The sequence below is a fragment of the Coffea eugenioides genome, chromosome 1, assembly GCF_003713205.1.
Source record: "Coffea eugenioides isolate CCC68of chromosome 1, Ceug_1.0, whole genome shotgun sequence".
Lineage (NCBI taxonomy): Eukaryota > Viridiplantae > Streptophyta > Magnoliopsida > Gentianales > Rubiaceae > Coffea > Coffea eugenioides.
Genome location: NC_040035.1, coordinates 49,359,922 through 49,497,911, shown reverse-complemented (window position 1 = coordinate 49,497,911; position 137,990 = coordinate 49,359,922). Strand labels below are relative to the sequence as shown.

The 137,990-nt window shown below is 36.9% G+C and overlaps 21 protein-coding genes, 2 long non-coding RNA genes and 1 other non-coding gene across 28 annotated transcripts; 9 read left to right on the top strand and 15 right to left on the bottom strand.

Moving 5' to 3' along the window:
- Positions 1–4,137: 4,137 nt before the first annotated feature.
- LOC113749113 (fimbrin-2) lies at positions 4,138–11,997 on the bottom strand. Its single transcript, XM_027292777.1, has 14 exons — positions 11,691–11,997; positions 11,405–11,578; positions 10,529–10,767; positions 10,262–10,433; positions 9,683–9,721; positions 9,397–9,465; positions 9,195–9,311; positions 8,217–8,428; positions 7,226–7,381; positions 6,838–7,037; positions 6,525–6,682; positions 5,891–5,987; positions 5,135–5,226; positions 4,138–4,713 (listed from the first exon to the last, which is right to left on the bottom strand). Exons 1-14 carry the CDS (start codon positions 11,775–11,777, stop codon positions 4,531–4,533), a joined length of 1,995 nt encoding a protein of 664 aa, XP_027148578.1. The 5' UTR covers positions 11,778–11,997; the 3' UTR covers positions 4,138–4,530.
- Positions 11,998–17,357: 5,360 nt separating this feature from the next.
- On the bottom strand, positions 17,358–21,682 carry LOC113778137 (protein PEP-RELATED DEVELOPMENT ARRESTED 1, chloroplastic). The gene is made up of 9 exons (XM_027323427.1): positions 21,275–21,682; positions 20,035–20,190; positions 19,608–19,676; positions 19,344–19,514; positions 18,740–18,883; positions 18,425–18,583; positions 18,261–18,326; positions 17,922–17,981; positions 17,358–17,614 (listed from the first exon to the last, which is right to left on the bottom strand). The coding sequence occupies exons 1-9, from the start codon at positions 21,578–21,580 to the stop codon at positions 17,570–17,572; spliced, it is 1,176 nt and encodes a 391-aa protein (XP_027179228.1). The 5' UTR covers positions 21,581–21,682; the 3' UTR covers positions 17,358–17,569.
- A 23-nt stretch (positions 21,683–21,705) lies between these two features.
- Positions 21,706–21,778, bottom strand: TRNAK-UUU. Its single transcript has one exon. It is a non-coding gene; the product is annotated as a tRNA-Lys (tRNA).
- A 2,376-nt stretch (positions 21,779–24,154) lies between these two features.
- On the top strand, positions 24,155–25,711 carry LOC113762567 (uncharacterized protein At5g48480). Its single transcript, XM_027306075.1, has 2 exons — positions 24,155–24,590; positions 25,227–25,711. The coding sequence occupies exons 1-2, from the start codon at positions 24,310–24,312 to the stop codon at positions 25,441–25,443; spliced, it is 498 nt and encodes a 165-aa protein (XP_027161876.1). The 5' UTR covers positions 24,155–24,309; the 3' UTR covers positions 25,444–25,711.
- Positions 25,712–28,586: 2,875 nt separating this feature from the next.
- On the bottom strand, positions 28,587–28,922 carry LOC113774165 (putative lipid-transfer protein DIR1). The gene has a single exon (XM_027318735.1). It carries the CDS (start codon positions 28,920–28,922, stop codon positions 28,587–28,589), a length of 336 nt encoding a protein of 111 aa, XP_027174536.1.
- Positions 28,923–32,956: 4,034 nt separating this feature from the next.
- Positions 32,957–36,004, top strand: LOC113765162. 2 transcript variants are annotated; one of them, XM_027309248.1, is made up of 4 exons: positions 32,957–33,567; positions 33,696–33,908; positions 34,499–34,702; positions 35,458–36,004. In XM_027309248.1, exons 1-4 carry the CDS (start codon positions 33,562–33,564, stop codon positions 35,512–35,514), a joined length of 480 nt encoding a protein of 159 aa, XP_027165049.1. In that variant the 5' UTR covers positions 32,957–33,561; the 3' UTR covers positions 35,515–36,004. The 2 variants fall into 2 exon arrangements, with proteins under 2 accessions (XP_027165049.1, XP_027165057.1); XM_027309256.1 differs by having other exon boundaries at positions 32,959–33,567; positions 34,502–34,702.
- A 436-nt stretch (positions 36,005–36,440) lies between these two features.
- On the top strand, positions 36,441–38,618 carry LOC113783436. Its single transcript, XR_003469907.1, has 4 exons — positions 36,441–36,550; positions 36,855–36,967; positions 38,141–38,227; positions 38,330–38,618. It is a non-coding gene; the product is annotated as an uncharacterized LOC113783436 (long non-coding RNA).
- A 526-nt stretch (positions 38,619–39,144) lies between these two features.
- On the bottom strand, positions 39,145–41,342 carry LOC113781519. Its single transcript, XR_003469623.1, has 3 exons — positions 41,153–41,342; positions 40,603–40,715; positions 39,145–39,866 (listed from the first exon to the last, which is right to left on the bottom strand). It is a non-coding gene; the product is annotated as an uncharacterized LOC113781519 (long non-coding RNA).
- Positions 41,343–43,849: 2,507 nt separating this feature from the next.
- Positions 43,850–45,675, top strand: LOC113782883. The gene is made up of 2 exons (XM_027328832.1): positions 43,850–44,309; positions 44,976–45,675. The coding sequence occupies exons 1-2, from the start codon at positions 44,236–44,238 to the stop codon at positions 45,418–45,420; spliced, it is 519 nt and encodes a 172-aa protein (XP_027184633.1). The 5' UTR covers positions 43,850–44,235; the 3' UTR covers positions 45,421–45,675.
- Positions 45,676–45,928: 253 nt separating this feature from the next.
- On the bottom strand, positions 45,929–56,493 carry LOC113750707 (AUGMIN subunit 3). Its single transcript, XM_027294657.1, has 18 exons — positions 56,050–56,493; positions 55,721–55,757; positions 55,368–55,471; positions 54,650–54,845; positions 53,778–53,844; positions 52,131–52,234; positions 51,157–51,241; positions 50,943–50,997; positions 49,954–50,085; positions 49,776–49,845; positions 49,027–49,084; positions 48,866–48,921; positions 48,281–48,433; positions 48,027–48,138; positions 47,805–47,946; positions 47,080–47,155; positions 46,619–46,714; positions 45,929–46,294 (listed from the first exon to the last, which is right to left on the bottom strand). Exons 1-18 carry the CDS (start codon positions 56,226–56,228, stop codon positions 46,163–46,165), a joined length of 1,854 nt encoding a protein of 617 aa, XP_027150458.1. The 5' UTR covers positions 56,229–56,493; the 3' UTR covers positions 45,929–46,162.
- A 707-nt stretch (positions 56,494–57,200) lies between these two features.
- On the bottom strand, positions 57,201–60,234 carry LOC113775060. Its single transcript, XM_027319793.1, has 5 exons — positions 59,846–60,234; positions 59,582–59,742; positions 59,165–59,195; positions 58,162–58,264; positions 57,201–57,784 (listed from the first exon to the last, which is right to left on the bottom strand). Exons 1-5 carry the CDS (start codon positions 60,167–60,169, stop codon positions 57,678–57,680), a joined length of 726 nt encoding a protein of 241 aa, XP_027175594.1. The 5' UTR covers positions 60,170–60,234; the 3' UTR covers positions 57,201–57,677.
- Positions 60,235–66,101: 5,867 nt separating this feature from the next.
- On the top strand, positions 66,102–70,272 carry LOC113761715 (embryonic stem cell-specific 5-hydroxymethylcytosine-binding protein). The gene is made up of 8 exons (XM_027304821.1): positions 66,102–66,423; positions 66,543–66,726; positions 67,378–67,463; positions 68,189–68,301; positions 68,645–68,710; positions 68,823–68,932; positions 69,015–69,080; positions 69,386–70,272. Exons 1-8 carry the CDS (start codon positions 66,329–66,331, stop codon positions 69,872–69,874), a joined length of 1,209 nt encoding a protein of 402 aa, XP_027160622.1. The 5' UTR covers positions 66,102–66,328; the 3' UTR covers positions 69,875–70,272.
- A 145-nt stretch (positions 70,273–70,417) lies between these two features.
- Positions 70,418–71,392, bottom strand: LOC113761724 (ylmG homolog protein 1-2, chloroplastic-like). The gene has a single exon (XM_027304833.1). It carries the CDS (start codon positions 71,291–71,293, stop codon positions 70,622–70,624), a length of 672 nt encoding a protein of 223 aa, XP_027160634.1. The 5' UTR covers positions 71,294–71,392; the 3' UTR covers positions 70,418–70,621.
- Positions 71,393–72,845: 1,453 nt separating this feature from the next.
- On the bottom strand, positions 72,846–73,851 carry LOC113748648 (ylmG homolog protein 1-2, chloroplastic-like). The gene has a single exon (XM_027292161.1). The coding sequence runs from the start codon at positions 73,769–73,771 to the stop codon at positions 73,004–73,006; it is 768 nt and encodes a 255-aa protein (XP_027147962.1). The 5' UTR covers positions 73,772–73,851; the 3' UTR covers positions 72,846–73,003.
- Positions 73,852–78,797: 4,946 nt separating this feature from the next.
- LOC113750409 (dCTP pyrophosphatase 1-like) lies at positions 78,798–79,932 on the bottom strand. The gene is made up of 2 exons (XM_027294388.1): positions 79,767–79,932; positions 78,798–79,494 (listed from the first exon to the last, which is right to left on the bottom strand). The coding sequence occupies exons 1-2, from the start codon at positions 79,890–79,892 to the stop codon at positions 79,255–79,257; spliced, it is 366 nt and encodes a 121-aa protein (XP_027150189.1). The 5' UTR covers positions 79,893–79,932; the 3' UTR covers positions 78,798–79,254.
- Positions 79,933–83,650: 3,718 nt separating this feature from the next.
- LOC113764844 lies at positions 83,651–84,757 on the bottom strand. Of its 2 annotated transcripts, none has more exons than XM_027308865.1 (3): positions 84,431–84,757; positions 84,194–84,291; positions 83,651–84,080 (listed from the first exon to the last, which is right to left on the bottom strand). In XM_027308865.1, exons 1-3 carry the CDS (start codon positions 84,507–84,509, stop codon positions 83,898–83,900), a joined length of 360 nt encoding a protein of 119 aa, XP_027164666.1. In that variant the 5' UTR covers positions 84,510–84,757; the 3' UTR covers positions 83,651–83,897. The 2 variants fall into 2 exon arrangements, with proteins under 2 accessions (XP_027164666.1, XP_027164674.1); XM_027308873.1 differs by having other exon boundaries at positions 84,194–84,285.
- Positions 84,758–88,544: 3,787 nt separating this feature from the next.
- Positions 88,545–91,919, top strand: LOC113750646 (asparagine--tRNA ligase, cytoplasmic 2). Its single transcript, XM_027294627.1, has 8 exons — positions 88,545–89,001; positions 89,162–89,401; positions 89,835–90,422; positions 90,605–90,790; positions 90,880–90,944; positions 91,031–91,160; positions 91,295–91,353; positions 91,567–91,919. Exons 1-8 carry the CDS (start codon positions 88,624–88,626, stop codon positions 91,748–91,750), a joined length of 1,830 nt encoding a protein of 609 aa, XP_027150428.1. The 5' UTR covers positions 88,545–88,623; the 3' UTR covers positions 91,751–91,919.
- Positions 91,920–91,994: 75 nt separating this feature from the next.
- On the bottom strand, positions 91,995–92,757 carry LOC113750742 (cysteine-rich repeat secretory protein 55-like). The gene has a single exon (XM_027294711.1). The coding sequence runs from the start codon at positions 92,741–92,743 to the stop codon at positions 92,006–92,008; it is 738 nt and encodes a 245-aa protein (XP_027150512.1). The 5' UTR covers positions 92,744–92,757; the 3' UTR covers positions 91,995–92,005.
- A 2,771-nt stretch (positions 92,758–95,528) lies between these two features.
- LOC113781743 (cysteine-rich repeat secretory protein 55-like) lies at positions 95,529–96,448 on the bottom strand. The gene has a single exon (XM_027327735.1). It carries the CDS (start codon positions 96,390–96,392, stop codon positions 95,604–95,606), a length of 789 nt encoding a protein of 262 aa, XP_027183536.1. The 5' UTR covers positions 96,393–96,448; the 3' UTR covers positions 95,529–95,603.
- A 1,887-nt stretch (positions 96,449–98,335) lies between these two features.
- On the top strand, positions 98,336–101,096 carry LOC113763562 (ras-related protein RABA5b). Its single transcript, XM_027307401.1, has 2 exons — positions 98,336–98,872; positions 100,363–101,096. The coding sequence occupies exons 1-2, from the start codon at positions 98,545–98,547 to the stop codon at positions 100,680–100,682; spliced, it is 648 nt and encodes a 215-aa protein (XP_027163202.1). The 5' UTR covers positions 98,336–98,544; the 3' UTR covers positions 100,683–101,096.
- Positions 101,097–101,720: 624 nt separating this feature from the next.
- LOC113782708 lies at positions 101,721–110,489 on the bottom strand. Of its 2 annotated transcripts, XM_027328615.1 has the most exons (14): positions 110,130–110,489; positions 109,297–109,406; positions 108,127–108,189; positions 107,822–108,014; positions 107,583–107,687; positions 107,367–107,491; positions 106,715–107,297; positions 105,450–105,515; positions 105,202–105,278; positions 104,251–104,532; positions 103,317–103,656; positions 103,070–103,222; positions 102,350–102,886; positions 101,721–102,177 (listed from the first exon to the last, which is right to left on the bottom strand). In XM_027328615.1, the coding sequence occupies exons 1-14, from the start codon at positions 110,394–110,396 to the stop codon at positions 101,989–101,991; spliced, it is 3,090 nt and encodes a 1,029-aa protein (XP_027184416.1). In that variant the 5' UTR covers positions 110,397–110,489; the 3' UTR covers positions 101,721–101,988. The 2 variants fall into 2 exon arrangements, with proteins under 2 accessions (XP_027184416.1, XP_027184424.1); XM_027328623.1 differs by lacking the exon at positions 110,130–110,489 and having other exon boundaries at positions 107,822–107,982; positions 109,297–109,396.
- Positions 110,490–113,523: 3,034 nt separating this feature from the next.
- LOC113778469 (cytochrome b561 and DOMON domain-containing protein At3g25290-like) lies at positions 113,524–116,298 on the top strand. Its single transcript, XM_027323925.1, has 3 exons — positions 113,524–114,270; positions 114,925–115,179; positions 115,561–116,298. The coding sequence occupies exons 1-3, from the start codon at positions 113,635–113,637 to the stop codon at positions 115,870–115,872; spliced, it is 1,203 nt and encodes a 400-aa protein (XP_027179726.1). The 5' UTR covers positions 113,524–113,634; the 3' UTR covers positions 115,873–116,298.
- A 6,583-nt stretch (positions 116,299–122,881) lies between these two features.
- On the bottom strand, positions 122,882–124,006 carry LOC113761533 (auxin-induced in root cultures protein 12). Its single transcript, XM_027304563.1, has one exon. The coding sequence runs from the start codon at positions 123,928–123,930 to the stop codon at positions 123,178–123,180; it is 753 nt and encodes a 250-aa protein (XP_027160364.1). The 5' UTR covers positions 123,931–124,006; the 3' UTR covers positions 122,882–123,177.
- A 3,287-nt stretch (positions 124,007–127,293) lies between these two features.
- LOC113775477 (60S ribosomal protein L32-1-like) lies at positions 127,294–130,562 on the top strand. 2 transcript variants are annotated; one of them, XM_027320381.1, is made up of 4 exons: positions 127,294–127,397; positions 128,142–128,236; positions 129,818–129,999; positions 130,139–130,562. In XM_027320381.1, exons 2-4 carry the CDS (start codon positions 128,147–128,149, stop codon positions 130,266–130,268), a joined length of 402 nt encoding a protein of 133 aa, XP_027176182.1. In that variant the 5' UTR covers positions 127,294–127,397; positions 128,142–128,146; the 3' UTR covers positions 130,269–130,562. The 2 variants fall into 2 exon arrangements, with proteins under 2 accessions (XP_027176182.1, XP_027176189.1); XM_027320388.1 differs by having other exon boundaries at positions 127,308–127,397; positions 128,147–128,236.
- The last annotated feature ends 7,428 nt before the right edge of the window (positions 130,563–137,990 follow it).

The window sequence follows — 137,990 nt, the reverse complement described above, 5'->3', positions numbered from 1 at the left end:
CAACTTCAAGCATCAAACAGACTAGGGTAAAATCCTCATATATCATCACAATCACTCCAGTTCAGTTGTTTTGGTTTCAGTGCATCCTCTTCTCAAGAATGCTTTTAAAGGTCCACGCTCGGGCACACTTCGGAGTTGAAGACATCCAACTCACTCCTTGGTTCATTTCCCCAAATAGAGATACTTTTGCTTTGAGACCAAAATTTACTCTATATGGCCAATATATATTGTACTTATAATAGGGAAACAAAATGTTATAGTACTAGTATTGTGTGGGCATAGTTACTTTAAAAAGGGTTTTTTTTTTCTTTTCCACAAAACGAGGGGTCAAATTTCAAGAGGTCAAAGTAGATTTTGTGGTCTTAGAAGAACTGCCCTTTCCCGTCTCCCTCTGGAGACGCGTCAATGACTTTGAGGGCACCCTCCGGTTTCTCTTTACGACCATGGCTACGAAGATCAGGGACTGGAATTTCGTAATCAATAGGGATATCTCCATATTTTATCAAGATATCATGTGACTTAAAAACCGATCATGCATGCATTTCAAAAGTAAGAAATCCCAAATATCAATTAATATCTCGTACGTCTAATTGGATAACCTCAATCACTTGAATTATTGGAAATAATTGAGGCATCAATTATTCACAATCCGTGGTCAAGTTGCCCAAGAATTTTGGAGGTTCTTTGCTTCGTCTCTCCATCGCTGAAAATGCTCAGGAATGTGAACATAAGGTTGTCGTCTTAAATATTACCAAGTGTTACAAGAAGGATGATCACGTGTTTGATTACAATTCTGGACTTATCCGAATATCAGTTAGATTAACTGAACAAAGCCGGTTGATCAATATACGCTTCTTACAAAGAGAAAACCGAAACAAGATGTTCAGACAGTATGATCAAAAGGTATCCACATGAAATGATCCAACAAAATTATGATTACGTACGAAAGCTAAACTTCATGAAACGTGAAGGTGAAGCGTGATACATCAATCTTTTGGTGCTAAGCTATGAAACCTTATCTAATTCCTTATCCTTATTCTATGTGCAGACTGACTTCTGATCACATCTCGTCAACCATTCAAAGGGTTACAGCCTGCACCAGCAAAAAATATCTCGTTCCTTCCTACTAAATTGAGTTATGTCTGTGTATGCATGCGTGTGTGTTTTTGCATAATTAAGCATCACCAATCAATCTATGTTGGCTAGTTGAGATTTCTTGTCCACCAGACAAAGGCGATATAGCTAGCAATTAGCTAGTGGTGTTAAATCCCCTCTCGGTTGGGTTTGGTTTCTTCCTTGATAGGCTTAGATCAACTAACCCTTCGGTCAGTGCTCATCATCAGTTAGCCCAGTCTTTTGAGTTTGCCAAGCCTTGGAATTATATGCATTAGTCAGCTATCGTACTGAAACCAACAAGTGAAAAAAGCGATATAGGATATGGCAATGAATGTCTGTGTATATATAGAGTACAATGAATTTAATTATATACACGTCTGTCTCTGTGAGTAGTTACGTGTGTCTCTGTGTACTCTTTGACAAGGGAATTTAATTAGACGCCTATACACGGGAGGAGTATATAATAGAAGAAACGAAGCCCAAACCTCATGATTATAGCTAGTTCCCCGATCAATCAAACCAATTAATGCTAGCCCTACATATATATTTCACGTTCAATCCTTCTAGAATTTACTTCGTTTATTGGTATGATTGCATGGAAGATATATAGTCGATCGATCGTAGAGCAAAAATTACCCAAGAAAGGACGAATGTTTGAAGGAGAAGATCTATATCTATGGAAACGTAATGTTTAGTGCAACTGCCAGCAACACAATATACGTATGTTTCTAGGGAAACATGCGAATTTGTCCTAAGATATATACATATGTATCTTGCTAGCTGTAATCTTCATTCATGATGAGTATATATCAAAATTATTCTGGATGGAATTGAAGAAATATATATATATACATATACATACATATATATGTGTGTGTAGCATAAAAGAAAGAAAGAGACATGCAAATGGAAAACGCACGCTTGGCTGGATCCATTCTTGAAGAGGAATACTTCAATAGGAAAAGAGGAACATGGTAGGTCCAATTGCCTAGAGGATGACATACATGTCAAACATTTTTAAAATAGGACTCCTTAACTAATCTCATAATTAGACAAGTATTTTCAGATAAGCAACCATCCACATGCTTGCATTAGGACCACTAAATTGCCCACTGACTCAGCAACAACTACTACTACTACTCCTCCATCCTCACTCACTCACTCTCTCTCTTTTTCTTTTTGTTAAATAAAAAAATTCAATTTAATTATGTTGTGAAACTGAATATAATTACACTCCGATGCCAAAAAATATTCTCTTGGGGATTTTGCATAATAAAAGCGTTATTGAAAAAAAAAACAAAAAAAAAAAACACACGACACGCGACACGCGACACATGGTTGGTTAAGTTTCAAAATAAACGAGTATTGCGATTGAAAGGAATGTAGTTGTAGCCAAGCTAGAGAACTTTGCGCAGCAAGTGGAAGGAGGAGATAAAGACCCCCGCTGATGATGAAGTCTAGTAATTGTTCAAGAAATGTGTTTTTTTTTATTATGAGACCGGCCACTAGAAGAAGATTTTATAGATCATATATATAAGAACGTTTTATCGCATCAAATTAATGTCATGCTTTATGCTTTGGAATTCTGGTGCAATATGACAAATCATCATCAGCATCTAACTGTCCATAAAGAAATTTTTGCAATAATAGAACAAGAAGGATTTTTCAAGTCACAATTTTTCTCTTTTTTAATTTTTCTTCGTAGTAATTTGGTAGGTTGTTACATTATTCCAAAGACAAGGGCTGTGGGGGTTAATAATTTATCTAGCTAAAAGCCTATGAGCAGGAGGAGGATTCCTAGCTATCTCCTCTTTTTCAATTAGTTATTAGTAACCTAATCAATGTTCTTGACCTCCGTCAAAATCCATTGAATTATTGTTGTCCTTTAAATAGATTGAAGATGAAAAATTTGCTCGAATAAGAAATTCTCAATTCCGCCGCAGCTAGCTTTTAATTTCCTTTGCCAGAACCAATAAAAATAAGGAAGGATTGAACATCAGTCAGCAGTAGTTGCAACTTTCAGTCGCTCTCCCTCACTAAGTTTGTCCCATCCTATTGGGAGAATTAGCGGTGTGGTGGACGCCTTACAGTTAAAAAGACACTCGAGTCAGTGTCATACCAACAAGAAAAAATTTGCCAGTGCAGATCCCGCAATATGCTCGCCATTGCACAAGTGTTAAAACCAAGAACTAAGATAATTGTAGAGATAATTGTGACAGCCAATCTACCATGAAATTTCGAGGACCCCTTAGAGACAAATGAAAACGAAAATAATTGAGGACATTTTTTGGCCCCCCTTTAAGCACGACAATTTGCGCGTAGTATGCTAGTAGTACCTACCAACTGTTACTACTTACTGCTTTCAAGTAACATGTTAGTTCACAAAAACCAGGGCAATGGAAGCATTCGTTCATAATTCTTTAAAACTTTTTTAAAATGTGTGGTTAGCATAATTCTTTAAATTTAGGAGAAGTACTTTTGGCTCCCGAAAGCACTTTTAGCACAAGTTCAAAATTAACTTTGTCAAAACAACTTTTATGCTTCAAAAAATTGAAAAAATATATATTTTAACCTTTTTATTATAAATTTTGAACTAAATGAAAAGATAAATATGTTTCAAAATTCAAAACTATGCATTATCAAATGGAAAAATCACTTATGCAAGTATGGATCCAAACAATATGACTAAACACTCAATTGGCACTTTAATCAAAAGTCGAGGAAGCCTTTGTCTAGTGATTAAGGTTAAGATTCCAGAAATTAGAAGTCCTAAATTCAAATCTCCCTATCCCCCTCTCTGCCTCCTAAATCTCACCCTTTCCCTACTAAAAAAAATTAATCAAAAGTTCTAATGATTGAAGTGCCTTTTAATAAATTACCGCAATCTCAAATGGGCACTTAATCAAATAATATTTGTTATAGATCCTAGCCTTTTTTTTTGGGGGGTAATATGCAATAGCTTTTAGTCAATGCAACATAGAACAATTACATGACCGCTTACAGCAGGGAAAACCAAAAACATACGTCCCAGTAAGACAGGAAGAGACTCTCTGAGATTGTTACAACTTGAAATTACACGATAAGGCATTCCATTTTTGCCATACTTCTTTGTTGAAGTACAGAACTTCAATAGTGGTTTTGCAGAATTGCCGACAGGCAAAAATCAATCACCAGCATAGCATTTCTTCTTCTAGTACAAATACGTATTCCTATCTATTCACATGGGCATTTGCTTTTAGACAGAGAACATCCATCCAATACACTGATTTGTAAAGGGTCGTCACCATAAATTTGAAAATCTCTTTTTTTTTTTTTTTTTGGTTTTGCCTTTTCGGGAGGTGGGGGATGGGGGCCTTCAAAACCTCATATCAAAACAATGCAATAGCAACATAGAACTTTATGAAAAGAGCCGAATTATCTATTACTATTTTCATCTGCGGATGACTCAGAAGCCGTATCATCTGTTGCAGAATTTGAGGTTGTATCCAGAAGGCTTTCGCTATCAGATGATCCACATGATGTTTGGTCTTCTGTAGGTTGTTTCAAGTACCAATACATAATACTTGCCGTCAGTGTCAGGATCATCTTTTGGTTCACCTAAAAGAACATGTCATCGTATTATTAGTATTACTAAAAGATGTAAATTAACCATCAGCGAAAATTAAAAGAAGAAAGGACAATGTGATATAACTTATATCTAAGATATGCATGATACCAACGATGTTTAGCTTAAGTGAAGCATGATAACAAGCTGTTCATGTCTGTTTACGTGTTCTTAGTTGGAAGCAGCCCCAGTACGAAATTTCCGGATATCAGTTGCTCCTTAGTCGACTCACACTTAGATATCTCATATATTGTCAAGTAAAATGCTAAAAGGCATATTCTGGCACTTATTGGAGGAATGAATGTGACCTATTACTTTGCAGCTAAATGGAGAAAATTCGTTTAAAATAATAGTAACGGGGAAAACTTGGACATTAGAAATAGAAATAAACACGAAAAATAAATAAAAATTTACCTCTATTAAGTCTTCGGGAAGGAGAAATATAGAGCATCCCAGCTTCCTTGCAATACTAATAATGTAGGTTGCGTTCATCCTTTTCTCCTCCTCTATATGGGCACATTTCACAGAAATTTGCAATGAGTTATATCACAGTAGCTTTATGAACTCCAACGATTGAAATTGAAGAAAATGATAGCATAAACTCTGAACATGTAATGTACTTCTAACTAGTTAAGCTAATAACTCATATTGCTCTACTAAAAGGGACCAATCTCGAGAACTTCGATTCAATAAATCGAAAAACTAGAAGTAACAAGTTGGCAAAACTTCTTCAAAAATATAATCCTCATTAATGGAGACTACCATTAACCAGACTACCAGATTGCCAGTTTTTGCAAGACAAACTTCTATAAATAATCTAGATGCTACAAACTGTTACAGAAAAAAAAAAGGGAAGAGGGAGAGAAAATAAAAGGAAGCTACAGGATCGGATTAGCGGCAGGTAAAACTTGCATTTGACTCCACATAACAACGTAAAGATATCTACTTGTTCATTCTTTGTACTTTGACAGGCACAACATTCTGTCAACTTCGGAAATTTAGTGCATTAGGCAACAGCTCACATTTCTTAACTAGACTCTGGTATTATTCGTCAAATCAAGTGAATTATCACTTGATCATAATAGAAGAGCTTGTATATTTAATTATTTATAATCAGATGCAAACAAGCAGCAAGTGGATAACATCAAGAGAGATCTGAACCGAATGTACCAGTTACTCCTTTTGTAACAAGACTCCAATTAACAGCTCGAGGATTTACAGCACTAAGCAGCTCAAGGAAAAATGTGCCATCAGACAAACTCTTATCCTGCAAGTCAGACACAGTGATGACCTTATTAATTGAATTTCAGCTAATCTCAACACAAGTTACAAAAATAATTGGCCCACACAAGTTTGTTTTGACTAAATAAAGAGCGTACACGATCTATTCCAGACACAAGATTTTTCCTATCCAAGTCTAGACTAGTTCACAGCAAAAAATAGAACACGTAATTTTTTTCTAGAGGTGAAAGTCTTTGTTTCATTGTTTTAGGAGTTACTCTCACAACACCATTTGTGCTTCTTATGCCAAAAAATTAGGTATAGACACGTAATTTTCAAAAACAAAAAAAAAAAAGAAGAAGAGAGAGCGAGAGAGAGGTTGACCCAAAATTTTTTTGAAAAAAAAAACAGAAAATAATAATAATAATTATTATTATTATTATGTAGAAGCTCTAGGAAATATGCCTTTGTTCAGTAAATAAGCAAGAAAAAATCCTCAAGAAATCTTTAACAATTTAGTTTGCTACATTCGCAGGTACCAAGAATCACAATTGCAGAAAGAAACAAACTACAGCAATGGTACCTTGAAACTGCACATACGACTGTTGCTTCCTGAATTTTTGACTTTGGTATTAGCCCACTCTAAAATATCAATATCCATTATTTCCTTTCCATGAGAATGGAATCTCAAGTTCTTCAGGAGCTGAAGCATGTTACATCGCATCAACTGCCAAAGGTAAGCTGAAATTGAAGTCCAAAACTTTGTTTTTAGAATAGATTAAATATTTTGGAAGTTAGTAAAACAAGAAGTGAACGGTTAAACTTCATCTAATGGAAGGACTTGTTTAACGTGTCGAAGACTAGTCCCCAAGAGGTAAATGTGGAAAAGCACATACCAAGAATCAGTTTCTTATTTCCTTGAACAATATCATTTCCGGCAATATTAACCAGCGAAAACTTCAATTGTTTCCCAATCTTGACAACTTGGTTACAGTTTTCAACTTTCCTGAATGGCATCTTGATTGGAGGTTTAGAAGCGATTTTCCAGTTAACAATACCCGGAGACACCTTGTCGAGCGCCTCTAGAAGCACCCATCTGCAGGCACAAGGAAGCTACAGAGAATGAGAAAATAGATAAACCCAAATCCCTGCAATAGTATGTGACCGCTACGTGATTTTGCAGATCCAAAGTAAAATGGCACTATTGAGGATAAACTTTTTCATCCCGTTGTGTTGACAAGTTTGTAAAGATCCAGCATATATACTGCGAGCAGGGTCACATACCCATCTCTGACATCTTCAAAAATGTTGTCTATGTATGTTGAGGTTCCCAGACTATTTATCCAAAATCGAAATGCTTTCTCCTCTCTGGAGATTTGGGTGTCATCTGGCGATGATTCAAGAAAAGATATCTGTTTTGTTTGTGTAGAGAGACCATTCCTGCGAGCAGAATCATTACTTAGCTACTACAAAATTAACACTGACAGATTAAAAGCAAAGACAAAGGAAGGGAAAGCACAAATACCGTCCTAAAATGCATTATCTATCAAAGAACAATCAGACAGCTTCAAATGGACAGTTTCATTTGGAAACAACCCAGAAATAGAACAAGTTGATCTGTCAACATATATAACTTTCAAAACATTTGATCTTTAATCATTGTCATAGCTACAGGAATTCCTGGTTGATGATCCACGATGCCGGGTTCTAAATTCTTCAAAATTTTTCATTATGCTCAGGGGGTCGGCTCCTTAGCTAAAGCTCAGAAGGTTGGCTCCCATGAGATTCATAGCAGCACAACGTTAAATCTTTCTCTATAAACAAACTTTTCAAAGTTGTCATGCATTGCAACAAGTACATGTTTCAGCATTTGAAGCTTTAGTTGAGTATGAATCAGAATAACAGTGACATAGTGCCACATTTCCAATTCTAGAGTCTATTCCCACACTCCACTAGGGCAACTGGAGAGTGGGGCATTTTAAATTTTGAAGTAGATGGCTGGCCTGGTGCCAAAACATTATGGAGCAAAGGTACCGAATAAAAGATGTCGCTAAAATATGAGAAAAAAGCACGGAAACTACACTAATCAAAGCATGTTTTTACTTCAATACACCCTTTTTAAAACCATGCTATTTACTGTTGACTTGGGTCATCATTTGTGCCAAGGCAAAATACATCAACTTCATTTTGGTCAAGGTACTTGCTACAACCAAAAGAAAATTGGTATCTGCTAGCAAATAAGCAAGGACTCATCATATTGGAAGTAACTCCTTACCTATGCTGGAAAATATGTGCCACGAAAGCAAGGTTAAGATTTGGAGATCCTTCCACAATATCTTTTGGTGTTATGTATCTCTTGCAGCCCATTCTATCTGCATGTTCCAAAACGAGCTTTGCTCTTTGCAAAGGATCTTTTGTAGCTAATGTAGCTGGACTACTATGCTCGGGAGCAAGAATGTTCAAGAGATAAGCATAAGCCTCAGCATCCTGTAGCCGAAGCAGATGAAAACCTCAAGTATCAGGCGCTATCCCACCATAAAACAAGTACATGCATTTTCAAAGAAGTGGGAAACAACTAACAGGAGAAACTTTTCCTCATTATGACAGTATTTCAGAAGGACTCTCTTTACCAAGTTCTGTTGACCAGATGTAAGACTGATTAGATAAAAACAACGAAAATCAGCCAGCAAAAAGTTTGAAACTAGAGGCTCTTGCTAAAGGGGACATTTTAGTTCACAAGATGGCTGCATCAAGTGGTGACAGCATGTTACCACCTTAAAAATTATATAGGCAGTCGAATCAAGCGTCTAACAAGACATGAAAAATGTTTCTCTTGCTGAAAAAGAACTAATCCAGCAACAACAACTACTTGTTGCGTAGGAACTTCCTTGTGCAATGTTTCAACATGGTATAACTAAAGCTTACGAAATTATCAGCCATTTCATTGATGCATTGTTTATTAAGAAGGTAGAAGAAGAGACTTCCATCTGCCTACCATGCAAACCAGAGTTGATGAAACCTAATGTGCAACTTGAAACTTGTGGCTTCTAGTTATTCTATACCGTGAATAAATGAAAGCCTGAGAGAGGTAAAAAATTTTCTCAGTTTAAACACATGGTTGTGAAAAAGTTGAGTTATTCGATTGTTCAAAGAACTAGAGCATTTCAGGAGTATAATTTTCATTTGCATTCAAACTACAAAGCCTCAGTACACTGAAAGGCACTAAAATTTGAATATTAGATAATGCATATACCTTTACATCAGAAGAGAAATTTGTGACTGTTTTCTTGTATACTGCTTTTTTTAACTGAAAATTCATCCACCTAAGCAAAATTTTTTCTGGAGCAAGGCTCATCAACTCCTCAATGTCCTGGGCATTGCAAAAGATAAAGTGGATTGTATCATGGGAAGTAATTGATATTGTTGGAAACATAAACCTGGAGGAAGATCTTCACCTTACTATCATCAACCAATTCCACCAATTGAGGTGTTTTCTTTAAATTGAGATCCGCCAGTAGTTGTATCTAAAGCATAACAATTGCAGCATAAACTTTAGTATATTAAAAGACCACAAGAAGTTAAATTGGTTTGATAACAACGGTGTCGAGGCTAAACATTAGAAGTTATAATAACCCCTAGGAGGATTATACATAGGAAGCCCTTTCATCAGAAGTAGAACATCAGAGTAAGAATCTTCTCAGCTAAAGATAATAAAATAACTATTTTCTGGACAGAACATACCTTTATAATCTGCGATATCAATCCAAGAACAAGATGCCTCTGCGATACAAAAATTTGATGTCAGTAACCGTTATCCAGGAGGACATAAAAGAGAAATTAAACAAGAAGAAATAGAGTTTACAGAGTGAAGACAAATTTAAACAAGATCAGCCGTGGAATTACCAGGTGGAGCATCACTTCGATCATAACTAAAGACAATTTATTCAGGTGGCGTTAAAAAATTGTTGAGGAAGGATATGCTAATACTAGCAATTTAGTCACGCATAAGATTCTAAGGCCAACCAAAATTGGAAGACTAGTCAAATATTTGTTGAATCAGAACCAGAAGCCTCAAAATGTTCCACAAGTTGTTCTGTAGTAAAAGTAAATTCTTCGCTTTCCAACCTCACAGTTTGAATGAGCTTAACAGAACCTCCATTTGATGGAGCAAAATAACACCACTTTCCTAAACTAGGGAATGTCATATTTGTGCATGAAAAGTCCACACAAACTGGTTAAGTTGCGGAAGTTTATCTAGGCTTTAAATGCTTATTTATGATTTCACAACCATAATCAACCATTTGCTCAACATGTACTTACCCTTCCTTCAATAAAGTCTTCATTTCCTATATTGACTACAGTACATCCAATTGCCTTGGCAGAGTTGAGGCAAAGGGTATGATTCTCATTTCTTTCCCATGGATTGAGTAATCTCTTGGTATTTATTGCCCGCTCATCAATTGTTCCTGGCACTGCCACATTAATGAGCTTACTGCACGGGAGGATGAAAAGGAAGAGAATATATCACCATCCAGTTGACTGTATTCAACACGTAGACTAGTAAAGCAAGCAACACACTACAATCACCAGATAAGAACTCCATCCTTGGCAATTTCAAACAGGTCATTAGTTGAAGGATCAATGGGGAGGTATTTCTTTATGAACTCATCCTCTGCAAGATAGTTATTAATGTGTGCCACGTAGGATGCCTTCTCGGATTCACTGATTGTGTGAAGCAAGGTAGAAGTGGGAGACTTGAGGAAAGCAGATGAAGTTTTTACACTTCCCATTCTTGCAGAGGCATGTGCTTGAAGTTTTAAATAGACCTGCCATGAGTTTAAAACATCTCTCATGAGTCAAACCAAGTAAAAGATCAAAGAACACATCCTAGCAACTTTTGAAAAAGAAAAAAAGAAATGAAAACTAGAATCAAATCAGAATTTTAACTGTCCTCAATTGAAAACACACAAAACATTAAACTGATGTGTAATCGGAGAATGTTAAAGAAATTTTGGTTTTTCGTCCCAGTAGCTTTACTCCAGAAGCATAATTTCGGCAAATTTGTTAGGATACATCAGTACGGACGCTTTTAGGAGACAAAGCTCAAAAAAGCTGAGGAAAAAAATTTATCAAATCCAATAAAATTGGAAAATTAGATTTGAGTAACTCCCAAAACATTAAGCTCATTAATTTTCTGCATTCACGTTTTAAAGATGAAAGTGTCACGAGAATATCTATGTCTAAATAGGACATACAACGAGTTTCAATATCTAACTTTGCTCGACCTGAGATTCTTAAAGAGCAGACGTCAGTTCTCGAACTTGTTGTTTTTCATTTTTTGCATTATTTTACCTTTAAAATATAATTTGGAAATCCTCTTGGATTGCTCAACTGCCAACAGTAGTTTGAGTACATAAATGAGTTCACTAGCATATAGCAGTATTCACAAGTAGAAAATCGTACCCGAAGGAACAGCTCGAAATCAACATCTTCATCCAAGTTCTGGTACGAATCTTGAAGAAATGCAGATCGTTCCTCTTCGGTAAGACTCTCTCCAACGTGTTTCAGTTTACACATTCTCGCCGGCAGGTCAGCCACCTTCAAAACTCCTCCATTTTCTCTTCTGATCGTCGAGAACTGCAAAAAAAGAAAAAAAAATCAGAACACGGAGAATCGTAATCCGCATCATATCAACTGAAACTCAACTCTCAAACACCAATAATTTGTAGTACAAGTTTTAGACACTCACATGAGTTTTCAAGCTCCGAAGCTCCACCTGAGTGAACTGATTCTGCAGCCATGGATCCGACACCAACACGCCTACATAACCAGCCATTCTCTTGCGATTCAAACAGAGGATCTCTGTTTTTTTCTTTTGTCCAACGGAAGTGAATTGATACTTTTGGTTTGTGTACTCTCTCTCTCTCACTAAAGAGGGAGTTGTGAGGAAACAGAGGAAGAGGAGAAGGAAGAAGGCCTCTAACAAACAATGGGGACGGGGTAGAGCTGGCAGTGAAATGAAAGCAAGGTGGGGTGGGGGGAGGAGGAGAAAGTGGGCTGGAGAGTAAGTTTCCGGATAGAATTCAAAATATGACCATACTGTCCCTGTAGTTAACCGTTTTTATTAGAGTCAGACTCAGCTCATTAGTCATTACCCCGCTTTTTTGAATGAACTCTCTCTCTCTCTCTCCCCCTCAGTTCTCAATTTGTTTGATTAATAAATGAGCATTACACTCTGTGCTATTTACCTAACAGGATCGGGGCTCCACTCGGGGCTCGGGCGAGCTGCTAAAAAGGTGAAAAGTTGGTTAATGCTACTACTAAATTACTACTTCCCCCTCCGTTCCACTTTAATAGTCCTTTTTTTTTATCTGCTCCAAATTATAGACCACTTTTTAATTAAAAATTTAGTTATTTTTTAACTACTCTAAAATATTCTTATTCAATATAAGTTATTATTAGTATAAATTAATTTATTTAATATAGATTGTTATTGAATGTAACCTAACACATTTTTTTTGTCAAATAACATATCCCATTTAATACATTTAGATTTTTCAAAACATATTGATAAATGACTAAGGATTGCTTCTTTTTTAACCATCAATTTAAGTTCTCATAAACCATCAATTCAAGTTTTCATGAATAATTAATATAAAGTTGTACTCTATTAAATGTAAGAATATTTTAAAAAAAATAGCAATCTAAATTTATTTTTCAACAAAATTAACTACTTTTTTTTTAAACTATGTGAAAAAAAATTAAAAACTCTCAAAATAGAATGGAAGGAGTACTTATAGTTTACTACACTAACAAGAGAATTGTAATGGCAAGTGGCAACCGCAACTTTCTCTCTTCTTTTTTCTAAAATAATTGCGGTCACATGGATGAGGATGGGGAGTATTAACGCTTCACGGTAGTTGTACTCTTAGCTGGGCGGTGAAATTTGGAAATCTGCTCCTCCTTACTTACTTTTGGGATTATGAGGAGGATGGGGTAATTAATTAGTCCAGTACTAATTTGTCCCGATGTGGTGGTGGAAAAAGTGGTAGGTTTGATACTGAACTTTATGATTTCATATAGTAGCACTCTTAAACAATCTTATTAGTGTGACTTTAAGATTTGCTCCATTTTTAAATGCATATTAATCGAGATTCTAGTAACAATGCGGCAAGGTTGGTCGAGATGACTCACATGACACAGCAAGTTTGGACTCTATTTTATATTTTTCTCAGAAATTTTTTGCAGAATATATTTGCAAATGTGGTGCATTTGTTAGTGAACCTAATATTGCAAACTCCTCTATTTTTATCAACAGCAGAAATTCAAAACAAAATGAAAAAAAAAAAAAAAAGGCCCTAATGGTAACTCCAAATCTCTTGCAGCTTTTCCTTCTCCAACAAGGAAATATTACGCAGGTATACTGAGTCTTGCAGTTGATCACTAGTGTGAAATCAAGTGCTGCCACGGAGTCGTCATGATAGCAGATGAGGGATAGCTTGGTCATTTGCTTGAGCGAAGGTTCGGGTCCACGCAGAAAAAGACGATTTGCTTTGGTAGGCTTTAGAAAAAGCTTGAATTGATTAGAGAACGGCTCTTTTTGGTCTGGACGTTAAGAGTACAAATTCAAATAGAGCTTCACAGAACATGGACTTGGTCGAGGCTTAACTAAACCAGACTACTCCCTTCCGTTTATAACTGTAATACTCCACAACCCAGACACGACGTGACCTTCCGCTTTGATGTTTTGCTGCATTAGGATATTCATGGCTGTCCGCATTGGACCCATAATTGGCCGAGTATCATTTCCATTAGCATTACTTTAACTATTCCTAAATTAGTTGATTGAATCAGAAACATATGACGACAAATTATTAGTCTAGATGCGTTTGAAAGCGTGTGACATCAAATTACGGTCATGACCGTCTATCTAAATGAACACATTTCTATCCCACGTCTCGATTATCGATTTTGAAAATTCCATGCTTTCTAACAAAATATTACAAATATGACAAAAATGACAGAAGATCTAGTTAGTAATATAAAGGGCAAGGAAGATGTTGCGTCACTAATACTTGTGTCATTTTAATACCTAGGAGAGACAAGTGTCCAGGGAATTTTGTACATGAGAACTTGTCCTTTTGGATTGCAGTTTTTTGTAAAAATTTTTTACATTTTTGCAGAAAAATTACTGATAAATTAATTAAGGAGGAGGGGGGTTTAAATTTTGATTTGGATGCATTAACATGATTGCTCTTTGGACATGCCAAGTGATTTTAGTTAAAGTATTTCAGTTCTGTCATACCAAAGAAAGTTATTTAGTTCTTAGTGGTGGAGTGTATACTTCAATTTTCGCTATGAATCTCAGTCGGGGTATATAGTACATTGGCTGTGAGGTAATTATACGAAAATCAGGACCTCACGTGGGCAATCTCGAATTTCCCTGGCAGCGTGCCAAAGACTTGTAGAGTGGAGCGTGTCAAATCCCAAGTCCATGGCACTTGCCCCTTCCACTTGCTATAAGCACTTCCCAATTGCGTTGCTCTACAGAAAAAGGCAATGGTGGGGGGGTTTAAGTACTACTACTACTACAAATTATTGGAGGCATATGCAGCATTTCTTGCTTTTTTATTATGCAACTTCTTTTTTTAAATATATTCCTCCAACCCATATTAGTATGGGGGACGGAGGATATACAAGCGTTTTTTTTTTTTTTTTTTTGAGTGGTACAAGGACAACTATTATTGAGTTATGAGATCACAGTAACCATTAAAGGACAGGTAGGTCCAATCAACACATGGGTTTCCCGTCTTGGTGATTTTTTGATCTTGAGTGCCATTATCATCATTACTACTGATTGGACATAGGAAAGAAGTATGGAATGGTTCGACTCAAGCTCGGAATTTATCCAGAGTTCTTTTTTTTTTTTTTTTTCCGACGCAGAGGTGTCCGGATCAATCCTTACGGGGCTCGACTAATTCCCTGCGATCCGGGCCGGCACCCCAACCCTACCCGAACACGATAAGTGAACGGAGGAATCCAGTAGAGCGGAGACTCGAACTTAGGACCTCAAGGGTCACCGGTGAGAGGCGCTACCGCTGGACCATTTACGCGGGGCGAAATTTATCCAGAGTTCGCCGCACTAGAAATATACACTACTATTGAGTACTGAGATGGTACATAATTTCCACTTATTTTTTGTGTCAAATAGTTAAATATGTGGTACACACAAATATTCAATCGATAATATCAACACTCCTTAAATTTCAGCTTATGCAAAAGAAGAAAAGGAAAGGAGTGCCTGAAGCATTGTTAAAAGAGTGCTAATATCATTTTTTTCATATTCGGGTATGAATGGAGTCCAATAGTAATACGTCCTTAGTTTAAGTTTTAACTACACTTGAATTAAGTTTTAAGTACAAATCATAGTTCTAAACACCCCCCCCCCTCCTCCAAAAAAAAAAACCCTGAAATATAATGTGCACGATATAACTACATTCATGAAATAATTAGGAACATTACCACCACTTATAGGAAATTAAATAAGTGGTAAATTTCAAATAGTCTTCTAAAAAAAATTAACATTATGTAGCAATAAATAAAAAGGACGAGTGTTTGATTTGAGATAATTGAGAGAATATGTACAGTTTAATAAAGAATCAAAATAAGGAAAAAGGACACCAACAACACCTCGCATGCTGCATTTATAGTTATTTAGTCATTCACTTGTAAAATGATACAAATTCGAACCTTACATATATAAATCATATACCATTTTAGTCCCAAAATCTATTTCATTAAACTTTTTCACTTCAATTCATCATGTGACCACGATTTAATTATGATTTCAATCGCACAAAAGATATTATGTACTCATGATTTATCATTACCGTTTTTTTAAATTTTTTTTCTTTTATTTTCTTTTCCATGGCAATCTCAAGTTTACAAGATCAATGTGCTTCATTTTTTTTCTTAGTCTTCTTTATTGTTATTAATTAAGATAGATGATTTTGAGTTTTGAAACAATTTGGGAAATTCTTTGTTGGGTTGTTTTGTACGGAATAAAGGATTTGTATGCTAATTAATTCTTTCTTATTTTTCTTAAAAAGATACGTGTTGGTTAATTATTCAATCATTTAATTAATTAATTCTAATAATGCTTAAATAAACAGATTAGAGTATAGCGTATTGGTGTAGGATTGGGCATATGATGTCTTTTTTGTCCCTGAAATTTTTTGGTCATGTGATAGTCGCGTGACAATTTCAAGCCAAAAAGTTGCCTTAAATAGATTTTAGGAATAAAATGGTGCAATTTGCTTAGGGTAATATTATTTACACTCCCCTTAAATTATTTGCACTCTCATTATCTCATTTTCATCTTAATGAAACCGTATTGCCCCTGTCCTCATTTCTTTTGTTGTTATGCTTTTGTTGAAGTATACTAGAAAACTTGTACTCAATTTTTTATCATCTTTGAAGTTTGAGATTTATTTATTTATTTTTTGTCTTGAAGTTTAAAATTTGTTCACATTGCATTGCTAGATTGATCTTTGACATCATATAATTTCGTAAAGTTTTATAAAAAAAATCCATGATACATACTGGTGACAATTTTAAATTAGCCATTTTAATGTGTAATGGAATAATTAATTAGTTTTAGAATGTAAGAGAAAATCTGGTAAAGTTAGTTCATGGGCAAGGAGAAGAAAATTAGTGCAAGGGTAATACAGTCTCATTAAGATAAAATGGAACAGTGAGAGTGCAAATAACGTAAATGGAGTACAAATAACATTATTATTATTATATCCTTTGCTTATGTGAGGAACTAATTTGCATCATTTCAAATGTAAGGACCATTTCTGTCATTTTCCCTAAAGACAAACACTCGATGTCTCCAAGCATATGGAATCTCCATTTCCAGAAGCCTTTATCCTTAGTCTCGTGACTCTCATCAGAACGATCATGACGAGAATTAGTAAGTTGAAACTTTTAATTAAACCATAAACCAGTCAAATCCTAGTAGAAAGTTCGTCACATTTATGCCACACCAAAAGGTTGATGACAGGCAGTCAAACCAGAAAAACACTGTGGAACGGGAAAGGATCGTAGGTAATGATCATAAGATCCTTTACCTTCTTTTTCCTACAGTTAAATGCTCCTTTCCGACAAAAAAAAAAACCGAGCAAGATGCAAAATGCTTATCCATATTCATCTTTCTTTGAATAGCGATTCTGCAGTTCTAGAGCCTAAGGTAAATCCAATCACCAATAGCAAGAAAAAATGAATGCTTATTAAGTTACAAGATGTGGGAAACAAAACATATCCTAGCGCACACATAGATGCAAGACTCCCAGGATTACGGATCTGTAGCAGCTGAAGGTCAAAGGGCAAAACATCCAGGTAAATCTATGCAGAATAAAAGGGAAGAAGATATTTTTACACCCAAAAAGGGGCACTGAAATGTAGTTGATATGTCCATATGTACAAAGATTGTGATGCCTTTTGTTCTATAATCCCATAAAAGCATCGACATGTCTACAACTACAAGCATTGACATGTCTACAACACTACAGCCTAAGTCATTATTCAAAAATTTATGTACGGCATCTTTGTTTGCTGTAATGAAAATCAGAATGCAATTTCTTGAAGAATTTGTAGCGTATTCTCGTGAACCTGAATAACAGACCTTAGAAGTCAGCACTAGCCCATAAAAAAATTGCAAACTGCAGAAGTAAATAAGCTTTGACAAAGTGCACCAGAAATCAGAAGAACCTACTAATAAATTGGTTGGTGAATCGCACCACTGTAAAGCATAGCATAAAAACCTATTAGCTTATAAGGTACTAGAACATTTATCCAACACTATTTAACTAACATCCCGAAGGACAAAAAAAAGGTCCTATTAGGTTTTCCCAAGGAACAAATGCAAGTTGTCAATTTAACCAACTTAGAAAGCACTCAGAAACAGAAATCTACTCACCCATTCTAACTGCTGTGCTGTAATGCCAGAGACATTCCCTGCATATATGCCACTTAATACCTACAAGTTCCAACAAAGATAAGAATCAGTGAAAATAGAGATTCAATGATTCTCTTTGGTAGAAAGCCCTTATTCAACAAGTGCTATGAGTTTCCATGAACTTGATTACATTTGATTCTGGAATTGCTTCAATATTTGACATGCCATTATGACTCTTTCTTTCTAACTTTTCCGGCCTTATTAGAAAACGTCAGTCTATATGCATCCCATATTTGACAAAATCTCCTATCAAAACTTTTATCTGAAAAAGCCACAATCATCCATGTAACAACTGGATACCTTGGAAACTGTCTCAAGAAACATTCCAGGGCGAACAGGTAACGGTTTCACACCAGTAACGCTAGCCTGAATAACAAGATTAGAGGGTTATAAATAGATTCATCCTAACTAGACATAGTTTTTCAAGACTTGTTTCAATAATTAGATATTTGATTAAATCATACCTTTCCTGCAATCCCACTTGAGATCCTTCCCTCACTGCCAATCTCCTCATTCCCAGGGGAATCATCAGCACCTTCATCCTTTCCTTGCATAACATTTTTTATCATCTCACGAACAGTTTTCCCCGGTCTCAGAGCTACAAGCTTGGTTAAAAAGTTGACCTGCATTATCACAATATCACACCAAATAATTCTTATACCAAAATAACTGTGATGTATAACATTGTTCAAGGGATTACACTACCAATTGATAAGGCAATGACTCTGTAATGTATGAAAACTGGAATATCACGAATCAATTCAGAGGAAAAAAAGGACCTCTGACTGAGGGAGAGTTCTAAAACCACGATCATTTCTTTCATCTAGTATCCCACCTCCCATCATATTCCTGGCTTCTTCTCGTATCAAAACAAGCCTTGCAAGTAACTTGCGGTCAAGAACAACAGGACGGGTTTCCATTGTCTGCAAAATGCAGATCAGAAAATGAGTTTTAACCAGTTAATCAGCAAAGAAGCATTGACCAGTATTGTCTGCAAAATGTATAATGGAGTTTGCAATTTAGATTAGGTAATGACGAATATGATAATCTAAATCACTGGTTGGAACTTAGGCCAGGGGGGCAAAAAAAAAAAAGCAATTCAGAATCAATAACTGAAAACCAGATGAAATTTGGAAAGATTTCCCCCTCTTGAGTTACTCAGCTGTTCTCAAATGCCAGAACAGATGTTTTCTTCCCCTATGATAAATGAATCTTCTCAAGAATAATCAGTCCCAATCTCATCAAGAAGAAGGTTTAATACTTTGCCACCTTTTCTTTCACTCAAAATAAAAAAATTCATAGGGTTTTATGCAAGCATAATAAAATAATAGAAAAACCATCTTTTATGACAAATGCTTCCTTCAGTTTTGAGAAGAGCACAACCTCTAGAATGTCATCAGCCTGGCAAGCTATTTCATTCAGGTTTGCTGCAGGAAGGTGGATTTTTGTGCCACTATTGTTTTCAAATACACCGCCGCCTGCAGCTACTCGCCTGAGAAGTTCATGTCTGCTTTCTTTTCCAGGAGTTCGGCAGAGCAATCCAACTACTTGGACCTGCACCATGAAAATAATTCACTGCCAAGATGAACTTTTAGCCTGATAACCAAAATAGATAGTTAAAACTACTAATCCAAGTAATATCCTCACCTGAGGGGGACATTTCTTGGTAAGATGGGATAGTACAGTTTCCTTGATCACCTCCAACAGTGACTTGCGCTGAAAAGAAACATGTAATAATGGTCAAAATATACTATTTCGAGTGAATCAATCATTTGAATAGAACCTGGCAACGACGAGCTTAATACATAGGATACTGCAAATGGCAGCCGATATGTCAAAACTATTGTGCTATAGGTAGGTTTAACAGAAGGATTAAATAAATCTCTAAAGCTTCAGCACAACTAAGAATGCCTGCAACTATAGCTAGTTGTTCTTGCTATTTTTCAAATAGTTTTAACAACAGCAAAACCATTGTTCTAGAAAGGCATATACAACAGCTAACAGATAATACTCACTCAACAAGATGACAATAGCCCAAAAGAATGGAACACTAATGGAGATATTAAATCATTACTTTTTCATCCTGGTCCTTTTCGGCAATCTGGATCATGTAATCAAGGGCCATCATAAACCCTGACTCCATTTCATCCACTCTCTTCCCAATAACTCCTTGGGCAGCCAATTGTACTGCCACCTCCTCAGATGCTTCATCCATATTCATGTCTTCCAACTGTTGCGACATGCATGAATCAGAAAAATACGACAACTTTAATTTCCAGATATGAGATTGAGAATACAGTAGGAGCTTATCAATAGGATAGATGCAGTAATTCAAAACTTCATTCCAGCTGATAGAAACTATTCTCTCAGTCTAACATCTTGAATACACATGCAGAAGAATTGGAATAAGAAGAAACTCAAGCAAGTGTATAGTCTGGATCAAAATCTTAGTTATAACAACGTACAGAAACAACAAGTCTACACCGCAGAGTAAGATTTAACTATTTCTACAAAGACACATGCAGTCATTATCGACTAACACGCAAGATAAGACTAGCATACTCTACGACCAACATGAAACCTGGAAGCAGACTACAAGTAAACACAATTAAAATCCAAAGAGAGTGAAATCAAAGCATATTTGATGTGCTAATCGCCACAATAAAAAATATAGTAGAATTGGCGACTTTTCTGGAAACAGAATGTGGTTCGTGGTTTTCTTTTTACCTATAGTTATCTTTTTCCTCTTATTTAACAAACATCTGAATCTTCACTCGAAATCCCCCCTTTTTCATTGTATCATTTGTGAGGAAATATCAATCACATTATCCACATCTTTAAAAATATAACACCTTTATGCAGATAACATAGGAAAAGATTGAAACATTTCAATTTGATAGACTTTTTTTCCAGGATTGCACCTCTCTCCATCCTGCAGTGGTACGAATTTCAGCATATTCATTTCGATAATATATTTTGCAGCAGTAAATCCTGTTGGGCTCCTTAGAATGCAGCAAGGTTTAGGTTAAGTATTTACAGCTTTCATTCTACTAAATATTTAACTTCTAAGTTCTACTTTTTTTAACTCCCAAAACAAATGAAGGTTTGAGATCATACAATTGTTTTTCCTGATAAGGAATATCAAAATAGCAATTAATAATTAGTGAAGTAAGATGAATCAAGATTTTCACCAAAATAAAAGGCAGTTGAACAGGAAAGTGCACAACCCAAAAAGAAAAGAAATTTGTTATTAGGATAAGGCCTAGTAAATTAGGACTTGAGACTTGGGAGAAGGAATAATGAGCAAAACTTACGAGCTTGGCCATCTCTTCTAGGACAGAGGTAACCTGGTCACCACCTTTGAGTAGAGATTCATATTGGGATGGGCCCCAGTTTTGGTTTTCTTGCCTTGAACCACTACTGCTGCTACTTTCTTGATCCACTGGAAAACCTCCACTGGCTTCAAAAGTGGAGCATGGAGCCAAGAACTTTCGTCTCTTTAGCTGCCACTTGGGTTTCGTGGGAAAAGAATTACGCCATTTTTGTGTACTGAGAAATTTTGATGGAATTAAATAAGTCGTCCCAGAAGCTGCGACGGAGGTAACGGAGAAAGAGGCCATGGAGGAGGAAACTGACTATGTGGGTTTACCAGATGCCGGCTTGGAGCCCAAAAACCCGTCACCCCATCGCTAAACCCCGGATTTTCTTTCTTCTGCCAACGAAAAGAAAACAAGTGGCATCCCGACGCCGTCTGTGGGAATCGAACCCACGACCACATGGTTAAAAGCCATGCGCTCTACCGGCTGAGCTAAGACGGCCCCGCACAGTGGCCTATGCTGATTAGGAAGACTAACCACGAATTTACCAGGTCCAGTCACGTCCATAATACTTACTTTGATCTTTTCTTTTCTTACCCAAAAAAAAAAAAAATATTGCTTTGACTTTTGAAATTGCCGTATTACTATGTGAGTTTCAATTTCCAAACGATTTGCAATAATAGCGAACAATCAAATACAGTCATTGGTTGAGGTAATTGGTAAAAGACAATCAATGTGTTATGTATCAAAAAATTATTTGCTTGTATCACAAACATATTTTTTTAATACATCGTTTTATCTTTTTAATTAAGTTTTTATTTCAAATATATTATATCACACATAAATTATAATAATTATTTTATATAATATTTAAAATAATATGATATTCAAACACACCCATTAAGACAGTTGACATTCGGCACTCTAAACTGGACAATTGCCAATATTCCAATGTAGGACTGCCTTTGACCAAGTAATTCCTCTATTGCTACTGTTTCTATGTATTAATCGAAGATTTGAATGCAAGGTAGAAGTTCTATGAGTTAAGTGGTGATTAATACTAATAATAATATACTTAACGTAGTAATACTTAGTCCATTGGGCCTTAAAGGGCCGCATTTCTCTCTTCACACATCCAACAAAAGGAAATTTATTTATTGACGGGCCTTGTTATGGCTGATTAATTCCTACTTTGATTCCCCTTGTCAAGGCGATGGGCTCCAACTACATAACACCCTCCCAATGTGGAGATATGCCCAAGAAACAAAGCGGCAAACAGGCCCAAAAGAAAAAATGGCCGCAGTTTTAGCACCGCCTTCCTCATTTTACATTTTCTGGGTTAATATATTTCCGTTTTAATTTTGTTAATGCCAGTAATTTAAAAAGAATGGCAAAAAACTTTCGCTTTTTATTAAACTTCAAAAAAAGTAGTAGCTAATAAGGACACTACTCATGTCATTTGAGATTTGAGAATCGAGAATGCCATTTCGTTTCCAAGAATCCATGTCGACCCATAGATTGAGAGGTTCCGGAATACATATATTAAGACCATTTTTTTTGGGGGGGGGGGGGGGACGTAATCTATACTTCAATTAAGACCAACATTTAAAAGTTATTTCAAGAACACACGTCTCTAATTTAGAAATGAAATATATATATATATATATATATGTGCTAATTTCAAACACTATACAGTAGTGATTTAAATTCTCAACCTTGTGAAAACGTTTAGGAACCATCCATGAAGCCATAGACTTGATTCGAATCGATGACCTTTCCTCCCAAAAAAAAAAAAAAAAGGATGGCATTTCTAGCGGCTATTATAATTGAACGTTGGATATTTCATCATTTTCTTCCAAATATGGATTGGCTATTTCATTAGGGTTTTTCTTTACTTGGCGTAGTGCCAATTGGATACACGTTATTAAAGATAAAATCCATCACTAACGGTAAAAGATTTCATACGTTATCATTGAATTATTTGAAAGCGTAAATAGAAGTTCATCTAAATCTGACTCGTTTTTTGTTTATGATGACGTCGAGAAATATTTTCCTAAAATCCAAATGAATACATACTTAAAATGGTATGACTATTAATTTTATCGTTACATTTAATGGATGTCCATTGAGTTTTTGTTAAAAGGAATATCAAGTTCTATATTTCTTTATAAAAAAATGTAGTTAATTTAAAAAAGTGTCACAATTCATAGATGGTGTATCTATATGGTATGATATTTTAAGTGTAATTTAGATATCTTAACAATTATCTATTGCGCATCAACTAGAAAAATTCTAACTTCTATGGTGGTAAAAGGATATTTTCCCCCTTTATTCTCATGCTAGTAGTAGTACTGCGTACATCCCTCTAGCCTAAACCTCAAGTCACGCACCCCATCACGTTAGAACTTAGAAGCAGGGGCACTACGACGTGTTGTTAGTCGTTCCAGTCTTCCAATGAACTTTACCACTGGGAAACGGACAAATTCATTAATGCATGCTGGTTTTCAACTTTTCTCTTTTCTATTTTTCTTTTTTATTTCCCTTTCACTGACACGCCAACAGAACTTATGACAAGGAAATCATCTGAGATTTGGCTGTTTCTGCCCAGTGAAAGATGGCATCCCCCGTAAAACCCACAAAACCAAAGGCTAATCGGGTCTTCCCAATTTTACAGGACGAGCCTTCCATTTCCCGATGCCCCCCAACTGCTGAATGCATGGCATTACCGAAATAAAATACAAACGCAATGGCAAACAGTCAACTTGTTCTCCAAGAATACTTTAGTTCCGATATTTACCTCCCCCAACCCGATAAAAATACTAAAGCACTACCGTTTCTGCTTCTGCGCTTCCTATAAATGACCCCACATCTGCAGACCCAGCGTTCCTCCATTTATCCATTTTTTCAGTCGCTTTTCTCACTCCTTCTCTCCCTCCCTCTCTGTCTAAGTCTCACCTTCGCTCTCTGTTCCGCATTTTCTCTCACTTAGGGTTTTATAGTTTTCTGCTCTCTTTTCCTCTTCTTCATTTGCGATGGCGCAGGAGGCTCACAACGCAGGCGCTGCACCCAACGGAGCGGCTGTGAAGGAGGTGGTTTTCAAGGTGGCGAAGCCGTGGCTGTTCGTGGAGGCACCAAAGGCGAACGACGCCGTACAGTTTTACAAGGTGGCATTTGGAGCCGAAGAGGTTAACCGTACTGTGCATCCTAAGAGGAAGGCCGAGCAGGAGCTTCCTCTCCTTCTTTCTGCTGAACTCAAGCTTGGTTCCTTTTCCTTCCTCGTCTCTGACCTCATTGCTGATGACTCCCGTGCTCCGTACGTTTTCCGTCCTTTTTTAAATTTTTGCTAGCGCTGAAATGATCTCCGTACGATTTTTTGCTTGCTGTTTGGATGGATCTGTATTATCAAAACGATATTTATGAACGAGGCTTATTTTACGTTATTTTGTTGTTTGTTTAATTTATCTTGGTCTTTTGGTTCTTCTGTTGAGGTGGTTATTATTCTGTTGTTGGTTGTCTTGTATCAGGATATTCTAAAACGATAAAAAGTATGTATGATCATTTTTTAACAGCTAAAATTTCATTTATATGATTTTTTTCCTAGTTTTGGTAGTTTTATGATGTGTCTGTCCTTTGCTCATAATATTTCGGTGAACGTTAGTTGTCATTACCATTTTCCCCCTCTGAAATATAGTTGTATTATGTTTTTTACTTATTTTTTGTATTAATTACGTGGGTAAATGGAGTCGACCGACATTTTTTGCGCTAATCTTTTAATTTTTGAGCTTAACTCTTTTACATCGCCTCTCCAATATTTTTGTGGTTGGACGGTGTTTTCCCGTATGTTTTTTACTTTTTCGCTTTCCGTGCGATCTTTTCATTAGGGTTCGTTTTTTTTTTGCATTTTTTATTTCACTTCATTCACCATAACACTGTTTTTAATTCCGTCCAGAGTGAAAACAGTTGGAGGCGGAGTGGCTTTCTGCCTGGAGACTGAGGAGGTTGAAGCTGCGGTGGAGAAGGCTGTGGGTGCCGGAGCCATCTCGGAGGATGTGAGTGAGGCTGATTGTTGCGGTGGTGATGGGCGCGTGGTGAAGCTCAAGGATCCGTACGGAAATGTTTGGCTGGTTTGCTCGCCTGCGAGTGCCTCTGCTGACGTGGAGGCTTAAAAGGCGTTGGATCTAAACCATCATGTCTCTCATCTCTAACTTTTACTAGTACTCGATCCAGTCGTATTATCGTTTTGTCTCAAACAGTCAAGTCCGGTAGCATTGCAGATATTAAGCTAGTATTATTAAATACCAGAAACTGCAGTAGCTGGTTAGATGCTTAGAAACATCATTATGGTATTTTGGGTTCGAAACAATGTTGATGATCCATTGCAACTTTAATTCCCTCTCTCGGCTGAAACGGCTTAGTAGTTAAGGTCTTGCATTATGTGCTTTGTGATTTGCTTTTGTGGTTAGTTGCATGTTTCTAAAGCTACCTCAACTAATGGCTTGAATGAGGGTTTTATGGTGAAAGGATAAGGGGTAGTGCTGACTTTTCGACAACCCCATATCCGATGGTGAGGGACACGTCCTTGGACTTGGAGAGTGTAATGGGTTATGCGGGTTCTAGGTGGTGGTGGTTTATAGTTGTTACTTTGTAAGACTATAGTATCTTACTTTGATATGATTATTAAGGATTAGTATTATATTGTTTAAATTACTGGTTGGAGACTTCGACGAATGAAAAAGGCCTTGGGCGGCGTTGTTAAGGTTGGATGGGGTAAAAAGGGGGGCCCGAAGTGTGGAGAAGTGGGGTCTGGGGGTTTGAAAATTAGGGCACTAGTAGTTGTACGAACGGCAGGCATTGCCATGCATTAGAGCGTTGAAAACGCAAAACTATAATTACGTTCAGGCGAGCAGCTCTGCGTATTGGTATGAGCTTGGCCGTTAAATTAACGGAGAGATGTGGACCCAGTAACCTTTCGTGGATTTCTCGTGAGTTAATGTTGGGAGGGTGGAACCGATTCTCTTTAGGCGGATTGGTTATATTAGATAAAGTGCAGGTTTGATCACAGAGTAGAAATTAATCTCTACGCTTGCAATAAAATTTGAAAGGTGTGTAGTATTGTATCTTTTGATTTGGGAGGTAGGAACTTTTCCTCCTAGTTTCCCTTGGTCTACTCAAGCCCTCATCTGATATAAGTTAAAGAGTGGGAGTTAAAATTGATGGCTGACAAAATATAAATGTTGGTGGTGCTAACAATTCCGGTTTCAGCTATAGCTTTGTTTATTTGGCTTGACGCACGAGCTTACCCCCTACTGGCTTGGCACGCGATTATGCTGTATTCCTATTGTTTCTCTTTTCTCGTCTAAGAAGAATACTTGGTTGATTCTGGCTAAAAGAGTATTAATTAGGTTCATTAAAAGTAAACTAATTGGTTAGGGTCAGGATTGGCCGATTAATCTTTAGGGAAGGGGCACAAAAATGCGGAATGCTGCAAAATGACCACTGTTGATGCAGGGATTGCCTGGGCAAAACCAACAGTCAAATTCAGGGACATTCATTCGATTGTCGGAACAATAAACGTATTAGATTAGTTTTATATTTTTAAGGTACACGCTTCCAAGTAAATCTGAATATATCTTACGCAGCAAACCTTTCAGCGTTTTGCTTAGACACCCGAAAAAAAAAAAAGAAAAAAGAAAAAGCTTTTAGCCTTTCTGCTCTCTCCTATGACGACTCACCGATCCTATAGTACTCTAGTGTAATTTTGCTTTTAAAATGTTAATTCTAAGAAGAGTTATAGTTATTGATTTATTCACGTCATTTTTATTTTTGGGGTTCCAGATTTATTTATCTATATTGTTAAAGCTTTTAGCTTTTATTCATCAGCGTCCTTGATTACCCTTTTCCTGTACTGTATTTGTTATTTTGTGAACTATCCATCATACACCAACGGACAAGGAAATGAAGAGAACAAAAAATTTTTAATACATCAAAGTAGAAACCTACAATCCTGTTGGTGTTAACAAAGTTTACGTGACAATCTCATCGAACTAAAGTCGTTTTAGCTTCTCAGCTAGCAACGCTGGTTGGGTATTGAAATCGACATAAAACTTGGAAAAGAACATGTCAGCATTGATATTGGTAAAGTACCGGAAGCATAGAAAGTGAAATTCCACAGGCCCAATGTTCCTAACTTGCGCCTAATGGCTAGATTTGTGCATGTAATCAGATTTCGTGAATTGAATAAAAACTGAACTTCCAAGTTTCCCGAATTATGCATCGTACTATGAATTTTTCCAATAGCCAATTGTATGTATTCTTTTCCCTTTTAATCAACATTTGACATTCATCTAATGCCGCCGTTATTAATTTCTACAGTATTTTTCTTTTGGGGGTCAGTCATCTTGGACCCTGTGGTTAGCTTTTTGGGCCTGTTGAAAAAGCATGGATTGTTGTGCATATGGCAGGGTCCTAGGATACTAATTCAGGGTTGTTGAACTTGGGCCACTCCACGGTGAAAAATAATCGAATGTTGGACAGAACCGTAATTGATCCATTGTCATTTGTCTCCCACCATCATGGACTCCCCCCAAATCTCAGGAGCCATAGAATCATATAGACCTGACCGCTTCATACATGCTACGGCCACGGTTACAAAGATTTGGCCAATAAAGAAAGAGAGTGTAGCAGTCTATAGAGAGTAGAAACAGCTTGGCACAGAAATTAAGGCCTCATGACAATACTTTAGCATCTCGTAATGTTAAGTCTCATTTATTCTACTCCGTAGACATAATAACTATTACGTAAACAGGTTTAACCGACTCTAATCTTGTATGTTTACCCTGTAAGCTTTACCCAAAGAGGCATTCATTTCATGCATTTGCCCTGCAGCATATTTCATGTTTCAGAATAAGCGTGGTCAAAGACTTAAAAGAGAGGAATTAATTCTTACACCACACAACAAACACCACAATAGGGATCTTCAGACTTCCATGCTGATTCGGCTATAATTCAGGTTGCTATTACAAACCATATACGTACAACGACGATGCTAATTAAAACAGTACTACTCCATAAAACTGCAGTCCCAGCTCTCAACCAATTAACTATGTGTGATCCATATAATGAATGCCATAGCCAGCATGTATACTCCTCGTACGTACCTGGAAGAATGCAAAACAAAAGTTGATCAATAGTCTAAAAACTTATAATTCTTTTTATATACTACTCAGTAAATTTAAGTCATGCTCGATGAATGGAATATCTTAGAGATCCACGGCTTGTTAGTGGAGGAGGAATATTAATTGATGACCTTTTAACAATCTGGAGGAAGGGCGAGGTTGCATTTGGATGGGAGTGCCAAGGCAAGGTCAGGATCAATCCCAAGAGACGGCAACGTGAAGGAGTTCTTATAAGAACACAAGCATTTCAAGTCCGCCCCTTTGAGGGCATCGCAACAATCGGAGGTGGGATCGACCGGGTCGGGCGGTGGTGGTGTCACTGATGGCTTGCATGCCATTAGTCCCTTCTCGTCCATGTTACACAAGCTCATAGCCCTTGACCATTCAGGGCATCCCAGTCCCACCAGCACCACCAGCATTACTGCTACTGCCACTGTTTTGCTTCCAATTCCACTTCCCATCTCCGCCATTATTTTAGTGTTGGTTGCTCAATTGCGATCTTGAGTGGCTTATGGCTAACTTACATGCATGTCTTGAAGATTTATATAGAGTGTTAGAGTCCTTCCGCGAAAATAATAATAATAAGTGTGAGCCCGTGACTTAGAATTTGGCACGAACGGCTTTAAAGTTGATACAATCATACGAGTCACGGGTGGTGAAATGCAGAGGGGTCATCTAATGTTTGTGGCTTTGGTAATTGGGTACGTTTCCTGAACCAATCTTCTTTATTGAATTTTTGTGGTCATAGAATGGTCTGGAATTTTACTAGATGTCGGGAATAGATTGGAAGGTATGATTTTGAGTTTGTCTTTTTTTGTGTGTTTGTTTCTTGTAGTCCGGATGTACTCTAATCCGGCTGTGGTTTGTTAGTTCTAAGTTTATTGGCCTAGTTTGTTGATACGTTGGCAATTAGGATGGTCAAATCATCGTTTTATGGAACAAAGCGAGGATTTAGTTGTCTTCTCCATATTCATTAGCAATTCCACTATGAACTCATGGCCTGGCATACATAATGCAATGAAATTATGTCATAGTTTAGGCTCCCATCGAGTTTCATATGTTAAATATTTTCGTTCAAATAGTTTGTTGAAGGTGTTGCAGTGTAGAGCAGATACTAGGGATGCAAAAGATTCGGGTCACTTGATTTGAACTCGCAAATAACTCAATCAATAGCTCAATTTTGACCAAACTCAAGTCAAGTTTGAGTTTACAAGTCGAACTCGAACTCCGAATTCTAGTACTCAGAGGTTTAAAGGCTCAACGAGTCCATTCGAGTAATCACATTTTTTTAATTAAATTATTAATATTACAAATTTACTATTTTGTGTACGTTTTGTGAAATTTACTAAAGGCTCTACAACTATTTTAAACTTTTTCAAGTCGAGACATGCATTTGAAATCACACAGACAGAGATTCTTACATATAACCCACAAACACAACTCTCACATTGCCGGCAGTGGGATTCGTACATACGATTGGAAGAGACTCGTTCTTATCAACTGAATCAATTTGTGTTACCAACTGAACCAATAAATTTTTGCCACCTAAGCCGAAAATTGGCATCTCTTTTGTTGTTCAGCAGCACAGAAAAAAAAAAAAAGAAAGAAAGAAAAGGAAGAGTTAATCTCAACCACCCACCCATGAGCGAAAGAAAAACCTTTGCCGTTGCAAGCGTTAACGACCCAAATCCAGACAATTAGAATAATGGGACGGCTTTCAGGCTTCGGACGACGATGGGTATTGGGCCAATGGGCTTGTGTCCTAAAAATCCGACTAACCAGACCGATAGAATCTGTATACAGGACGACGTATCCAATTTGACTATACGTTATGTGCGGAGCACAATGAAAGAACCAAAGGGCAAACTCGGCTGGGACGCCCTCCATAATGGATGAAATTGAATGGTCGTTTTCCTTTGTCGAGAAGCCGATGTTGAGGTGGGCAGGCAACCCTGGCTATTAGTTGGTCTCCCCATTAGCTAAGCTTAGAATCAATAATGTAAAAGTCAAACCCGGTTCTCAATGCGACGCAGACGCTACAGTAGAATGAACTTCAGGTGCTGCAATGTCATCCCACAGGGGCAGGATCCGATCAACCAATCAATAATAATGCATTTCTTGTGGAGAATCACACGGAGTTATTTGTGCTTCTTATGGATAGGTTTATATAAAGATTCGTTGTCCAATGCATGGATTCTCCGGTGGAAGAGATTCAATAAATCGGCGAGGAGGAGTCAAAAATTAGACTGTAGCAACACGCCAATGTTCAATTATAGTAGGAAATATTAATTGTTATTAATTCTTGGGACGGAAGCGCAATGAAGCTGGACTTTACTAGTATCAATCTACCGCTCCATTTGGTTTTCAAATTCAGAACTTGCTAGTAGTAGCCTCGAGATAAGAGAGAATGAATCTCTTGCCAATTAAATGGGTGGTTAAGAAGATTATCTCCGAGTAGCTAGCTGCTATGCAAAGGTACGAAGTTATATATATATATATTTTTTTTTTTGTCAACAACGATACATTTGTATAACCTACTCTATCCTAATCTAGAGAGAGGGGGAGCCTAAGAAGACTGTTGTAGGGGTTAGTGGATATACAGATCCAACTAGATCAAGGGAATGCTATGACACAACTCTTAGATTTTTTTCGCTGCAGGTAAAATTCGAATCCTCACCTATAATCCAAGGAAGGATTTAAGTCCCTCCTTGATGGCCACTGAGCCATTGCCCAGTGATTTCCGGAGTTATATATATACTAGTGGAGAATTGCATGTTTGTACCGGATACTCCACGGGCAACTCAAATTCTTCCACTTAAAAGAAAAGAGTTTTGAATGATCACGGGAATCGATGGTAACTAAATCACTATCGGATCATACCTACTTTACACCCACACCAATCTTAAGCAAGATTACATTAAGTGATAATTTTTTGATGAAAGATAAGAATTGAATTCTTGAACTCTTGATCTCTTGAACCTCCCACCCACACTAAAAATGATCGCGAACTCCGTTAAAGGGAGTTGGTTATCCCTGTATTCAAAGTTTAAAAACCTGCAGCTGCAGCTGATACCTCTATAGTGTTGTTGACCCATCAACACTGCAATGCAAAACTGCAAATACTCTGTCTATCTATCTATCTGGGACTACTACTACTAGTACTACTGTTCAGCTTTAGCATTAGACTATTGGGATAATTGCAGAAACCTCCCCTGAGGTTTCTGACATTTACACTGACCTCCCTTGTAGTTTAAAAAATTACACTGATCTCCCCTGAGATTACTAATCCTTTGCAAATTCAGTCCAAACGATTAAAATATTGTTTTAGGGAGTGAAATTAAAATTTTTTACCAAATTTGTCCTTTGTATTACATGTCCAATGAATGACAAAATACTACAAATTAATTAACAATTACTAAACTTTAAGGAGTATAGTTTATAGGCAAATATGCATTACCTATTTAAAGTACCGGCTCTTTATGGGTAATTTACTTTCAAACATTTAATTTAATACAAATATTTACACTCAAATACATATTTGTATTTACTTTCAAATATTTAATTTTTGTTAAATACAAAAACTACCAATCTCTCTTCCGTAAAAATATTAATATAACACTTTTTCAATTTTAGTTACAAACATTTATGTATTTAACATAAATTAAATGATTCAGAATAAAATGCACACATAAAGAGCGAATACTTTACTCGTGTAATGGATGAAAGCCATAAAAAATTAATACTTTATGGGCCGTTTATTTTTTTTAAAAAAAATATTTAATTTATATTAAATAAATAACCTATCGATTTCTTTTTTGCAAGAATATTACTATAACAATTTTTGAATTTTTCTTACAAATATTAATATATTTATCATAAATTAAATATTTGAAAGTAAAATACTCGTAAAGAGTTGGTACTTTAAATGAGTAATGCGTGTTTGCCCATAAATTATACTCCTTAAAATTTATTAATTGTTAATTGATTTATAGTACTTTGTCATTCATTGGATATGTAGCACAAAGGGCAAATATTGTACAAAATTCTAATTTCACTCCCTAAAATAATATTTTAATCGTTTGGATTGAATTTGCAAAGGATTAGTAACCTCAGGGGAGGTCAGTGTATTTTTTCAAACCACAAGGGAGGTCAGTGCAAATGTCAGAAACCTCAGGGGAGGTTTATGCAATTATCCCTAGACTATTTGTGCCTCTCTCTCTCTCTCTGGAGCTTTGCAGGGGCACAGAGCACCATGCAATTTTAGCATGACGCATGTGGGGCTAAAAAGCCATTTTTCACTTTCAATCTTCTCTCTCTCTGGTTGCTTTGAGATGGGAGAATCATCGGAGAGAGAGAGAGAGAGAGAAGAAAACTACTAGTACTACTTTTTATCTGCATACATTGGAATATACACTTAGCCAGCGACAAACAAGCCAAAGTATTAGAGCGACCCCTCGTCACAAAAAAGTTGATAAAGAGTTGAGAGTAGTAATAGAAAGAGATGGAATTCAAACCCTGCCTGCTGCCTGCATACCGCACAGCCTTCCCCGGCCCCCCATACAGAGCAAAAAGTAAACCTAATCAATTCAATCCCCTTCTCTTCTCTCTTCCTCTTCTTTCAGTTCATCTTCTTCCTGTGCTCCTTACCTGTCTGAGGAGTACCTACTACTCGTACTCCTGCAATTGCAAATTTGCAATGCCTCCTTTAACCAACAATAATGATAAATAATACTCCAGTACTAATCAATAATAATATCTGCCCGGGGCCTTTCTTTTCTCTCTCTTTCCAGCTTTTTCCTGTAGATTGCAACAGAAGTTACACCGCTTTGGATCCCCATCTCCCCCTTACGCTCTCTCATTTCTTCTCTCTCTTTTCCTCTTATACATTTTATTATTACCTTTTTGTTTTTTCAACTCTTTTGTTAGGTCACAAGCAAGAAACCAGTCATTTACTCCTCTCAAGTCTCATCATCCCCTGTGCCCTTTTTATACCCGCCCCAACCCTCCCTTCATATTCAACTTGCCACAATTTCAAGCCCTTTTGAGTGCTTGGACAAGTCAATTTTGCCTCTTTTCTTGCTAGCTATTACCACTAGTAGTCTTCTACCAATGGATGTAAGTATTCATCTTTCTTGACTCTTGACAAGTGGTATATAGACCAATTGGCGTTTTGCTTTGATGATATGATTACATTGCTCTGTTTTGAGCTTTTAATCGATTTAAGTAATGCGCTTTACTATCAGGAGTACTACTTCAACGGGAGGAGGGGTCACGTCCCGGCATTTGGAAGCTGGGATTGCAATGACGATCTTCCGTTCACCCAGTGCTTCGAGACAGCAAGGCAGACTGGGTTGTTTCGCTATAGCTACTCTGAAGATCGTGATTTGTACGTTGCTGGTGATTTGTACGAGAATGATGTTGTCGCTCCTGCCATGATTGTGGTTCCTCGTCGCAGGGTAATGCTTACTTATCCTTAGTTTCTTCCTCAACTCTAATCCCCATCCAATTGTTTCTGTCACATTACTCCAACAAAGAGGCTATCCAATTTCTGTCCCTAATATAATATAAATAACCAACTGAAGCTGGAAACAACTTTTCGGTCAAGTGCAAGCCTAGACCCAGATTTCTTTTGGGCATGTGAAAACATTTATTAATTTCTACTGCTCTCAGAAACCATGGATATTATGATGCTACGTGGTGGAAGCACCATACCGTATGGTATTGACTATTGGTTGGTTTGACAGAGCAAATTGACAATTGTCAGATTGTATCGTATGGCGGCAGAATATGCAGGAGTGGGGTAGATTCTCCAGTACGGGTAGTAGATTTGAGATTTGACCGATCGGTGGCGGTTATTTCTGTCCACCCACCCATTTGCTATGCTACAGCCGATTAGCATTTAGTATTTGAATGGATTTTATTTTATTTTCACAAATTGGCCATTCAATTTTTGCTGTATGGAGTACTAGTTTTTAAGATGCCACACACACATCATCATCACTTTTTTTTTTTAAGCATGAAAATGAAAATGGTGGTGCATGATTAGCAGGTAAAATCAACAAGTTACCAGCGGCAGGGGAAAGAAGCAAAAGGTGGGGAAGCTTGGGTGGTGTGCGACTGTGAATGTGGGGTCAACGTCAAAGAGCCACCAAGCCCACTGCCACCTTCTCCTCCCCCTCCTGCTCCTAAAGCCGTGGATGAAGACCTCTACAAGATTTCGCCGGAGCTCCTCCGAGCACAGCCCCGAAAGGTAAAAGTCCGATAAGAGATTATTGTATTACTACTTCGCAGTAGTTGTATTATTTATTATGTGGTTGATATTAGACTATTAGTGGTTTAACTTACTGTCTGTCTTTATGCGTATGCCCCCACTACCTCTTAGACCTGAATCCGAAAGCAGCAGTGTTTCTGACATGCTTGCCACGCCCTACTGGTTTATTAATTTATCCCTTCGCTTTGTCAAAAGAAAAGAAAGGCCAATGGAGGAGGGTTGACCTCACTGGAAATTGGACCATCTTTTATAACAGCCCATGCATTCGTAGATGTTACTTTGGGGGTGTAAAGAAAAATCAAAGAAATTTGGAAAGCATGGTTTTAAGTTGTGAGTTGTGGCCCCTTGAAAGATGAGGAAAAAGGAAAAGTGCTACTCTACTAGTTTAAAAGAAAAGAAAAAAAGAAGAAAAGGCTAGCTGGGGTGTTTTAACTTCGATAAACTGCTTTGGAATTTTGCCTCTGTTTCCTTCTTCTGTCTTCATCATCATATGATATGCAAAAAGGAGAAAGGGCTACACGACTAAACACAAAAAGTCCTTTAATTTGCACCTTTTGAATATACTAATTAATTCTCAAGTTTTCTGGCCAAAAGTGATTATAATGCTGCCTGCTTTGTCTGAGGGTCGATTTCTATGTGTTGCCTGCCTGCACTTCCATTTGTGATTAAATTGAAATCTGCTCTCTTTTAGTTTTAGGGCTAATTTGCTAGTTGTTTGTTGTTTTGTGGTGCAGAAGAGGGGCTGGGGGTTCTTTTCAATCTGCATGCAACCACCCAGCTGCGTCCGTTGAATTCGCTGCAGAAGAAGCTCATCATCATCCTCATCAGTACCGCGGCATTGCGTACATTTATATATATATATATATATAAAGGGGGAAAAAAAGGGGGGAAGGAGTCTTCTTCTTATTATGAGTGCTCCTATGGTATGGTCGGGGATGGATGGAATCAATCGTGGAAGGAAGGTTGTCATTATCAAACATCATCATATGATCGATCATATGATAAATTGATAACCATTCTTCTTACCAACGGTTTATCCCTGCTGCTGGGCCTGCGAGCATCGCTCCTTCCCTACCTTATCTTTTTGGAACCACGCCCTTTCTCTCTCTCTCTTTTGTTGTATTGTAGGAAGACCCCTACTCTGTTCTGTTCTGTTCTGTTCTGCCCTTCTCCGCCCTCTATGCTTGTAGTTGTATATTGGTACTGTTTTCCAGATCTTCAAAAGCTGGGAAATTACTCTTCTATTGGAAATGGTGATCGATCAGAAAGCTTCCGTGGAAAGTGAAGACGTACTTACGTTTTAATTAATTATATGTTCTGAAGTCTTGGCTCTGATTTACTCCTGAGTGGACACCGAAAAGGGCAAATGGTAATGATAAACAAACTTAATGGAAAATTCACACATTACGTACGCATAACTAGCGTTTATTATTTGTTTAAATAATAAAAAAAAAAAGTAATAAGTGGTAACCCGAGATTGGGGCAAGCAAGATGACTTTGGACCGCAACGGATCTTCTGTACCACACCCTGTCTCACATCCTGTCCCACTCTTTAAAATCTCGCCAAGTGTCCCTTAATAAACCAAACCCTCAAATAACTCAACTCAGACCATATTAAGTTAATTAATCGATTAACCGGACAAAAAAATTTAATCTCTTTAACCAATATAACCAAAACCAAGAAAAATAAAAACTCTTTAACCAAAATCACAATTTTTCAACGGAAAAAACCCTAAAATATTAAAAAACCTCTGTCCGAGTTCATCATCTTCACCATTCAGCTTTGACGAAATATTCACGGATAAAACTTCGAAGCTCTTCCCAGAGGTGAGAAACAAGTTATTTCTTAAAAACCTTGGTGGGGTTCTTCCAAGCTCGTCGCAGGCCAATTTGATGTGATTTGCTAAGCTTAGGCACTTGATCTAGTTTTCAGCTTCAAATTGGTCTGTTGATACACACCTTTGAATTAGTTTTGCTATATCCTCAATTGCAGGGAAGAAGTAAGAAATTGGTTATATTCTCTAGTGTCTCTGTTTTAGTGTTTTGGAACTTAGGTGTAGATGATTTTGGGAGGGTAACAAGTTTGCGTTTATCTTTTGCTGATTGAGGGAATTTTTCTTCTAATTTGCAGCTTCCAGTCTGAATGTTTCATCTGTTAAATTGTCTGAAAATTCGGTATCTGCTGGACGAAGCACACCACCTGTTCGATCAAATGCCTAAGAGGAAGATGAATCAAACTGTAAGGTAAAAGTCTGACTTGGTTGCGCCCATATTTTTGCTAGTAGAGCAAAACCTCTACTTCAAATGTTGTCTACCATTTTAACCTTTTTTTCCCTCAAATGTTAAATATGTGCCATTTGGATAAATTGCCATTTTCATATTTCATTTGTTTCAATCAATGTTTTCCGTAGCAGATTTTTTGGGTTCGTCTCGAACTTTCTTTTCCTCCAATCAGCTCTGTGTTCTCAATTTTTTCTAGTTTCATCTTGCTAGAAAGGAAAATGGAGTGCAATATTGAAAACTCTATAAACTCTGAGAAAAAGTGATCAAGCTTTTAAAAGAGAAAAAAAAAATATGGTCGAGTTTACATTTTTTTTTTTTTTGGAAATTTAATTTGTTGAGGAGCAAAATATGTGCTGCTGGCATTCAATCCTGAACCTGATAAAAGTAAAACACGTTACACGAAAGCGACAACGTTGGATTATTTAGTCACTCTGCCTTGCAAAATGAAGCGCAGAAAACACTAAGGAAAGCCCATTGATCAATAGCCAGAAATTTCCACTTCTTCTGAAAAAAGTCTTCTAGGTGATTCAAATGTAACCAAATTCGTACATTGGGAAAAAGCAAGAAGAAGTGAAGTGATGGAACAATGAGCATGATTTAACAATGGACCAAAACAGGCTATAATTGATATTTTGCAGATCTTAAATGCCTTTCTTCTCATTATACTGCACTTGAGGTTCAAACATTGTTATAAATTTTGTGGAAGTAATAAGAAGCAATATATCTCAACATGTTGAGTAATTTTTTCTCAATTCTGGACATTTTTTTTTTACTTTTGTGTTTTTGATTTCCCGTTTTCCTGTGGCTGCATTATTCTCAAAAATTACAAAGGTTATGTAACCTTAGGAGTAGATGTCTAAATACAAATTCTTACATAGCAGTTGTGAATATGTTGGTTTTGTTCAAGATCTTCTCCACTTTTTTTCTGGATCTTTGCAAGGTGACATTTTTTCTTTTTATTCCTAGCCGTTGTTTAGGAACAAACATGGCAACTTTTTTCCAGGGAATTTGTATTCATGCAAATAGGGCTGTAATGTTCTTCAGTTGCATGTTGATTGATGGATGAATAGTATTGGTCTTATTCCAGTTTGAGAAATTTTTAGGATTTTTAGTTTGGTCTTATTTTTCTGACAGACGTTGGACCCTAACTTCTACCAAGGCTATGATTTGATGTCTTCAAGTTCAATAGCACAACAGCATGCATCAATAAGTTTTGTCCAAGTAAGGAAAAACCTTGATTAATTATTTAATCTTATATATATTAGTTTGATAATTTACAATTATAATTCAATATATTTGCTAACTTTGGGTCTGTTTTTGTAGGCGCAAGAACTTGAAAATAATGATGATTCTGATCAACAAGTTGTTGAAAATGGGAAAATTGAATGAAGATGCTTATGAAGAAATGGAGGACAAGACAGTGGGATTGCGCTCATGGATTAATTAGACCTTTAAGTGGAATAATACTTTGTGCTTATACTTATTGATTTTGATATTTATGTTCAAATATCTGTTAATAAACGTTCTTCTGACTAAACTGTAGAACATGAGATATATTAGTTGAGCTGCCCTGGATTCTTGATGCATACAAGAAATCGTCTTTTGAATGTTCCTCAGCTTTGCATTTGTTTAACCATACAATAAGAAAACCCAGATTTTTGTTTGGCTTTTAGATTAATTTTGTAACTTGAGTAGACAGAAATTAGAAAAAACCAGCAAAATAAAGCTGCATTTCGTTCCTTTTTTTTTTCTTCTTCTTTAATGTTTGAGCTACCACGCTATTTTTTCAATGTCAGTAAGATTTTGCATCGGACTTTATTCTGCAGGAGAGAGGCTTGTCTTAAGATTGATCCTTAGACTCACAAGTCAAACAGCTAAAGCTTATAACCTTACCAAGGTACTCCGAAAACTTGTTCTCTGATTCTAAACAACTCGGGACCAATCTCGTATTTGACTGTTGACACCAAATTGTATATATAATCCATATAACAATGCTGAAATTCCCGAAATATGTCCATAAACCAGGCCCTGTACACCTTTGCACCCTTCTCTTTAGCACATTGAGCCATCCAACTCAGAGACTGGCTCTCATGGTCAAACATATTCAACAGCCTCTTGTTCGAATGGGAAGGATAAGATTCAACAACAATTTAAATGCAGATCCTCTACTAATAGTAAAAACAAGTACAAACTCATTCTCAAGAATGTTCAAGTAATCCATAATTTTGGTTTTAATATCATGCTCCACAGTACCTTCCTCTGCACCCCAATGAAGTACATGATTGCTCAAATTTGCAGTAATTTCCTTTAAGCTAAATATAGATGAATCCCAATACTGTAGCGTTTGAAAACAAGAAAACAACCCGTACAAAGTCAATTCTCAAATGGTCAATTGTTTCTCAACATTGGAACTTTGGGTACAAAGTCAAGAACCAACAAGAAGGCTTCATTAAAGCCATGAATGGATTCTTCAATGCAAAATGTCCTTTCAGACAAAAGAGTAGTTGCCCTCAAGAATTCCTTCTGGGCATTAAGCCTTGCAAGAGATATTGACCTTCCCAAGCAGCCATCTTGATTCAAAGACTCAGAGTGAATTTCATGTGTTTTTACGAAGTGACCCATCTTCAGAAGCCTCCTCGAGAGCCTCCCTTAGTTTGTTCTCCGGCGAATTCTTGAGAGTTGATGGCTCTGCCTTACCCCACTCCTCCTCCTCCTCCTCCACGCAAGAACCTTTTCCTCTCCTGCTCTTCTTGTCCATCATCAAGGTTGCACAGAATGATATAGGCTTCCATAGTCTCAGATGCAGTAACACGAATCAGTTCCAGTTGACTGCAAAAACCTATCATCATATCAGATACCCCTGCAGTATTAGGGAAAAAGTTACAAGCTTTACATGATTGAAGCTTCATTATGCATAACATTCTGCAAATAAGAGATTACAATTATCTAAGTTACATAATTTTCATAAACATTGAACTTTGTAGACAGTAACAATGAAGTGAATGAATACATAAACCCTGTAACTAGTCACACTAATGCATGTCAAGATGGCACCTCTATCCATATAGACCAAAACCAGAAAACCATTTGAGAAAACAGTGATCACACATGTTTCTTGGCTTTAATTCATAGTTACAGAATAAAAAAAAGAGCTTTTTTTTGAGAAGCACTTACCTTTAGGCCTTATCAGGTTTTAGATGATCTCATCTGCCAAAGACAGAGATAGATTTCCCAAATGAAACCAGCAGGTTGACCAATAATACTACTACGACTAATCAAGATTATGAATCAAAGACCATCCCTTCATTGTTGATCAATAATACTACGACTAATCTAAGATTATGAATCAGCATTTGATAAAAATTTCAACTCATGGACTAATTATCAAATGCATCAAATAAAATTGCGACACGAAAGAGTAGAAGGGAGACAAGGATCGCATGTGCCAGCACAAAAAAGTAACCATCATGCAAACTTTAACATATTTTCTAACTACTAATTACAAGCCTACAGGTAGTCCTAATAAACAAAATCAAACGTATAAAACGCAAAACACCCTCCTAATAAATATGGGCTCAACCAAGTCAGACTTTTACCTTATAGTTTGATTCATCTTCCTCTTAGGCATTTGATCGAACAGCTGGTGAGCTTCGTCCAGTACATACCGAATTTTCAGAAAATTTAACAGATGAAACATTTGGAGTGGAAGCTGCAAATTAGAAGAAAAATTCCCTTAATCAGCAAAAGATAAAGGCAAACTTGTTACCCTCTAGTTTCATCATCTACACCTAAGTTCCAAAACACTAAAACAGAGACACTAGAGAATATAACCAATTTCTTACTACTACACACATGCAGTTGAGGATATAGCAAAACTAATTCAACGGTGTGTATCTATACCGATTTGAAGTTGAAAACTAGATTAAGTGCCTAAGCTTAGCAAATTACATCAAATTGGCCTGCGTAGCTAGAAAGAAAATGCCCTGAAAGCAAATTATTTTTTAAAAAAAAAGTTGCAAAGATTACCGGAACCGTTCAAATTCTGGAGGTAGCAAAATTAAATCGCATGCTCAAACAAAACTTCGGAAGCGGAAGTACCCATTACCCAGTACAAATTTACACTAAAACTAAATATTTGTTTCTTACCTTTGGGAAGAGCTTCGAAGCTTTATCTCATCCTCGTAAAAAAGTTATTTCTCATGGGAAGAGATGATGAAGAGGACAGAGGACCTTTGGGAAGAGCTTCGAAGTTTTATCCGCGAATATTTCGTCAAAGCTGAATGGTGAAGATGATGAACTCGGACAGAGGTTTTTTAATATTTTAGGGTTTTTTCCGTTGAAAAATTACCATTTTGGTTAAAGAGTTTTTATTTTTCTTGGTTTTGGTTATATTGGTTAAAGAGATTAAATTTCTTTGTCCGGTTAATCGATTAATTAACTTAATATGGTCTGAGTTGAGTTGTTTGAGGGTTTGATTTATTAAGAGACACTTGGCGAGATTTTAAGGAGTGGGACAGGATGTGAGACAGGGTGTGATACAGAAGATCCGTTGCGACTTTGGACGCATTCTTCTTCCAAAAACAATTTACTTCCAGTTCCAGTACGTACTTTAGAAACACGAGTGCTACTATTATTAGAAACTACGAAGCAAGAATTCTGATGGTAAAATATTTGTGCTGTTCCAAGAAGATTTTTATCTACGCTACAGCCTACAGGCCAGCAGCAACAGGAATGACGAGCTGCTTTTCAGAATGGAATTCATCTTTGTCCCACATGAATCTGGAAACTAACTCCCTGTCTCTGCTGGTTTCATAAAGTAGATAACCTTCTTCCTTTTGCCCTTTTCCCTTTAGTTAGTAGAGCACTGGGAATGCAGTCAGTGACTAGTGAGAGGAGGAAACTCACGACGACCTCACTGATTAATACTGCGCCTAATAAATAATTACTAACCAGTATGGTTGGGACACAAGGAGAAGATTGTCAATGCAGACCGGAGAAAGGTGATGATGAAAAGGGCACAAGAGAAGAAAAAATTTTCTCGCCCGTATTAAACTAAGTGGCTAGCTCGAGGGAGAGTCAGCGTTAGGTTGGATTGTAAGGTAAGAGATATTATTATTGTAAGTAGAATACCTTGGATTCAAAAGTTTTCTTGCTTACCAAAAATAAAGAAAGAGTGGCAAGTCCCGTCATTAGTGTTTGACGAATCTAATTACTATCATAACTTTTTTGTAATATAATTTATGTAAAATTTAAAAAAATTTGTTGTAAGGATAAAAGTTGATTAAGAATTATCGCTGTGATGAAAGTAAAATAATATTTTCTTTTAAAAAAGCTATTCAAACACAATTTTAGACATGTAATTCTTGGTTATTGAGATTTGAGGTGTTTAGGGACGGTGGGATTGGAACCCAACTTTGGTGGCGAGTAGAGTGGATATATTATTAAGTACATCCATTATTGCTACTTAAAATCAATTACAAGATGAAGCCTCAAATGAAAGAAGCTACTAATAAGCATGTTTGGGTTGTAAAATTAACAATAACACATATCTTTATTACCATGTCACGCACACGTGTCCATCATTCAACCATTATTTCTTTTTCCGAGCAACAAAATTATGGAAAATAGTTAATGGTTATTGAATCTTTTTAGATTCTGAGACTTAATTGGCATCGGCTTCAGAATTTCAGCTGAGAACATCTACCAAGCATAGTTAGTAAAGTATGGGACGCATATAATACGAGATATAATACATTTTTTTTTTCATTAGTACGATGAAAAGTACGGCATAAAAACACGTGTTCAGCAAAATTACGTATACAAATTCATACGTGAACAACACGAATATATTTGAAAGTTACGGAACTAAAAAAACTAACGAATGTACTATAGATTTCAAAGACTATGCTACATTTATACTAATTTTAAACTCTTTTTTTATGAATAAGACATTAAATTTATTAAACATTTATCACCTTATTATTTTAGATATGTATGCATCTATCATTTTTATCATATATATTGCTCTCTTTTTTTTATATATATATAACTCAAAAGTTATGTCATTATCCTTATTCAATTTTTAAAAAATTTTGAAAATTTGAAGTATAATTCGTGAAGTATAATACTTTAAAAGTTTACTATATGTTTTGTACGGTTAATTGAGAAGTATGTTTGTTTTTCAGAGTAATTTTGAAATATATGAAATATAAAAGTTTTATTAAATGTTATGTGTAACATACAAATATGATACGAATATTTACTAACTATGCCAGCAAGAGCAAAGTATAATACAGATCTTAAAATAGTTAAAACTACTATAGAATGTTAGGACCCGTCATAGTTGTATGGACAATTTTTTTATGCACGTTTAAAGAATTTTTTACATAAGTGCGTTTAGATCACATCACATAATTTAAAATTCAAATCATACATATATATAATACACAGGATTATTAGTGTAAAAAATCACTATACTGCATAAAAAAGTTAATCCTAATTATATTATATATATTATTGTTTCAGCTGGTGAAAAAAAGCCATAATTTCTTCGCTTTGCAGTTATATTATATATTGTTGTTTCTGCTATTTAATATGTCATTTTGGCCTCATATATGTCTTTCTTTCTTTCTTTCTTTTTTTGGCTTTTTTACTCTCTCTCTCTCTCTGGCTACCGGATGATCAGTTAATGGTACACGTGTTAGGCCCAAAACAGTTGCATGAAAAACCATATGTCAACACCGAGTGAGTTCTAGGACTTTTACGAATTTGCTAAGCTTCTTTTAAACCATATCCGGAACACCTTAAAAACTGGATCCCACTGCAGATTCGTCTGCTGATATCTTTACTTAAATCCGACTATTGTTAGAAGTTGGTTAGGATTCTCCCCCTAAGGCATAATAAACACTACTATCATCATGCGTCAAATTTGCCACCACCCGTATCATTAGATTGTTTGGACTGATAACAGTGAACATCACTTCCCTTATCTCTCCTTTTTTTTTTTTGAAAAAAAAAAAATCTGGGACAATTTATCAGATTGCCACAACCCCCCAATTCCCCCCTCCTCTCATACTTGTCTCTGTTAGTGCTTGTATGTGTGTGTTTTGTTTTGGGTATTTCGAACATTTTCCAATCTGCAGCGTGACCAGCAATCCGGGTGTTTAGCAGTGAAGGGACGGATCAGTTGTTGTCTTCTTCCTTTTTTTTTTCTTTCCTTTGCACTTTAGATGCAAATGGGAGTGGCTACAGAACTGCAAATTGGAGCGGATGATCATCATCACACGTCCACCTCCACTATTTGGTAATATTACTAGTACTGCTACTGTTTACTTTATGTTATGTGCCTTTCTTTTTCTTCTTTCGAGTTTTACAACAATGAAAAAGGAGCTCTGCTGTCCAAAAATCAGACATGGCGTCAAAAGAATTCTCAAATTTTCATATCATCCGATGAATCATGTGTGTGAAAAGCCTTTTTCTTGCGGGGTAGTTTTTCATATCACCCTCTTTTGCTTTTGGATGGTTCCTCATCGGTTCTTGATTTGTTGCTTTCTTGGTGTCCCTGGTTTCTGCTACTTTTACAGCCTACACATGTTCTATGGGTAATTATTTTGTTGGTTCTGGGGAAATGGGAAAAAAAAAATTAGACTCTTTTCGTTGTATATCTTTTACTATTTATCAGACAGACATCCGTTTCTATAACCAACAAATCACCCCCCCCCGGGGGGGGGGGACACAACCCAAAAACCAAAAAAAAAAAAAAAAACACTAAAAAGGTAAACAAATAAGTGGGCGAAAAGAAAATTATTTCTGAAGTTAAATTTCATGGGGTGGAATTGAATCGACTGAACACTTGATTTTGGAATTGATATGCATGGTGGAGTTTAACAATAAAGTTCTGCTTGCTTTCTGTACCTAATTCATGTTGGTTCAACCAGAATAGCGAAACAGTATGACGTGTAAATTACAGGCTGAACAGGAGGAGAAGTGCCTCCTGCAAAGGAATTACTCGGTCAAATCACTGTGATAAGAAGGGTAGTGGGTCAGACAAAAAAGCAAGTGATCATGGCAATGCATCCAACAAGCAGCAGAAGCAGCTTTGCCTTTGTGCTCCAACTACCCATGCTGGCTCGTTCAGGTGCCGGCTCCACAGAGCCGCTGACACTGCAAATGCTGCTACTGCTCACAAGCCATTGGTGTCATCTTCAATCAAGTGCAGCGGCAAGAAAAGCTTCGGTTCAAGAAACATGGCAGAGTCCCGGATCGGAACCCTTGATCTCCAAGCCACCCTTCCCCGTCTGTCCAGATTTGGCAGGGCTGCTGTTGCTGCCAGCACCAGCGCTTGCCATCCAATTTCAGTAGCATTGCGAAACAACGAACCGTTTTGTCAGCCTCGAGTCCTTAACAAACACTAGAATTATGCAAGCCCCGGTCTAACTATTGCTGTGGCAGGAAGTTTTCGTTTCCTGGAACTTGTATATAAGTAGCAGTACATCTTTTGTTTGTACGTTCGGTTTTCCTTTGCGTCAGCGGAAAGTGTGATTTTTTAGTACTTTCTGCAGACTGCCATGGATGGATGGCACTGTGGCTATTTTTTGAGTACTGAGCTGCATGGTGCATCTTGATTTTCATTTGTTTCAAGTGCTCTTTTGCGTCCTTATTTTATGAGTCAATAAAATTCTTTTTACATTCCCTAATTGTCATCACATCATGAATCTCTTCCTGGAGAGATTATGAAATCAATTAAAACGACATTATTCTTGTCATGTCAGATTACTCTCCTTTTGATAGTAACTGCCATCTATATCCCCTATTCGATCAGGTCGTTGGGAACACAAGAAACTCTGCAAAAAGTAGTACAACTCAAAATGGGGGCGTAAAATGAAATGCAGTCAAATTTTGAAAAAGTTGCACAACTCAAAATGGGGGCTGAAACGCAAAAGCACAGAGCTTATCTTTGCCATTGTCATGTATACAATGAAGCCTGTACAGCTTGTTTCTATGCCAAGAACAAAAAAGAACGCTGATAATAGACCAAAACCCATCTTCTACTTCCCGATGAAGCGATGGACAAACTTGGACAATCAATTCTATGTATTGGCGATGATAACACAGAACCGTCTATAGGCAATTACAAACAACACTATAAACTGGAAATTATGATGCTTGCAGAGCCCTGACTCTTGCCGTCAGCTCTCTGACTTGGCTCCTCAAACGGTCAGGGTTGCAGAAGAAATCTACAAATACACGCCTCTGGAGCGCCAGCTCTTGTGAATGATGTTTTACAATCTGTACTTCCAGAAAATTGGTGATTAGAGTTTTTCCATATGTTACAAAGACATCAAGAACTCCGAGGTTAGAAAACTGCAAAGGAACGATAGCAAATAGACTTGAACCGGTGAAAATTTTCACACATTTAGCATCCATCAAGAAATCACCATCGCTTCCATATAAGGTAAGTTAAGACAGCATGTGATATTTTCTCCATGATATAACTAAACTAGAGAACTAATCTAGAAGAAACAATACCAAGAAACTTACAATCGCAGCACTAGTCAAACCATAATTCTGATGATAGCGGAGAAACTGGTGTCTAACAAACTGAAGACTTACCTCCTTCTTCTTGTTATGCTCTAATGATACTTCTTCAACAGCAGCTGCAAGCTCTGCATTTGCCTTTTCCATTTCATCAAGCTCCTTCATTAATGTCTACAGAGAGATGGAAAGATAGGTGCAGATGGATTCAGTTTTTAAGATAAATCAAAACCATTTTTCAGGAGCCTCCAAACTGGAAACCGCACTATCACAAAGCTAGGTGGTAAAATTACATGAATAAATGACAAACAAGGCGCAGCCTTGACACATCTAAGAACCCACAAACAAGTAAATATGTTGAAACTGGGAAAAAATTAATTTTCTAAACCAGTAAATTCCGAGCGTTGTACTTGTTTAGATGTGAGTACAGGAAGAATAACTCATTTTTAAAAGTTTCCTTGAAATGCAGTAAACCTAAGGCATCAAGTACATCAAATGAAACCTAAAGCAGACATGTCCTATCAAGTGCACTTCTTTACCCGAGGTGTCAATATTGGTTGGGCAGTTGTAGAAGATGCAAATAATAATTGCTGCAAGCTTTGGACAAGAGTGCACCTGATACATTAAACAGGAAACCAAGAAATCAGATTTTTGTTATGCTTACAGGTCCATAAAACAACAGTATCTTATTCAAGAACTGTTGTCTAACAAACTGATGGCAGCCAAATTTCATGCTCCCAAATAAACAAAATAGTCAGAGTCGACTGATAATAAATCTGGAACTTGCAAGTAGTTTGAAAACTGAATTTTTGATCAGAAAATCATTCCTCAGGTATATGGATTCCTACCTTAGATAAATCAGAATGTTGAGGTGAAAGGATATTACTGTTAACAACTGTCTAACCAGACCATATAGAAATGAAATATCCAGATATAGACTATATGGCAATAACAGGTCAATACTCAATTATCATTAGTATTTGCTACTGAAACATGAATTGAAAACACCACATGCTTCTCCTATTTCTCAAAGCCTTTCATCTGCTACTCATGACTAATAACTAGTCTACATTTTGTCACCAAAAATAAAATCTTAAACACATTGATTAAAACCATGGACAAGCCAAATAGCTAAGCTAACAAACCACCTTTTTAAAGAAGCAGTTCTGCTGGAAAAGTGTGGACAACTAGAGATGTTAGCAGGATAATGCTAGCAGGATGTTAGCAGGATGTTAGCAGGATAAAGGTAATAAGGACAACATACAGCTCATTGATACACCTATTTCGGTCATCTGGGAGGGCATGCTCCAACTCAGATTGCAGGCTCATCAGATCTGATTGAAGGCTCGATATTTGCTGAACAATGCCTGGTGCCGAGACATATGTTGATAAACCAGCTTGAGCATCTAAAGATATTACAAATCCTTCGCTGTTAGCAATGACTCAAAGATGAACAATCATGATAATTTAAGTCCTGGGATATTACTTGAGTAGATACTTAAAAGGTCTCTGACACCATGCAAAAAAGTATCTCGATCATCCACAGCTCCTTGTTCTTGTACCTCTGATGAAGCTTGAATTAATGCCATACAACGACCCTAGAGTGACATATCACATACGTAAATTGCAGTGTGCAATGACAATACTATGCCATCATAAAAGGTGCAGAAAGATATTAAGTTTCATATTTCCTTGAGATCATGAGTTTGAGAATGCCTTGCAAAGTAAGTGATTCCATACCACTCGTCCTTTGGCTGCAGAAAGGTATCCCTGCAGTTCTGACTCAACAACTTTGAGTAATGAATATGCACCAAGCATGGTCTTCTTCTCCAGTTGACACGCTACTTTTAGGAACTGATGTCTTGCTAGCTGATTGACTAAATAATTTATGAACTACAGTGCAGAAAAGGACAAATAATAAGATTTCAGGGAATGATATTTAGAAATTTAAGAAAAAATAACTTCCAACACCCTGAGCTGATTAAGGGAGACAAATATTAACTATCAAGAAGCACCGTGATTCCTACCCTATGACTGATTTTGGCAAATAGAAATTTCATGCATCGACAACAATGCAAATCAGATATGATAATGGCATATATTAATCACTTCTGCATCTGGGGGTGACTCTGTAAGTTTGTTTAGCCTCCAAATATGGCATCTTTAACTGAGTATATGACTGAAATGTATGCAACATGCATTTACAAAGGGAAAATTAAAAAACTAGATGCATGAACACCTAATCCATTGTTGCTGCTATTCAAAATCTAGAAAAGCAAAAAATCTAAGTGATACGACTGTGGGCATCATATCCCAATAACATACCGTTTTTTGTCGATTTATGTAGAATTCTTGGCGCATGACCTTTAAATCATAATCACCTGCATATTGAAGTAGTGCAATAACTAACAACTACAATGAGAAAGGACACATTCAAATGAACAACCAAACTTCCCAAACTAGAAGCAAAAAAAGATGCTGAATACCTTGCAATATATAAGTGTCTTGAAGCTGAGCTAACTCCCAACAAAGATCAGGTACAGTCTGGAAACAGTCTTCCAGTAAGACATACATAAAATCAAGCAATGCAGAGGAGGCCAAAAAATAAAAGTTAAGTAAAAAGTACAAAAAACCATAGAATTAGGCATTGTGCAAGAATTTGCACAAACATTTAGCCTCCTTCAAAGAGAAAAGAACAGTTGATCAATGAAAGGCAGTAAGCTGGTGTTACAGTGACAAAGTTAGATTTTCATTTGTCCATGCCATAAAGCGTTCTTCCAGAACTCAATGGAAGAACTATAATGTTTGGAAGTCATTCAATTATCTTCTAGCAAAAGGCTTCTAGAATAACTATTTCTATCGGTTCAGTTTTACTGTATCTTCAGTCCACTCTAAGGTTAGAACATCCCATTCTAACCATGTAGCCAAAATCAAGTAGAGTAGCCAACCATCTATTCTCCCTGTGTTTGCGAAGCAGTAACAAAAAATTTAGAGAGGACACAGCTACCTTCAGATTAAATCCATAATAAACCAAAAGGTATTGCCGCTTCAACTGGAATTTATTTTTAATTTCACTCCCACAGAGTGAGGTAATTAAAGTTGCAAAGGCCAAGGACTATGTATGTGTCTCATTTAAGAAGAAGATAATGTGCAATTTTATTTTGTGCCTTAGTTATCATTTATATGGCAAAAGTAGACTATCGAAAAAAAAGCATCCGCAGCCTCAGATACAAACCTCAGATGACAATTTCTCCTCTTTCCGGTACAGAGTTGAAAGTTCTCCTACCAATTCAGCATGCTTTCTCCTATTTAGCGTATAGCAAATGTTCAAAGAGCCACCATAGAAATTTAAAATTTGGTAAAGCAGAACATAATTCACACACACAACACAATGCAAATATAAACTACGTTACCTCAGGGAATGAAGATCAAGATGAATGTGAGCTTCGTCTGATGTAACTTGCCCTTTAAGGGCCATGAGAATGGCTTGTTGTTTTGCATACTCAACCTGAGCTTCTACCCATTGCCTTTCACTTGTTCCAAAACTGCATAAATTTCAATAGGATGAGCTCAATTACAATCAAAAGTAAAAGTCCTACCACCTGAAATCCCACGTTGTTTAAACTTAATACCACAAAGCACCACCCAAACAAAAAAATCCAAAGTCAAATAGTTGATAAACTACCAGCAAGTTCAACCAGCCCACGGAGAGGAGGGGGGGGGCACCAAAGTTTGGGCACAAAAACCTTTTTTTTTTTTGGGACAAGCTCACTACTTTTTGCAAATTTATACATAGGTGATATCAGATACACGTAGAAAGTTAGTTACAAGATTGGAGAATAAGGTGCAAACTCAAGGGATAGAGTGTTGCATCTAAAAATAGAAAAAAGAAAGATCAAAGAGTACTGCTACGTTTATGTAAATTCTGGCCATTGCTAAGTAGGGAGGGAAAATTCCTTCCAGACCACCATTTGTTAGACAGTTCAGTAACAATATTTTATTTTTCTATAGAAGATACTAAAATGCTGAAGAGAGGTCTTGGAATTTGGGATACAAAGACAATAGCAACAACCTTATTACCTTTTCAGAACCAATCAACATCCTTCAAGAGACACAAGATGGATAGAGATAGTAATAGCAGAAACTAAAATCTTAGCTTTACAATATTTGATTCCAAAACCGAGGTTCATAGGCAGTGACAGATGGGCAGACAACTCAAATGGGCTAAACATTTTGTTATATTGCCCATATCATATAATAGTAGCCATGGCATGAAATAAGAGAAGTAAACAGAGGATATAGCAGCAACCAATAAATGAAAGTAGCAATACGTCTAACTAAACATGCAAGCATTCTTAAAAAGGGACCAAAAAATCATACTCATACAAGTAAAAGGGCTTACATGGAGCGCAAGCGTTGCAACTCAGAAACACGCTGATGATGTGATTTTTCTAAATCTGCAATGCACAGTTATTAAAAAAAAATGTATCCCAACAATTTTAATGAAGCTTTTTGAAATATGTCTCATTCACATAAGCACGAAATTAGCCAATTAAGTCATTATTGCAAAGAATGGATATCAATATTTTGAGAGAGAGAGAGAGAGAGTGCAATACCTCGTACTAAGACATTTGAGATTTCATCCAAACTCACCCATGAACATTTAGACTTGCCTTCCTCCGACACTAACCTGTATGGACCCTAAGCAAGGAAAACCAGATGAGCCAATAACCTTTCATCGCCTATGAAAGTCGATAACAAGATACAGTCAAGTTGTACTTTGCAATTAAGCATTATCCTAAGAATCCTTTATTAACTTCACATCCCTGTATCAAAATCGCCCCCTCTCCTCCAAAGAGATGCAACGAGTTTGTTGCTGAAGAAACTGGAGACAATAGAAACAACCACTTGCTCATGTGTTATTAAAATGTATATTGCTGACATTCACTCTTAGTAATGCTGACATGATTTATGTGCTGGTAATACCATTGTAGAAACAGAAGAAATTCTAAAACAACCCACCCCCCCCCCCAAAAAAAAAAACCAAAATAAAAATTATGTGACAGGTGTAAAGAAATTTTTTTCTAGGTTATGTCCCAAAAGAAGGAAATAACTGATTCTTTGTAATTGAAGAGTATTTGAAAAAATTTTCCTGTACTAATCTTTTCTGATGTGATGCATGTGAGATAAAAGGTAGTTGGAAAACATGTTCTGAGAATAATAAGAAATTTTTTTGTAAATAACAATATCCAAAACAAACCCACACTACCATTCAGAAACCAATATCAAGATCTCTTCCAGAAAACAAAAATTTTGGCAAACAAACGTCAAAGACACCAGAAAGCACCAGTAATCACATGCTCAAGCACAATTACCACCTTCAAGGCTAGCCATATGTCATAGCTGTACTAATCCAGTCTAAAAGTAATGTGCTAAACAGCCAAATAAGGAGATCCAGTATGACATCTCTGACCTCTATTGCAGGTAATTGTTGGAAAAGTCATAGTCACGCATTAAGGTAATCAAAGGCTTTTATGTAGATTACTTTTATGTAGTGAAATGAGAAGCAGTTGTCTACAGAAAATAATACCGTATCCAGTTGCTTTGAAAACCACTGGTTTAGCTCCTTCATACAAGAAGAATCCACAAGCAAATACTGATGAAAGTCAGAGTAAGCTAAGTAGATACCATCCTCTGCATGCAAATAAGGTAAAACCTCATAAATGCTGGCAACTGCATATAATTAGTGCTGCATAATCAAATAATTCTAATATAACTCCTGAATTTATGCCTACTTCATAAGCTTAAGCATGCCTACATTTCAATTTTGTGAGATTTCTGAACCACAAGTACTTGTTTCATTATAAAAAGAGTAACTACGAAGTCAAAGGCAGTGGTAGAGAGACTAGTGACCACGCCTTCTTAAGGCATTCATGAAACCAGTCAGGAAATGTAACAAAAAAAAAGATTATTCTACTCATTGTACAACAAATCTGTCCAATCAAATAAAAAACAATAATAGTTAAAGAGGTCAAGCATAATTCATACTTCAAGGGTAATTCACATAAATGAAAGTGATCCATTTTCTAATGGGCAAAAACTTGGGTGAACCCGGTCTACAGATCCACCAGTAGACTGAGTGACTTAGAATTTGCCACATCATCATTAGATCTCCTCCTTCAAAGCACACACCCTGCACACAGTCACATTCAGTTGTCCATGGAAGTCGGCAATGGACTTCCCACCCACCATCCTCAAAATTCATCACAATCTTTCTGCCTATTACCACCTTCCAAAACAAATATATACCCTAGATCAAAAACCATGCCAAAAACAAATAAATTTGGATTCTTTACACCAATTTCAGTAGCTTCATGGATCTTATGTTCTTCAATTAATTGAAACTCTTGAAAATTTCCTCCTCTCTATTTCTTGACCATCTCTCCAGAAGCTCAGCAATTCCTTTTCAGAATCCGTTTTCTTCACAACTGGGCCTTCAACAAAAGATGAGTATTTTTGGTTTATAAACACTTCTTTTTTCAAAAATTTAAAAGTTTTCCTCCTTGAATCTCCAGCGCACTGTTTAATACTTCTCCATCTTTTGTTTGTCGAATCTTCCCGTTTTCTTACCGCTGTCCTCCTGTTCCTCCATATTCTTCTCCTAAGTCTTGCAAAATCTAACCAGATATTACAAGCTGAATATAAGCAAAAATTAAAAGGAAAAGAAAAATAAAGATTGTGTTTGCGGATCCCTAAAATGGGTGAGCTTGATTGAACAAAGCTGGAAGAACCGCTAACTTGGAAAATTGTTGCAACTGTATTTTTCTTTATGGTGGTGAGTGTTTCAAAATGACCAAAAAAAGGAAAAAAAAGAAGAAATAAGAGGAAGCATGCTAGAACAGATGCCAGAGCGGAAGCCGAGGAGTTCCTGAATCTTGTGCAGTTGTGCTTTAGGATTTCTGAAATTTTTAATTGTTATGAGAATGTGGCAGATTTTCCACCACATGGTCTACAGGTGGGCCCATAGACGAGGTTCACCCAAGTTTTTGCCTTTCTAATGAAGGTGCATACCCAAGTAGTCAGAAGTCAAGTGCAAGAAAAGGATCTTCATTTAAAGACACATTTTGTGGTAACTAAAAATTATCGATTCAAGTTTCTTTTATAGCTTCAAGAATGTCAATGAAATTCATGAGAAACAAGTTTCATGTGAAAAACAAATAAATGAAAGCAATCGTACCATCTCCTGAATGATAATGAGCCAATTCTTGAGCTGTTGAGGCCATCTTCCCGAGAACAGCATTCATCTAAAACGGAGTTGAGATAATTTCAAACTTAGGAAAAATGTATAGAATCAAACAACAAATTTTATCAGAAAAGACATGCATAAAACTTGAATGCAATCATGAAAATTGCATATGCATGTTTAAATGCCAGAAGAAAGTTCCATGCTAGACTGCTATCATAAACTAGTTTAAGCAGGATTGCAAATCAAACAAAGTGGAAAAAACTAGAACTTGTAGCAAGTCATGCATGTGTGAATATTGCAGTTGCAAAAAGTCATTAAAGAAAATATACTTTGTAAGCCACTAAAACAGCGCTGTTCCACAGTGCAGCTGGCTGCTGACTTACTTCTCTGAGACTTTCATAGTTAACTCTAAACTCCAAATCCAGCTTAAACTCCAGCAATAATCAGAACCTCCAACATAGACTGAAGAAACAGAAGGACAAAGACAGTACTACAGCCTATTCTAAAGGTAAATTTATATTTTGAAATTTTGTTTAACACCAAAACGTCAGCAAATATTATTAGCAAGTAAAACCTAATATAAACAGGACTCCAAGATGTTGGCGAAGTTAGCTTCAAGGTCCACAATCACAACTCTAAATCTCTACAATCCTGTCGTACTCTCTTTTTCTAGTATTGCCTTGAAACCACATGATGCATCTTGTCCCCACTGGATGCATTGATAACATGTCAAAAACCAGCAAACAGGTATCCACACCAAAGTTCCGGACCAGTAAAGACGTTAAATAACAGTTCTCAAGAAGATATCACATAACAACATGAGCCTATGGTGAACTAACAGGCAACCATACAATTTTGCTCACCTCTAAATTCCTAGCTGAAAGACTATCCTCTAGAGATGTCAGTTGTCCATTGACAACAGATGTTGCTGCAACTCGTGCCCTTCTTCCTTGACTTAATGCTGATGCCTGCCCAGACAGCATATCGTATTGAGACTGAAGGCGTCTGAGCTGTTTTTGCAACTCCAAAGCTTCAGTCTTCAGTGATGCAGTAGCGTCCCTGAAGGTGCAATGAACCATCAGGAAAGACGGAATGCAGCAGAAAAAATTACTACTTTCTCTCGAGAGCTATAACTTCAGTGATTCTGCAATTGTTCATGAAACCTTGAGGTGCATTTCAGCGTGTTTAAGCAAATAGAGCCAAATCACTGTTTTCACGTGACTTAACATTGTTCTCAAGAGTAATCTCCAAGCTTAATTCAACCAATAAGTTTCATATCTTGTAACTCGAAACTTTGTCCTTACAAAATTAAAAGATGTGCAACAGTAGGACAACTATAAACTAATATAATATGAAAGGACAAAATTAAAAGATGTGCAACAGTAGGACAACTATAAACTAATATAATATGAAAGGTCCAATTAAACCAATGAAGAAAATGTAATCACTTTGCACATCCTAAACTCCATCCTTCGAAGCACCTTCAAACCTCTTCCAGCTAAAGTAGTAGGATATTGACTTCAGCATAGTAGGTTCACTATATGAAGAAGGATAACATCACTCTGCAGCCAAACTTGTTACCTTATTTCCTTGAGTCCTTCCTCTGATCCAAAGACTGCTTCCTGATTGTCTCTCCTAGTTGAAAAGGCTGAAATGCTATCATAAGCAAAATCTAGGTCCTCCCCCTATAAATTCAAGTCATCAAAAGCGTGATTGCAGATATGAGAATAGTAAATAACCAAGGCTAAATCAACATCGCACCATCCAAATCGACACCTTTGATGCATAAATCATTTGTAACACGAACATTAACGTTATATAAGGTGTGGATTCAGAGTTGAGGGATGCGGATTAAGACTTTCTCGTAATTAAATAGTTATGAAATGCCAATGGAGAGGAAGATGAGAGAGGAATAAAGGGCGGTAGTTCTTTACCTCCAAAAGCTTTCCTTCTTGTACGAACTGTTCATACCTGAATGACAGGGGAGACAATGTAAGTCGGGAGGCAATTATTGCTTCGGTAAGAATAGAACATCAACTACAAAATCAACAAAACATTCCCCACATAATTTATGTTTCATGTTATACCGCGAATTCAAAGATTAGACCTTTTTCCAGTTAGCAATGAGCCAAATAAAAAATCTGACCCAGCAAGAAACCCAGTAATTAAAAAGCATTTCAGCTCAAAAGAAGAAGATATCAGTATCATTTAAGAAAAAAACAGCAAAATAAGAGACAACGGGAAGAAATGATGGAAACGCTACTGGGAAACTTCAGAGGGGGAGAGGACGTTGGAGGGGCGAAGGCTAGAGCAGAGCCAATCGAGAATGGGTCGGACGTCGTCGTATTGGAAAGGCCATTCGAAGCTGTCAGGGTCCAATAACTCGTGCCCTTGGTAACCCAACTCCCCCAACAATGCGCATAGTCGGGCCCCACTACCCATCTTCTGCTGTCAATTCGCCGATCTTCAGATCTGCCAGCAAGTTACAGTTTCAAGCTGCCCATTTCAGTTGGGTAGGTGGCACTGGTGGTGGTCTTCCGTCGTTCTTCTGTTCTTTGATGAGATCGGAGGAATGTATGTACAGTCCAGAGGAGTAAAAGCAGAGAGAGAGAGCGAGCACAAACTTTTGGCGCCGGCCTGACCTGATCTTGGAGATTTCTAGGATAGACGATTAAATTTGAATTCATTAGGGGGAATTTTCTCTTTTTAAAATTTCCCTATGCTCAAAAAGGTCAAGGGGAAAAGAAGGCCCGATGTAGCAAGTTTTATGTTCTTTTATACAGTATTTTTTTTCCATTTTTTTCTTGTTGCTACAGTCTATACACACTAGTGTGTATGGATACGAGATAATTTTGAAAAAAATTGTTTATTACGATTCTTTTTTATGATGTGATATATATAGAATAAAAAAAGTAATTAAAAATTATATTTATAATGTAAATGGGTTAATATTTGGAAATTTAAGTTCGTTGTCAAGTAGTATTAAAAAGTTCAAATTTTGCTATTACCCTTATCTATATTTTGGTAGAAAAATATACCCATGGAGTCAACGAATTTATTTCATAGCCATGGCATGGCTTACTACTGAATGGTTAATAAAGCATCGCTTAAAAGAAGAAAGATGGAGTAGAAAAGTGGCTTCATGTTGCAAAGTTTCTTTAGTAACACCAAAGGATTTCTTGAGACAAGTCCCAACGTCCAATTGAGGCCAAGAAAGCACCAGTTCTTATGGCTCTGGCCTTTTCCATCTCTTTGTTTGAGAACAAATGCTGGCAGTCCTGAGTTCTCTAAAATAATGAACTACCAAGTGGCTTAGTAAATATGAGGCAGCACTCCAAAGTCCTGAACTAATGTGGAGACACTTCAGAGAAGCTTTACATGGCCAGTGGTTTGGCTTCTGCAAAATAATCCGTATATCCAAACAACAATTAGCAACATATTTGTATCACCCGAATGCAATCCTGGTCAAAGTACAGCACCACCCCTTTTACTGTTGTAACTTTCAACACACAATCTTAATCAGACTGAGACGCCCCTACAAGTCCCTGCTTTCCTGCCAACAGATTAGAACTTTTCTATTTACAAGCAACTGCAAAGAAAAATGCCAACGATAAAGCCAAAACTACTAGTACAATTTTTTTTGGCTGCAAAGAGAAAGGGCTTGCAAAGAAATAGAAACTAAGAAAAATGGAAAAAAATTATAAGCTTGAGATCCGAGACATTCAAAGTTGCAGTCAGTACACCTTCATCCCGCCATTTTGCATTCCCACTTCAGCCTGGGCATAGATGATCTACCATCAGAAGAGAATTTCTGGATGCAGTTCAATGCAAAGATGGCTCGCCTCCAAAAAATGCTTAAAAAAGCATTGCACGTCATGAATCATCCTCTAGTCACTCGCTATCACTCTCGGATATGTATCTCTCAGCATTAAATGGCTGATTCCTGGAGGCAAAATCATCTGTGCTGAAATCATTTCCTCCACTCATGGGTGCAAAGGCTGCAATTTGAACACAGGCAGTCAGCATGCAGCAATATAATAGCACGCAAATCCAATCAACAAATCACAGGCGATACTACAAAAAAAAACCCATATGGTCATTTTTCCACTTCCAGTAAGTTACGGTTTAGGTGATTGAAAAACAGCCAAAAGCAGCAAGCAGGCATTACCCAAAACTTGACTGTTTTAACAAGAAGACTTGACAAACTTAAGCATCAAGATCATCTGACAGAGGAAGGGATTCAGGCTCATGCTTCTTGCAGTTAAATGACAACAACATTACTAGTTATTTTACAGTTGTAACATATTATGGACTTTTCAGCAAAATCATAGTATAAGAACACATCAAGTAGGTCAAAAATGAATAAATAACTAACCTTTCTCCCTCATTCTTCTCTCTCGATCATATTCAAACTTATCACGAATTTGTCTAACCTTTTGCCAAGTATTTGCTTCCCTACTTCTCCCCATTCCTTGGTCCTGCATACTCAGAGAAGTGAATCTATAGAAAAACTACATGGATGATTGGATAAGCATGGTTTTAACTATTAATAAAAACACCTTAAAGCTACAATAAATCCCGAGGCAGCTAGCAGTAGTAATATTTTGCAATCCCCATCCATTCATGATTTTTGGAACAAAGAAAAGAGTGGAAAGATCAGTAAGTGGTTCATCCAGCTCAATGTTAAACCAACCAACTTCCATATTTTCACAAGTACGTACTAACAAAATTTGCCCAACTCTTACCATGATAAGCATCCATGTGCTCAAATAATTGCACTTTTTCTAGTGAATGTTAATCTCACAATGTCCTTTGAGGAAAACATATATTCACTGGGGACAAGTAAAACTTGAAGAGCCAACACATAATGGAACAACATATCCTAGCACATATTTTAGGCATGGACTCTGCGTTTAACCAATATTATTAGCAACTAACTATTATAACAAGAGTGAATATGTATCAACTATCACCTTTTGGAGAAAAAGTCAACAGAAAAAATATTTCAAGCATCATGAAATGAATGTCATGGAGAGGAAACTGACATAGATGGCTAGAGACCAAAGAAAGTAAAAAAATATCTCTGACCAGCTTGAGAAAAGGGTAGAGAAAACCATTCTTTCTGTCTTCGAAATTCACATAGTTTAAGTGAAAAATGTGCATCCATTCTTTCAGTCGAACTAGATTAAGGAAGTCCAACAAGCAAAATGTGGAACATCAAGAATTTTTAATTCTCAGCCTATTGTCTTAAACCAGCATCAAATTCAAATCCAGTGTCTCAGAACATGGGAAATGAGCAGCATAATGTTTAACAGCAACAGAAAACTGCAACTGCAATTTCTAGATACGCAAGCTATAAAAAGCAACAGTCTTTGTACCTTGAATTGCTCAGCCCGGTTTTGCCTTCTTCTGCAACAAGAAGAAAAGAGCCATAATCACTTTTTGTGAAGATAAAATAACAAAGAAGAATTATAATCTTTACGAATTCAAAGAACAGCTTACCCAAACAAAAAAAATTTAAAAAATTTAAAAAAATAAGAGGACTGTAGCAGCTGGACACGAAAAGTACTCGTAACATTTCTGAATAAGTGAAAATTGCGTAAGACTTAACTTGAGAAATGATGAAATGACTAAATGTCATCAGTAGAATCTACCAATTCATCAACATAAGCGTATAAAACCAACTGAATTATTATCATGCGAACAACATAGGGTAGTCGGTAGATGCAATACGAAGATTTATACCAAGACAAATGATCCCAAATGAAGAAATGGAGAAGGGGTGAAGGAACAACCTATACGGGTTGAAATCTTCATCATCATCCTCAGCTGAATCGTAGCCGGCATGATCTTGAGCAATTTTCTTGGAGTAACCCTCATCCCAATACAGCCTCTCCCAATTCTCCCTCAGCTCATTGTACAATTCCATATATCTTTTACACCATGGCTCATGCTCCTATCAATTACATCCAATGCAGCAACAGACTTCACTACTAAATAAGCAAAATCATCAGAAAAAACAAAGAAAAGAAAAGAAAACCAGATAAAGAGAACTGTACAGATTCTTTAAGAACAAGCCGAGTGCGGCGCATGAACTGTTCCCGAAGCTGCTTTCTGCGCTTGTTTGGAATATTTTCTCTGGGAATCACGAAGCGTTCTCTGGGTGGAACGTTTTCCCCAATCTCGTGCATCTCGCCGTCGACTACCCACCATTCTGATTTGTCTTCGTCTGCTTTCTTAAGCAAATTCGATGGGGCAAACTTCTGCCGCCTCCTGTTATGGGCAGACGATGAACCGGAGTCAGTTCGGGCCAACCGAAGGTGAACTAATTGCGGCCATGGTCTGAGGGCGGAGCTCCGAATACGCCCTGCGAACGAGAGCATTGAGGATTAATGAACCAAGATTCAAGCTTTAGTACTTCTTTTATTTCCTCCTACTCTCTGTAAGGCTTTCAAAACTCAGGCCCCTCAGACGTTAGGATTTTTACCTCCTACCCTTACAAATTAACTACGACATATTTTCACCCTTGCAATTTTGCACATTACTCACCCCATCCCCACAAAACCAACCAAACCCCCACCCCAAAAAAAAAAAAAAAAAAAAACCCCAACAAACCTTTAATTGTTGTGAAACTAATAAAATAAACTACCAAAAGTAGGGATTGAAATAGTAGAGTGGGAAGCGAAGAGAGAGAGAAGAACTATAGTATTATTATCTTCACTGATCAAAGTACTTCCGGGTTCCAAGGTTACAAATGAAGTAGGATTCACCCCTATATATAGGTGATCCAAGATAGAAGGTACATGAACCCTATTAAGTACTAATACATGAATTTAGTACTTCAAGTACATCCATAAATGGATTCATCTAATGTACCAATGAATCTAGGGAGAATACATGTGACTATCATCTAGAGAATATCAACGGACATCCACAACTTATCATTATTTCATAACACTCCCCCTTGGATGTCTATGACACAAAGAATATGCCTCATTAAAATCTTACTAGGGAAAAACCCAGTGGGATAAAAACCCTAGTGAAGGAAAAAGAGTACACTATTCTTGTGTAATAAATTCTCCCCCTGATGCAAACATTATATGAGATCTTGTAGCCGACGCATACCAATATTCTTCACCAGTCTTTCAAACGTTGCAGTCGGCAAAGCCTTGGTAAACAAATCTGCCAAATTATTATCCGATCGGATTTGCAGTACATCAATCTCACCATTCTTCTGCAAATCATGAGTAAAGAAGAATTTTGGTGAAATGTGTTTCGTCCTATCTCCCTTAATATATCCTCCCTTTAATTGAGCTATACAAGCTGCATTATCTTCATATAAAATAGTTGGAGGAATTTTCTTCTCGGAGGATAATCCACAACTCTTTCGGATGTAGTGGGTCATTGATCTTAGCCAAATGCATTCTCGACTGGCTTCATGAATTGCTATTATTTCAGCATGATTTGATGAAGTGGCAGTCAAGGATTGTTTTGTAGAACGCCAAGAAATGGCTGTTCCGCCACAAGTAAAGAGATAGCCAGTCTGAGATCGCGCTTTATGTGGGTCAGACAAATACCCAGCATCAGCATATCCAAGCAACTCAGGCTTAGATTTATTTGAATAAAACAAACCAAGATCAATTGTTCCTTGGAGATAGCGAAAAATGTGTTTAATACCATTCCAATGTCGTTTTGTAGGCGAGGAACTAAATCTTGCTAATAAATTCACAGCAAATGATATATCTGGTCTTGTACAATTAGCAAGATACATAAGCGCACCAATTGCACTGAGATATGGTACTTCAGGACTAAGTATCTTTTCATGTTCCTCTTGTGGTCTAAAGGGATCCTTATAAGGATCCAATGATCTGACGACCATTGGGGTACTTAATGTATGTGCTTTATCCATACGGAATCGCTTTAATACCTTCTGGGTATAAGCAGTTTGGTGAACAAAAATTCCACCTTCTAAATGCTCAATTTGTAAACCAAGACATAATTTTGTCTTTCCAAAATCTTTGATCTCAAATTCTTTCTTCAAATATTCGACAGCCTTTTGGATCTCTTCAGGAGTTCCAATCAAATTGAGATCATCAACATATATCGCAATAATCACAAAATTTGACCCATTTCTCTTGATAAAAACACATGGACATATTGGGTCATTGATATAACCTTCTTTAGTTAAGCATTCATTGAGGCGGTTATACCACATACGTCCAGATTGCTTGAGCCCATACAAAGACTTTTGTATTCTAATAGAATACACATCTCTAGGATTTGATTTACATGCTTCAGGAATGTTGAATCCTTCAGGGATTCTCATGTAAATATTATTTTCAAGATTCCCATACAAATAAGCAGTGACAACGTCCATCAGACGCATATCAAGTTTTTCATGCACTGCAATACTCACAAGATACCTAAATGTGATCGTATCCACTACAGGTGAATACGTTTCATCATAATCAAATCCAGGCCTTTGTGAAAAACCTTGGGCTACAAGTCTTGCTTTATGTTTCACTATTTCATTCTTTTCATTCATTTTCCTTACAAAAACCCATTTATATCCAACTGGCTTTACACTTTCAGGTGTTTGGACTACAGGTCCAAAAACATTCCTTTTAGCCAATGAATTTAATTCAGATTGTATCGCATCTTTCCATTCTGGCCAATCATTTCTATGCCGACATTCATCAACCGACCTGGGCTCATGATCCTCGTCATCTATAATATCAAGTGCTACATTATATGCAAAAGTACTATCAACAATTATTTTTCTTCGGTTCCAACTTTTTCTTGTAGTGACAAAGTTTATCGAATTTTCTATAACTTCATTCTCTTCAGGAGTTAGCTCTTCAGGAGCGACCTCTTTAGGAGGTTGAATTTTGTCACTAATTATTGATTCATCTGATCCTCTTTTCTTTCGAGGATTTTTATCTTTGGAACCAAGAGGTCTTCCACGCTTCAGGCGTGTTTTAGATTCATTAGCACTTGTGATTTGTCCTTCCGGAACATTTATTTTAATCGGAGCATTTTCAGCAGGAATATGTGATTTGGTGACTCTTCTGGAGTCACTAAATGCATCCGGCAATTGATTTGCAATATTTTGCAAATGTATGATCCTCTGAACTTCTAGTTCACATTCTTTTGTACGAGGATCCAGGAAATCTAATGATATTTTCCAAATGATTTTCTTTTTCGGGATTTCCTTTTTCGGCAGAATTTCCTTTTTCGGTTGATCTGTTCCTCCCCCTAATGTCGGAAAAAGTGATTCATCAAAATGACAATCGGCAAATCTTGCAGTAAATAAATCACCTGTCAATGGCTCAATATATGTAACAATAGAAGGTGATTCATATCCGACATATATTCCCAATCGCCTTTGGGGGCCCAATTTACGACGTTGGGGCGGTGCTATAGGAACATAAACCGCACACCCAAATATTCGTAAATGAGAAATATTGGGTTCATTACCAAATACTAATTGAATGGGGGAATAATTATGATAACTAGTCGGCCTGATTCTCACAAGTGTTGCTGCATGTAATATAGCATGTCCCCAAGCAGATAGGGGAAGCTTAGACCTCATCAACAATGGTCTAGCAATTAATTGTAGCCTTTTAATAAATGATTCGGCTAGACCATTTTGTGTGTGAACATAGGCTACTGGATGTTCAACAGTTATTCCAATAGACATGCAATACTCATCAAAAGCATGTGAGAAATATTCACCAGCATTATCTAAACGAATTCTTTTAATAGGATAATCAGGAAACTGTGCTCGTAATTTAATTATCTGAGCAAGCAATCTCGCAAACGCTATGTTGCGAGTAGATAACAAACATACATGTGACCATCTAGTCGATGCATCAATGAGCACCATAAAATATCGAAATGGTCCACATGGTGGATCTACAGGCCCACATATATCACCATGAATTCGTTCTAGGAATGTTAGAGATTCAGTCCCAACTTTAGCTGGTGATGGTCTAATAATTAATTTTCCTTGAGAACAGGCAACACAGGAGAATTCATTTGATTTCAATGCCTTTTGATTTTTCAAGGAATGGCCATATGAATTTTCAATGATTCGTCTCATCATAATAGACCCAGGATGTCCGAGACGATCATGCCAAATCATAAAATCATTGGAATGAGCAGACTTCTGGTCTGCTAGGTGATGAATTTCAATAGCACTTATTTGTGCATGATATAAGCCAGAAGAAAGAGAAGGCAATTTTTCTAATACACATTTTCCTCCGGAAATGGTATTTGTAATTAATAAAAATTCACCATTTGTCTCATTCATTGTCTCGATGTGATATCCATTATCGCGGATATCTTTAAAACTCAACAAGTTTCTCCGAGACTTGGGAGAGAGTAGTGCATTATTTACGACAATTCTAATTCCTTCAGGGAGAAATAGAGTGGCTCTTCCGGAGCCCTCAATTAATTTTGCACTACCACAGATGGTATTAATATTTCTCTCTCCCATTGTTAAACGAGAAAAATATTTTTTATTTTTCAATATAGTGTGCGTAGAAGCACTATCAACGAGACAAATGTTATCATCACCATTATTTGATCCCAAATATTTGGCATCCATTTCTTCTTGATAAGTAGCCAAAAGTTGTTCGGGCAAAATCTTGACACGTTTCGTGCTTCACTTTTGCTTCGCGCCTTTCCTTCACTCAAAGTAGAGACTCGTGCTGATAACGTGTTGTGAAACTAATAAAATAAACTACCAAAAGTAGGGATTGAAATAGTAGAGTGAGAAGCGAAGAGAGAGAGAAGAACTATAGTATTATTATCTTCACTGATCAAAGTACTTCCGGGTTCCAAGGTTACAAATGAAGTAGGATTCACCCCTATATATAGGTGATCCAAGATAGAAGGTACATGAACCCTATTAAGTACTAATACATGAATTTAGTACTTCAAGTACATCCATAAATGGATTCATCTAATGTACCAATGAATCTAGGGAGAATACATGTGACTATCATCTAGAGAATATCAACGGACATCCACAACTTATCATTATTTCATAACATTAATGAAATATATATGGTGTTTTGATGAAATTCATTTTAGTACCAAATAGTGCTAAGTGCACACTCATGTATGTGTGTGCAATTAGAAAATACATTTATTAATTTATACGATTTTTTATTAAATTGATAGTTATCTTAATTGTTGTGCCTCTTAATAGTTGGCAATATGCTCTTGGATAGTTATGGTAAAGATTATGTTGGTTTTGTATAATTTTATAGTAAGGATAAAATTTATTTTTTGTCAAAAAAAAAAAAAATTTAAAAAGTGACGAAAGGATAATTACATCAACCTCTTCCTCCCACTTTATATATAGTATAGATTATAGTCAATTCAATATATAGATTGCACATAAAAAATGATAAAACAACAAAATCTACCTTATATTTTCATTTTGAAAAAAAAAATGAAAAGGAACCTCAATTTGATTAAAACATCATAGATATAATTTGGTATAATGCCATCGAATCAAAAGATTTTGGTGGACTTGGATTTCAAGTTCTCAATTCAAATCCCCTAAATAGTTTGATTAACTCGAAAGATCAACCTCTCAACTTTTCAGACTTCAGTTTCTAACAATTCATTTGGGGGTTTAGATTTGATAAGAAAAGAACAGAAAAGGATAGAAAAGGGCTGGAATTGGACAGATTTACGTTGTTGCTCTGCCTTCAAAAGTTTTCCGTCCATTTATAGTTGGATTTGGACGGAAAGCCGGAGAAAGATTTGCGTAAATTTTTCAAAAATACCAACTCTATTTAGAATGACTTCAAAACTAAAATTTTAATGACATTATATCCAAAATTATCCTATTTATTTCATAAACTATCAAACAACATAAAGTATATTCTCTTATTTTTTTGCCATTTCTTTTCTCTCAAAATCTAAGATTTTTCTTCTTCTTCTTCTTTTTTTCTATCCTCAACTCCCCAACTAGCCATAAGAGGTCATTTAAATTGCTACCTTCTATAGTTTTTTTTAATAGAAAAATGCGATGTATCGGTTTAATATATATGAAGTGATAAAGCAACTAGGAAATGAATTTACGAAAAACAAAAAAAATTTCGGGAAAAAAATGTTGTGTTGGAATGATTTTTATTCCTCGTTGGGTCAGGGTGGGTTCAAGCACTGTAAAAAGTAAAAGTGAACCAATAGATTTGCTAAATGAGATGATTCCTGCTCCGAATCTCAAGAGAAGAGTGAAAAATTTCTCAAGAAAATATGAAGAAGCCAAAGCGGTTGATTTGCAGTTCCACGGCTGGGTACGACTTACGAGCAACCAGGAGCAGAAGGCAAAAACTTGGGTGAACCCGGTCTACAGACCTACCGGCAAAATGCCCAACCGGAACCCACTTCCTTCCCGCCCTTATTAAACAAAGAGGAAAAGAAAAGTCAACAAAACACGAGAAATTTCCTGCTATCAGTCTCAGAAGTCCGATAGCTTGCAGAGCACAAAGACCAAAAAAAGAAAGAGAGAAAGAAGAGGAGCTATGTGTGGAAGGGCTCGCTGTACTCTGAGGCCGGATGATATTCCCAGAGCTTGTCACCTCAACGGCCGTCGGATTCGTCATGTAGACATGAATAGGTAAACCCACTACTTTTTTTTTTTTTTTTTTAAAACAAATACTTTTTGTTGTTCATTAGTTGTTAAGTGACCTCTAGAACTCTTTGTTGGCTACATGGGTTTGTTTGTGAAATTTTTAGGTGTCGGCCGGCGTATAATGCCTCGCCTGGTTTTAATTTGCCGGTCGTCAGGAGAGAAGATGGCCAGGGCGGAGATGGGGTTGGTCAGGCCCAACTAGAGCAAGGAGCTGTAGTTCAGTGTATGAAATGGGGGCTTATTCCTAGCTTTACCAAGAAAACCGAAAAGCCTGATCACTTCAAGATGGTAATCAATGTCATCCATCCTAGAGTAATAGTGTATTCTTATTTCTGATTTTTTTTTTGGGGCACAAGAGTTGTTCTTGTATTAGCAGTTTATCTGAGATAAAAAAAAAATTTCTACAATATCTGCTGACTGTAGATTGTAGACCACTGCTACGGGGACTTTTCTTTTGTTGGGGGGGGGGGGGGGGAGCCGTTCATTTGTGAAGATTGTGTTCCGCATTTTGCAGTTTGCTTGCTCTCAATTAAGTTAGGTCATTCCACAAATTGTCTGAGGGTCTTCTCTTGCTGATGATTGTTCGTGTTTGAGGTTTTAAGGTATTAGATCTTTGAAGGCATATGTTATTTTTGAAGCTTTGCATCTTTATAGTTTCTTCTTGGAAGAGCTCACGTGGATACCTGAGCAAATGAGATTGATTCTGGTCGGACCGTATATTCTCGAATTAGTTGAGTACTTATGTTTATGGTTTGTTTCTGCATGGATGATTTTACCCTTATAAAACTGTCTTTAACAAGGCCCTGAAAAAGTTTAAGCAGGGGGGTGGGAAAAGATACTTGGGACTGCAATGCGAATATCTAGCTTTAGATGGCTGCTATGCTTCTTATCTTTGCTAAATTGGACTTTAAGCATCGAGGATGGTGTTGCTTGTTGCAGTTTAATGCTCGGAGTGAGTCAATAAGAGAGAAGGCTTCTTTTCGCCGTCTTCTTCCTAACAATAGGTGCTTGGTTGCTGTTGAAGGGTATGTAGTTGATATTAATACGAGTGTAGGGCCTCCCTGCTCGTATAGCTTTTGGTTTTTTTGTTTTGGCATACTATGTTGTACCAAATTTGAAATCTGGCCATGTTTATCCTCACTATCCTGTCAATTTTAGTGCTGTCAGGAATGTGGTTGATATGTTGTAGATATTGCTTTTGTTCTCTTTTATAGTTCCATTTTATGCTCGTTATGTTGTTCTAGCCAATTAATGATATGAATTTGAAAATGATAAGCCATAGATAAACATGCCTATATTTTGGTAAATTGAAAAATTTTATGCAATTGGTAAACCGTGTCTGGTTGGCGAAGAACTTTCACACACCTTTATTCTTCATTTGATATGTTACCTTTGCAATTTAATTAGTTATCTTTCTAAATTTTAAATCCCAAATTGCTATTATTGCTATATAGTTTTATTTCTTTCTTTACTTTACAAAATGGAGTTTTATCGAACTTCTCAATTTGTTTAACCATTTCTCATGTCATACTACCAAAAGCAAAAATTGACATGGTTTTGCTATTGAAAATTTTGTTCATTAGGAACATTAAGAATCTTCTAAGTTGCATTTACGAGATTCAATGGACCATCTCGATCTGTCTTTTTTAATTGTGATATAGGCTGCTGAAAGGGGATACTTGTCTGTTTTAAGTTGATGTTGTACTTTACGTGATGGTAGCTATAACCAAGCACTGGTTATTGTGCTCAGATTCTATGAGTGGAAAAAAGATGGTTCAAAGAAGCAACCTTACTACATATATTTCATGGATGGGAGGCCCCTAGTTTTTGCTGCTCTTTTTGATTCTTGGAAAAATTCAGAAGGTAAACTTGGAAGTGATGGACATCCTGATATCTCTCTCAACTTATAGTGACATATGCAAGTTTCTGCAAGCATCATCCTTGTTATTGCCAACATTCCATTTATATTTGGATCATGTCCAAAAAATTGGACTCCTTATGTTGAGGATTACTGTCTTTTGTCTACAGGACCTTTTGATATTCATATTGTAGCTCAAGATGTGTTTGTTCTTCTCTTCGTTTTCCCCTCTTTTGAAGCTTATATGTTGGAACATGGTCTAAAATAGCAACAAGTCCATTTTTACTCTTTAGTCTTTATACTCTCTTTACTTTCTGCAAGATTGGTTCCTAATGCTTCCACATGCAGGTGAGGTCTTTTATACGTTCACAATAGTTACAACTTCATCATCATCCACTTTGGAATGGCTGCATGGTAAGATATACAAATGCTTTGTTCTTTTCTTGTAGCCTCTCCAGTAAGTTAATATATTTTTCTCTGTCTGATATTGGAGTTATTTATGCATAACTGGTTCTTTACATTGTAGACAGGATGCCTGTGATTTTGAGAAACAAGGAAGCAACAGAAATGTGGTTAAATGGTCCTTCATCATCTGATTTTGATACAATACTGAAACCGTATGGAGAATCAGATCTGGTGAGAATATCAATGAAATAGAAGAACAGTATTTTCTTTTTCATTTATGCTGCATGAATCTAAAATTGTACGAATTTTGTAGGTATGGCATCCCGTAACAACTGCTATGGGTAAACTTTCTTTTGATGGCCCAGAATGCATTAGTGAGGTACCGGTCATCTAGTTTTCTACTAAGATTTAATATAGCATGGTCAGCTGCTCCTCTGTCTTTTTCACTTGCAAGAGCACAAGTGACTGACTGGAGAGTATTGAATGCAAGGCCATACTAATTTTATTTCCTATTTTATCTGTGCGATTTTATGGTTTTCAACGATAACTTTATTCTACTAAAAAAGCATTCGCTCGTTAACAGTAGTCACTTTGCGTATTATGTGTGTGTCAGATGCTGCCACTTTTATGCCGTGGGTTCTGATTTGTGTTGAACGTTAATGCGTTATCTTGGTTGCACTGCAGATACAACTGAAGAGAGATGAGAGCAAAACCATCTCACAGTTTTTCTCCAAGAAAGGAGCAAACAGTCAAGCAGACTCGAAAACTGAAAACAGAACAATAAAGGGAGAACCAATGGGCTTGCAGGAGGAATCTGAAGCTGATGATTTAACCAACCATCAACATGTCACCAAATCAGCTGAGAATGACAGTAAACCTGATTTTTCCAATCTTTCTCGTGATGAGGCTCTACATATTCCAGTAAAGCGGGAATACGAAGTATGTTCGAGTGATACAAAACACACTGATGATGAAAGTGAGAAGCTACATGAAAGTCCGGTAACAAAAAAGGTTAGGGGTGCAAGTGAAGAAACAATGGTGAAACTTGAGGAACAAACTCAGAAAACATCTCCTACCAAAACTCATAAGCCAGGTGCGAGTTCAGTGAGAAAGAAAGCTTCTAGCTCCGGTGACAAACAACCAACATTATTTTCTTACTTTGGGAAGTGCTAGAAGGATGTGGATAGCCCCTACTTTGGCTATAGCTCAACTGGTCATTGCTGAAAACTGTGGATAAATTTTTGCTTAACCTATCAAAGGAACCAGGCAAGATGCAGTGCAATTTTGGAGCCGTTTTGATTCTAGTTTTTCCGGATCAGGCGCGTCTATTTCTGGCTATGGGCTATAGCCCTTTGTACTGTAGTCTCACGGTAAGGGTTTCATGGAACTCGTGTCGTTTTGAAGCTGTAAAATGAAGAATGTACTACAAAATTCATTAGGAGTTTCTAGCTTACAAGGAAGGCAGTCCTGTTAACATATAATTTCCCATACTTTGCAGCTATGCATCTGTCAACTTGTAAGGCCATTTAAGCAAGTAATGGAGATTCAAACTATCTTCCCTTAGAAGATTAGTGGCGGGGCAAAATTAGTTGTTCATCAATGCCATTTTCACCATTACGATCCCATTTCCCTTGTAAAATGTTCAATTGCGGAACCAATATAGCGATGGTAGAAGTTCTTTGAGCTTTGCTTCCACTTAAAAAAGAAAAAAAAGAATTGCAAAAATTCAAATTTATATAGCTAGATAGACCAAAAGCGGACTCTTGAACACGAACCAGGGACCAACAGGCTACTTGCTAGCGATAAACATCACAGCAGTATTATAGTTTCTCCAAAAGTTACAAAATTGATAGTACTAACTGTCCTTAATCCATAACCAGAGATACAAACGCAGCAGGTCAGATCGATGATCCGCTCACTTCAAAATCCTTTGCTGCTTTTCAAAATGGAGCCCAGCGTCCCCAAAACGGCAAAAGCCAACAACGGACTGATATCTAAGGTATCGAAGATCGGAGGGATTATATTCCGGAAAAGATTCAAATACGGATCACACAGGTCCCTAATTGCAGACAAGGGCTGCCTATCCCAAGGTATATTGGGGAACCAGCTCAGCAAAACCCTAACCATCAAAACCCCGCTGTATATATCCAGCCATTTTGCCATCCCGGCTGCAACCACGGTGAACGGCGTGTTCAAAGTTCCAGTGGAAGCATCCCGAATTGCGGCGAAAAAAGCCGGGCCGGCGGAGTGGACTAAAGGCTCCGGCCGGCCATGAAAGCCCTTCAATTGCAGGCCCAGATTGAGAACCTTGTCGGCCAACAGCTTGGAGGCCGTTAGAGTGAGAGCCAACAGCGTAGTCACTGTCCGAGTTGAACCTGTGAGCAACGATAGAGCGGAGTTCTGGTAACCAGAGGTTTTGGCAGATGAGTTACTGAGGAGGGTCGACGAGGAAGCGGTAATCATTGCCGGCCTTTTAGGGTTTGCGAGGGAGACGGAAAGCCTCAGAGGATAGGCAGCGGTAAGGTTGTTCGGAGAAATAACGGTAGGTTTTCGGAGGATTAAGGTCTGTGAGGCTATGAGGGAAGAAGCCATCTGGTTTTGGCTCGAACGAAATCTCCGGATTCTGAGTACTGCGGAGTAGATTCTAGACTTGCCCAAGATGTCTTCCTTCAATTGGGTTTTAAGTAACTATTACGAGTCTTATCTATTCTTTTTTATTCCAATAAGTAGTACTTTACTTTCCAGACTCAGGCTCAGGAATTGGTGGTGTTATTTCACCAGTTACCCTTTTTGCACAAATTTTATTCGATGGGCCTCATTTTTGAGACCTCCTTGCACCTGCTTGCCACAATCAAAATTTCACACTAGTAAAGTCTTTACAAAACTCCTGATATGTTTCGATTGTGAAAAAAAATCGAGAATTTAAATTGATCTTTCTCAGTATGTTAACTTTTTTCTTTTTGGGTAAAATCAGATATAAAGTATGTGTTAATTGGTTCTTCCTTCAGAAGCCATGAACTTAATGTATCTCTATGTGCATTATCATGTTAACAGCGTGCATTTTCCTGTAGTACGCAAGTTTCGGTTCATATTTGGATAGATTTGATTTTCAAAAATTAAATTTTCAAAAATTCAATGATTCAAATTAGTATGAGAGAAGTCCAAAATAGTACTAATCTCTTTAATCTTTATCAATGCTCATTTTTCAGTTGGTATACTATGTTTGGATTGCATTTTTTTGAAGAAAAATTACTGTAGTGATTTGATACATGCAAGATAAAAATATAATTAAAAAATCTATTTACAATATATGAGAGATAAAAAGATAATTAAAAAATATATTCACGAAAAACGCACCTCATTGTATGACAATGATATGATCAAATGTACAATAGGTAAAAACAAAGGCCTGATGTGCCTCTGGCAACAAGGCAACTCCCGCTTCCCATTTCAAACTGTGGATACATCGAAACTCATTCCTTTTGACTCTTTTTTTTTTTTGTCAACAACGATACATTTATATAACCTATTTTATTTTAATTTAGGGTGGAGAGGGAGCCTAAGGAGGGGCAGAGTGTAGAATCTAGAGACAACTAGCTAGTAGATTACAACTATTTTTTTTTTTTTATCAATTGTTATTCTTACTCCTACTCTATCCTAATCTAACTAGAGAGAAGTTCAACTGAGCCTACGGGGAATCGATGGGAATAGAACCACCACCAGACCAGACGGGTGCACAACGCACCCGTCTGAATTTTTTGAAAGACCACAAAATGTGTCAATTTGGTGGGAGACAAGGTTCGAATCCCTGTCTTTCACCCCACCAAAGCCTTAAAGGCTTGGTGGTTGCCACCAGTCTGCTGGTGGTTGCTAGTAGATTACAACTACAACTAGTCGATTTCTTGTTTTTGTTTGTGAGACTGAGAGGCACCGAGTGGGCGGTCTGTTGTTTGCTGTGCCCGGCGGCGCCCTCTAGCAGTACCTCTAACGTACGTACGACTTGACAAATCAAATTTCGTTAACTAATTGATCTTCCACAGTAAATGCTATACTGCTATACCTGATCGACGTAGTATAAAATAGTAAAATACCATATATGCATGCGATAAAAAGGCCTTTAGATTTAAATTCTTCAAACCTCTTTCATTTCATGCCATTAGAGACTGGGATTGGAAAAAGTGGACGGCACTCCCTGCTTAATACTAGAACCAAAATCCGCCCTCTCCAAACTAACTATCAAACTGGTACAGAATTTATTGTTCCTTTCTCGGGATATGACTGTTACTCATTTGCTGCAGATCTTCAAAACCGCCTCAAAATCGTGCCAATGGTCCCCAAGACGGTGAAAGCCACGAGCGGACTAAGATCCAAGGAATCGAAAACCGGCGGAATTACACTCCGGAAAAGGCTTAAATATGGATCAGACAGGTCCCTAATAGCCGATAAAGGCTGCTTATCCCAAGGTATATTGGGGAACCAGGTGAGCAAACATCTCAGCGACAATACCCCAACGTAGATGTCAAGCCACTTTGCCATCCCACCTGCGAGGATAGCGAATGGGGTGTCTAATCTTACGGTAGTGGGATATTCGCCGATTGCTGCGAAGAAAGCAGGACCCGCTGAGGAGTAAATTAAGGGTTCTACTTGTGGTAAGAGGCCACAAATGGCCTGAATTCTGCCGGCCAATAATTTTGAGGCTGCTAGAGCGATTACCAAGAGCGTAGTGGCGGTCCGAGTTGAAGTGGTGAGGAGTAAACTGGACGACGATTGAGGAGGGGGCGAGTTTTTGTTCTGAGATTTGTCGGTGGATGGGTTATGGTGGACGGGCGCCGAAGAGGAAGAAGCGATCGTTTTTGGCTTTTCACTTGGAGGAACGGAGACAACCCGCAGCAGCGGCAGCGTAGGACCGGTTGAGCGGTGGGCGTTGGGGGCAGAAACTGCCGTACAAGTTAGTTGGCGGCAAGATATTATGTTTGGATGTTTTCTTGGCAACGGAGGAGAGATCACGGCTGTGGAGATATATGGAGAGAGGACGGCAGGGTTTTGGAGGACTATGCTTTGGGAGGCCATACCAAAACCTCGAGGTTCAGAAACCTTCGGACTTTCGGCGTGTCGTAGGGAGAAAATTGCCAATCAGACGCTCAGCCCCTTTCAAGGAGCCTCCTTCCTTGCCAAGCCTTGCTCTTAAAAGTTTAACATATATAACAACTCAACTCACGGAATCTCACTCTGAACTAGTACCACTTAATTAAGATGTTCAATTTTTTATTATCAAATCATTTAAATATGTTAAGATCTAAATTCATTAACTTTAAATATTGAGTTAGATTATCAAATAGGACCTAAAACTCCTACTCTAATTATCCATCCTCCCACCCAGAAGTGAAAAAAAAAATCCAAAAACTTGTTTTAGCTTGGCATCAGCTATCTTCTTTTTTTTTTTTTTTTTAAATCCTCCCGCCCCTCTCCGCATCCTTCCCACCCCGCTATCATTCCATGTCCAAATAAAGATTTAGCAAATCCTAATAATTAAAATTAATTAGGGAGTCAAACGTACAAAATACAAAGATCTTGCAAGAACGTGTACTTTTTTTATTTTCTTTTTAACAGAAAAGAGTTATTTTCTTTTTTATTTTCTTGATTATAAAAAAGTTTTGAGTTATCGGTTTGTTTGAATTTGAGTTAATAAAACTTGTAAATCGATTATTATCGATTTATTTGAGTTTGGGTTAACAAAAGGCTAGAGACACGTGGCAGCTGTACAACAAAGGGACAGAGGGAACAGACACTATTTTGGGGACAGAGGATCTGAAGCCCTTTCTAATTAGTATACCTTTTAATATCAGTATTTATCGTGTTTTTTGTTCTAGCTTTTAGAGGAGGATAATTGCTTAAACACTTCAGCAATCTTAAGGCAATCTCTGAAGTTTTGGGATACTTCGGTGATTTAAATTTTGAACTTTTACAATCTAGCAATAAAAAAATAAATCCCCCAACTCATATCCATTTTTACTCTTAAAAAAATGGGATCTGATTTTTTTTTTTCACTTATAAAAATGATCACACATGGGTCAAAAGGTGAATTCGGACTAAGAAGTGATCAGAAATTTGAGTTGGAACCAAATTTAACCAGTTTGATTTTGTAAGGTATGTAAAATCATTATTTTAAAAACAAGAAATTGAAAATTTTACTTGTCAATATGTGAAAAATGTCTTGAACGATTTTCACAAATATTTATACCAGCATCTTGGCCAACGGCCACCCATGAAGTTCTCCACCTTGCCTTGGTGGTTGGTGCTTCCAAACCAGGCCCTTGAAGCTAAAGGTCACCCTTAAAACCGTTCAAAAGGCTTTAGATTACTAATTACAGAGCATGCAATCTTGATTCTTGAATGCAAGATCACCGATGCAATTGGAAGAGTGCTTAAACCAAAAACCAACAAGAGAAGTGATATACTAAGCTAGACAGCCACGAGGATTAGCATCTCTGTAATTGCACATCCTTCAAAAGAAAAAGATGCCTGGCGATGTAGATTGAGAAAACAAACTTGTTAACAAGAACATCAATAATGTACATATTTCATTTCACTTCAGAGAATTAATGAAAAGCAAGAAATCACAAAAGCAGTGTCAACGTTGGATGGCACTAGGATTTAGCACAAGGGAAATATCTGGGGACGAAGGAAGGGTAAAGACCAGTGATAACCCTCTACCAACCGCCCGTTGGTGGCCATCTCCATGATTAGCTTATGCAGCGCGCGGAAGGGGCTTAACACCACCCTCCAATGCACCACCTGCCGAGAACCAAGGCAGAACCCTCTACGCTTACTCCCTAACCGGATGCTGCTGCCCTTGCGCCTTCTTTGCCCTCGGCGTGTCCGGCACCAGCCTACCACCACCGTGGAGTTGGAAAATAAAGAAATGGTTATGCCACCTCTCCTAATTAGCATTCTGAGGATGTTGCTGCTGTTGTTTTGGCTAAAGTGCCATGGGACAAACTTTTGCAGAGGAGTTAAATATATATAGTATCAACTATCAAGTAAAGCTGATGGATCGTGAAGTTAGTTGATGATGAATGTCATTATGATTGTAATTATGACTATCATATTCTTTCTGCGGTGATGCTAATGGTCGAATATAATAATGGTTCAAAAGCAGGAATTTTTCCTTTTGCCATCTTTAGAGTTGTGGGTGTAATGATTAGGCAACGGGTGCTTTTGCTTAATAACTGTTTTAGGATGAATTAAAATATCACATTAGAAATTTTTGCACCAAGCTACGTGTTCCCATAAACACCAAAGAAGACTTGACAAAACCTATTAGCAATATGCATGATAGAGTTGGTTGCCTCTCTCTTCATCTTGTTCCTAGTTAGATTTGCAAATAGCATCGAAGATGGAGTGAAAATGGAAGAGATTTATGATGGGACAATTTCAATTATCCTTTTTGTTTGAATAATAATCATAAATAGAGCAGCTGGTAACCAATGGCAAAAAGTCATCAGGACCATGCAGGGAGAGCACCGCCATTTGTAGCACCAAGTGAGATTCTCCAAAAAAAAAAAAAAAAAAGATGCACTGCATTTACTTACACAAGCATTCTCTTTCTAAATTTGAGGGGGTGAAATAGATTTTCTTTTTCTTTTTTTTTTTGTTTTAAATTTGAGAGGTGCGATAGGCAAATCATAACTAGGTTTTAGTTTACAGCATGATCAAGGGAATGTCTTTGGTTGTTCGTGCATTATTTTTTCCCGTTTAATTTAGACGATTTCTGTGTTCAATGTGCTCCTGAAAAAGTGGAGACCGCCGTTTTTTATTTTTAAAAGTCTCATAACAGAGTTTCGTTTTAATATTCTTAATTAGAAAGAGGTAACGCATATGAAATGAGGATGAACTCCGGATTAATTATTTATGTACTATTTCAAATAAGATGAAATTTTCATATACCACTTTCATGTAGAAAATCCACCATGCAGCCCTCATTAAAGAACTTTGCTACAAACGCGCCTGAGCCGAAAGGACTAGAACCTATGTTTTCAGAATCGGACCGGATATCAACTCGACCGAGATCAGGGGTCAGGGGTCAATGGGTTCGACCGGAGGTCGATAGGGGTCGAACCGGATGACGTCATAAATAAAAATTATTTAAAAATTAAATTATTGTATATAAAATATCCAATAACATATTGATATTAATAAAGGTATATTTATATATATTTGATGTTTCAAATATATTTAACAAGAAAATACAAAGAAATTAGAACAATCAAGTAACAATTTATATTATTTAATAAACATTAACAAGTTTAGAATTAAAATTATGAATTTAATTGAAAAATAACATCAAATTTTAGGACAATATTTATAAAGTATGAAATATTTGAGATATATTAATAAGTTTTCACAATTTAGGGGGTCAAAACATAATATTTAAAAAGTTTGAACTTTTTTTACAAAATCTCCTGTTGGACCGGGTTTTCCGGTTCTGTACCGATCAAACCCGGTTTTTTGACCGGAGTTGACCGGGTTTTAAATCTCCCGGTTCTGATGACTAACTCGGACCGGACACTTGACCGGTTCCCGGTTCAACCGGTCCGGTCCGAGTTTGAAAACACAGACTAGAACTAAAGTAGGATTAAATCTATGTAAATTAATGATGATGTATCGTTTTGTTCTAATTTCAATCACTTGATTCTTTTTGACTATTTTCAATACTTGTATTGATTTGATTGATCGCAATTACTGATATTGTTAACAAAGATAACAAGATAAAATATAGTGTAAATTAATGATAATGTATCATTTTATTTTAATTGAAATATCTTGGCACGTTTCGACCACTTTTAGTACTTTGTCATTGATTTGTAAGTTCTCTATGCTGTTAATTTTGTTAACATTATGATTCATTAAATTTAAATGGAACAAATTTAAGAGTTTACGTTGCAAAGTGTTCAAAATTAAGAGTTTTTGAATATTGGGATGGCCATTTTTCCAGATATGTGTTTTTGAATAATTTCAAATAAGTTCTTAATTCTCTGCTTATTTCACACACACGTTTACTGAATAATGCACTATAGTGAAATTATCTTTAAAATACACCAAAAAGCTAGTGGGTTTACATTTTATTTACTAATAATAAAATCTAGGAAAATGTTTCGTACTGGAAAATGAATTTAGAAAGACTAGTGCAAGTAACTGTGGAATCAAAATTTCGGCCCACTACTTTATAAGAAATAACCCAAATAAGATATTTCTCCTTTTTGTCAAATAAAAGGATTAATCTTTTTTACACTTACAATGCATATACTGTCAATCTTGATTAAATGAGGTGTTATGAATTCAACGATAATAATACATATATTATTATCAGTATATGGAAGATTTATTCAAAATAAAATATTTACTGCATTGAGAGGCCCAATCCATATGCCAGTGCCTCTCGTCATCATTCAAAGCCCGCCATGAGTACTGTAGCCCACTCCCTAGGTGTTTATAGTTTACGAAGTTAAATAATTAGACTGGCATCGCCCCTTTAACCTTTCTGGACGTATTCTAGTAGTAGTTTGCACGTTGTCTCCAAGTAGAGATACATTTTCAGCATTCTCTCCTTCTCTGCTTGCTTATTTGAGTTTTCCAACTCCAGCCAGAGACGCAAACAAGTTGAGCCACCATCAAGCCAAATGAACCTTGCATAATTTATACTTTAATCATGTGGATAAAGTAGAATGTTTCCATGTTTGTCGGTAACGTTGTTTTTCAGCCAAGAATCAAACCGACCGTAGAAGAATGCCGCATGTATAAGCTGCCGGGGAACCATCCCCACCGCACGAATTCAACAAATTTATCCAAATGCATTACATTGGCATTTTGTTTTCTTTTTTCGTACTCCCTTCATCCCAAATTCTTTATCGCTGGAATTCCATTCCATCCCATTAAGAATAGTGGCTTAATTATTAATGATCGTGGAAAACAAGAAAGGAAACCAGTATAATCTTTTTCATATCTTTTGATAGAGGAAATTCAAATACTACGCCAACTTGAGGTTGAGGGGAAACAAATAATATAAAAGAAATAGAGAAACCACAATTTGCAGCTAGCATTGATTAATGCTGCCGGACTGTGAGACATTCATGTCTTATGCATCTGTTCAGAGTTGCCCAGAAAGAGGGATTCTGTTCGACTGCCAAGGCAGTCACAAAATCTCCCAGAAATTAATGCCAAAATAAACACCATCCGTCCCAGAAAAGCCACACTCCAATTAAAACTAATAAGCCTAGAAAAAAAGTCTATTTCCTGTACTGCAAAAACTACCATAAAAACCTGCAGGACCCAAAACTTTCCATTGGAAGCAAACCAACAACTGGCCACCCCCAACCCCAGCCTTTTTTTTTTTTTTTTTTTGTGGGTGTTGGGGGAGGGGTATGAAACAGCTGGTCTTCTTCCCTTCTTTTTTTTGGTAGAAAATCAACTGATCTTCTTGATTCTTGATAGTAGTAACTAGTAAATCCGGCAGAATGACAGGAACAAGTTGTAGTATTACTAGTTTACAACTCCTACTTCTTAGAGCCACCGTCACCATTCACCGGATATTTGAGGGCATTAAGTTCCACTTTCCTAAGGGCGGCTTTACCAAGGTCAACCCCACAGACATCTGAGAGTCTAACGAGGTAGAGTAACACGTCTGAAAGCTCCTCCCCCAGGTGTTGTTTCTCTTCATCTTTCCAGTTTGGTAGTCCCTTTGGCACCTCTCCTTTCCACTGGAATATCTCAGAAAGTTCCCCCATTTCTCCAACCTGTTTCACAGTAACAACAAAATCAAGGTTACCGCTGTTCTGACTTTGTCATATTCCTGTGTTGTCTTGGCCAAAAAACCAAAAGCAAAAGCAAGTAATGGAGTTGGGTTTTCAGGATTTGGATCAAAAAGAGAAAAAATGGATGTTCTATTTACATGTTGCTCCTCCGATGCCATGTTTTCAGCTCAGCAATATGTAAAGATGAAAAGAATTGAAAGCTAAGTTTTGTACTAGAGACAGTCACAAAGATGTATTAAACAGGGAGTAATTACCAAAGCCAGGAGAAGATTTCTGGGGCTGTGGAAACGTTCCCAATCTCTTTCCCTAGCAAAGTCGTCCATTTTCTTCGTGAGAAGATCAAGAGTCACCCGCTCCCCTCCTTCCTTAAGCCCTGTCATCTGTGTTTTACCCTGATACCAGCACCAAAAAAACACTTCAGGAAAGACTGCTACACAAATGCAAGTGCTGCTGGGTAGTTCAATATATATATATATATATATAAGCAAAGCCAGCCAAGCATACAACGGTCTAAAGTGGATTTCTCCCAGAATAAATATATGAAAATCATTTTTGTTTTCTTTCAAGAGGGCAAAAATATATATTGAAAATCATTTAATGCATTTAAAATTTGGGACACTGAGTCATGGTTTTATTACATCGAAAACGATATTATTGTATGATTAAGATACGTAATGTATTATTAGTTGCTGATGTATTATTTTGAATCACATAATATATGAGTAGACTGTAGAGTAAGGAAATGTGGGTATTTTGAGGCAATTAGATAGGAGGGGATCAGTATCACCCTAAAGATATATAGATAGATACTACGTACCATTGTGTGGTGTATATTGAACATTTAATAGTTTTCAGTGCTTCGAATCAATGGACAGACATTAATCACTAAATTCTGTGTCATTAGTTAATGGTGTAGATGCGGTTAATTTGGGATGCGACGAATGAGAGAGATTAATTGTGACATAAATTTTCCAATAAGCAACGAATTTTATTGTATTTTTATACGTCCATTGTCTTAGCATTTATTTTTATACGAAATTGGTTGCATTTTTTATTGCCTTAGCCTTCGTTTTTAATTACTATCTATATTTGTTTTTCCGTATTAGAGCATAGGTGGTATGGTGCAGCTCATCTGCCAGGTCATACTGGGCTGACATTCCTTGTTGGACGAGGAACAGATGTCAATGAATGAATGGATACTGGCCTTGGCACCCGGGAGGGAAGCCTCGTGCACGCAACGCATGGACCCATTTGGCCTTCTCGGCTGCCTTCTTCTTTTTTCGGCAAACGGGCTAACATTTTTAATGTTAATATAAACTTGATAACACTACAAGTTTAGCATTACCATGTAAGAGCAAGTGCCCCAATATATATATAGAGAGAGAGATTTGAAAATCAAATGATACAACAGATCTAAAAATAATAAAAATGATGATAATATTGAAACCCCAGAAGAGGAATATCATTATAATTCGATAAATCTATGTGCATATGTAAAGAGGAACTTAGATCTGACATAATATGTGTGGGAAATTCTGATTAAATCTACTAAATTTCTCAAATCTCACAAAAAAAGGCGAAAAAGCAAAAAAAAAAAAATCCTCTCACAAAGATATCCTAGCAAAAAATAAATTTTCCACTAAAAAAAATCAAGAGGAGAGAATATTTCACTAGGAAATCTTAAGAAAAATTTATTCAAAACAAAAGAAATAAAACCTAAAAGAGAAGGCTTCCTAAGACCAAATTGTATGATCCATCTTCCACGAGAGACCTAAATGGGATTTTGATCGGAAGAATTTTAGAGAAAAAAGATAAAAAAAAAAAAAAAGAGTTTTAAAGGGAGGAGGAGGATGGGCATGAAATACCATATGATAGAATTCAAGTCTTCATATTAATAACCCCGAGTTTGCATTTGGATGTGCTAAAGCGCTTTTCTTGCATTTCGAATTCGCAGTTGCAATGATTCGAAAACCATTCCGTACAAAGGACAATATTATTGGATTTATTAAAATTAAGATCTTAAAGATACTCCAAATTCTGTTTAAACAATTCAAAAACTCAAGAAACCCCAAATTCAAGAATCATTTCTTCAGCTAATCCGTATCCCGCAGATTATGTGCCAGTACTGACGCAAACAAGTACTCAACACCAGGATATCTTGAGAAAAATGAGTATTCGAATTTTGTCAATTGTAAACTCCGAGATAAACAAGTCCTCTGGGCTCTAATTGGGTGGAAACATGAAACGACATACATTTTCCTTTTTTCGGTAGATCCCAATTTCTGATTTCCAAAAAGATACTTCAGAAATTTCTCCAGTGGATGTCATGTTTGGTCCAAAACGGGATTCTTGATTGATGGAAGATTCTGTCAATTGTCACGGTCGGGATTAAGCCTTAAGGAAGGGGGGATTCTTTACGGCGGGCCGACACTCCCTTATGCTTTGGTTATGGGTACAGACGAAAACTTTGTCGATAATGGATTGAAATTCTGATGGATAACAAATCAGTTTGACGCAACATTTATCGGAAAAATTGTTTTAAGAAATTGCCCAAAATCCAAATGTTGCTTTCACCTGGTTAACTTCAAATTAGAAACAGCAAGTTATTTCTATCAACTACGCTAAAACAAACAATTATGCAACCAGAAATTAAAGTTTTAAAGAAATCTAGGCCAGAAACTATTGTTTCTAACGTCCGACTGGGACTGCATTTTCACTATAGCTGGTTCGACTGATCAGATCACTCAACACGAAAAGCAGCAGAAAAAAAAAAAAAGAATAAATGAAATTAGGATAATACGATCTCATAACATTAACATCCAATAAACACTTAAGTTTGAATCTGTTATAATTGGTATAGTCAAAATTAGTGGAGTAATTTAAGTCCGAAAGGTCTCGTTTTCTGATATAATCCATATAAATATCCACATCCATTTTACGATTTACGACTAATTCTATTCGAACTGCATGAGTCCTTACAGAAAAGCTCTCCCAATATATTTATTTTTTCCATTCTCATGGGTTTCAAATCCTAAGGCCTCGTGCATCATGTTTTCTTTTGTTTTGCTCTGGAAAAGCCTGCTTGTTACAAATTTGGTTCGGTTTTTTCTTAAATGGACCACACAAGAATAGGAGACAATAATAATGTTTTCAACCCTGTGGACACCTGGATCCAATGTTTTCACTGGGTAACAGTTGCACCCATTTTTGCATTTATGTTTACTTCCTCCGATCCATATTAGTACATGGAAGATTTAAGATGGAAAAGGACACTGGCTTTCTGCCTTGTCTATTTGAGTCTTTTATTGCCCTCGGGCCAAATTTGGTGATCAGGCAAATTGCATAATACTTACCATATGGCACTATTAATTTCTAATCAGACCACAATTAGGCAATGAGTTTGGCATGGCTAGGTTGGCCTTTTCATTTCTGTACTTCAAGAAAGTTTTTCCTCCACCATGATTACATATTTGCAATCTTTTTTCCTCATCTTTTTTTTTTTTTTACATATAAAATCGTTTTGATGGGGGGTGGAGGGAAGCTAATATCCAAATCCTAATTGAATCCACCTAGCCAATTGGTTCGACTATAGTAGTAACATCTTGCTACAAGATTTTGCGCATGTGACCATTGGTGACAAATGCATATTTTTGGGGGCCACTTTCATGTGCTACGTGCAGTTGCCCTCCTTTGTATTTTGTAGCCCTCAACTCAACGTGCGAGCCAAAACCCAGAGGACCCTGGATCCCTATTTTATACGAGCCCAAGAAATTTTATGAGTCCAGCTTTTGTGCATGAAATTAGAACAATCATTTGCATGTGTTACTGCTTTAAAGGACTCTTCCTTCGAATCTTTTCAGAAATCCGCATAGAAATTTGCGACTTCAGAGACTACTGATTTACAAAATCTTAAATCTTACCGTCAAGCGTGCAAGTGTTGCTGCAACTAGGCAAATTTTTAGTACCACTCTTTCCTTTTTGGACATCCGTCTAGACTAAACTGGAAACCAGTCTTTCTAACATAGCGAAACCATCATGTCGATAAAAAGTTCAAAAATTTGCCTCTCTTGTATCCTGTTCTCGGATTTCAGTCCTCTGCTGCTGTGATTTACAGGACAGCAGATGATGAAGAAAGGTATAAAAGAGATGAAATTAGGATTTAGACGGAAAAAGAAAAATATAGTACATGGGATGAGATGAGATGGACTGTTGGATCCCAAAACACGAATCTTAGTTCCAAATCCAGAAGATCGACACCAATTTGGATGTTGAACGTTGAAAATGGGGAAAGCCTTTCTTATGATTAATTACAGGGAATATTTCCATAGAATTGAAGCAAAATTCCAGTGCCCAACTTAGAGGGTACCCTCGCTCTAGTACAAAGATTACCTATGGCAAACACATTTGTAGTGGTATGCACTGTGGATTGGGTCGTTCCCCTCCACTGGAACTTGCTCAGCACTACACTTGTACTTGCACCCTCTGCATTCGTTGTACGTGCAGGTTGGCGCCACCGATCCTATCATCAATCTTTTTGAATTCTTGTACATCCTTCCTTTGCCACCAGTCTAAAAATTCGCACAATTTTTGTTGGTAGAAATAGTCAGTGAAACGACATAGACACAAATTAAACTGGTAAATCCACATTGCTAATTTACGTAGAAATGCTTGTCTGCTGCACCTGAAACTGCAATTCCTGTTGGGAAGAAGACATTTGGGTGGCCTTCAAATGATTAGAGCGAGCCAATATTGGAGTTCTTGACCCTGCTACACCTGTAACTGTAAGCCATCAATTAGTATGTAGCACAAAGTAAAGAGGATTGATTAACATTTACTACGCGAACGCCAAATAAATCATAGTAATTCTATGCTGTGTGACAAGAGAAGTGCTGTGTATTGAAATTTGAAGATAATTAACCTTGCAGGACTAGTAGTAGTTCTGTACAGAACAGAATGATGAGGAGCAACAGCAAGGAGGGATACTTAGTCTTTGCCATTCTGGGTTTGCTGCATAAACAAGTTCGATGGAGGAATGGTTCTGAATATACTAATGGGATATGACTGTGGGAAGGAGAAAGGAAGAGATAGAAATGGGAAGGATTGAGGGTTGTGGTTGAGCAAGGACCATAAGAGATAGGCTGGCTAAATATTCAGTACTCGAAAGGGGAGCACACATAGGAGGTCCCCAACTGACAAAGTTCCCATCAAAGGGCTCGTGTAGTACTATACCTAGAATGTGTCTAATGGTTACAAAATTACCCAACACTCGTCCCAGAAAATTTATAATGGGGCTCTGATTCTTTTCAGAGGTTAAAAGTTCAAGGGTTGATTTGAGTTTTGTGGTGCGCTGACGTGTGTGTAGTCTGTATTTGCGGGGGAGGGGTCGCACATATCTTTGTCTACCAGCATTAAGGCCTTCCACACCCAGGCAGGCCAACACGATTGCGTCCTGTCTTCTGCGAAGACTGAAAACTCATACTTGCTGCCTAGTAGAAGAATCAAGAATGTGGAACTATTTGCGTTAGACAAGACAGATTCTTCAACTGTAGCATGGCCGCGACTCTTTACCAGTGGGAAAGGCACGTCTACGTGCGTAAATTCTAAGGCGTAAAAATTCATTTGAAATAGATACTGAGGTTTTACTTATTAGACTTGTAAATGTATGAATTTGGCTCCGATCATCATCACGAGTCAGAATATATTTTCGAGATGATAAGTTGCTCATAGAAATACTTAGAAATGGCCTGTCAACACAATTTTCATATTGGACGTATGATTCAAATACACATTCTTTTACGAGAAAGTGATTCGTTCTTATTAATTGAACCAACTTGTCTTAGTGTTAGACATGGTGCGTGGAGCCATGACCCTTGAGCATATTAAAAAAAAGAAGAACAAGAAGAAGGGCTCTTTCTTCAACCGAGCACTGAAGAATTAATCTTAGGTAGTGACATTTCATTATTGAGGTTAATTACTAGGCCCTACAGGAATGAAAGAAAGGTCAAAAAGTCTTCAAAATAATTGGCGTTTGGTCCTCATCAAGATTCTTTTTTCTTTTGTTCTTCCATACTAGTATTTTGAGGGTGGTCCTGACTCCTGACCGAGAAATCAAATTTGTATCGTTTTGATATGGGAAATTGACAGGGATGTCTTCATATGCGATAGCAGCAATTTGGTGGGATCAAAGGGCGAATGGCGGGAATGGGAGAGGCGGTCTGAGGCTATTATTCTTTCATTTCGTGAACTTCAAGCGTATCATCTACACTCACTCGGCAATGCCAACTTGTACAAACTCGGTCTTCACAAATCACATGCAATGAGATCGCAAAAGTAAATAAATAAACAGATAAACAAAAGAAATACTTACTAGTAAAAAGTAGGGGAAGAGAATTTTCATTTTACCATTTTACTTGTCAAGAAGGAGAAAAAATGTCCTTGGAATATGAAGGCGTAATTGAAGGGAGAATTAATTGTATTTACTAATCAAGTAGGTTTTTTTTTGGTTTTGAAAAACAACAGAATTACAAGCGTAACTGAATATGTGAAGTTGGACGCTCAATCCTATGAGTAGTCCTATGGACTTGCTAGAAAGACCAGCAGATTAAGGGTCTGTTTGGTTGGAAGTAAAATGTTTTCCTTGGGAAAATATTTTCCGTGGAAGTAATTTTCCATGAAAATCATTTCCCTTTCATCATTTTCAGGTGTTTGGTTAGCTTATTGAAAATATTTTCTTACTTCATTTTTCTGATGTTTGTTTAACTTTTGAAATATTTTCACTTTTATCTCTATCTTTACTTTCTACACATTATAACTACATACTTCTTCCCATGCAAAATAAGAAAATTTATCTCATTGTTTAACTTTAAAAAATCTTGGAGAAATGTATATATGAATAAAAAATATCTCCTTAAGTAATAAACAAATTGCTGGCCATTTAGTGTCAAATATCAATCACATGCAATGCTTATTGTGACATATATCTTGCACTCTCACTGCTGAAAGTTTCTCTAGAAAAGAATGTCCCTATTATACATAATTAATTACTAGCATAGGATGAGCAGGATGAGGTTTTTTTTTTATTTTGAATATACTAGGGGGAGGGTTGGGTTGGGTTGGGTGGTACGGGGGAGGGAGTGTAAGGAAGAGGTCTTGGGTTCGAGTCTTCCTGTTTACACTAAAAAAAAAAAAAGAACATACTACAAGATGTTTTCAGTAAGTTTGGAACATACTACAGGCGAGATGCATGCATTTCAGAAAACAACTTCAGTAAGTTTGGAAGGGAAGTTGTTTTCCATAAGATGAGTGAAAATATTTTACATAGGAAAATGTTTTCAGTAACTTTTGTGCAACCAAACGCGAGAAATTAGGAAAATATTTTCCTGGAAAACATTTTCACCCGAAACAAACGGACCCTAAATGGCATTTGGATCATCTGTAACGAGATATTCCTCATCTGGTGTGGGACACAAAAGAATCACTCAAATATCAGATATCTATCTGGTCTGAAAGACAGACATGCTTGGGACCAAAAATGATATTTGATCATGTGAGAATGCGAAAGAAAAATGCGAAGAAATTTATTTTCATCAGCAATTTTTTCAAACTTAGAAACTTATGACTACCGTATTAAGATTTGCCACTTATAATGCAAGAGTTTATGTCAGATCAAACTTTCGAAACAAGCACCATCAATTTTAAACCTGTTCACGCAACATTTAGCATTTTTGTGCAAATCGGTTTGAATTATACTCAATAAATTCAGATGTTAATATATTTAGACGCGTTTGATAACGAAATATTTAAATTAATTAAATGGCACTGAATTTCGTAGATAAAACTTGCTTTCAAAAAGTAAGTGATAAGCTATTTACTTATCATTTAATATGATACACACTCAAAATGTATTAGATTTAGAACTTAACAATTCAATAATTTAATGGATTCAAATTTCCATTTATATTTAACGCATCTTAAGTACACTAAAGTTGAGACTCTAAAAGTTAGAGATACTGAGTTCAATTCTTCTATTTTTCTTTTCCACTTCTTAAATTTCACCCAACCCCACTCCGCCTCATCCCTACTTTTAAAAGGAATTTTTTTTTAAAAAAAAGGCATAGTAGACTACAAAACTTACTAAATTAGGTAAGGAAAAAATAAGGAGGACTTTCATGCCCTTTAGCTAGTCAAGCATGACCTTTCTGTTCATGAATTATAACTTCGTCTATTTAATTTGGACGATCATTAATTATCCTTAATCAAACACTAGCACACTGTCAGCCCCAGTTCTGAAAATAAGGCCTTGTTTGGATTGTCATTTTTTTTTTCAAAAAACTTTTAGATTTTTTGTGAATGTATTTCCCAATCATCTTTATATCTCATATATATTAAATCGTTATAATACATTTTCTTTAAGAACCTTCAAAAAAAATAGCAATCCAAACCGGTTCTTAGATTTAATTTGAGCCAAATCAAATACTAAAAAATCATGTAAGAATTTACCCTAAAAGTTCTTGAGTTAGACAATATGGATTGACCAAAATTGTTGGGTTACACAATTTGCAAGCAAGATCGAATTTTGTAATCCAATCTAATATTATCCTAGTCTGATTGGGCATGCTAACAAATTTTAAAAATAATTTGTTATAAAGTATTACAGTGCAAACAAATGCAACTCTATTTCTAGTTGCTTTGAAAAATCTCCCTTTTTTTTTTTTTTGTTGGTGTTACTGATTGGAAAAACCGTTAAGATGGGGAAACTCCCGCGAATTCCCAACTTTTGAAGAATACCAAACCCCCGCCGCAGTTTCTCTCCCTCCGAAGCGTCTTTGCAATGGCTGATGGCAATACCCAGAGCTAGAAACAATCCCTTTCCTTCCCATTCAAATTTCCAAACACCCTCTTCTTTCATCTTCCTCTTCTCAATCCTCCCAATGGCTTCTCAAGCAAAGTATCCTCCCCCTCCCTCTTATTCCTCCACCACCATATATTTACCAAACCCCACACATCTTACCATTACAAGCCGAAGAACAAGCTGTAGCAACCTTGATTGCAAACTAATTATCTTCAACCTTCTTTTTCAGCACCACTCATTGAACGCTTTTTATCACCAAAATGGAATCAGAAAATGCCGAGAAGCTGAACCTTTTCAAGTACTCTAAACGGGTCATCTTGAAAGATATTGTCGGCAGGGATGATGGAGGAGCGGGGCTGCTTGGACGGAGAGTAGTCATTGGTGGATGGGTTAAGTCCTCTAGGGAGATTAAGAAAGACCCTCCTAGTATGGTAGATACTGATGCCGTTGGACCCAAAGATGCGAGTTGTGTGGAACTTATGCAGTCTAGGATACCTTTTCTCAGGTCCATTCTTAAGGTTTTAGGTGGCGGAGATCATCGGATTCGTGACAAGTTGGATTCTGTAACTCCTAAACCACCGCAACCTTCAATTTCCGTTCTGCAAATTAGTGATGGATCTTGTGTACGAACTCTTCAGGTAAATAAATTATAAATTCCTCTGTTTTTAGATAGTGTTCAACACTAGCTCCTTCGAACTCGATTTTACATGATTTCCGTAGAATGAGACCCTCCCTTTTGCGCTTTTTTTTTTTTTGGTAAATATATCTTTTTTTTTTGGTGTTTGTGCTCTCTTTTAGGTTGCGGTGGACTCAGCTTTAGCTTCTCCAAGCCAAATCATGCCTACTGGAACTAGCATACTAGCAAAAGGTATATTGCAGCAGCCATATTTGCCGGGGAAGCATGTCGTTGAGCTCAAAGTCGAGCAACTTCTACATGTGGGGATTGTTGATCCGGACAGCAGGTATCCTTTGTCCAGGAAACGTTTGCCCCTGGAAATGTTAAGAGATCGTTCCCACATTCGGCCTCGGACAACTACGGTAAATACTTGCCTTTCGTTGTGCTCATTGCCTTCGAGCTTTACCATAAATTATTGGGTTTAGATGGAATTTGGGACTTTATCCCTCGATCAATCAAAGGGCATGGCAACCACAAGGAAAATTTTTAAGTCCAATCCACATAGACTAAGAGATCTGGTTGTTTATAGTTGGAAACAAAGTTATGGAAAAATTAAACATGGAATCAGCCAAATAATCAGAATATTAGTAAAGTTTCAGCGGCGACAAATAGCAGCATTTCCTGGCCATACATCATTCAAGAGAAATAGTTGTTCATCTTATAAATGGGTTGACACATTCTTTACAATCACTAAATGAGGACCAGATTTTCCACTAAGGAGTTAGGACCGCTTTTGCCTTGATATTGTGACGCTCCAATTTTTAAATTTTGAGTAATTTGTTGGAAATATTGCAGGTTGCATCTATAACACGAATCAATAATGCTCTCACTCAAGCAACTCATACCTTCTTCCAGAATCATGGGTTTCTTTACGTGCAAGTGCCCATAATTACATCCTTGGACACTGGAGGATTTAGCAAGAAATTTCAAGTGACAACTCTTTTTAACAAAGAAACAGTACAGGGCCAAAATATTGTGGATAATACTGCCGGTGTCAGCCTTGATAATATCAAGGCTTCTATCAAGGAAAAAAACAGACTAGTTGAAGAACTGAAGAGGAGTGAAAGCAATAAGGAAGCTCTAGTTGCTGCAGTCCAGGATCTGAGAAAAACAAATGAACTTGTGGCACAGTTGGAAGCAAGAGAGAAGGCAAAATCTGAAACATCACTAAGAACAGAGAAGCTCAATTTCTCTGAAGATTTTTTCTCTCGCCCGGCATATCTCACAGTTTCAGGTCGCCTTCATTTAGAAAGCTATGCGTGTGCCCTTGGAAGTGTTTACACATTTGGACCTAGATTTCAAGCTGAAGAGTCGGAATATTCCAAGAGGTTATTAGCTGAAATGTGGATGGTTGAGCTCGAAATGGCTTTCTCGGAACTGGAAGTATAACTTTTCTTTTCTTCCCCAAGATGTTATCTTGCTCTCTCTCTCTCTCTCTTTTTCCCACTGATCTGTTCTGGGTCAATTTTTGCCCACTTCCAATATGCTTTACAGCTGCCTAGTTTATTTCTTATTGCCATTGTTATTAACAATAGCAACTTTTGCATTCCCATGGCATCATCAAGGATGCCATGGACTGTGCAGGTGACTTGTTGAAATACATGTGCAAATGGATTTCGGATCATTGTCCTGATGACCAAAAATTTTTATCAAAGAGAATTGACCAAACTCTTGTAGATCGCCTCCAATCAATTGTTTCAGGCTCATTTGAAAAGATAACATACGCCGAAGCAGTCGAAATTTTGAAACAGGTACAATCTATCAGTTTGTCTATTCTAAAATTGTTATTCTCGGCATTTAGCATACTTATCCTACAATCCGACTCAACTTTCTGAATCAGGTGCCGGGTAAGAAATTTGAAGCCAAACCAGAATATGGTTTTACTTTAACTGAAGAACATGAAAGGTACACAGTTTCTGGCAGTTGTTACTCATATTTTTCCATGGAACTGCATATTGGTAAACTTCATGTCCCTTTTATTATTTTTGCAGTTATCTTGCAGACGAGTTCTATAAAAGGCCTGTTATTATCTACAACCAACCAAAAGAAATTAAGCCTTTCTATGTGCGCCTAAATGATGATGGGAAAACAGTTGCTGCATTTGATGTTATTTTACCAAAGGTAAGATTAGGACACAACTTTAAATGACTAGAAATTTGTGCAGCGAGGTGTCAACCATCCTTCGTCTCGAGTTGAACTTAATTTAATCTAGTAGAGATTTATTTCATTTCTTAGCTGAGAATAATTATACTCAGGTTGGAGCGGTGATACGAGGAAGCCAAAATGAGGAACGCTTCGATTGGTTAAGCCCAAGGTGAAGAACCCTGTCCTTTGTCAATTAGATTTCACCTCTAATTAGTAAACATAGTAATACTTGTGGGGTTCATAATGTTGACCACTCCAGTTTATAGTCAGCCTGAAACTTATTTACCTGTTATCTTTCTGAATGTATCTTTTTTTTTCCCCCGGTGGGGTTATGCTTGGGTTTGACAATGTCATACGTTACTGGGCGGGATGTATTGTGCAGGATGAAAGAACTGGGCTTGACGAACCGAGAATACGAGTGGTACTTGGATCTTCGCAGACAGGGAACAGTCAAACATTCTGGCTTCAGTGTGGCGCTCGACTCATTAGTTCTTTATGCTACTGGCCTCAATGATATCAAAGACGTTGTTCCTTTCCCCAGAATCTATGGCAACGGCAATCACTAAGTTTGTAGCAGACGACCAGCGAAAGGCATGAAGAACTCTTTGTACATATATGTGTTGTCTGGCAATAAAGCTGTCCATTTATTTGCAGACATGTAAATTACATGTAGTGAATCATATGTAAGAGATACAGAGAGAGATGATTAATAAAATACAGAATACAGTTTCTTTATTTGACTCCTCTTTAACATGACATTATAGTTCCAGGTATGGTGAACCCTGGAGGGATTTTATTTCTTGTTACCCTGACAAGGGCTCTTACGAATCAAGAGGATAGTAAAACGGATAAATTTCATAACGAACATAGCAGCTGCCATATAGGACTCGACATCCAACAGTTTTCTCATTGTTGCAGAATTTGGAGAAGTTGCCAATGGCTATATTCAGACAATCGGAGCAAGAACGTCGGGACAAATCCCTGGTGCACTGGGTCAAGGCATAAATAGTAGCATTAGATGCGACACTAAAACTCTTTCCCCTGCCAAGCCCTTCATTTGCAGGCACAACAGCCTCAGAGCTGACCTTGCTTATAAGAGCATCTAGTTGTTTCTTGAAAGCAGAGGGATGTTGTGGATGATCATTATTGTACAAGTTGGCAAAGCTAGATGGATCAACTTTTCCAAAGAATTGGTCGTCGTCAAACCTTAGGATGCAGTTATCATTCTGCCAAAGCCAGGCATCAGTCTGGTTTTGACAATTTGTGCGAATGTTTTTGGCTGCATCTTGAATGCAGTTTGTGCAATCTGTGCTGTTCACGTCTCCTCTGCATTGTCCCAAGCCGTAGACTTTGTCTGTACCTTTGCCATAAGTGGCAATGCTGAAACGATTCTGAGAAGTGCTTGAGGCTAGTTCAGCCACCAAGCTATCGATGTTTGCGGACATTTGGGCTGTGGGTATTGTTGAATTGTCACTGCAGTTCTCAACACTAACGTCTGCAAGGACTGCAAAAATGCAGCTGCTGAGGAATAGCAAGAAAATAAAGCGAAACAAAGCCATATTTCTGATTTCAGTTGTTGCAATTTTCACTTGCATTTGCTTTCTCTATGCTGCTATATTTTTTATAGGAGAAAATATTTGCGCGTCTCTATTGCCAGCTAATTGTCTATTCCTAGAAAAAAACGGCAAGAACAGCCGGAGCATGATACCGGCTGCAGATTTTCTTGACTTGCTGCTGGTCAAAGTAAAGCATTCAATCTTCTGGAAATCCTATCCAGAAAATAATAATACTAACAATAAATGAACAACTATTGCAAAATTCAACGAAAGAGAGAAAGGCCCACAGAATATGGATTAGTGGCAAAATTTTGTTGTTTTCTTTTATATATATATATATATATATATATATATATTTTAAATCCAACATTTGTAAAGCAGCACTAGCCAGTATTTCTCAAAGGGCCACACGAGTTCTTGTGATGAATAATAAATTCTACTAGTAGATAGACATGACGACGGTTCCAGAACCGACGGTTCTGGTTCTTCAAAGAAGTAGAACCAGAACCGTAGAACCAGAACCGCACCATATAAGATGGTTTTGGTTCTGGTTCCAGAACCGCATAGTTTTGATTTCGGTTCCTTATGGTTCTGATTCCGGTTCCGTATGGTACCCTACAATTTTATTTAATTTTTTATTCTTACCAATTTTAATACGAATATAACAATATATTTAAAATTTCAAATAGAATGTACAAAAATAAATACAAAATAAAGATCATATTTTAATTTTATTATTATTCTACAAAGTAAGAAGTAATAAATAGACAATACAAATTTTATGAAAAGTACATTACATTGTCAAATTAACAAATACATTACACTATCAAATGGTTGTCATGTGTTGACTTTCTTGAGTTGGACAATCATCAATGTTGAAGATTTCATTTGAAGAAATATTGCAAAAAATATTTGTTTGCTTGCTTGATTTTGAAGATGAGCTACTACCATCAAAACTTGCCATTTTTTGATAGCAAATAAGCAAAAAAAAAAATTTGTAAGTAATAATTTAATACTTACAAATTATAATGATAGATATTAGACGAATAGAAATAATTAAATAATTAGTAAAATATATAGAAAGTCCATAAAATTTAAACTTTCTTAAAACCTATTAAACACAACTAATTTTTTTGAATTATCTCACTACTTATATTAATTATTTTTAACAGTTCTGGAACCGGCGGTTCTGGTTCTGGTTCTATTTTTTAGAGAACCAGAACCGGAACCTTTATCCAAGGTTCTGCCACGGTTCTAGTTCCATGGTTCTAGTTCCGATTCTGATCCGGTTCCAAACGATCTGGTTCCGGTCCGATTCCCGATTCCAAATGGAACGATGGCTATGCCTACTAGTAGAGTAGGGAAAAACATTGCATTAAAAGTAATCATGAAATTTAGAGTGCAATAGTTACTAGCCCAAAAATTGCTGTTGTCCATGTAAAATCCAACTGTATACCTTATCCTCAGATGAATTTTGACTTAATCCAAGTCATAAATACTGAATAAGGAAAGAGTTATTTCTTGTTGGATGTAACTGGGAATATGGGATTTGGACGGGTTGCAGCTGGGGATGAAGCATTTGAGACCGAAAGACAATAAACTGGTCAATAACACCGCTTGATTATTGGAACGCTTGTGGGATTACAAGACTAAGTTACCGCGTATGCATTTGTTCAAATACTAATAATATACTGCACTAGCGTAAGTATTCTGGTAATTGCCTACTAAATATAATTAAACATTAATATCATCGTTGATCTTCTTTCTTCCAAATCCAGAGAAGACCCAGTCGGAGGAGCTCTCCATTATTCTCCTCCCGTGTAGTGTAGGTGTATTTTCGGGAGGAAGAAGCGCACGAAACCCAATCAATTTAGGTGGGATTGAATCCGGAATTAGAAAGCAACTCTTATAAATTAGTATAACCGTGTGACTTAGCAGGTGCTCAATACCACTCTGCCGGACAGGTTTCAAATGTAAATTTTTTTTTGGAAAAATAGAATTAATTTAAGGGAAAGTGCCATAATGTAAGAGGTACAATAAATATGAATGTATGTTTTTAGATGTTTTAACAAGTGCAGTTTCAAATTATAATTAGCGGGAACGGGAAAAACTAGATGATTTTCTATTGGGAAGGATCCTTCTTTCTTGTGTCAAATTTTTGTAATCCGAAAGGCTTTAAGTCGAACATCCTTCAAATGTCTCAGTACAGATTACTCAAAAATTGATCTTTTTCTTTACTTCAGACGACTTTTAATCTCTTTTTGTTTTCTTAAAACATCCTTTTCTGTTAAGGTTCTTTTAGATCTCTTTGTTTTCTTAGGTTTTGTTGTATCCTACCTAAATCTAGATCAATACGTCATTAAGCATTTTGCCATAAACATATCGATTTAATCCCGTTAGAATATAAGTTTATCAGCTTTTGCTTTTGATGAAATTAAAAGGAATTAGATGGCATTTGATTTTATTCGAGTATCCGTATTTATACCATGTAATTACATCTATGCTTTTCTCTCCAACCCTTTTTAATTTTCTTTTTTTTGGGTTCTAGGGAACAGTAGCACGGAGTAATTCTTTTTTAAGCCTTAGAGCGTCTAACACAAAATGTTTAGTCGGAGTGCAGGACTCAGGGCATAACAACAGTACATATTGGCAAACCAGCACTGACAATTTGCTTCTCGGGATTCATCAGTTATCCTGCCAATGACATGGTAGATTATTGAGTGTGTACATATGTATATAAATGGAATGCGAGAACGATGCCATACGAGGATTTGTCGACAATGACACGGAACAGAAACTGAGTATTACTGAGCATAAAATTCAGTGAAGAACTGAATCTGTATAATAAGCATATGTTATGCGTTTAAGGCTTAATAACTGTGGACGAGTGGTAGTACTTCATGGGCATATTGACTAAGGTCTCTTTTGGGTCGAGAGGGAAGAAAAACGGATATAACTCATAACGGACGATGCAGCTGCTGTAGAGAACTCGGCATCCTTTCTTGTTATTGCAGAAGGTGGGGAATTCCCCGATTGCTATGGCCAAGCACTGTTCGCAAGAAAGCTGCGAGAGGTCCCTTGTGCATTGAACCAATTCATATAGAGTCAAAAATGGTGACAACTCTTTCTTTCCTCTCCCTAGCCCGTTGTTTCCAGGGGCAACAGCCTCTGAGCTGATCTTATCCGACAAATTTCCGAGTTCTTTGTTGAAAGAGTCAGGATCGGTTACATTCTCAACATTGTAGAAGAATATCCCGATTGATGTATCAACGCGCCCGAAGAATTTCTCGGTGTCATATCTTAGAAAACAGTAATCATACCAAATTCGAGCATCAGCTTGAGTCGGGCAAAGTTTGCGAATTTGTTTCGATGCATCTTTGATGCAGCTCGAGCAATCTTCGTTGCTCACATCTCCTCTGCATTGTCCCAGGCCAAAGACTTGGTCTTTGGCTTTGCCATAGGAGCTGGTGCTGAAACCATTCAGGACAGTTCCTGATACCAATTCAGCCAACAAGCTATCGATGTTTGCTGACAACTGGGGGCTGTTTATTGGAGAATTGTCATTGCAAAACTGACTCCAAAGCTCTGCGGATTCAGCTGTGCAGATGAAAAGTGCTGTTAATAAGAGAAGAAGCTTATGAAAGGAAGCCATGATGAGTTGATGATATGTAACTGAATGTCAAGTTGGGTGTCCACTCTCCAGCAGGTCTCCCCCTTTATATCGGGTAAATCAAATATCTTGGTGGCCAGCTCTTGGATTGAATTGGTATATGGTGGAGGATGATGAAGCTGGCAGACATTTTTGACTTGGAGAGCAAATTAGAGCTACCATTCGTGTCCCGGTAAAAGTTGACGAGTTATATTCTTCTAGAAATGTTACCCAGAGAGAGAGAGTGTGTGTGTGTGCGCGCCTCTTCAGCCTGAAGGGTGGCTTTCTGCAGTAATTGGTGCAAAATCTTCCAAGTTTTTGGAAACAAAAACCTTTCCAAACAGTAGTATTTTATTCGTTTTTGGCAAATCAAGAAACGAATAAAATTTGGCAACTTGAAACCCCAAAATTTTACGTTTTAAGGGTGGTTAAATACGATCTTAAGTTTTTGATCTTCAACAATCATATTTAATTGCCGAACATTATTGCGAAAATTAGCAAGCTACCCATCTTCAGAACCCTACCTTGCCAAGACATTTTAGTCACTGAGACTGAATCCAATTATTAGCGTTTGCTGTCGCCGGTCGCTGACCAGTTGTATTATCTAGATGTTTGGATCCAGTAACATCTGGAGCTGGATATACTTCTCTCCAAAGAGCAAAATTGAGAAAAAGTCCCCTCGTAAGACCTAGGTACGTAATTAAGCAAGAGAATTTCTTACAACATTAAAAGAAAAGTCTTGCTTCAGCTTGGGGGCAAATCCATTGAAATATGCGCGTGATGTGGCAGACCAAAATGTCCCCACCAAACACCTTGAATTTGATCAGTGGAAGATTATATCTCACACACACACGCACACTGCAACACAGGAGGATGCATAAATAATGTATATCTCCATCTCTGGCTATAATCGAGTTAAATTCAACAATTGAAATCGTCTAAGGAAGCCAAGTGGGTGGGGACAGGGGTTGGAGTCCGCATTAGTGGCTATTCAATTTCAATGTTGAAAGATAAGCTCCTCAAAGTTGCACAAGGACCAATGGATATGGAGGAGCTGATAGTTATAACTTTTAAGCATACAATTATTGGTAGTTTGCATTGGCAAGTTTGCCCTGAATTCTAGAGAAGCAAAGATGAAAATCGGCATTTTGTGGCCATCAGCTCTTCAAGGTTTATTTTTGTTTTGTGGGCTCTTCCATCTTTTCTACTGCTGAAACTGACTTGTACTGAGGGAATATTCATCCATTCTTTCTTTGTATGCAACTGAGGATAATTTGGACAAATGCTTAGCTTCAGTTTACTGTTTTCATCTTCACTGCCCATTTGTATCAGATTCTATCAATTTCCGGTGATCAATCATTGGTCAGGATCATAAAATATTGAGTTGAACGTAATATCTTCTTGTCAGGATAAAGATTAGAAGCTGGCTGCCTGCTCCCACTCCATCTCCACTCTCCACCCGGACCAGTAGGTGTTGGATCTTGCAGTATTGTCTCACAGTATAAAATTGCAAACGAACATTCTAATCTGTCGCCTGCATCCTATCCTCAGGATAACCCCATCATGTAGCTATTTCTCGCGTCTTAAAACATGCATGTTTTAGGAGAGCAAGAACCCCAGACCCCATCTTTATTCATTTATTCACCGTCTGTATGAGAGGCAACAGCAATCTAATTCCGTTCAGCAAACTCTCGTGACTGACTTTATTAACATCGTACAAAGTCAGATCCAGGAAACATAAAAAGAAAAATTTTATTAAGGGTAGGGTGTTATTAGCCTTTTTATATCTTTTAAGATGAATTCGTAGGCGATAATCGAGAAGAATTTTAGATTTACATATTGAGATTTTAGATTGCAACCAAAGAGGAATTAAAAACTTTTTCCTTTTTTCACAAAAAAGAAATGTCTTTATCCGTCAATTACGCAGTTTATCCCTGCTAACTTCACTCCGCTGCAAAAAAAAAAGGCTCACTGTAAAGTTAAAGAACTTGAAAACTCCCAACCTTTATTTCCTCCCATTCCCATTCTCCCAGCTTGTCAACCCTCGCTTCTTCTCTCTCTCACAAGCCGGACGTCTCCTCCTTTTGCTCTCCTCAAACAAGAAGAAAAAAAACCCTCCACCGCCCCCGAGTTCCCGACCAACGAAAGCAAGAAGATGGCCGAAGAAGAATTTGAGGAGTATCTCTTCAAGATTGTAGTGATTGGGGACTCAGCAGTGGGCAAATCCAACTTGCTCTCCCGCTTTGCAAGAGATGAATTTGACCATAATTCCAAGGCCACCATTGGGGTGGAGTTTCAGACCCAGGTGGTTGAAGTTGATGGCAAGGAAATTAAGGCCCAAGTTTGGGACACTGCTGGCCAAGAACGTTTCAGGGCTGTCACTTCTGCTTACTATAGAGGCGCTGTTGGGGCCCTCATTGTCTATGATATCAGCAGGAAAACAACTTTCGAGAGTATCAAACGATGGCTGGATGAGCTCAATAGTAAGCGTTTTGATTTTATGTTTTGATTTTTTTATGGGATTTGTGAGATTGTAGCTATTTTTTTCCCGGTGATTCTGGAAATGGCTAAAGGTTCAATCTTTGTTGAGTCTTCGTTTACATCTGAGCATTGTAGTGTTTTTGTTAACTCATATTCTGCATTTAGGAGTTGGGAAGTGGCTAAAGGTTTGATCTTTTTGTGGGGGTCTGGATCCAATCTGAGGCTACTAGTCTTAATATTCTTCTTTTCAACCTTTTATGCTATTTTTATCTTTTATCGGTTGCTTTTCATTTTTGGATAGTTGGTTAATCAATTCAAGATATAGTATTAGTTTTCTGAGATAAAATTGTAGAATTAAATCTGTTATCGTCTTCTGAATTAGAGATTTATGTTCAACTTTTTTGCTGCTAATTCTGATATTGGAGTAGATTTAGCAAAACTGCCAAGTGATTCTAGTCAACCCAAAATGCTATGCTACTTATATTAATTTTGGATGATGAGCAAAGCTGTGAACAGTGCCAGGTCCCCTGAATTTGATGCTTCTTGCAAGTAGAAGAAGTTTATCATGTTTCTGTGCCGTTGAAAACAGATGGTAAACATATCTGCTTGCCTCGTCTTTTGTTTTGTGTTTAAGAATAAATCACTAATGCAAGAACCAAGGACCTTCTCTCCAAGAAGATAACTAGTCCTATAACTTGACCTCCCATAAATAAATACATTTCAGAGGTACATTTGGAGATGGTATTTTCTTAGCAAAGTGTTGCAATAAGCATGACAAGCATGCTGCAGCAGGATTTTGATGATAAACAATTGAGTTGATATATTAAGGCATGCTGATCGTGTCTCAGGTTAACCATGAGAAAGCTTTTTGTGTACTATCTTCAATCACCTCATGGACCCTGAAAGAGGAAAACCAAATGATGAAGAATGAAACCCCTGAAAAAGTTGCACAAATTGCATTTAGAGCATCAAAGTTAAAATTCAGCATTTTTTTTAGTCTGTGAGACTCAGATGGCTATTTTTCTTTCTTTTCATTTTTATTTTGTATTTTTTAGGTATATGGTTATTTTTCTGCTTCATTTAAAGTTCTTGTTTTGCTTGTAGATTGTTTGGATGCCTTTACTTTTTTGTCAACAATCAGCTGCTATTATCCCCTTTAATTGTAAGACAAAATTACTTTCCCATCTAATATTGATCATGCATCCCTCCACAGGTTGAGAGTCATTAATCCATTCTTGATGCCAAAAAAAATGTCTGTTGATAATATACATGTGGTTGAGCAGCTCTTCTGCTTCTTTTTTAATTCTGACGTGTAGGCTTCTGAATGAAGATTCAGTATGAATATATTCTCCCCCCCCCCCCCCCAACCCAACCCCTAAACACACAACCAAAAAAAAAGAGAGATGAAGAAGAAGAAGAAGAAGAGAGATTCATATGAAGACTGGTCTCTAATGGTTAATGAGTTTTGACTTCTGATGGGACGATCTTGCAGCTCATTGTGATACCACTGTAGCGAGAATGCTGGTTGGGAACAAGTGTGACTTGGAGGACATTAGAGATGTCAGCGTGGAGGAGGGAAAGAGCCTTGCAGAAGAGGACGGATTATTCTTCATTGAGACATCTGCACTAAACTCGACTAATGTAAACGCTGCTTTCGAGATAGTCATCCGAGAGATATACAACAATGTTAGCAGGAAAACTCTCAACTCAGATTCCTACAAAGCTGAATTATCCGTCAATCGTGTCAGCCTGGCAAATGGGATTGACTTATCCAAGCAAAACAAAAGTTTTTCCTCTTGCTGCTCCAGATGAGTTTCCATATCTATTGGAGGTTTCATTTCCTTTTCTTACTTTTTATGTCCATGCGAGTCCACTGCAGACGTGCTTTTGAAGCCTCTGTTTAGAGTGTTTTTGTTGGGCGTCCTCATGAGAAACCTCTGGGGATTTAGTGTGACAAAAGATTCTACTTCTGGAATGGTGTTGTGATATTGGCTTCAGTGTCATGGAGTTGAGTAGTCCTGGATGCACGATGGGCAAAATTTGTAGGATACAAATGAACGACATTAGCATGTTGCAATTTATTTATTTTTTGCGGCATGTAAATCTGTGTCATATACGCACTGAGAAATCTGCTGTACTCTACATCTAAATTCCTCTGTAACAGTACGGAGAAAAAGGGGTGATTTTGATTATTTTTGAAAAGCTTTTGACGGCGTTATTTCTCTCTGAACTGTGAACATCTCTTGAGCTTGGAAACAATTCGTATCGTTTTTGTTTTGAAGCGTTGCGAGCGACTCCAACTCAAAGAGGTCACCTTTTTTGTTACATGGATAGTATCCTCTCTTAGGTTGGGGTTGTTTGTGTGAAAGCATTAAAATCTCAATCTCAAAGAGGAATGTTTCTTGGCGCATTAGCAATTTTGAGGGGTCTGCATTAAATTTTATTTGCGTTGATGAACACTCGTATGGTAATGGAAAAATGCTACTGGTGCTGTAAATAAATGCATTTCTGCTGAATCAGACTTTGTCATAAAATCATCTGCAATGTACTTGTGGCCATCCCCGTAGCTGTTTCACATGATCTTGTATCTCGTGAAGCCCTCTCTTTCGCCTAGATTTGATCACTCATCAAGTCAATAACTAACTACTCTCTTTCGTCTTCTCCGACCGAGCTCCCCTCCTTGCAAGTGACGGCAATAGTCGAAATATGAAGGCAACAAACTGAATTTCGAACAAGGGCTGAAACTTGATCATTTCCAACTGCGAACGCCCGTGAGCCAGAAACACGAGCAAACACAAGATGTGAACTCGACGAGCAAGGGAGATTAAGAAAAGTGCAGGCACCAGCAAAGGCCAATATAAACAAGGATCCAGCCTTAATGGCAGTGATATTCTACTCTGTATAGAGCAGTGAGAAACCTCAGAAGGGCGGAGAATCAATATTTTAGATTACAATATCAGAAATTGATAAATGAAATTACCATATTGTAATGTGCCAATAAGTTCACGAAAATAACTTTACACCTCCACAAACAATAACAAGAGAATACAATCTACAAATCTAACTCTATACACCTACAAAATCTGCACAGGCCCCAAGAACTTCAGTTGAAAAGATTTCATGGCTTCCGCAATGCAGATGCTGCACCCAACACAACAGCCAACACAACGCCCAGACCAGCGCCAAGTGAAGCACCGACAGCTGCAGAAGTGAGAGAGTTTGCCTTAGCACGAGCATCTTGGTTTGACTGTGCTACCAATGCACGTGCACGTGCCAATTCCACAAAAAGCCTGTCTCGTGCCAGTTCCTTGCAAATTGCAAGAAGGGGAAAGTCATTTAGAATGTTTTATATTTCACTGATAATACAAAGAAACAATTATAAACACCTGGAGCGGACAAATGCAGATCCACACCTCCATTTATGCTTCTATAAACAAAAGAGATGGAAAGAAGGGAGTGATGATCTAAAGATTGTGTACCTCAAAAGCAGCTTCCTCATGGTTCCGGAGCACATGGTGAATGAGCTGACAAAAAGCAGCTACACCCTCTACAGGCAGAACGGCAGCTTTCTTCTGGAAAGGTCTCCATGAAAGATTAATAGGAGCAAAAGAAAGCTTTCGAGACAGCGCCGCTTTGTCAGAATCTGTGGCACCAGATTCCCAAGAGTGAGAAGCACCTGCAGCACTGGGCATAATATATGGACATGTATTAATAATTGAAGATGACACAGGAGATGCCTGGTACGCTTTCACAACAGCACCTATAGCCGCCTTTTGCTGGTGTGCACTCACAGAAAATTTGTTTGTTATGGCTAGGAGCCAAGGTATTCCAAGAGATTTAGCCTCATCCAAAAGAAGTGAAAGGGCAGGTTGTTGCTGCGATGAATCTGGATGGCTATATCTTGGTATCCTGTGAGACAGGTTATGTACAAGAACAATGAGATCTGTTTTCTTACTCAGATCGCGAATTCCCTTCCAAAGCTCGTTCCTGAACCCAGATGCCTCCTCATTTAAATTCTGCAACATAGATCAGAGAGTAAAACCTAAAATTCTAGAGTACAAAATGAAATTTTACTGCAAGCTAGCAATGCGACGAGAGATATAGGGAAAAAAAAAAAAGAACAAGCACAAGCACAAACATAGGCACATAATACTCCAGACTGAAGTAAACACAGAAAATCATCTCTTTGTACAGAAAACCTGCAAATTTACTGCTGCTGAATCTGAGTACCACAATCCACCAGCAATACCTTCTTGAACATCAACCTCTATATGTAAATTTTCAGGACTACTATTGTTAGTAGTTCTGCCTTGCTCCAAAATTGCATTTAGGAGCGAAGTTTTACCAGCACCCTACAGAACATACAAAAATATCACCTCAACAAACATTAAGGCGTTTGACAAAATCAGATATATTAGAATCTCAACTATAATAATGAAGCAATACCTCAAGGCCAATTAGACGTACTCTACGGGTTCTAACATGAACCTCTTTGGACACAGTAGAAAAATCAGTTGTGCAGAATATCATAAAATCATTTAAACCATCAGGGCGAATGAATTTCCCCTCATCAAGTGCAGAAACATTCTGATTCAACTTGAGATCATCAAAAGTAGAATCAAGGGAAGGAAAAATGGGCACTAATGACCCCTCCACCATCTGATGCTTTGGTGGATGTCTCAATGGAGGACCAACTAATACTCTCATCTTCTGTATCTCTGGCTGTAATCCATGACTCTGAGCATAAGCTGGTGGTGAAGGAAAAGATTCCACTCTGGTTGAGCACCTAAATTAAAGTACTAAAGTTTAAGAGATTTCTTATCAATGAATATGGAGATGGCAGAAAACAACAAGATCAGATGATATGCATTTATGTTAATAACATATTGAATAGGTCTCATTCATGAAAATAGCAGGAAGATAATGATCTTAAAAGAGCTAAAATGATATCTTCACTACAATATATACAAAACCTATCAGATCAAAATGACAGCAAAACCCCAAACAGACATAAGGCTTCAACATATTTACATCACAATATCCCAAGTTTCATCTTTCATGACTGTAAGTCATTCATCACCTTGTCTATAGACTATTGTGCTCAAAGTCCTACCATCATACACACACATCAGATAATCTCTTTACACAGAAAAACAGCAAGAAAGGCAGGAAATGGCTAGATAAGCAGAGAAATAAATTGACCTGCAGCATTACCACTACTGCAAATAGTGATAGAAGGAGTAAATAGTACACCAAGTCTTAGGACCAGATGTATATTAAGGATAGAATCCCATAATGCCTCCAAACAATAGACTCACACAAGAGTCAAAAGGAAAAATGCAAAGATAAAATGGCCTATGAATGGAACAGAGGAAAATACCACTTGCCATCAACTCGAGCTTTAACCAACGTGCATAAATGTAATCCATAACCAGAAATATCTACTTTCAAAGCATCTGCATTCTTATCACATGGAATACCATTCCATCCCAGGGGAGCTATTGAAGTTGCTGCATGAATAACTGGGGTCTCAACAATATGCCCAAGCTGAACTGTACCAGCAGCAGAAATACCTAACCATTTCTGCAGATGGGAAAATTGTTGGACTTGCTCCATCCCCAAGAAAGATGTCTCATTGTCATTCAGGCAGAGTTCATATATTCTGCAAGTGGAGAAAAAGAAGATCAGGATAACAAAACCCAAAGTAGAAAGTTTTACATGATGAGTAACAGCAAATCTATAACAGTAGAAAGTTTCACATCATGAAAAGTCACTAGAAACTTTGACCAGTGACATGGAAAATCATTATATAAAAAGGTCAGAAACAGTCTCCAACAGAGCTAGACAATTATTTTCTTCAAAATGTGCAGGTAATAGTGAACATGAACTCTCAAAAAATGATGAAATTGCTAAGAGGAAACCATACATGACTAATACACGAAGTATTCCCATACAATTTAAGTTCAAAACAAGATTACAGGATGTTGTAAACATGTAATACATCAACTTCATAATTCAACTTTAGTACAGCTCCAATTAAATAATATTTGGCAAATTGGTATTCAAACACATTAGCAAGTCTCCCAAAATAGAGGTCCAAAACAAAATCTAGACAAGCAGAAAAAATATTGACCTTCATGTATCACATTCCAGAGCTGAAGACTTTTCAAGCATAATATACTATATAGAGGGCATTGTAATTAAACTTTAACAAGGCAACAAGATTGATGAAATATTTAAATCCAAACATACAAGTAGCAGCAAGAGATCGGTAAGCTTTCACCACTTAAAGGACCAAACACATACAAAACGAATACAATATAGCTATTACCTCAGAAATCTGGCTCTGTATGACCTCATTGAATGTGATTGAAATCTTTCCCTCACTTCAGAAATCACAGATCTGACCTGAAAATGTCTTGGCCATAAGAAAGCAAAAATAAGAGCTACTAAAACCAGTAAAAGAAAAATCATTCTCAGAAATCGTGAACTGTCTTCCAAAGGCAAATTCCGCAATAAGGATAGGTACCAGAGTTTCAAAAACTAAAGGTGAAATGAATAAGGAAGTGAAGGCCATACTGATGTCAGCTTAGAGTATTCTGCGCTAGATAGTGATTCCACTGATGAATTCCCCAATAGATAGAGCTGTCACAGTTACATTATCAGGTAAGTATGTCAAGCAATGCACTATAAGCATCTGATAAGTGTAAAGATTTAGAGATCCAACATATTCTTTTCATTCAGCACTCAACTTAAGAGCAGGTTGGCACTACACAGGCATCATGAGACCGAAACTAGAGTTGAAGTTAAAAAAGTAATATCAATAAAATACGACTCACACTGCACAAACTCGCGTTTGAATTTATTCCTAAAAAGAGTACCTTAGACACAAAATTAAATTCAAGCATTCATCAAGATTCAACAAAGATTGTACAATTAACATCCGACATAAAGTCTACATACAAGGTCAACGGGTCACATGAAAAAACTGGCAGAAGTTTATTATGATTTCCACCAGTTCATCCTATCAATTTTGTAAATCTTAGTCATGAATCTCACTGTTGAGAAAGTCTTAAACATTGTTGTGACTCACTCTTCTTTTAAAAATGTCAAGAACAAATAATTCTTTCAGATCAATGAATATCTAAAACTTAAAACTGAGTTTCGACTTAACATTAGGTGTAAAAAGAAAATGAAAACAAAGGGCTGAAGCATTAGAAAGCTTGGAGTGACACAATGCTATGTGAGTATTATAAAGCTTTCTCTGTACTGAAAAGAAAATAAAAGGAAAAAAAACATGCAGTGAGAGGAACTCCTAAATATGAAAGTTTTTAAATTCTTTCATGACCTTCTTAAATTGAATTAAGTATTGAAGCAACTTAAAATAGAATGCCTTCCATTTCAACTTCCTCTTCCCCTCTTTTCACCCCCTCTTCCTACTGCAATCGGCTGACCACCATGATGGAAGGATACACTCATACACCACACTCTCCTTGTATATTATTAGCAATTCACTTCTAATTGTATCATCTAAAAGTTTGACTAATATGTAACTGATCTGGGCTTCTTCTTGTTGGTTTGCTGCAGCAACAGCTCAGTAAAAGAGGAAGGAATTGGTACTAGTACTAGGAACTAGGTCAGTTAATGAGGTGCCACAATCTTCCAACCAACCAGACCTTAAAATATTAAATATTAGGCTCGCTATTTTCTTACTCTCGATTTTCATTCTTGACCAAAAAAGAGAAAATCTCTCCTCCACTTTCCACTGTCCATTTTCTAGCTAACCTGCTCGACTGTCACAAGGAAAATCTAATAGCAATAAGCAAAACAGTTTAGGTACATACCTGACCAAAAGGAACATATGAAGGTAAGGCTGGAATTTTCTGCCAAGGTCTCTTGTTCCCATCAGGTTTACTACTTTTGCCCAATGATTTTCCAGTTTTGACTTCACCAATAGCCTCATCATCGGGCTCAGATAATGGCCGAAGAGAGATGACATCAGAATCCTCTTGTATTTCAAGAGATTGAGGGGGAACAACTACATTGCCAATTGTAGACGAAATACTGGAATTAACAGTTACAGATTTGTCAGCAGAATCATCTTTCTTTGCTCCATAAGGAAACAAGTGTCTTCTAACACTATCTACTGGGACAAGTCTTGAAAGCCGCCAAAAAGAATTCTGCACAGGCCCCAAACCCAGAACCAACTTTTCGCTTTCACTGTCTTTTGTTTTTTCTGATTTTTGCTTTTCAAACCTTTCCCCAGGTTTTGACATCAGTAATGAAGTTCCAACATCTGAAGGCGTTTTGACAGGTTGTGTGCTATTGTAATGATGAAAATATGCAGGAGATAGAATACGCGGCACAAGATCCTCTGGAATACAGTACGTTTTGAAATAGTGCTTCCATCCTTTCCTATGTACATAGCTGAAAGGAACATGTGACAGCTGTTAGCGACTATTTGTGCTAATAAGTGTAAAACAATAATTAACTTACTCTCTTAAAGCCGCATTTCCTACAGGAGGCTGGGAGAATGTAATACACTTCACTTGAATTTTCTCATGTTCTTTTAATGAAACAGCAAAGACCCGCAAAATGGCAAGTGTGGCTAAAGCAGCTACCTATTTGAAATAACATCTCAACCAATAGTATTCAGGGGAAATTAATAAACAATAGTAGCCACTGTATGAACAATGGATTGGCAAGACTTACCGCCCCACCAAGTGAATGTCCACAGAGAACAAGTTTTCTTTTCTTTTTCTGAGCAAGCCTATACAACTCCAGTGCAGGTATCCCTTTAGCACGAGCCATAAATCCCTACCGACAATTTTGAGAGAAAAAGGGAAACTCTTGAATTAATGATACAAGAACTAGCAACGCTGCAAAACCTGATAGAACAGTGTACAACTTGTCATTGAAAAGAATATGGGGTATCAACTCTTCGTTTGTACCCGGTGAGCAGCAGGTTTAAGGCTAGGTGTTGTCTGCTTAGGCATGGGCTCCACAAGTTTTGAAAAATTCTCCCCATTGCTCTTCTGACTGCTAAACTCAGCTGACTCAGAGGATCCTATCCCATTAGTGTCTTCCACATTATCCTCATGAAATATGGCACCTTGAAATATATTTGCATCAGCGATGACATCCCTTTGTAACAGGAAAGGGGGAAAAGAAATATAATATAATAAAGACAGTATTTTTGAAATATAAAAATTTATAAATAAACAAACTTGAACAAGATCTAGCATGTAATTCTTACTTATACTGCTTAGTTCCAACAAATGAAGCAAATAATGTATCTCCAGCTTCTGCCAATAGATACCTACGAAAAGAAAATTGCCGCAACCAAGTTATAGAAATTGACTACAGATTTAGAAGTGCACAATAAAATCATGAACAAAGGAGGAGAGTGGTAGAAAATCACTTCCAAAGAGGCCCATAATGCACAAACAAATTTATCAGATAGCAAAATAGGCAGAGAAGTAAATTCAGTTTACACCAACACATTGAAAGTCAAACATCCAAGAGACCAATTGGATTTGACTTAAATGACTAGTATCATGGGTAAACCAAAACCAGCAAGATACTTTTCTCATAAACAGAAATGACCTGGTGTCTCATTTTCATTTACTAGCCAACCTGTCAACTATTTCAATCTTCCAAATAACTGGAAAAAGAAAGGCCATACCCGAAAAAGTTATAAGCCCTTTATATTCCATAAAGTGATCCTCAATAAAGTTTCCCTAACAGAACCTTCAAACAAAGTATCAACTACTTCTACAGATTCATAGACAAAAACAATTTCGTATTCACTGTTTCAAAACACAACAATTGTTGCCTAAGTTAGCTGAACTGAACCAGATGACAACGTCATACAGTGAAATCACATTTGACAATATCCAAAATCTAAAGCTTTACCTTTAATATTAATCAAAAACTCGGAACAGAATGCAAACAACTTACAGATATTAAAAAAAATTCCATACGTCTTAACAAGGCACCTTTAGAGTTGAAGTCATACCCCCACAATCAAATAAAACTTAAAGAAAAGCTAAAGGTCTTCAATCAGCACTGAATTATACGCAAAACTACAGTAACTAATGTGTTTCTTTCTGTCACTTTATCTTTAGCCACGGCAAATTACATTATCAACTTCATTGATATAGCAAATTTTGAGTATACAAATATAGAACAATGCAAGGAAACAACTGCTCAGGATGAAAATTTCAACTATGCATGTATGCAATTCAGTAAAAAATGAGTGTGTCTGCGTGTGTGTGTGTGTGAGAGAGAGAGAGAGAGATTCAGTGGCGAAAACTGATAGTACATTGAGGCTTCTCAATCCCTTTCAACTAACAAATTTGCACTCTCCCTAAGTCATCCAAATTCAGACGAGGAGAATCCAATTCCTATTTTCGTTACAAATTACCTGTGAGGAACATGGTCTGCTGAGGGTTGGACACGCTCCAAAGAAATAACTTGTCCTCCAAAGTCGGCCTTGAATATATTTACCGCCCGGACCAACTCACTAGCAGGTCTCTGTTCACAAAGAAAAATTGAGAAGAGTGTACAAGTTACAAGATGGCTACAAACATAAAGGTTGGGACAAACAAAATCTACACAAAACACCAGGCTCAAATAAGTGCATAGCTCATTTGTTACTTTTAAACCCAATATTCTTTTTCACCAAAAGCATTTAAAACCCTGCCACCTTAACTAGAAAAGCTAAAAGCTTTTGACATTTAATTTTAACAAAGCAAAAAAAAAAAAAAATGCAACCACGCACACCAACTTTGTTAGTGTTGCTTCAATCAAAAGTTAATTCCCAAAAAGGTTAGTATTAAGGAGCAGAAAGAAGCATTGCATGCAAATGCCATTATCTCCACCCATAGTCTTCTAGTTCTAGCTCCACTTGCTTGAAAAGACGCCGTATTTTTCCAGAAATATGAAAGATTAATCACATTGTCCGTCCATAGTTAGTTTGAGCATCCGAAGAATGTAGTTAGACCACTTAATGTTTCAGGTCTGAACCCTTTCCCTTTTTTTCCCCCTAAGGTACACTTTCCTCATTCGAAGTTCACTCAGTCACAACTTACCAAACAAGAACCACTAAGCTAACATTCCCCTAGTGTTTAACATTCAATTCTTCCCCGCGTGTTAGATGACCAAGGCCAAATTTACCTAATAAAAATACAGAAGAGTCCTTCCAATTTTCAGCCAGTAATGTATTCATTTTCAAAAGCGTAAGAGAGGGGAACAAACCTTGTAGACACACTCGGAGAGCACCATGCAGCACAAAATCTCCTGCAAATCGGAGACGGATTCCGCTTTAACGGCATAACAGAGATCCTGAAGCTGCTTTTTTCTTCGCTCGACTTCTTCCTGAAGACGCTTCCGCTGTTCCCTCCCATGCGTCCACGGCCACTTCACCACCAGCGGCCACTGCCACTGCGGGGGCCACGTCACTTTTAAGATCTTCGTCCTCTGGTCCCTGATCCACGACTCCACTTTCTGGTGCAGGGACTCCATCGTCCATTAATCAATTGTTAAGCTCTAACCCTAATTTGATCGATCAGTAGAATAGGAAAGATATGGGGATGGAGAACTTCCGTGTCGGGCGGTTAGTTGGATTCTTGGCTTAAGGAACGATTAGAATGTTAATATGAACTTGCCGAGCTGGCATTTTTTATGAATTATGCGGAAGGTATATGCCTGGGGCCCGCAAATATAACGCCAAAGCGAGGAAATACAGAACCATAGAGTAGTAGTTATGTGTAAAAGCTAAAATGACGTCATTTTTTGTATTTTTCATAATAAAAACAAGATTAAAATAACAGCCACTCTTGTTAATATCATTTTTTTTTTCTGTCAACACAAATTAGTTCATTTAGTAAAAACAGATCGCTCCTTTATAAATAACGGTGTATATTGTTAGGTCATCCATAAGAAATTGTATAAACAAGTTATGGTCCTAAAATATTGCGTTATTTGATCTGTATTGATGATTAATATTGAACTTACTTAAACTTTTATTGTCAAACAAAAATAATCATATTTTTTATATTTCATTGAACGGCAATAAGATTCACTCCTTCAAATTTAACAAAAATATTGACCTAAAATAAGATTTACTCCTCGAAATTTGACGTATCATAACCGTACTAGGAAGAAATCATGCCTTCCAATGTCTTGTGGAGAGAGATAACAGAAAGGAGGAGTAAAAATGAGATGCCAAATTGATTTCCATCCGTTCATAGAAGTTGCCTAAGCTCGAACTTGTTGGGGCTGTTGAGAATGAGGACCCTGTTTATTTATTATAAAAAATCAGCCTAACTGGAATTTCCTCCATCCGAACCCCTGAAGCGATGTTTGGAGCCTGGGAAAAAAATAATAATAAGTGCAGCTCTTAATGGACTCAACTTTGAGTTGTGGCAGGCCCATGTATTGCAATTTTAGAGTCGTTAGTCATGATTGACCAGACAGATGCACATCGTGTTTCTGTTGGTATTGGGCTTTTGTTGGTATGAAAAAAAATCTGATCATTGTGGTGAACAATTTTTGTTTACGGATCCGGAAAAAAACAAGGGGAGAGAGAATCTACCTTGATTTGGGCTTGTTCTTGTTTGTTTCGATGATTTTGTTAATTCTCTATGATTATTTTTTTTGTAACTGATTTTACAAAATCTAAATTAAACAAGAACAAGGTCAAATTTTTTCCTCAAAATAAGGTAAGGTGCTCTTTTATGTTTTTTTTTTTTTTACTAGCCCATGCTCATTCAAATTTCTTGTTTCCTTTTTTTGGCGTGATATGCTTTTTCATATATATTATGCTAAGTTTTATGAATTTTTTTTTATAATTTCTCTATTTCTAGACACGGAACACCAAAAAACTGTTAGTATATTTGGATAAAAGATCATTTGAAATATTATTTAGAATAATTGTTATAACATTTTTTATGATACAATGTATGCGAGATAAAAAAATTAATTAAAAATAAAAAATATATTTATAATACAAGTAAAATATTTTTTAAAAACGACTCCCGTTAAAGCAATTCTAGAAAGAGAATCCAAGGGAAGGGCACCATGCCAGAACGAGAAAAGCATTAGTAGGGGTGGCAATGGGGCGGGGGACACCTCCCCCAATCCCCGCCTCGTTGCATTTTAATTCCCTCCCGCCCCCGGCTTCCCGGTCCCCGCCCCGCTTCCCCCGCGGGGGCACCCGTGGGGCTAAAAAAATTTTATTATATAATTTCATTATAATTAAATTTGAGCAAATAATCAAGTACTAAAATATCAACACATCACCAAATTATTATTCATTGTAACTTCATAATTGAAACTCATAAAAATAATTAAACAAAGGTTATTTGAATACAATCTAATATGATAAAACAAATATAACAAAAATAATCAAGTTTTCACTTTTGATACAAATACAATTACTAAATTATTATTGTATTTTTTTTTAGAAAAAAGTGTGTTATTGTATTAAGTGTAGTGAGGAATTTAACATGAATGTATTAATAAATTTAGTATAAATAATTAATAATTTTTATTAATAGACATGTATAATTAGTAGTATAATTGATAATATCATTATATATATAATTATGTACATATATATATATATTTTTCCAAACGGGTGGCTCCCCCGCCCCGCGGGTGCCCGCACCGTTGCTATCCCTAGGCATTAGCGGTTGATCATTAGGTCAAATGGTACTGCCACCTATTTTTGTGTCACTCCTACTCCTAGGGCTTCGGGCAGCCTCGAATTGCTTGGCCTGATCTTCATTTGCTGAATTTGATTTTGTAAATTTGTTTTTTGTTTTTGGTTGTCAAATCTGTAAAGTCTGTATTTTCTTTCTTTTCTGTTCCTTTTTTTATTAAAAAAAAAAAATTCACAAGCTGGAAGTACACACACATGTTGGTCTTCAGACAAAAGACCGAAGTATTGTCCCCTCCATCACATTCACACAAACAACCAACACGGAATGCAAGTAACATTCGTGAATCCTAATGTCCAGGAACGTCTAAATCTGCGCTGCCCGACAATTTCGTGATGAAGGGACGATTTTCCACGAGAACAAGAACAATTGCAGCCAGCTTTCTTATCACTATATTCACGGGAAGAAAATATGCTTTGTTATTCTTATCACTAATTTCCTTAATTACTTTCTAGATGAAATTAATGAACCGGATCATTTCCTTTTCTGTCGGACAAGCCTAAGTTGCTGCAGCTTAATGACACCAAACCATTTCAAGCCCAGAAGATAGACATAAGGAAAGCGACTGCTCACGTCACGTGCCCCTAAAGAGCAACAATTTGAAAAAAAAAATTTACCATTGATGAAATACAATTAATATGAATGACTCAACGAGGACTCGAAGGGCACGGGCACAGAGTTCGGAAGAAGCGACGCGGAGTGGAGCGCGTGACTGATGTTCACTACCCGTGGCCAGGAATAATAGTTGCATCCACGTGACCCCCCACGTTGAAGCCCCCACCCAAGTCACCCCTTCTTCTACTATTTCCTTTCTTTTGTCCCCTCTTACGTGGCACTAAACTATTCGCCCAACGCCCAACCGCAAAATCCGCACTCCACACTTTAAAGCATCCGCACCCCTGACCCCACCCCAAAACCTTCCTTCCCATTCCATTTCTTCATCGGTTCTTCTCCATGCTTGCTTTAGTTATCAGTTTTCCCATCTCACCGTCAGAATTTATAAACCTCAACCAAAAAAAAATACACGGTGTTTTCTCTCTATGGCGTCTTCTTTCGCAAAGCCTCTGCTAATTCTGTCAGCTTTACTGCTTTCCCTCCTAATCTCACCTTCACAATCAGCAACCTGTTCCTCACAGACACTCTCCAATAACAAATTATACGCCCACTGCAACGATTTGCCTTCTCTGGATTCTTACCTCCATTATTCCTATGATCCCGTCCAGTCCACTTTATCCGTGGCCTTCATCGCTCCTCCCGCTAAACCCAACGGTTGGATTGCATGGGCTATTAATCCCACCGGCTCCGGCATGATTGGGGCCCAATCCTTAATCGCATTCAGAAACTCCGCCGGTCAAATGACCGTTAAGACCTATAACATAACCTCCTACGCGCCCCCAATTAAGGAGTCTAAGGTCTGGTTTTCCGTGAAGGACGCCACAGCGGAGTACTCCGGCAATGTTATCCGGCTGTTTGCCACGCTGGTCTTGCCGGAGAAGGCAAACACGTCTTTGAATCATGTGTGGCAGGTGGGCGCGTCAGTTACCAACGGCGTTCCGGATAAGCATGATTTCTCGCCGGCAAATTTGAATGCCAAGGGAAGCTTGGATTTGCTGAGCGGGCAGAGTAGTAGCGGTGGCTCTTCTTCCTCTTCAGATTCGAGGGTCAAAAGGAAAAATGTAAGCTTTTTCCGTTGTTTCAATACAATACAATTGTGAAAGGACGTTTTGATCCATAGTCAATTGAATTTTTCTGGATTTTTCATTTGTAACGTAATTCTCAGTTGCGTTGGCTTAAAGCTAAAGGGTTTGGGGGACTGATGCAGGGGAGCTAAAAGCGACGAAATGTAGAAATTTTTTAGTCGTAAGAAGATAGCATCTGTGGTTTTAAAGAAAATAACAACATTGACAATATATGAAAATACTGGAGAAAGAAGTCTGCTTTCTTGTGGGATCTAAGACGGTTTATTATTGCCAATATTGGGAGGAATCTTTTCAGGAATAGGAAAATTCTAGAACTGGGATTGATGCTGGTTAGCTGAATTTGTCCGCTTATTATTGAAATCAGCTGCCAAATTTTCCGTTGTAGTTCGTCTAGCATTTTGCAATCGTTCTTATTGTTGCATTTTATACTATACTAAAAAGGTTGAGGTTTTTGGAACTTTTAACATGAATGATGATGGTACATGTTCTTATTGTTGCATTTTATGCTACAATAAAAAGGTTGAGATTTTTGGAACTTTTTAACATGAATAATGATGGTACAAGAGCATTAGTTCATGCCTTTATGATATACTATAATATATAAACTAAAGTTGGTAAAATTTGTTGCAGATTCATGGAATCCTGAATGTTGTCAGTTGGGGACTATTGTTTCCTATCGGTATCATCATAGCAAGGTACTTGAGAACATTTCCTTCTGCAGACCCCCTGTGGTTTTATCTTCATGCTTCTTGCCAGTTATCAGCCTATGTGATTGGGGTTGCCGGTTGGGGCACCGGTTTGAAGCTTGGAAGTGAATCTAAGGGTTTTCAGTACACTGGTCATCGGAATATTGGGATCGCACTCTTCGCGCTTGCCACGGTGCAGGTAATAATACATGATGGATTGTGTTAGTTTTGTGCATTGACTTAATTTTCTGTCTGTAGTTCGATTGAATTATAAAACCTGCAATTTCAGTCCTCTTTGGTATATCTCTGCCAATTTATTCAGAATTGGAAATGGTGATAAGCTAAATCGCCTCATCTCCTTTTTACTGCTGGATAGAACGTTGAGTAGGGATCTGGCAAGATTTTGGAGGGATTTGTAGTTTTTGCCACGCTCATTGCTTATTGGCCATACTTTGTTTTTCTTGACCGTCCAAGGATATTATTATTATTATTATGTGGGGAGTCCCTCGGTCTGACATCTGATATTTTTCTTCGTTCCATGTTGATGTTGGTGCTCCTCCTTTGGTTTTTGTGACGCTAGATATTCGCATTATTCCTGAGGCCTCAAAAGGACCACAAGTACCGCTTCTACTGGAATATTTATCACCACGGACTTGGCTATGCAATCCTGGTGCTCAGCATCGTGAACGTCTTTAAAGGCATAGATATTCTAAATCCTGCGAAGAAGTGGAAACATGCATACATCACCGTGCTCATTGCGTTGGCGGTGATCGCTGTGTTGTTGGAAGCAATCACTTGGGTGGTGGTCATGCGGAGGAAATCAAACAAGTCCACAAAACCATACGACGGTTTCAGCGACGGGCAGGGGAGGCAGCTACCTCTATCCTCCTAAATATCTGGCCACAACATTTTCAGAAGTGGTTCTGATAATCATCATCGCTAGTCCTCCTCGTGAGATGAGGCAAAATTTTCATCTGTCGGAGACTTCTGATCGGTGTCCCTTTTTCACCTGATGTACATTTGCTTGAACCGCACAAGTACTAGCATAGTATATATATAGTAAGTTTTAGTACAACATGAATGATTGCAGGTGAACGCGGAGTCCCCTCCCCTAGTTGTAATATTATTGAGTCCCCTAGTCTGTCTCCTCCCCTTGTGAGAGTTCTTGGGGTGCATGATAATGCCATTTTCGCGTCCGCAGCGAATTGGATCCGCTGCATGCAACATATATGATTTCCATGAAAACAGACGTACGCCATCTTAGCGGCTGCAACGCTTATACCATGTTTTATATGATTGGGTTTGCTACATTAAACAAGTTAATGATTGTTCTTTGCTGGCGGCATGTAAAGCGTGACTGATTCGTTTTCACACCAATGCGCACTGGTGAGTAAACCTTCAAGCGGTCGGAAAGCTATGCGTGCCCTGATCTGCACTGCACACTTCTCTAGCACTAAAGTAATCCATGATCGTTTGTCCACTTTTACTTTGGATAATCCTGAACTTTACCCACCCCAGCCCCATGAAAGTCCTTTTCACTTTGGAAGCCTTTGAGACATTGACGGACCACCGCCCCCGCCCCCCATCCCCCACCGTCTTTTTTCGCATTTGAGCTTTCACCGTCCTCGTTCTATATATGCATATATATGGTGGAAGTTGTAAGAGCAAGGAGAATCAAATCTGCTCCTTCCATTTCGAATGAAATTCCGATCCCTATGAAATTCCTTATCTAAGTGGAATACGCGTTTTCAAAAGCAGAAATCTTTACGAGAAAGAAAAGGAAATTTTCAGTTTGAAGTGATGTTTTAACTGCTAAGACTTTTGGTTTTAACCTGAACAAAAAGATAGGGAAAGAAATCAGCGCCCCCCGGTCTATCCCCTAATTCCCTTTATTGGATTTTTACCCCGCATCCGTTTCTTTTTCTTTTTTTTTTAAAAAAAAAATTTCCTCCAGATTTTCTTCTTTCAGACAGTAGCTTTTTCTCTAAATTTTTTTATTTATAAGTAGAAGATTATGAATTTACAATCTCTCACGCTTTACCACTCAATTCAATCATTCTCCTTTAACTTGAACTAGACCAGGACGGTAGTTTGCAGAAGTTATTAACTTATCAAAAGCCAATAATAAAAAAAGGGAGTCCTTTAGAAATCAAAGTTCAAACTAGGGGAAAAACAGAAAAAAAAAAAAAAAAGCTACTACAATTTTATATCATACTGAATAATTTCACGATAAACTTGGGTGGACCAGAAAGAAAATTATATCAGAAAAAAGAAAGAAAACGGAGTAGTTTAGAGACAGATGTCTATTTCCAAGGTCATAGATGTATATAAAACTAGTTTTAATATGTTATTTATATCGATTGAGATTTTAAATCATCAAAAAATTATAAACAAATTAAGGTGTGAAAATATCTTAAAAAGTCGGAATAAAATAGTTGCACGTAACTCTCACAATCACAAAACGTCTGTCATCTTCATACTTTTTTTAAGGAAAAAAAAGAAGAAGAGGAAAATAGGGCTGAATCAAATTCCTTTTGTGAACTCTGTACGCGTCTAACCATAAAGGATCCTCTCATTATTGTCATATGTCATGATGATGCCGGAATGACCAAATATACAATTACTACTACAGGGGATCCCATAAACTAGGCGTAGAGGTAGACTGCCTCAGTCTAAGTAGTAGTATTACTAACGTGTGACTTCATCACGCCATCACTTTTCAAACTAAGACTTCTAATGTTTTTTTTTTTTTTTTCAAACTAAAATTCGGGGTCTTATCAATTAATTACACAAGCCGGGACGACGGACCACATCATGCTTTACCAACCCAGACGACACCTCTTCGTTTGTTTGTGCCGCCCAATTCTCATGTTTTACTTGCTACTTACCAGTAGCATATGTTTTTAACTTAGTTATTATTCAACCTGATACTGTGATGCTTGCTTCTTATTCAACCTCATAAGAAGCAAGGCCCCACAAGGCTTCTGATTGGTATCGAATGCCTCCTTTTCTAATTGCTTTCCTGCTTCTATGACTATTAGTACAGGATGCAGATGCTGTAATGCTAACAAAAACATATACTACCAGTAAACTTTTAATTGCCAAATTGCCAACTGAACTTGATTTGATTAGCTAAGCTTCTCGTAGACTAGGATTATACCATAATCAAATTTTACTTCATAACTAAAAAGGAAAAGAGTTCTCCTTTCTTTTCGTTTTCTTGTAAAGACCCATGGTTTCTATGAGCTCTTCTAGTTCATTTTACTCTTTATGCTATTGGTAGGCTCACCTCATGGGATCACCACCTTGTCATTCTACTTTTGGATGTCATTTTATACGTACATTATATCTAAACAGGAATTATGTTATTTCACTCGTAGGTCATCAGTCTCTGTGACTGTGGCTTTGAAAGGAACGTATAACACAATCATTTCCTGGTACAGTGAACATAAAATTTGTTACAAGCCGACTGCTTGAAGGCGCTGCGATTCCCAGTTTTCAGCTGGCCAGTAACTTGCTAAGGCCGCTCCGTGGCCAGATCAGAGGGTTCGCTTTCAAGTTTCAACTGTTTTTGTACTAGATATGGGGCATACATCACACATGTAATGAGTTAAAACTATGTTTTCAGACTCGGACCGGGTATCGACTCGGTCGTCCTCAGGGATCAGGGGTCAATGGGTTCGATCGAGTTCGATCGGAGTTGAATCGGATGACGTCATAAAGAAAAATTATTTAAAAATTAAAATATTGTATGTAAAATACTTAAGAACATGTTAATATTAATACATATATATTCATATATATTTGATGATTCAAATATATTTAATAATAAAATACAAAAAAATTAGAATAATCAAGTAGCAATTTATATTATTCAATGAACATTAGCAAGTTTATAGTTAAAATTATGAATTTGATTGAAAAATAACACCAAACTTTAGGACCACATTTATAAAGTATGAAATATTTGAGATATATTAATAATTTTTAACAACTCAGGAGCCAAAACAAAATATTCAAATTGCTTTGACCTTTCAAAAAAAAATTTGGGCGGCCGGACTTAGTGGCTGAGGTCTCCAACTCTACTGCACATGTCATGTCAGATCCCTGCTTCAATTAAGAAGGCCCCATTATATCTTTCCATCGGGCCCACCAAGATCCCACCGCTGGTTTGTAAGAAAGAAGAGCAAAAAAGAGAAGGCTTTGTATCAAACCGGTTCATCCGGTTTGTCGGTCAAACCCGGTCAAATTCGATTTTTGATCGGGTTTGAACGAGTTTTAAACATCCGAATTTTTAGAGCAATGCGGACCAGACACTTGGCCGGTTTTTGGTTCGATCGGCCGGCCCGGTCCGAGTTTAAAAACACAGGGTTAAACTGAGGTATAGAGAAGATGCAATTTCTTGTGTCTATCAGTTTCAGGCAGTCTTTTGGAGTTGGCAGTATTTAGCTTTGCATTCAATCATAGCTTGCGCTGCTAAGCTAATTATGGCTTGTTTTCCTGCCAATAGACGGAGTCGAGATTTTAATGTCGCGAACTAGCATTTGTACTTGTACTGGGCTGTGGAACTAACGCTTGGTCTAACGCAGGCCATTGCCTAGGATTTTGTGGAGGATTAATTTGCAAACTCATATTAATATCCTATTTTAGGTTGGATTTTTGTATCAATAGAACTCCGGTGTGCGGGTATTGTGAAGAAAAAGCATATAGTTGCTTGCATTTATATATTTAGTTGCAAATATCAATACCCTTATTTAGGGTGCGTCTGATACATTTCAATGTATATCATATTAAGTGATAAGTAAATAGTTTATCAATTATTTTTTAAAACAAATTTTGTCTGATGTTCTACTTTTTGTTATCAAACACATATAAACATATTAATATCTGTACTCATTATACTAAATTAAATTATCAAACAGAACCTTAGTGTACTTTGTTATGATTATATCCTAACTTATTCATTAATTGTTTGAATTCTTGGCTTGAATGGTGTAACTTTCTATAATATTGTTATTTCAATTAATGTAAAGGTGTAGTAATTAGTCACAAGGATATTTTAGAAAAGTACTAAACTAAATTTACTCTTTCAACAAAGTTAACTAATTTTTCTTAAATAGTGTATAACAAAAAAAAAAGACTATCCAAATATGACATAAGGAGTAACATAATCATAGTTATTAAACCCGACCCGGAACTCAACCTGAAGAGATGACCTAGTCATCGGGTCACTGATTCAACCGTGGATTGTACAATAATTGTATTATATAATATAATATTATGTTTTAAATTATTAAAACAGTAAAATTTTTAAGTTGATGGTTTAATCCGTGGTTCAACTGATTTTTTTTTCGATTCACCGATTGAATCATTGACCGATCAACGAATTTGTTGCTTAACTAGTTTTAAATAACAACCCAATCCGATCTTATGGTCGGTTCAGTGGTTTGACCGATTCGACCATTAGACCGGGTCAGGCTTTATAACTACGAACATAATGACAATATTCACATAATAAGTATAAATAATACATCTACATATTTCGTGAATAATAAGAAAATAAAATGACAAACTCAAATTGACTTCATGATTTTCTTTCAATCAAAAGAATGAAACAAATAAGAACTTCTAAATTAACTAAACGATATTTCATTTTTGGCCCCTATGCACCACCTAGTGTATCGTCACTAATTTAAATTGCACGGAACACGAACTCGTTCCGTTTGCTCCCAGGCATCTTCAACGAACGACAAAAAATGAAGCGTGTTATTTCAAATTTCACATTATATACTAGTTGAATGTAAGGCCTTCATGTGTTATTTTGCACAAGAGACACTACTTTAAGCTGAAACAATTCAAAATAACTTAGCCCGAGTGGTTGAAATGGTGCTGCCGTGATGATGATGATGATTACCATACCGAAATTTGTCACTTCACTTGCTAAGTGGTGGCCGGTGGGTAAAAGATGGGTCTATCACTCCATCGTTCCGTCAGGTGTCGTGGAGGAAATTTTTGTGATATGCATGCGCTGGTCCAGTCGTCTTAGATTCACTTCTATTTTGTGGCATCCTGCAACATTTGTCGTCCGATTGATAGAGAAATGCAGATATTTTTTTCCGTTCTTATCTCCAAAAATTCGCCCATGTTAATCCTAATTCCTAGGTTACTGGTATCGTTTGATAATATAGTTTGGAGATGGGTCGAGGAACGCAACACCGCACATGGATGACGCGCAAAATTCCTCCCTGAGATATACTAACTCATTTAGGTGCGGGTTTCTGGGCAGTGAAGATTCACGGTTACGGCCCTCGCTGGTTGAGACTTCAGAGTTTTCATATACTACAAATCATTTGAAGCTTCGACGTCCAACCGCACAGTTTCTAAGTCAACAATTCACAATCCACTTGGGATTATACGTCAGTCCGAAGAAGTATGACCTACTCAATTTCAAATACAGAACACTGGAAGTCAATGAATAAGTTTGATATCAACGGTATTAGGAATTAAGAATCTTTTAATGCTCCTGGTTCTGCGGGTCTTTGACTTGAGGATTGGAAGCATAAGATTGCATCCATCAACGTAATTGCCCCATAATTTAGTTCTTGTACTTGACTATGTTCACTTGAAACGCGGCATTAACAGTGCTTTGTCCCGTGACACGCGTTACATTGCTCTCTCCCCTAAGGATTCAAAATTCCACGCTCGTTTTCCCTTACCAAGAATAGATTAAAATCTTCGAAGCGGGGGGAGATCAAATTACGAGTCACGGGGCTACGGCCATTGATGCACATGGGCATTTGGGATTTGGATTAGCCCAAAAGGCAAGGGTTGTGTCTCATTAGTATTTTGTGTGTTTTCTACTCCATTAAAGGGAGAGCTACTACGCTTCCATTCTCCTTTTTTTTTGTTGTTAATATAGGATATTTTGATTTACGTTGGACTAATCCCCTACAGTATGTTATCAGCTGGAGTCGATTTGGTGACCTCGAATAACTATCCCGAAAGCGATTATCATGCGGGTTGCTGGCTGGGACACTGCGCTCTATTCAACTCAGGCTAACTTAACAATATGCCCCCGAGGCTGAAGCCGGTTGAATCGTGCTAATGTTTTGTTTGGACAGCTGATTATTTTTTCAAATATATTTGCTTACATCATCGTTACAATTTTCAATACACCTTTTTATCTTCTCAATTACCTTTTTATCTCACATACATCACATCACAAAAAGTGCTACAGTACAAATATCTCAAATAATTACAATCCAAACAAACCTCTCAAGTTTAGGTGAAAAGCAGAACCCAGTTAAGCAGAAGTCCCAACTTGTCTAATTGCTATTGCTAGAAGCGTGATTGCAAATTAAGGTCGTACCACTAACAATCAATTGCAGATCCAGAGACCCCCTATTAGGAATCCTAAGATTATTATAACAAAAATAGAGATTAACTAACCGTGCGTTTGTAGCAAATCCTTAGAAACTCATAAGTGGGAAAAAAAAAAATTCCCACTCATATTTTTGAAGTGCTAGGGCCCTAAAGTACGTACCATGGCATCGAAAGGGCCAAAAGATGCAAGTATCCACCCTGGTATGCCATCATTGTTTCATTAGAGAATCTGCTGCATGACCAATGGGAAACAAAATTCCACTAACAAAAGGGTGCAAATGATTAGAACTGTAATTCTTTGTACCTTTATGGCTCTTCACAAGCCCTGCAATGCATCGAGTTCTAATTTATTCATTTACTTGTCGTCATTAAAAAGAATTACAGTAACTTGTCTTATGGTCGAACTTATACCTATGACTTTTATTTGCAGGAATTCTTAAACTGTCACAATTATACAGTACAAGGACTAAAAGGCAGATCAACAGGAATTTTCTACCACCAAACACACGTGAACATAATTGTTGTCAAAAAACTCATGGATTAAAAAGGAGCTTCTTATTTACTTTTTGGGTCAAGCATCCAAATCTACCATAAAAACGATACAACGTTTTAAAATTGGAGCACTAGGAATAAAAAAAGTTGCAAATTTTAGCTAGAAAACAAGAGAGAAAGAAAGAAATCACTCCCTGTATTCATATACCCTGAATTTAGGAATAAGAATCTCTCTTTTTTTTTTTTTGTCCACCTAATCACTCTAATGATCCGTGCAGGCCATTTGTATTACCGTGTCGAAAAACATCCCGTAATTTTAAAATCAAAAACCCAAAACTAAAATCCCCCAAACCAACAAAAACCCGTAGAAACTCCAGAACCCCTTATTCCAAGTCCTTCCACAACCTGCATTATCTCTCCCACTTTGACGGGTCCCATTACCACTGGGCCCACTCGCACCGGGACTCGGGCTAGGAGCCGGACTAATTTCCCCGGCACCCTCAACCAACTGCAACGTGCCCTTAGCATTCAAATTCTCCGGCTTGAACTCGTGCTTTTCGGGCCCTGCCTTCCCCGACGGCCCCACCTGCCAAACTTGGTTCACCGTCGTCAGACTCTCCGGCAATGCCAGCTTGGCAAAAATCCTTATAACCCCGCCAGAGAACTCAGCTTTCTTGTCCAAAACGTCGAACCAAACCTTCGACTCAACAACGGAACTATAGGAGCTAATATTGTAGGTTTTAACGACCATAGAGCCGTTAGCGGCTTTGTATGCTAACAGAGCTTGTGCACCGGCCATCCCTGTTGCCGTTGGGTTGATGGCCCAGGCGACCCAGCCGTCGGATTTAGGGGGTGGGGCGATGAAGGCTATTGAGAGAGTTTTGTTGGTGGACTCGTAGGTCCAATGGAGATACGCGTTGAGCGAGGGCAAGTCGGTGCAGTTCGTGTAGTGGGTGCTGCCGCCTGTGAAGTTCTGTGACGTACATTTAAGAGAATGAGCCGGCGAGATTAGGAGTGGTATAAGGAGGAGGAGTAAAGAGACGGGAAGACATTGCTGGAACAGAAACGAGGCCATGGCGACAATGAGGAGAAGGGAAGTCTAATGGTAATAGGGTTCAATACTTCAATGGAAGGGAGGCCTGAGTCAGAGTTATATAGGGCAGGCACGTTTGGGGGTATCAGTCCATTTATTGTTAGGAATAGGAGGGTGGTAATAGAGGAAATTACCTGGTGAAGATAGGATGGTAGAAAATAGTGATTTCACTATTTCAGTCAACGTTGTATTGTTGTAATGTTGTTTAAATTAGAGGCGAAAAAGTAGAAACAAACAAAAATATTGAATTGTTCGGAGGCTCGAAGGAAAAGAAAATAGTAAAAAAAAGAAAAGAAAAGAATGTCATGACTCATATGTTAATTGGGTGGTGAAAATAATTTTACTAAACATAACTCTCCCTTTCCTCCAATTTTTCTCCACTTTTGAAGTCTAGATGGATGGTCGTCAAAATGTGTGGTCTGTATTAATATTGTTATGAATGCACACATTCATATTTATTATATCTTTACATTTAAAAAGTTTCTAAATTATTAATATTATATCTTTACATTAAATGTGTGGTCTGTATTAATATTATTATGAATGCACACATTCATATTTATTATATCTTTACATTTAAAAGTTTCTAAATTAATAATATTTTTTGTTAAAAAATTTAATACCTGAAATCTCTCTTAATGAATATTCACTGGATATCCATTAACCAATATATCAGCAAGTAAGCTACAAGTCCACAAATACGAGCTTGCAAAAAAAAAAAAAAAAAAAGGGTCGACAACTACGAGAAATAGCCCCTCCGACGGTCCGGGTGGGCTGGTCAAATTTAAGAAGTCCAACTTGCATGTTCACTTATGGTGGGAAGAGAAGATTTGATTTAAGACTCAGAATCTGGCTTTCACACTGCATTTCAATGGACCGACGGAGTGCGAATGGAGACACTTCGCGGGTAGGTAGACAAGCATTGACAACATTTTGGGTTTTTAGAGTTTAGGTTATAATAAATAATAATTGAGAGTGATTGGATAGTGAAATTATTTCAAATATTATAATGCAGTGTAAGCTTGTCAGAAACCCAATTGGTAAGTCAGCAATTTTCAGAACAGTGGATGAGGGGGAAAAAAAAGCAGCAATAATCAATTTGTCAAGGAGAGACAATTTGGATGTGTTTGGATTGAATTTTTCAAAGAAAATTATTACGTTTTTTATATACATATTTTTTAATCACTATTTTATTTTATATATATCAAATTGTTACAATAATTTTTGTATAAAAAAGTTCAAAAAAAATGCAATCCAAACAAACACGCACTCTTATTCCTTCATTGGGAGAAAAAAATGAGGAAACCCGAAATTGTTTTTGTTTAACGTTCCCAAATTTTTCATTCACGCTCTATTCGGGTTTGGGGTTATGGTTTCAACTTTCAAGGGGGCCAACAAAAAAAAACACTTTCAAGAGAAGCTGACTGCTTACCGTCACTAAGTGTCTATTAGTATCACACGATTTGTCTTTTCTCTTGCTCTGCTGTTAAGTAGTAAGCACCAAACATCTAGGTGCTTTTACAATTTGTTTAGACAGAAGATTATTTTAAAAAAAATTTTAGAATAATTACTCTAATAACTTTTGTAATATGATGTACATAAAAAAAATGATTGAGAAGAGAAAGAAATGAAGGAAATTAAACCAAACTATTTTAGTATTAGTTTCCTAATTCGTTTTGGTTTCTGATTTGTTTAGTTTCTATGTTAGATTAGGAAATCTCAAGTTAGCTTCTAATTAAGTTTTGGTTTATAATTGTATTTGTTTTATGAAATTTTAGAATCTATAAATACTGTCAGTCTAGTAAGTTATTACTTGAATAGTTGATTTGAGTTTTGAAATCACGTTTACTATGATTGAAAAGTATAATCTTAATTTTCCTATGATATCCGTATAGGATTGGAAAAAAAAAATGCATCTTCTCATTTAAAGATTTATCTTGATTTTGTCAATCCCCATAATTGAATGCAAAAAGAACGTTTTTCTTGTACCAACGGACCCCCACCACCCAATGCCTAAGTTTTGTGTCATGATTTCTTGAAATCTGTTGCACATTGAAAGCCAAACACAAAAATTGTGAGACACATTAATTCCACCGACATGCCAAGCAGAGACAGCCACAGCCTGCTCGTGTTGTGACTTGTGACTTTTCACCCCGGAACAAATCCTCCGCTGAAAATTACTCATCACACTGGAGGATGTCAAGTTCTCTCACGCCTGAGATACTTATGCATGATTTAGCTTCGATTTCGGAAACTACTACCAATGGCAGACGCTCCTTAATGCAAACACGTGCAGAAAGGAACATTCGATTTCACAGATTACCAGTGGAAAAAAAAGAAGAACAGGGAATGATTTTTGCCATCCTCTTCATCTCGTACCTAATTTTAACGAAGGTCGTCATGTCACAGTACTAATGCGGTGGACGAACCTTCGTCTCCCAATAATTGTTTGCAGGAGTTGGTCATCATGCACAAACTTTTTTCCCAAGGTCAGCAAAAGTTGCGAGGTTTCAACCGAAAGCACCAAATGTTTATTACATGTCCGGACGTGCGAAAGGAACAAATTGATTTTAGATGCTCAGTTGGTAGATGTCGTATTGTTATCAATCAATTAGTTTCTTTCCGGTTCAATAAACCGGACAAGCTATTAACATCAACACAATTATGAACAAGCTGGAGTAATATTTCCAAACCAAGTAGGATGCCCCTCTCGACTGATTCCGTAGTCTGGTAGTTATCAATAGATTATGTGATCGATTTTCGTGTGTTACCTCGTTGTGTATCATTGGGGCAAGGTTCTATACAGTTTTAAGGGATTAGTCTGGTCGAAAAATTGAAATACACTTAAATGAAAAAAAAAAAAAAAAAAAAAACCAAGTAGAGAAGGAAGCAAATAAACAACTTCAATCAAGCTAGGAAAAATGCATTCATTGAATGTAATGTTTCTTCAAAAATTGCGTTTACGGAATGCATTTTTTTTTTCTCTCTAGATATTTATTCCTTAAAAGTTGCATTCACCGAATAAGATTATTTTAAAAATTTCAAATGTCTCACAATTTGAGAACTTTTTCCAAAAACTACCGCCCCTGGGAAATTTACTCTGGCACTGACAAGGGCCGTGCACGTCCAAGACATAGGCCCATGTGCTGCATCAAGTAAGTCTTGGAGACTATCTCAAAGGGCTACTCATGGACCTAAATTGCAGGCTCAATTTATCCAGAGTAGAGCTTGGGCCACAGAAGATCAGCCAGCCCAAATATGACATCCAGTAAAAGAGTAGAACTGCCTACACGTGTGAATCGAATGGGTCCAGATACAGTTCATTATCGTGCTACCGCAAGCACCCAATCCGTCCTCCTACATACAAATTGTTCAAAACCCTAAAGCTCACTTCTTACTCCTTACACTTCTTCACCGGAGAGTAGCTATCGCAGCTGCGTCGTGAATAGGTCGGACTTCTTCTCCTTCTTTGCCTTTTCCTTTTTAAGATGGAAAAGATATGTATTTTGTGTTTAAATCTGCATAAAACAGCTTATATAGGTTCTTTTCACCTATTCATACCTGTTTGGCTATTTAAAGCTTTTTTCTCTTTCTTTCGGCTTTTATAATATTTTTTTTCCTTAGTGAACATGCATTACTTTATAAGCATGTGATCCGAATATTTGAAGTTATGAGCTTTGAAAATGTTGTTTAGTTCAAGGATTTGACATCTTTTGTTCGAAATTTATCTTTTCATGAAGAACTTTATTCGAAATTGTGATTGCAGTTACTTGTACTCTTTAATTTTCAATTTGGATTGTATATTTTTAAGGGTGAATTTTTATTCTTCATGTTCATATTGTATCTCACTGGATTTCATGCTAATGGTATATTTCTTCTATCTTAGCTTCTGATTTGTGCTAAGTATAATGGGCTAGCGAATGAGCTTTGCAGGTAAAGTTGTAGTTGGATGTTTGAAATCTTTCTACAATTGGCCTTGTACTAGTTATTTATTATGTGAGTTAGGCCTAACTAGCATTTCTGTTGTGCTAATGAATCGAATTCCCAATACTAGGATTGGTGTTCCCGTTCAACTATTACTTCCATACCCAGTTGGCAAGCCAGATATTTGTCTTTGCTTTTGCTGTTTACCATAGTTTCGCTATGTGTTTATGCTAAATAAGTTTTCCTGTGCTGCATTATTTGACCTGTAGAAAAGATGGCTGTCCCCTTGCTGAGCAAGAAGATTGTGAAGAAGCGTGTCAAGAAGTTCAAGAGGCCCCAAAGTGATCGCAAAATCTCAGTGAAGGTTTTTTTTGTACACTATCTATATTCTTTAGCCAATTCACTTACTTTTTACCTCTTTTAATTTTCTGCATGTGATGCATACTTGAAAAGCATAGTAACAATTCTGTTAGAAAATAGACTTCAGTGCCACTAGTAAAATGCTAAAAAATCCTTGCTCGTAGATATTAGTGCCATGGCATCCAGAGTTGGACATTTTGACATGACAAAATATTACAGCTTTCTTAGTTCACAATTTGCACATTCTTTTCAATTTTCCTTTTTGCATTTACTGTGACAGATATTGCTTTTTTTTTTGGGGGGGGGGGGGGGTATGACTGTCTCTGATGGTGCTTTCTCTTTCTTGATTCAATTTTTTTTTTTAATTGCATGCTTCATAGATGGACGGTAGATGGTAAATTAGTACATTATTATCATTTCAACTTCTTAATTGACTATTAAGCATGTAAAGAGATCGCATGAGGATGGAGTATGTGCTACATAGTCCAAAATAATGGTTCGCCTTTTTATTTTATTCTTTCTACGTTTTGCCAGTGGCTGTCCGTTTGCAGTATCCAAGGCAACATGCACAACTGAATGAGTCAAACTTACTTGTTCGGTTATTTTAGAGTTCTTTTTTTGGGCATATAGCAAAGCTACTAATGGCGTGCCTTTGTTTTCTCCAGATTTTAGATTCAGTGTAAACGTTTCTTAATGAATCAAATACCATCTAGCTATTTGTGCCAATATCTTGTACTTCATCTAATTTCTACTTTTGATATTTACTAAAACGGAAATTCCAAAAGTATGACGGTTTTCTTCAACGGAACTCTGTTTTCACATTTCATATGGTATAAGATAGATGTCTGGTTTTGAATTTGAACTGTAGTGTCACAGAATGTCCTGTGTTGTCTACATTTCATTCAGCACACATTTTGACCTCCTTATACAAAATTTCTTTTCTGAGTTAAAGGTGGCTCCAATCACCGAATCTTCTCTACCTGTTATTTCTTTCTCTGCAATTTCGATGAAACTTTACTGGTTATAAGTGCTGTGTAGCAGAATGTCATCTGTCTTTACTTTTGACCTGTTGTCAAGGTTTGTAAAATCGGGATTCTACGTAGGATCGATTTTAGTTTCACAGAATCGGATCGTAGGATCGTAAGATCCTACCAAAAGCTCCTAATTGCAATTAAAGGCTGCAATTCTTTGATAAATTACAAATATACCACATATTTTCATTTACTTGCAAAATGGAGCTTCGTATTTCACAAATTTACAAAAAATTGTACGATCGTATGATCCTAAACGATCCTACCGATCCTGCTACGATCCTGCTACGATCCTACGCGATCCTACATAGATTAATATGATTTGCGACTCTGAATACGATCCGGATCGATTTTGGTTATCCGGATCGTACGATCCATTGATCCGGATCGCGATTTTGACAACTATGCCTGTTGTTCGAGTCAAAGATGGCATCTTATATCAATCTTCTATCTGTTATTTCTTTCTGTACAATTTTAATGTAGTTTAGACATGTGAAGCTGATGCATTCACTCACATCATCTTTCCTACATGGCCCATCTGAACTCTTGTCCAGACAAACTGGCGCAGGCCCAAAGGTATTGATTCCCGTGTGAGGAGGAAGTTCAAAGGATGCACTCTAATGCCCAACATTGGTTATGGATCAGATAAGAAAACTCGCCACTATCTTCCTAATGGATTTAAAAAGTTTGTTGTGCATAATGTCCAAGAACTGGAGCTTTTGATGATGCATAACAGGTCAGTTATCATCTCTTGACATTTCCAGAATTTAATTTCATGACTTTTGAAACTAAAGAATGCTTTTGCTATTATGCTTTTTGTATCTATCGCTTTGCAATTTTGGGAACTTTACCTACACCGGCTAATAAAATGTCAGGACTTATTGTGCGGAGATAGCTCACAATGTATCAACTAAGAAACGGAAAGATATTGTTGAGCGTGCAGCACAGTTGGATGTTGTTGTGACCAACAAATTAGCCAGGCTGCGTAGCCAGGAGGACGAATGAGCTTTTCACAATATCTGCTGTCAGCTGTGGTAGGAAGCAAAACCTTTACTTTAGCTACTCTCAGAAGTTCGAGTGGAACATTTGCGGGGAATTTTGTTGAGCAGAACGTCTCTTTATGCTGGCTGAAGTTAGTCTTTCATTTATTACTCTGATTACATCTGCATTTGTCAGTATGTTACATTGCCTAGTTTTATCAATTTATCTTGGAAGTAATTGCGTATTCTGTTGCATGTTTATCTGATCTTTCCATTTGCTGAGTATGCGGTGAACCTATAATATATTTAAGTTTGGGGAGCTTCAATGTTTTGGGGCGGCCAATTTCTGGGCAGTAAGTGGCCATGGGAACAGCGTGTATAACTTTGGTAATCTGTTTTTTGTATTGATTCGCGACCAAACTGAAAACAAAAAACTGCTAATGTGTACAAATCGGCCTTTGTACGAACTTGGGTGCATTAACGCAACAGTAGCAAGCTGACAACAACGTGGGGTTCTAAAGATCGTGTACGCAACAATGACTTTCTTGCTAACATAAATTGACGGTTGGAGGCCGACTATTGAAACATTACCGCCTTGGGCGCTCATTTTAGCATCAGAATTACCAGAGCAAAGTGCATTGGTCGGAAAGGCCCAAATAATTCACACAGAAATTTCAGTTGGATGTATAGCATGCAAAGAAATGTGGATTGTACTGATTGACATGAATCGTACACCATGGAGGCAAGGACTAGAATCAGTACATATACAATTTATGGAATCAATTCTCAATTCTTTTTAATCTGATTTTGGGTTTTGGAGACGCAACAGGAGAACTGGAATAGGCCAGCTTTTCAAAGTTATTACTTCGTCATGCCGGCATCTAATGTCTTCTAGTACCATTACTTTGATTATGCCTCGCCGGTCTAGATTAACTGACAAGCTAGTTGTAATGCTGTCCATTCCTTTCTCTGAATTTGGGTCTGCTGCTCAAAAATAAAATTTTGTCATCCATCTCAATAAATTTCTTCTTCTTATGACTGAACTGCTGAGGATCATAGAATGAATGTATGTAAAATGCATTAAATTCAAGATTATGTGAAAAAAAAACGATCCAAAATATATCCCAGACAACAATAAACTATTTTTTCTTGGAAAGTTTAGCCGCAAAAGATAAATATTAAATGATACCAAAAAGGTTTGCCAAAAAAAAAAATTGATACCAAAAAGGTAGCATTCCACTTGACCTGTTGTCCATATCGAATTGAAAAAATAGGAAAAGGACAAATTTAGAGGTCCGTTCCTCTGTTTTATTTGGCTTTGGTCAGAAAAAAATCCTTTTCTTGTGGGGATGAGTTTTTGTTCCTTTGAAAGAAAATGAAATGTATGGTCAGTTGACTTCGTTTGCGTTGTCGTGATGGTGATTTTGGTGTACTGAGATAGATCGGCACCATTTGAATCACCAAGAAATAAAAGATACGAATTTTTTATGGATCATTCTTTTGTAAATTATCCTCCATCAATCCGTACCTTTTTTTTTTTTGGTAAATCATCCTCCATTAAGGGAAACAGTACAAAGTTCTCTGTTCCCCCTCCAGTTTGCCATTTACCTTGAGGAAGATACTACGTGAATGGATCTCTTTCCTGTGTGGCTTACCAAGGAGGCATACAATATTATGATTTTCTAAAAGTTACTAGGCATTTGTAATTATTTTTGTAATTATTACCTCTTCAATATATCAAAGATGGCAATTGACCAAAAAAAAAAAAAAATACTTGCCGGCCACAAGGAACGAATTAACTCCTCCATCACGTTGTTAGTGTGTTTGGATAGCCATTATTTGCCTCCAAATGATTTGCTTCCCATCACATTAATTTCCAACACAATTTTTTATCTTCCGAATCATCTTTTTATCTCACATACATGATATCACAAAAAATGTTATAATAATTATTTCAAATAATCTCCGATCCAAACACACAATAATAATTTTTGGCAACTATACTAATTTTTCCGGTAAGCAGATGAGAAGATACACAAGTTATCCAGAAGCATTTCGCACTCATATGGACTTCTAATCACACCCATGTTAAGGTCGTCAGACGACTCCCCCATTCAAAACTAGCTGCGGGAATCGGGAGACCATGCTGTCTTGGCCATCACGCAAATTCCAAGCCTTGCGTAGCCAGGTTATTGGTTATGTTCTTTGTCTTTGACTGCCTGTATTGGCAAGGCCATTGTTTGACTAGTCCAAAAATGGTGACTGCCATTGTTTGTCGTAGGTGGAAGAGACCTTTTGTCGTCAGCTTTAACATCAAATCTCAGCTCCCAAGTGACAAATTATGCTTTGACCAACTTTACTTACAAAGCGCGCTGCATTGCTTTCTAATTAACCCTATTCCCTTCATCCCTTCTTAAAAATGGAGCTTTTCATTCCTTCATCCCGTTTGAATTGCAATTTTCCTCAAAAAAATTGTCACATTTTTTATGAACACATTTCTCTATCACCTTATATATATCAAATCGTTACAATAATATTAAAAAGGAGTTTGGTTCCTTGCGACTTCTTACCTCATGTACAGACCGGTAAATATATTATCATGTTGCACGTTCGAGAATTTGTGACTAAAAAGTAAAAAACTGGGCTTGATTAGAAGAGTTACTACTTGTCAAAGGGAAAAGAATTTAGGTGGACTATCTGGGACTTGGGACCATGTAATACTGCTATATACCAGTGCTTTATCTCACAAGCCATGTCCTTTTCAGATGATTGTGGTTACAGAGTAATTCTCAAGAAGGTGACTAACTTAGTTGTTCTTGAGGGATCATTCTTGTTAACTGTAAATCGAAATTATTGCATAAATATTATTGTAATCTGCAAAGGAAAAAAAAAAAAAAAAGTAATGTGCTGAAGCAACGACTCTGGCTTCAGCTTCACCAAGATGAAGTCATTATTGTAACCTTTTGCGCAATGATAACAGGAGGCCTAACTAAGGCCAATTCATTGATGCTTGATGGCTACGGCAGCAATAATATCAGCATCATGCCTCGCAAAGAGAGAATTATAGGACCCAAAACGACAACAGTATTAAAACCGTTAAAAGTAAAGATAAGCTAAGTGTGGCTGAGGCTAAGCAAACGTGATAGTGTTGCCAAGAAAGAAGAGATAGTTATGTGATTTTGTTTGTTGGGCATATGCCACATTTATTAGGCAGTTAACAGTTGTAAAGACCGCTAATTTTGCTGGCAACACGGCCTTGGCAGTACCACGAGAAGGTCTCATTTATCGGTGCTGCGGCTGCTAACGCTAGGGATGGCGCTCGCAGCTAAGCTAATTAAGTCTGGCTATGCATTTCACATGTTGTAGACGGATGCAAAGGATGCCACATATCTATATCCTTGCCGAAGAAAGGAAGTTTGATTTAATCCAACTTTAATTGAGCGTTGATGATATATATCATGGACTAAGAAAAAGCAAACCTGTGAGAAACAGATACTACTGGACCACATGGTGCCATGCAAATTTTGGTTTCCAGTCTTTGTGAATCCAAGTCGTGTACATTTGTCAAATTTCTAAAGCAAGAATCAGGACAGATATCAACAATGGACCAATGTAGCATACAATCTAACTAGTGGGAATACCCGTGCTATGCACGGTGCTGATATTATTAGAAAAAAAATAAAATGGTGAACAAATAAAGGTGAAAAAATTTTACCAATAAAATTAAAATATAATATCTGTTTAACAATAGTTTGAAATATAATAGAATGTATATATTATTCAAGAACCGTCTTTTTCGGTTGTATGAGAATTTTTTTTATCATTGTATGAGAATTGTTAACAAAAAAATACAATAGTTAATATAGAATAGCATCAATATAATTTAATACAATTGTGTTGTAATCAAATGAAAAATACGCACCAATTGAATTGTTATTAACACCCATAGTTAATGAAGCAATCCCTATATAAAAATATTTTGGTACATGTAGTAATTGGTAATCTATAAAATAAAATAAATTGCTAATCTATAAAATTGCTAAGTTGTCTATAAATAGCATCAATAGAATGTAATACAATTGTATTGTAATCGAACAATTGTAATACAATTGTATTGTATTGTATCTATAGTTGATTTAGCAAGATAGTGCAGCCAAAAAGTGTGTATGTAAGATGAGTATGACGATATAAGAAACTGTATATTTACCATGATCACGCAAAATCATTGGTGATGTGGATGCCTGGCGATCTTGAGGACAGTTAGATTTTTCATTTCTTTGATCTAGAAATAAAATATATATTAAATTAAAAATCAATAGTTTATGTATTTATTTTATGTGTAAATAGTGATACATTGTATGAGAACTGTTAACCAAAAAAATACAATAATTAATATAGAAATAGCATCAATAGAATTTAATAGAATTGCATTGTAATCAAATGAAAACAATTACAGAGAAGTGGTTACCTGAACTAAGGAATGCAGTAAGGAATGCAGTTTTAAATGCTCAAAAGTGCCTTGACGATTGCACATATGTCAGGGGTTTGGTGAGTTTTTTGCTCCTCTTGAATCATTTTCTTTTTTCTAATTGTAATATATTACTTGCAGGTGTTAAGTAGGACTTGGCTCTAACCTTTCGTTTAAGTACTTTAAGCAATGAACTATTTATTCCATGAGTTGAATTGTGCTGTTGCTAGATAGATGAATCACGTAGTTGTAATTGTCATTGTTGATAAAGAAAAGAAAGGCTAGAATGCAATTTTGCCAAAAGGATTTCTGACGAAATTAAAAATTAATCCAATTTTAATAATGGGCGTATAGTGCCTTAGTTATTAGTAGTATCTGAATTGTTTTTCTCCAATTATAAACCATTTTTAATTATTTTTTTAATTATCAAAAAATCTTTTTTTTTATTTCATGCACGATCATTTTTGGAATAAAATTATGAAAATAACTATCGTAACACCTATTTTATGTGATAAATGTGCAATAAAAAATAATTAAAAAAATTTCAGTAATACAAACAAATAAATTTTTATAATATACAATTTATGTTAGAAATAGTAGAACCCTCAATCATGAACCTATACCATCCGCAATTATATAAGGAAGCAATACCTTTTTATCTTTGCTTTACAGTGTAACAATAAGCAAACAACCGTTCATAAGATTTTGTAAAAAATTTTCAGAAATAATGGATGATCAGAAAATCAATGCAATATCATTCATGACAAAAAATAAAGCAAAAGCAAAACATACTTAAAAGGCAGAGGGGACTGACCTGAAAAATTAAGCCGGCCGCAAGAAGGTTGATTTATGCTGGAGTCTCTGCACATAATATCTTCCGCTACTTCTCACAAAAGAAACAAAATCAATACATTTACAAAATCAATAGAGAACCCAAAACAAATAAGAAACCGAGAGAGAGGATGAGGAAATTAACTCGATAAGTTAATTAAATCGATCAGTAAAAGAAGAATTTGTAGGAGTAATTGTAAGATGAGTTAAGATAGTGGGATAGTGGGAGTGAGATAGTGGGAATATTGATTGGTGATAAGGTGATAGTGGGATAGTGGGAATATTTATTGGTGATAAGGTGGGTTATAACCCACTACTTTTTTACGTATTAAAATAAATACAAAAATATGAGTTAAGATAGTGGGATGGTAGGAGTGAGATAGTGGGAGTATTGATTGGTGATAAGGTGATAGTGAGATAGTGGAAATATTGATTGGTGATAGTGGGATAGCGGGAATATTGATTGGTGATAAGGTGGGTTATAACCCACTACTTTTTTATGTATTAAAATAAATACAAAAATCTAGAAAAAAGTATGACAAGTTTAGAAGGCATTGAGAGGGTTTCTGCTAAAAATCCCTTCCTGAATACATATAGATATAGACTAGTGGGAATACCCGTGCTATGCACGGTGCTGACATTTTTGGAAAAAAAATAAAATGGTGAACAAATAAAGGTGAAAAAATTTTACCAATAAAATTAAAATATAATATCTGTTTAACAATAGTTTGAAATATAATAGAATGTATATATCATTCAAGAACCGTTTTTTTTCGGTTGTATGAGAATTTTTTTTATCATTATATGAGAATTGTTAACAAAAAAATACAATAGTTAATATAGAATAGCATCAATAGAATTTAATACAATTGTGTTGTAATCAAATGAAAAATACTCACCAATTGAATTGTTATTAGCACCCATAGTTAATGAAGTAATCCCTATATAAAAATATTTTGGTACATGTAGTAATTGGTAATCTATAAAATAAAATAAATTGCTAATCTATAAAATTGCTAAGTTGTCTATAAATAGCATCAATAGAATGTAATACAATTGTATTGTAATCGAACAATTGTAATACAATTGTATTGTAATCGAACAATTGTAATACAATTGTATTGTATTGTATCTATAGTTGATTTAGCAAGATAGTGCAGCCAAAAAGTGTGTATGTAAGATGAGTATGACGATATAAGAAACTGTATATTTACCATGATCACGCAAAATCATTGGTGATGTGGATGCCTGGCGATCTTGAGGACAGTTAGATTTTTCATTTCTTTGATCTAGAAATAAAATATATATTAAATTAAAAATCAATAGTTTATGTATTTATTTTATGTGTAAATAGTGATACATTGTATGAGAACTGTTAACCAAAAAAATACAATAATTAATATAGAAATAGCATCAATAGAATTTAATAGAATTGCATTGTAATCAAATGAAAACAATTACAGAGAAGTGGTTACCTGAACTAAGGAATGCAGTTTTAAATGCTCAAAAGTGCCTTGACGATTGCACATATGTCAGGGGCTTGGTGAGTTTTTTGCTCCTATTGAATCATTTTCTTTTTTCTAATTGTAATATATTACTTGCAGGTGTTAAGTAGGACTTGGCTCTAACATTTTGTTTAAGTACTTTAAGCAATGAACTATTTATTCCATGAGTTGAATTGTGCTGTTGCTAGATAGATGAATCACGTAGTTGTAATTGTCATTGTTGATAAAGAAAAGAAATGCTAGAATGCAATTTTGCCAAAAGGATTTCTGACGAAATTAAAAATTAATCCAATTTTAATAATGGGCGTATAGTGCCTTAGTTATTAGTAGTATCTGAATTGTTTTTCTCCAATTATAAACCATTTTTAATTATTTTTTTTAATTATCAAAAAATCTTTTTTTTATTTCATGCACGATCATTTTTTGGAATAAAATTATGAAAATAACTATCGTAACACCTATTTTATGTGATAAATGTGCAATAAAAAATAATTAAAAAAATTTCAGTAATACAAACAAATAAATTTTTATAATATACAATTTATGTTAGAAATAGTAGAACCCTCAATCATGAACCTATACCATCCGCAATTATATAAGCAAACAATACCTTTTTATCTTTGCTTTACAGTGTAACAATAAGCAAACAACCGTTTATAAGATTTTGTAAAAAATTTTCAAAAATAATGGATGATCAGAAAATCAATGCAATATCATTCATGACAAAAAACAAAGCAAAAACAAAACATACTTAAAAGGCAGAGGGGACTGACCTGGAAAATTAAGCCGGCCGCAAGAAAGTTGATTTCTGCTGGAGTCTCTTCACATAATATCTTCCACTATTGCTCACAAAAGAAACAAAATCAATACATTTACAAAATCAATAGAGAACCCAAAACAAATAAGAAACTGAGAGAGAGGGTGAGAGAATTAACTCGATAAG

Excerpts from the sequence above, each read along its gene's own strand:
- LOC113749113 (XM_027292777.1), bottom strand. The coding sequence starts at position 11,777 with ATGGCTGGTTATGTAGGCGTGTTGGTGTCGGATCCATGGCTGCAGAAT. Across the intron at positions 9,722-10,261 it reads AAGACTTTATTGAAGGAAGG|AGGCATCTTGTTCTTGGATT; the intron begins GTAAGTACATGT and ends TTTGTATCGCAG. Across the intron at positions 9,312-9,396 it reads AATTGGTTGATGATAGTAAG|GACATTGAGGAGTTGATGAG; the intron begins GTGAAGATCTTC and ends TGCAATGCCCAG.
- LOC113778137 (XM_027323427.1), bottom strand. The coding sequence starts at position 21,580 with ATGGCCTCTTTCTCCGTTACCTCCGTCGCAGCTTCTGGGACGACTTAT. Across the intron at positions 19,515-19,607 it reads CCAAGAAATGTCCCCCTCAG|GTCCAAGTAGTTGGATTGCT; the intron begins GTGAGGATATTA and ends TTCATGGTGCAG. Across the intron at positions 18,584-18,739 it reads GAACTCTCCCTCAGTCAGAG|GTCAACTTTTTAACCAAGCT; the intron begins GTCCTTTTTTTC and ends GTGATAATGCAG.
- LOC113762567 (XM_027306075.1), top strand. The coding sequence starts at position 24,310 with ATGGCGCAGGAGGCTCACAACGCAGGCGCTGCACCCAACGGAGCGGCT. Across the intron at positions 24,591-25,226 it reads GCTGATGACTCCCGTGCTCC|AGTGAAAACAGTTGGAGGCG; the intron begins GTACGTTTTCCG and ends AATTCCGTCCAG.
- LOC113774165 (XM_027318735.1), bottom strand. The coding sequence starts at position 28,922 with ATGGCGGAGATGGGAAGTGGAATTGGAAGCAAAACAGTGGCAGTAGCA.
- LOC113765162 (XM_027309248.1), top strand. Across the intron at positions 33,909-34,498 it reads TTGTGGTTCCTCGTCGCAGG|CAGGTAAAATCAACAAGTTA; the intron begins GTAATGCTTACT and ends GTGCATGATTAG. Across the intron at positions 34,703-35,457 it reads TCCGAGCACAGCCCCGAAAG|AAGAGGGGCTGGGGGTTCTT; the intron begins GTAAAAGTCCGA and ends TTTGTGGTGCAG.
- LOC113782883 (XM_027328832.1), top strand. The coding sequence starts at position 44,236 with ATGCAAATGGGAGTGGCTACAGAACTGCAAATTGGAGCGGATGATCAT. Across the intron at positions 44,310-44,975 it reads ACGTCCACCTCCACTATTTG|GCTGAACAGGAGGAGAAGTG; the intron begins GTAATATTACTA and ends TGTAAATTACAG.
- LOC113750707 (XM_027294657.1), bottom strand. The coding sequence starts at position 56,228 with ATGGGTAGTGGGGCCCGACTATGCGCATTGTTGGGGGAGTTGGGTTAC. Across the intron at positions 50,998-51,156 it reads CTCAAATGTCTTAGTACGAG|ATTTAGAAAAATCACATCAT; the intron begins GTATTGCACTCT and ends TGTGCATTGCAG. Across the intron at positions 49,846-49,953 it reads CTTGATCTTCATTCCCTGAG|GAGAAAGCATGCTGAATTGG; the intron begins GTAACGTAGTTT and ends TACGCTAAATAG.
- LOC113775060 (XM_027319793.1), bottom strand. The coding sequence starts at position 60,169 with ATGCTCTCGTTCGCAGGGCGTATTCGGAGCTCCGCCCTCAGACCATGG. Across the intron at positions 59,196-59,581 it reads GAAGATTTCAACCCGTATAG|AAGAAGGCAAAACCGGGCTG; the intron begins GTTGTTCCTTCA and ends TTCTTGTTGCAG. Across the intron at positions 57,785-58,161 it reads GAGAAGAATGAGGGAGAAAG|CCTTTGCACCCATGAGTGGA; the intron begins GTTAGTTATTTA and ends TTCAAATTGCAG.
- LOC113761715 (XM_027304821.1), top strand. The coding sequence starts at position 66,329 with ATGTGTGGAAGGGCTCGCTGTACTCTGAGGCCGGATGATATTCCCAGA. Across the intron at positions 67,464-68,188 it reads TGCTTGGTTGCTGTTGAAGG|ATTCTATGAGTGGAAAAAAG; the intron begins GTATGTAGTTGA and ends TATTGTGCTCAG. Across the intron at positions 69,081-69,385 it reads GCCCAGAATGCATTAGTGAG|ATACAACTGAAGAGAGATGA; the intron begins GTACCGGTCATC and ends GTTGCACTGCAG.
- LOC113761724 (XM_027304833.1), bottom strand. The coding sequence starts at position 71,293 with ATGGCTTCTTCCCTCATAGCCTCACAGACCTTAATCCTCCGAAAACCT.
- LOC113748648 (XM_027292161.1), bottom strand. The coding sequence starts at position 73,771 with ATGGCCTCCCAAAGCATAGTCCTCCAAAACCCTGCCGTCCTCTCTCCA.
- LOC113750409 (XM_027294388.1), bottom strand. The coding sequence starts at position 79,892 with ATGACAGGGCTTAAGGAAGGAGGGGAGCGGGTGACTCTTGATCTTCTC. Across the intron at positions 79,495-79,766 it reads GAAATCTTCTCCTGGCTTTG|GTTGGAGAAATGGGGGAACT; the intron begins GTAATTACTCCC and ends ACTGTGAAACAG.
- LOC113764844 (XM_027308865.1), bottom strand. The coding sequence starts at position 84,509 with ATGGCAAAGACTAAGTATCCCTCCTTGCTGTTGCTCCTCATCATTCTG. Across the intron at positions 84,292-84,430 it reads ACTACTACTAGTCCTGCAAG|TTACAGGTGTAGCAGGGTCA; the intron begins GTTAATTATCTT and ends GATGGCTTACAG. Across the intron at positions 84,081-84,193 it reads AACAGGAATTGCAGTTTCAG|ACTGGTGGCAAAGGAAGGAT; the intron begins GTGCAGCAGACA and ends GCGAATTTTTAG.
- LOC113750646 (XM_027294627.1), top strand. The coding sequence starts at position 88,624 with ATGGAATCAGAAAATGCCGAGAAGCTGAACCTTTTCAAGTACTCTAAA. Across the intron at positions 90,423-90,604 it reads TGGCTTTCTCGGAACTGGAA|GATGCCATGGACTGTGCAGG; the intron begins GTATAACTTTTC and ends GGCATCATCAAG. Across the intron at positions 91,354-91,566 it reads TTCGATTGGTTAAGCCCAAG|GATGAAAGAACTGGGCTTGA; the intron begins GTGAAGAACCCT and ends TGTATTGTGCAG.
- LOC113750742 (XM_027294711.1), bottom strand. The coding sequence starts at position 92,743 with ATGGCTTTGTTTCGCTTTATTTTCTTGCTATTCCTCAGCAGCTGCATT.
- LOC113781743 (XM_027327735.1), bottom strand. The coding sequence starts at position 96,392 with ATGGCTTCCTTTCATAAGCTTCTTCTCTTATTAACAGCACTTTTCATC.
- LOC113763562 (XM_027307401.1), top strand. The coding sequence starts at position 98,545 with ATGGCCGAAGAAGAATTTGAGGAGTATCTCTTCAAGATTGTAGTGATT. Across the intron at positions 98,873-100,362 it reads ATGGCTGGATGAGCTCAATA|CTCATTGTGATACCACTGTA; the intron begins GTAAGCGTTTTG and ends ACGATCTTGCAG.
- LOC113782708 (XM_027328615.1), bottom strand. The coding sequence starts at position 110,396 with ATGGAGTCCCTGCACCAGAAAGTGGAGTCGTGGATCAGGGACCAGAGG. Across the intron at positions 107,688-107,821 it reads TTAAACCTGCTGCTCACCGG|GGATTTATGGCTCGTGCTAA; the intron begins GTACAAACGAAG and ends AATTGTCGGTAG. Across the intron at positions 102,178-102,349 it reads ATGAGGAAGCTGCTTTTGAG|GAACTGGCACGAGACAGGCT; the intron begins GTACACAATCTT and ends GCAATTTGCAAG.
- LOC113778469 (XM_027323925.1), top strand. The coding sequence starts at position 113,635 with ATGGCGTCTTCTTTCGCAAAGCCTCTGCTAATTCTGTCAGCTTTACTG. Across the intron at positions 114,271-114,924 it reads CGAGGGTCAAAAGGAAAAAT|ATTCATGGAATCCTGAATGT; the intron begins GTAAGCTTTTTC and ends AATTTGTTGCAG. Across the intron at positions 115,180-115,560 it reads TCGCGCTTGCCACGGTGCAG|ATATTCGCATTATTCCTGAG; the intron begins GTAATAATACAT and ends TTGTGACGCTAG.
- LOC113761533 (XM_027304563.1), bottom strand. The coding sequence starts at position 123,930 with ATGGCCTCGTTTCTGTTCCAGCAATGTCTTCCCGTCTCTTTACTCCTC.
- LOC113775477 (XM_027320381.1), top strand. The coding sequence starts at position 128,147 with ATGGCTGTCCCCTTGCTGAGCAAGAAGATTGTGAAGAAGCGTGTCAAG. Across the intron at positions 128,237-129,817 it reads ATCGCAAAATCTCAGTGAAG|ACAAACTGGCGCAGGCCCAA; the intron begins GTTTTTTTTGTA and ends ACTCTTGTCCAG. Across the intron at positions 130,000-130,138 it reads CTTTTGATGATGCATAACAG|GACTTATTGTGCGGAGATAG; the intron begins GTCAGTTATCAT and ends ATAAAATGTCAG.